The sequence below is a fragment of the Muscardinus avellanarius genome (genome assembly GCF_963383645.1).
Source record: "Muscardinus avellanarius genome assembly, chromosome: 10".
NCBI classification, from domain to species: Eukaryota; Metazoa; Chordata; class Mammalia; order Rodentia; family Gliridae; genus Muscardinus; species Muscardinus avellanarius.
The window spans coordinates 24,587,717-24,731,895 of NC_137796.1; positions in this window are offsets into that span (position 1 = coordinate 24,587,717).

A 144,179-nucleotide genomic window follows, 5' to 3' on the forward strand; every position below is an offset into this window, starting at 1 on the left:
TTTAAAAAATAAATAAATAGAAAAAGAGAAAGAAAAGGAGGGAATATTCTTTTTTTTTTTTTTTTTTTTTTTTTTTTTTTTGTGGTACTGGGGTTCCTGGAAGCCCTTCTTCCTCCGGGCTACACTCCCAGACCTATTTTATATTTTTGAAACAGGGTCTCTTACGCCAGCACGGCTGGCTTCGAACCTGCGCGATCCTCCTGTCTCCGCCTCCCAAGTGCGGGGATTACAAGCGTGCGCCACCACGCCCGGCAAGGAGGGAATATTTTTGAAATTTTTTTCTATTCTTCTGTTATTTACTTATTATATATCACTCTGGCATTTTAAACAATGCTTCTGAGCAAATTTCTCTCAAAGTATCCTATTTAAATTTTAAATAGCCACAGTATGTAAATATCCCTGTTTTGCATTTTGATAATTGATATTGCACCATCAAAATAAGCTTTCTTAAACTTTTATTTTTTTGGTATGTGCATATTCCCCAAAAGTTTCTCTATGATTTGGATCAATTGATTATTGACAATGACAATCTCTATTTTTCAGATAGGGATTTGATTTAAGCACAAGCCAGTGAGAACAAAAGGAGTTCCATTACACTGGATAATTACAATTTTGGATGTAATTGTCCCCATTGGGACGTCATGAAAACCTAAAATAACAAATATTAAAAGCCCTTGGAAAGGTTTTTATTAATTGAGAAAATAATTCTAATAGAGAAAATTCCTATAATAAAAGAAAATGTAACCTTGCATTATATAACTATAAACAAAGTTTCTCTTTCTTGTTTTATTTTTAGACCCTTTATATTCTTATCCAGGGTTCAATTACTTATCAGCAGTTTAAGATCAGTAAAACTACTTAATCATATTGTTAGAAAATTACAGTTTTCTGGGTGTGGTGGTACACACTTGTAATTCTAGTAATTGGGAGACTAAGACAGGAGGATTGAAGTTTCAAGGACAGCCTCAGAATCCAGTGAGACTCTCATCAATGACTCTGTTTTCAAATAAAAATAAAATAGGGCTGGGGGTGTAGCTCAGAGATAGAATGTCCTGGGTTCAATCCCCAGTACCACAAAAAAGCAAAGTAAATTATAAGTCATCTAGTTTGTGATTTTATCTCTACCTACATACACATGTCTTTTTCTGCAACTGTAGCATGGGAGATGGTTCATTTTCAACACCAATAGTAACTGATATTTGTACAATGTTTTCTGTTTCATAATGTGCATTCACTTCTATTCACTAACTTAGTCATTTCCAATAATCCATGTTAAATTCAACACGTTAATCTTATAGGTAAAGAAAATTAAGCTCAGGATTTTGGGGACCTATACAGGATCATATATTAACAAAGAAAAAAAAATATGGATTTGAAACTAAGTCTGCAGGATTCCCAAGTCTATATTCTTTCCCTTAATGCACAAAAGAGCTATAGTCATAGCCTAAATAATATTTTGGAGTGGAAGAGAGTAATCAATAAGCCAATTCTTCTTCCACTATGAAAAACTTGCTAATTTTCATTAGAGTATTTCGTTTGTTGCCCTTATAAAACTTTGATTTTGATGTGCTGTTCATAAATATTCATCTCTGATGCATGTGTGCATGGTGGCAAATGCTTGTAAGCTGGGTTCTTGGGAGGCTGAGACAGGAGAATCACAGGTTTAAGGACAGCCTCAGCAAGCTAGCAAGATCCTGTTTCAAAATAAAAAATAAAAATAAAAAATAGGGCTGGGGGTGTAGCTCTGAGGGAGCCTGTCCCTGGGTTCAATCCCCAATACTGCAAAATGAATAAATAGATGCATACATAAATAAATAAACAAAAGTATTTATCTCTGAATAGACTGGGTATTTCTATTTTTCATCCCATTTTAAAAATCAAAATACTTATCAGCAGTAGTAGTAGTAGAGGTGATGTGCAGAGGTGGGCATTTTCTCATGCTTATCATGTGTGAGATGGGATTGTCATGCCAAAGTGTTGGGCAGGCAGATGAAAGCTTGGGGAGGAAGGTTAGCTCACCCTACTTAATCATGGCGCTTTCAGTCTCCAAGCTGACTTTTAGGACACCGCATCTTCTAGTGGTTCTCACAAACAAAACCATAATCCTGAATGTTATAAATAGGTTGTTTGGTCAAAGTATCGACAACCTAATTGAAAAATATATATCCTACTGTTTCGCTGTTTGCTAGCCGGTGAAATGAGACAGAAACCCCAAGGAATCACAGAGAACTTCATAGGACCTGCCACTTTGACTTATGTAACTGCATTACCTCTGCAAATGGAAGACCTAGTTTATTTTTAGTTTCTTATTTCTCCCCCATCAACCTGGTCTATGAGGCAACTGTAAACAAAAAACATTGAGAAGACAAAAAAAAAAAAATATGTTAAAACTTTCTCACCTTAAGTCTTCAGAGAAGCTCTTTGTAAAGGAATAGAGAACAATACATTTGATGCATCTTTATACTATCCCAGATTCACACAATAGTGTTGTGAACATCCATATGGGTAGAAATAAAATAATCAAGCAGCTGATGAAAAAAAAAAGATGTAGTTTAATGGGATAGGGCTTTGAAAAGTATCGCTGACAGACATCCTGATTAATTAAGGATTAATTAGTCACATGTGACTTTTAAAATATGGAATCTGTTAACTATTTTTTTGTGATAATGTAAGATATATTGAACACTAATTCAAGCAAGGTTCTAAGAGAGATTCAAACCTAAAAGAGAAAGATAGATAGTAATATTCAACCAGTGCCAGACTGAACCTTGCTATTGAAAGTGGAGTCTTTGAATGAGTAGCATGGGTCCATTACTTAATTTCCTTAAACTATAGTTTTCTCCTGTAAAATAAAGGTTTTTAATTAAAAGCAAACTAAAAACAAGCAAATAAGAACATTACATTTTAAGATCTCCTGAAAGTTCCATTTGTCAGTTCCTGTTTGCATTATATTATCTAGAACTTATGTGATTCTTCCTGACCAAATGGGAGATGAGGAGAATGAGATAAGAATTGAAAAAACTGGTGAGAAATATGATATAAATGAAATTTTCAATTTTTTCTAGGATAAATGGAATGGCTGTATTCTATCATAGTAAAGAAATATCATAAATTAAATTAAAAATGCATACCATATTGAGACTTGAAACAGAGAAAATGGATAATTTTTTCTTTTCTTTCTTTATTTTTATTTAATTAATTAATTAATTTATTTAATTATTTATTTATTTTTGTGGTACTGGGGGTGGAACCCAGGGGTTTTTCTACCTCCGAGCTGTATCCCAGACCTCTTTTATGTTTTATTTTGAAACAAGGTCTCACTAAGTTGCTGAGAGCCTCACTAAGTAGCTGAGGCTGGCTTCAAACATATGCGATCCTCCTGTCTCAGCCTCCCAAGCACGGGGATTACAAGCTTGCACCACCACGTCTGGCAAAAATTGATTTCTTAATAGAAATAGGAAGAAAAGAGAATGGCTATAAAGAGCATTATTTCCCTTTCCCCTTCATGATGAATGTGGCTGAAATGTCTAGAAACAGCATCCTTCCTTTTCACCATGAGGCAACTAGAGTGAGGAAATTCTCAAATGTTCAAAGAAGCTGATCTTGACAATATCACATTGTAGAACTGAAGATAAGAGTCTACCCATGCAGCAGAGAAGAGGTAAAAGCAAAAAGCCTCTTGTTTCTTGTTAATCTGCCAGTTTCTTGAAAGTCTACCCAGTGTATTCTTTATGAATACACTAAACTGTTGGGGTTGCTAAGATCCTAAAGGAACTTCTTGTTCCATAAAAATTGTTCCATCTTTAGTATGTGTCGGATGTTGTTTAATCTTTTCTCTGTCTTGAATCTTCATAAGGAATATGCCTGTATCTCTTCCCTATTAATAATTTGAAAAACCCCAAATAAGTATAAAAAAGGAAATAAAACAGATATTTCTTTTTTATTGGAATCTAAAGATTTTAACAGAGGGCATCTTCAGAGTAAATTGAGTACCATAGGAAACTATTGAATACCATTGAACCAATTAATTTTAGAGCCTGAGATAGGTAAAAATTTTGTGGATATCCTAGCCTGGCTAAATACTGAATATTCTAAAGAATGAAACAGAGAATGATAGAAGGAGGTGGAGAGGAAAAAGAAGAATGAGACAGAGGATGAGGAGGAGGAGGAGGAGGAGGAGGAGGAGGAGGAGGAGGAGGAGGAGGAGGAGAAAGAGGAGGAGGAGAGGAGGAGGCAGCAGCAAAGGAGAAAAAGGAGGAGGAGGAGGAGGAGGAGGAGGAGGAGGAGGAGGAGGAGGAGGAGGAGGAGGAGGAGGAAATAGAGGGAAAAGAAAAAAGAAAAAGGGAACAAAAAATTACAGATAAAGAGAAAAGAAAAGGAGATTGAGTTTCTGGTTTCTCTCCAAAGCAAAAGAATTTATGGTAGAAGATAGAGGCAAGGAGTTAGATAGAAAATACAACTATTTTTGTATAAATCGTTCCATGTGGGTTAGATAGAAGATAATTTTTTTGTATTAATCTTTCCAAGTGGGTCCGATGTCAATTCATAGATGAAGAAAATAAAATCCAAATAAGGAAACTGTCCACCTCGAAAGGCCTAGTTATTAATTCAACTAATGACAGAATTAACATATTAATCATATCTTCTATTCTTTCTTTGCCTAAAATTAATTCTATGGAGCACCTATTTGGTGAGCTTCTGGGTATTCTTACTTTCTTTCTTCTTTCTTCCTTCTTTCTTTCTTTCTTTTACAGGAGGAGGTCTGGGGAATGGAACCCAGGGGCATTCTACCTCAGAGCTAGACCCTATACCCTATTTTTTATTCTTTATTTTGAAACAGTGTCTCACTGAGTTGAAAAGAGCCTCCCTAAGTAGCTGAGGCTGTCCACAAACCATGGCTCTCAGCCTCCCGAATGCTGGGATTATAAGCTTTTGCCACCATGCCCAGCTCTGGTTCTTTATTTTTGAGACAACCTAAAACCTGAAAAGTGGATATTTGGAAACTTCTTCTTATATCTCTCTTGTATGTCTTCTATGCACAAATTGAAACTCATTTTTCTACTCACCCATACACAAAAAGAGGGGAGGAAGGGGGAAAAAAGTAGAGAAAATTACTAAGATCCATTGTGCCAGGGGTGAGTATCATTAAGTACTTTTCAGGAAAGAGAATTTAGGATCAGCAAGTTTCAGAAGATTATCTAAATTCACCAATATCTAAACTAACACAAGATTAGAAATAGTCTGAGTTCCTTAAATATGCTTGTGTTTTGTCACATTGTATAACTATTGAAGAAGTATGGTCAACTCTCCATAGTCATGGGAGGCTTCCCTTAATTCAACCAATTGTGGATTAAAAAGCATTTGAAAAAAAATTGGGTTTGTACTTAACATGTACAGACTTTTTTTCTTGAGATTATTCCCTAAACAGTACAGTATAACACATATTTATATAGTATTTGCATTTTTTAGGTATTGCAAGCAATCTGGAGATGATTTAAGGAAGGTGGGTGGATGATGTAGGTTCTGGCACAATCTATGTCCTTTTAGACAGGGAACTTGATCATCTACAGATTTTGGTATATGCAGAGGGTACTGGAACCCATCCCCTGTGGATATATAGAGACATCCACAGGTGGCATGCTGAATAAATTGTTTGGAGAGCTACAGGACTATGAAAATTGAGAACTGAAATCCCAAATAGCCTTGTCATTTTTTACTTAAACATCTTGCAAATATAATGACTCTTGTGTTAGATCTAGATTGTGAAGACAGCTTTATTCAGATATCTATTTTGTACCTTTTCTTAACCTCTGCATTGAACTTCCTCTTAACTTCTAGTTTATCTACCTTTCCCCTTAGATGTAACCCACAGTCTTCTCAAGTACATAGCATTTATGTCAAAAATAGGGAGATGAGAAATGACATCATTCCTTAGAGTGCTGATTCCAAACTCTTTTCCAGTGAAAATGATCAAATATGAATTTCAATATAGAACAAGCATGCCAGGGGCAGAAACAAGACAGGACAATCAATTATTAGAAATGTTTTGCTAAATTTCGGTCTACGAGCATTTTACATTTTCAGTCTGTTCATTTTCTTATAGAATTGTAGAGTTGTTACATGAATAAGTTCTAGCTTTTTAGCTCCCAAAGAGAACGACAGGGCTGTATTCTCTAAAGGACTCGACAGGGACCTCACTTGCCCAAGTCACCTAAGAGCATTTCTGCCTCTGGCTTTGGATGATAAAAGAGTTCCTAATTGGAGTCTTTGTTTCTGTCCTCACTCTCATGAAACTCTTTTCACATCAGCGAGAGTTCAAAAAATTAAATCAGATCAGATCATCTTCCTTCTCAAAATCCTCCATTGATTTTTTCATTACTCTTAAAATTGAATCCGGACTCCTTCCACAGTTTGCAACGTAGGACAACTTGGGCCTTGCAGTTTTCTCTCACTTCACCTCTGTGGCCCCACTTTCTTCTTTATGCCCCAGGACACTGATCTCATTCAATGCACTTACTTACTTCTAAAGCACAACCCCTCACTTTATGTCTTTACTTCCTGAAAAGCTCTCTCCAATTCCCCTCTGGCTACAACCTCATGCTTTGGTATCTTCTCCCAAATTCCTGCCTCAGAGAGGCTGTCTCTTCTCACTGTACACATAGCTTTCTCCACTTAAAAATTCTAGTAAGTACACATATCATGATATTCAACATCAGCCCTGTCATTAAGTATATGATCCAGTAGTGTTAACAGCATTCACAGTGTTCTGTAACCAATTTCCAGAACTTTTCATCTTAAAATTTTAATCCCTGAATTTATTTTAAAAAAGTCTTCTAATTTTCTTATGTTCCTGATCTCTAGCAATCACAGTTCTATTTTCTGTGAGACTGACCACTCCAAATATATGTGGAATGCATACACTACCCCACTCCTGGCACCAAAGTCTTTATTCATCAGGGTTCTCTAAAAGACAGAGCCAACAGGATACATATATTATTATATAATCAGAAGCTGGGTAGTCCCAAAAGTGGACTTCTGGATGTTGGAGAAACATTAACTTCTCAGACCAAGAAACTGGAGCCTCAGAACATGAGGGACAAATGATATGGTCCCACGTCAAGACTGGAAAGTTCTAGAAACTCCCTGCAGAATTGTTGGTGAAAGTGTAAGTTGGCAGAGTGCAGAAGATAAGAGTCTGATGTCCTTGGGAGAAAGAAGCAACAAAAGAGGCATCTACTCAAGAAGAATTGAGCTTTAATTTATGGCTTCTTCTGACATTTTTTTTTTCTATCTAAGCTCCCCAACCTGGAAAATGCCACCCACATTCAGGACAGAAATTCCCCCTCAATTTTCTGAAACATATGCCAAAAATCTCTGAAAATATCCTCATCAAAACACCCAGAAGGCTCTTAACCACAGGCATATCTCAATCTAATCAAATTAACAATTCAGATCAATCATCATATACTCTATTACTCTAGTTGCTTAGGATACTACAACTGTTGTCTGTATGTCAAAAATGAATTTAAACCTGTATTAACAATCAATACATTTTTATTTTTAAACCAGTATTTAAGATAGTTCTATAACAATTCAACAATCTGAAAAAGGTTAATGGGGGAATTTGGAGGTTAGCTTTTTACTCTGTTATTTGTATCATTTGATGCCTAGAAGTTTTAATTTTGATGAGGTGCATCTTTGGAACTTTTCCTTATGTTGCTTATGTTTTTAAATTCATATTTGAGGATTTCTTCATCACCAAGTGATGAAGTTTTCCCTTTTTTTCTTCTAAAAGTATTATAGTTTTAGTCCTTACATATAAGTCCTTGATCAATTTTATATCTTTATCACTTTTATTTTCAGTTGGTACCCAGTTTTACATATTTATGGAATACAATGCCATGTTTTGATTCATTCATACATTATATAATAATCAAATAAGTGTAATCAGTATATCCATCATGAATATTTGCCATTTCTTATAGTGAGGACATTTAAAACTCTCTCTTCTCATTGTTTTGAGATATATACTGCATTATTGTTTTTGTTTTTGTTTTTGTTTTTGTTTTGTGGTACTGGGGTGGAACCCAGAGGCTTTCTACCTTCAGGCTATATTCCCAGACCTATTTTCTATTTTATTTGGAAACAGGGTCTCACTAAGTAGCTGAGGCTGACATTGAACCTGTGTGATCCTCCTGTCTCAGCCTCCCAAGCGCGGGGATTACAAGCGTGCGCCACCACGCCCAGCCTTATTGTTAATTATTGCACCTTACTATACAATAGAACACTATAATTAGTTCCAATCACCCAACTTTAATATTATACATGTTGATCAATCACTCCCCATTCCTCCTCTTTACTACTCTCCCAATCCTCTGGTAACCACTATTCTATATTAATTTATTTTATTTATTTTCATTTTTTAAATTTTTAATTTTTTTATTTTTTATTGGTGCATTATATTCATACCCCAATATGATGTTTTAGATTGTACACATGAGTATTTATCTAATACATAGCACATGGTATTTATCTAATACTTAATTTACATATGTGGTTTCATATATATCATCTCAAATAACACTGTTTAGTGTAAGTATATGGCTGAAGAGAATTGTATTGTCCATATGTGCCGCATTTTAAAAATCTATTCATCTTTTCTGTAGGACATTTAGTTTGGTGTCATTCTTTGGCAGTTATGAAGAGTGCTCCAATATACATGGAAGTGTAAATGTCTCTGACACACTGACCTTATTTTCTTTGAATATACACACGAGAGTGGAACTGTATTATATGAGAGCTCTGTTTTCAATTCTTATGTGAAACCTCTATACTATTTTCCCAAATGATTACATTAGCTTATATTTTGGGGCAGCACTCAGTTGATTTTCCTGTGTGTTCTGTGATAAGGGTTAAACTTTATTATTTGACATGTTGCTATCCAGTTTTCCATCATTTTTTTAAAAAGATTATTCTTTCCCAATTTAATGGTCACACTTAACGAAAAGTTACTTGACCACTACAAATGTATTTATTCTGGCAACCCCATTTTATTTTATTAGTCTCTCTCTCCCTCTCTCTCTCTCTCGATATATATATATAATATATATATTATATATATATATTCTCACAATTTTGAAATTCCATTATCTTGAGAAATTTCTTTATAGGTTTATGTTATTATTGTTTAATTATAGAAACTACTTTTCTGATTACGGAAATTATCCCATATAAAAACTTTTAAAATATATTATCTCTAAACTCAATTACAAATAAATATAATTAAGTACTTTTTAGTATTATTTTACACACTTTATTCAAATTATTTTAAATATATATTCACATATCTATAAGTATAAATATAGATATAATATTTTATATAGGTAGAAATAATTAGTCTATAATGTTATATATATTATGGTAGGCTCTATTTACATTTCATTCTTATACCATTAAATATTTTCACATAACTGATTTTAATAGTGCCTTGATATTTTATGTTTACTTTTGATAAAAATATCTTGCTTACAGTGATCCACTATCATAACAATTGATGCAATAAACATTGTAGCACTGGGTAAAAATACTTATTGAAATATCTCACTTTCAACTCAAGACATTTTCTATGAAGGGAATCAGAACTATTAGGTCAAGATGAATGAACACTTTGTAGCCTTTTGATTTATTTTTCCAACAGACTTGCAGAAGTGATGTACCAAACTACTCTCTTGCTAAAAGAGTGTAAAAGAAATAGCTCCATTTTAAGGAGAGAGTAGTAAGATTGTTATGTACGGAAGTGAAAAAAGCAAAAATAAACAGCTACCTATTTGGGAGCTAACATTATGCCCTCCTAGTGTAGTCTGATTCACTGTGATGTTTGTCTTTTGCTCTCTGTAAATTGGCTTTATTACCTGAGAAACAGAGAATATGTTCTTTTTTTCTTTTTTTCTGAGAGAACTGAAATTCATGCATCAGTCTTGCTTGCCGCTCCATGGTAGTTATGTAGACAGTTTCAAAAGAGAACCTTGAGATTCTAACACATCATCGCCTGGACTATTTGGTTCATCATCTTGGAAGGGATAAAGCCAATGAGAGACTGATTCTGGGGCAATTTTGGGAGCTTACAAAATACCTAAGAATTGTTGATGATTTTTCTCCAGCAATTGAACCCTTTTACTTATAGTAGATTTTCAAATGTTATTCTAGACTATCCTGTGGTATTAAAAGAAAAAAGAAAATTCAGAATCCAACCAAGAAAAAGTCAATGAAAAAATACAATATGGTGGGTCTCACAATGTCTCTAACCATAATTCCTGGCAGCTTGACTATTCTGTTGCTTTTCACATTACTTTGTGCAGTAGTTGGTTTTCAGCCAAAGCAATGTACTTTTATCTAAAATCCTCAACTACCAGCTGATTTCCACAAACAAATATTTTTACCAAATCAAATCCTCAATTTCTGTTTTTTTAATTGTTAAGTAAAAGCACACCCTTTACTTAAAGAAAGTACAGAATTTGATAGATTCTTTTACCTTTTTTAATCTCTGAATTGTGGCAATTTTCTTTCTTTCAATTAGTGTGTACTCATGAAACATGGTTTATATTAAATTACACATAATACTGACTTTATGACTTTTGGTAATAAAGAGATTTTTGAGAGCTCAGCACAGCCAATAATATTAGTGATATAAACTACAAGTCTCCTTTTCCTTAGCTATAGAGCACAAAATCATAAAGAAACATGAGGAGCCCAATAAGATGAGAGAGGCCCAGTGTTCTGTCCTGTACCACTCATCTCTTGTCCTCACTTTTCTCCTTAAGAGATGACTTTTATCCCCTATTTAAATTCCATCATTACCAATGTATACTCCACCTTCAAGGAAAACACAAAATGCACTGCTGGAAGCTATTTTTGAGTTTAGAGCTGCTGTTTTTATCAAAGTGAATACTTCATTTTAAGAATAGACAATGAAAATTTAGAAAAATGATGAAATATCCACAATAGATCTGATTAACACCTTTCATTTCTCTTTAACTTCTACATCATATTTTACACTTTGGGTTTTTGGGGCAATTTTTGCTTAATCATATTTTATTTTTGTCCATATTTATTTTCAAGTTTCTACCTTCATCTCATTTCTGTAGTCAAAATGAACTACTTAAAGAATATTCTTCTCAAGCCGAGCATGGTGGCACATGCTTGTAATCCGCACGCTTGGGAGGCTGAGACAGGAGGATCACGACGGTTCGAAGCCAGCCTCTGCTGGTTTAAGAGACCCTGTTTCCAAATAAAAATATATAAAATAGGTCTGAGAGTGTAGCTCAGAGGTAGAAGAACCTTGGGTTCTATCCCGAGTACCACACACACACACACAAAAGAGTATTCTTCTCTCCAATAACTTCTATTTCTCTTCTGAGCTATATTTTTTTTATTTTCTTATGCAAAGCCTTCTAGTCTTTTCATGGCTTAATTTTATATTATTATTCACTACCTACCACAAGAAACAGTAAAGATCTTCTTCAGTGCCTACCATTCATAAGAAAAAAAAATTCAATCATTTATAAAAAAAAGAGGATGCTTATAGGGTTGGTAATGGTAAGGACAGTTCTGGTGGCAGCAGGTAAATGATAATACATTTTTTAAAAAATTTTTATTGAACATAAATAGTATACATTTAAACTATATTTGGTGCCCTCTCTCCCCAGCCCCTGTTTTCCCTTGCCCCCTCCCACCAATGGTTGTCCAGGTTAACCATGTCTTATTCATAATTTTACACATGTTCAGATGTAGACCCTTATTAATCAAGATCAGCCTTCCTCCTCTCCTATCTTTCCATCCAAACTTAGCTAGTATTTCCCCTCTAATATCTGGAGTCCCACTGGTATCCTTTGTGTTTTCTAGTTTGGGCATATTAGAGGAAACATATGTATCTTCTCCTTCTGTGCTTGGCTGATCTCACTTAACATAATGTTCTCCAGGGCTTTCCATTTTCTTGCAAATGATATAATTTTGATCTTCTTTATGGCTGAATAGAATTCCATTGTGTGTATTTCCCACAGTTTTGCTATCCATTCATCTGTTGATGGTGATCTGGGTTGGTTCCATATTTTGGCTATTATAAATTGTGCTGCTATGAACATAGATATGCATATGTTGCTGTATTTCTCTGAATTCAACCCCTTTGGAAAGATACCTAGGAGTGGTATAGCTGGATCATATGGTGGATCTATTCCCACCTTTCTTAGGAATCTCCACACAGATCTCCATAGTGGCTGAACTAGTTTGCACTCCCACCAACAGTGTAAAAGAGTTCCTCTTTCCCCACATCCTCGCCAGCATTTGTTGTTATCTGATTTCTTTATGCTTGCCACTCTGACTGGGGTTAGATGGAATCTCAGTGTAGTTTTGATTTGCATCTCCCTGATGGCCAGTGATGAAGAACATCTTTTCATTTATCTCTTCTTTTGTGAAGTGTCTATTTAGTTCATTTGCCCATTTCTTGATTGGGTTGTTTGTTTTGCTAGTGTAGAGTCTTTTGAGCTCTTTGTATATTCTGGATATTAGCCCCCTATCAGAATGGTGGCTGGTAAAGATCCTTTCCCATTCTGTAGGCTTCCTCTTTAGGTTATTGATAGTTTCCTTTGATGAGAAGAAACTTTTTAGTTTGATGTTATCCCACTTGTTTATTCTTGCTTTAATTTCCTGAGCTTTGGAGGTTTTGTTGAGAAAGTTACTGCCTGTGCCAATATGTTGTAGTGTTGAACCTATGCTCTCCTCTACTAACTTCACCGTCTCAGGTCTAATTTCTAAGTCTTTGATCCATCTTGAGTTGATTCCTGTGTTAGGTGAGATATAGGGGTTTAGATTCATCTTTTTACAAATGGTTAGCCAGTTCTCCCAGCACCACTTGTTAAAAAGGCTGTCTTTTCTCCAGCGTATGTGTTTGGCCCCTTTGTCAAAGATTAATTGACTAAAGATGTGTGGGTTTGTTTCTGTATCTTCTATTCTAATCCACTGGTCAGTATATCTGTTTTTGTGCCAGTACCATGCTGTTTTTACTACTATTGCTCTATAGTACAGTTTGAAGTCTGGGATTGTAATGCCTCCTGCATGTTTCTTATTATTGAGAATTGCTTTGGCTATTCTAGGTCTTTTCTTTCTCCATATGAATTCATGATTGATTTTTCTAGGTCTCTGAAGAATGTCACTGGTATTTTAATGAGAATTGCATTAAACCTATAGATCAGTTTTGGCAGAATGGCCAGTTTGATGATATTTATTCTGCCTATCCATGAGCACGGGAGATCTTTCCATCTTCCGAGGTCTTCTTCAATTTCTTTTTTTAATGTTTTATACTTTTTGTTGTAGAGGTCTTTTACATCTTGGGTTAGGTTTATTCCTAGGTATTTTATTGGTTTTGAGGTTATAGTGAATGGAATTGTTTTCTTTGTTTCTTTCATTGTGGATTCGTTGTTGGCATAAAGAAAAGCCACTGATTTCTTTAGGTTGATTTTGTAACCTGCGACTTTGCTGAATTTGTCGATCAGCTCCAGAAGTCTTTTGGTTGAGTTCTTTGGGTCTTCCAGATAAAGGATCATGTCATCTGCGAATAAGGATAATTTTAATTCCTCTCTTCCTATGTGAATTCCTTTGATTTCCTTCTCTTGTCTGATTGCTGCAGCAAGAGTCTCAAGGAATATATTGAAAAGGAGTGGTGATAGTGGGCATCCTTGTCTTGTTCCTGACTGTAGCGGAAATTCTTGCAGTTTTTCCCCATTCAATATAATGTTGGCTTTGGGTTTGTAATATATTGCCTTAAAGATGTTGAAGTACTTTCCTTCTATCCCAATTTTTTGCAGTGTTTTTAACATAAATGGGTGTTGGGTTTTGTCGAATGCTTTTTTCAGCATCTATTGCTATGATGATGTGGTTTTTGTTCTTGGTTCTATTTATGTGGTGAATAACATGTATTGATTTGCGTATGTTGAACCAGCCTTGTTTTTCCGGGATGAAACCGACTTGGTCATGATGTATTATTCTCTTGATATAGTTTTGAATGCGTATAGATATTATTTTGTTTAGAATGTTTGCATCTATGTTCATTAAGGATATTGGTCTGTAGTTTTCCTTTCTAGAGGTGTCTTTATTTGGTTTGGGGATTAATGTGATACTGGCCTCATAGAAGGAATTTGGGAGAGTTCCATCTCTTTCAATTTCCCAGAACATGTTATGAAGTATTGGTATTAGTTGTTCACTGAAGGTTTTGTAGAATTCAGCTGGGAACCCATCTGGGCCTGGGCTTTTCTTTGTGGCAGAATTTTTATTGCTGTTTCTTTTTCTTTGGTTGTTATTGGTTGGTTTAGGCTAGCTATGTCCTCTTGGCTGAGTATAGGAAGGTTAACTGTGCTTAGAAATCTATCAATTTCTTCCAGGGTTTCAAGTCTATTGGAGTATAAATTTTTAAAGTAGTTTCTGATAATCTTTTGAATTTCTTCACTATCTGTGGTGATATCTCCTTTTTCATTTCTAATTTTGATAATTTGAGTTGATTCTCTTTTTCTTTAGGTTAGGTTGGCCAGGGGTTTATCAATTCTATTAATCTTTTCAAAGAACCAACTTTTTGTTTTATTGATCCTTTGAATTGGTTTTTTTTTTGTTGTTGTTCTCTATTTCATTTATTTCTGCTCTAATTTTGATGATTTCTTGCCTTCTGCTGGCTTTGGGAATAGACTGTTGCAGAATTTCTAGATCCTTGAATTGTGTCATCAGGTTCTTTACTTGGTGGTTCTCCGTCCTTTTTATGTGGTCACTCAATGCAATAAACTTTCCTCTTAGTACTGCCTTCATGGTGTCCCATAAATTTTGGTAGGTTGTGTCTCTGTTTTCGTTTGTTTCCATAAATTTCTTTATTTCTTCCCTAATTTCTGCTCTTACCCACTTGTCATTCAATAGTGTATCATTCATTCTTCATGAATTTGAATACTTTCTTTCAAGTTTCCTGTTGTTGATTTCTACTTTTATTCCATTGTGGTCTGAAAAGATGCAAGGAATTATATTACATTTTTTGAATTTGCTGGTATTTTCTTTGTGTCCTAGGATGTGATCTATTTTGGAGAAGGTTCCATGGGCTGCTGAGAAGAAAGTGTATTCTGTAGTTCCTGGTTGAAATAATCTGAAAATGTCTATTAGGTCCATTTGGTTTATGGTTTCCTTTAGTTCTAAAGTGTCTTTATTCATCTTTTGCCTTGAAGATCAATTCAGTGGTGTGAAAGGCGTATTAAATTCACCCAGAATTATTGTATTTGGGTCTACTTGGGATCTTATGTCCAGAAGGGTTTGTTTTACAAATGTGGTTGCACCCATATTTGGGGCATAAATATTTACTATCATTATATATTCTTGGTGTATTGTTCCTTTTAATAAAAGGAAGTGCCCTGATTTGTCTCTTTTGATGTGTTTTAGTTTAAAGTCTGTTTTGTTGGATATCAGGGTTGCTACCCCTGCTTTTTTTTTGGTCACTGGTGGCATGGTATATCTTTTTCCATCCTTTCACCTTCAGCCTGTGAATGTCTTTGGCTGTGAGGTGAGTTTCTTGCAGACAGCATATATTTGGATTATGTTTCCTAATCCACATTGCCAGTCTATGTCTTTTGATTGGTGAGTTAAGTCCTTTGACATTAAGAGATATTATTGAAATATGATTTTTGTTTTCTGCCATTTTGTGTTCTGTCTACTCTTGGGTGGTGTGATCTTTCTTCTTTACTTAAATGGCCCACTTATTAACTTCCTCTCTTCTCTGATTCTGAAGTCAGCTTCTTTTTTCTTCCTTATGGTTTATTTCTTTAAGAATTTTCTCTAGTGTTGGCTTTGAATTCATGAATTTTTTGAGATTTTGTTTATCCTGAAAGACTTTGGTTTCACCATTGATATTGAATAGTAGTTTTGCTGGATAGATTAGTTTGGGCTGGAAGTTATTTTCTTCTAGGGTCTGAATCACATCGTACCAGTCTCTCCTAGCATTCCTGACCTGGGTTTTATAGTCTGGGGTGATTCTTATTGTTTTGCCTCTATATGTCTCCCATCCTTTTGTTCTCACTGCTTTTAAGATTCCTTCCTTAGCCTATGTTGGTCATTCCTTCCTTAGCTCTATGTTGGTCATTTTGGTTATTATGTGGTGTGGAGTGGTTTTTCTTTGGTCCTGTCTCAGTGGAGTTCTGTATGCCTCCTGGACTTGAAGGTCCAAGTCTCTATCCATATTTGGAAAATTCTCTGAGATTATTTCCTTGAAGATATTACAGATACCCTTGGTCTGTACCTCTATCCCTTCCTCAATGCCTATTATCCGTAAATTAGGGCGCTTCATATTATCCCATAATTGCTGGATGTTTAGGTTTTGTTGCTGTAAAGATTTCTGTATATCGCTGACTGTGTTTTCGGTTTGGGATATACTGTCTTCTAATATTGATATTCTGTTTTCCATTTCATCTATTCTTCCAGAATTTCTTTCTATTGCTGTCTTCATTTCACTTATTGCCTCTTTCATTTCATTCCAGACCTCTTTCTGATTCTTTTGTAGTGTTTCTAACTCATCTTTCACCTCCTCTATACTTGTTTTAAATCCTTTCATCATATTGAACATCAAGATTCTGAACTCCCCTTCTTGCCTTTCTAGGTCAGTATTTGTGATTTCTGCTGTCTCTTCATAATTCCTGGTTCTCATATTTGTAGCGTTCTCTGTCCTGTTTTTCTGATTTCTCCTCATCGTTCGTGAGTATTATGCTTAGTCCAATCTTAATATTAGGAGTTTAGGGGTATCGGCAAGTCAGCAGAGCCTTTCCAGTGTTGAGGGTGGGTGATGTGGGAGGAGCAAAACGAAAGCACTGGCTTCCTTGGTTCAGGCTTCTGTGGGAGTCTCTGTGTTGTTGTGGTCCAGTCGCTGGTGAGCACACAGAATTCTGACGTGGGTGCTGCTCACTGCTTAAGATGAGGTCCTAGGTGCGTTTTCAGTCCGAATTATCTTGCCACGGTAAGATCAGGCAGGCAGCTGCGCAGGCAGCTGCGCAGGCAGCCTGCTGCCCGGGCGTTCCAATTGTATCTGAAGCAGGTCCGGTGTCCGATCTTTGTTGTTGTTCTTCTTCAAGTTCAGGGTTCTGCCGAGGTACCTGGATCTGTTTTGGTTTCTGGTATGTATTTATTTTGTTGGTTAAGACACTGCTTTCTAAGTATTTGAACTTTATTTGCTTCAGCTACTGAGAAGTGCTGTGTCCCTCAGTCGCCATTTTGAAAAAAAAATGATAATACATATTTAAAGAGAAAAGTGACCTACATGCACTTAAAGACTTTATGTACTCAAGTATGAGAAATCTTCTTTGAAAGTGGTGGTTTGATTAATAGTAGCAATAAAAATAAAATGACCTCCAGTTGATCCTTTATGATCTACAAAGATGTAGGATAAGGCAATAGCAAGCCACTAGAAGAAGGACTGTATTCGGTCTTGGACACTGGTTTCCAAACTTACTTGTATTCCTCACAGTTTGAATACTGTTATGATTTATCTAGATCATTTGGATCGTCAGCTTGAGTGAACTGAGAGATGCCTAAAACTGGAAGACGTAGGTATGCGTTGATAAAAATTGACACGTGGAAGATTTAAAGTGAGGGGAAGTCCTGCCCTGAATAGGGGAGGCATTATCCTATAGGCTGGGGGCCCAGATAGAGCAAACAGTAGAAGAAGAATGAAGGTACATGAAGGCGAGCTGGATTCTTCCTGAGCAGGTGCATCTGCTGCAGCTGCTCTCCCTAAAGATCTGGGGCTCCTAGCTTCACACTTTCAATGTGTATTCTCCCCAAGGATTATCCAGAGAGTTTCCAGCTCTTTCCATCTCGGACTGGGACTGCATCATTGGTCTCTTGTGTTCTGAGGTTCCAGCTTCTCGGACTGGGCTATTGTTCTTTCTCTTGATCTCTGGTGTGTGGGAAGCCACTTGGGGCTACAGATCCTGAGTGTAAGCCAATTCTACAAATTTCTTATGGTAATGTGAATGTTCTGTAGGTTCTTTTCCTCTACCAAAACATCTAATATGCATATGCCCATGAACATAATTTTTTATTTGGAAATCTATTTCTCCTTCTATAAATATGATGTTGAATTGGGTGCACAATTAACAAATTGTGTTCCCAGAAGTGAAAAAAGGGTGCTAGCGTAAAGGAGTTCATCAAGGGGCGTGGGAAGCAGGGTCCTATGTAAGATCTCATAAACTGCACAGCCCTTAATAAAAGCAGCACTGATGTTGGAAACAACTAAATTAGGTATCTAACTTTCAGTCTATGAGTCTACCTTCTCACTTACAAATCTCATTATACTTAGCAGCTAATGTTTATGTGTAGTTACAGAAAATAGGAAAGATGAATTTTATTTCTACTTACTTTCAGAGTATGCGTGTATACTTGTGTATCTATGCGTGTGTAAGCAAGCACACATGTTCATATGTTAAACTGCTAAAAATATATTTACTTGTTACTATTACTTATGCAACTCAGCTGGGGGCATCTGACACTTTTCAAGTTGTTACAGCTTATATAACTCTTTTTGCAATCCCTGTGAAAATCTAAATTTTCCCAGTAGATATATTTTGGAAACCTACATTGGAGAGAAGGGAAAAAGGTAGAGAGCTTCTGCACCAGCATCCATATGTACTATTTGCAGATCATTTAAAATCCCGTTTCACCAAAATCAAAGGTTAGTATAATAGATATAATAAAATGTAAAAGAATGGACTTTTCTGCTGGTAATGTGGGAGTTGGGACATAATAGAGAGGTAGCTTCTCTCCTCTCTCTCTCTCTCTCTCTCTCTCTCTCTCTCTCTCTCTCTCTCTCACACACACACACACACACACACACACACACTTGAAAATTCACATTTTTCGTGTTAAGTATATGGCTTTTAAAACAAACTATGGATACTACAACATGAACAAAAATTAATGACATAGCCTTTCAAAATGTTCATGTTTTTTCTTATTTCTCCTCTTCCCTTATGCTACTTGGATTGCCAGCAAGTTTCTAGGGTCTCTCTACTCAATAAGGAGGAGCTAGTCTCTTCTATACTTTTCTGCTATAATTGGTTCCAGGCCCACCCCTATATTTCCAAACTGGCAACACAAAGAGGCTTTCCGTATAAAAGTTTCTACTTTCTAGAAAACATACTGGTAAGAAATAAATGTTATCTTTAGGTTATGAATTTTTTTAGGGACTGAACCCAGGCCAGCCTCGAACATAATAAGCCTTTGCTATACCACTACTGAGTTATATCCAAATCCCATATTTTTGTATCATTTTTATCTTTGAGTTCTTTCTCTTCGGGTTCTTATTTATTTTAAGTATGCTTTTACCTGTGCATTATCGTCACATCATAATGTATTTCAGAGTGATAGGTATATACACATATACAGCACTTGGTGAGCTTCTCCCAACTTACTCCCCAACTTCTCCCCTTTCCCATACATGATATATTTGAGTCTTTTTATGGAGCCTCATATTTGAGGAATCGCATGAGTTGCATGGTTCTTTTCTCCTGTAGGTCATGTTTCCAAGACGCAAAATTGTATACTCCTCTTTACTTAAACATTTTTTCAAGTAGTTTTACAAAGCTATTTTGCTCTTCATTGCCCCAGTGTTTCTTTTAATAACCCACTTCCCTGGCCTCAAATGATTTAGTATTTTAAGCGGCCATTCAAACACTGTGTCAAATCCATTTGTAAAACCTTTATTAAGTTTAACAGCAAAATCTTATAAGTTTGGCTTGGTTAATCTATCAATTTAAGGCTCATTAAGATAAGGAATGACAAAGCTGGAAGCAAATGCCTCTCTTTTCTTTGAAAATACTTATAAAATTAAGGACTCAGCTGTTCCTTCATTGTATGCAGCTTTGGAAGTGGCAGGCAAGTTCAAACTGTCCAAGTGTCAAAAATACTGCTGAAACTGCAAAGGAAACAAGGACCAACAGGGAAAACACAGTATGTTATAGGACCCAGAAGGCATAGAAAGGGCTGCAGTGAGAAAGTCAATGAGTTTTTTTTCAGGTGGGAAATACAGTCCTCCTCTGTTGGACTTTGAGATAAGGGTCAAGGTGTTACAAGAACACAACTATTTTGATAGCCTGGTGACACACATCTATAATCCCAGTAATTTGGGAGGCTAAAATAGGAGGATTGGAGGTTTGAGGTCAGCCTCAGCAACTTAGAAAGGCCCTTAGCAGTATAGCAAGACTGTTTCAAAATAAAACTAAAAAGGGCTGCGGGTATAGCTCAGGGGTAGATTGGTCTTGGCTTCAATCTTCAGTATTCACCTCCCCATACACACATACAAAACAATCAAACAAAGGAACAAAAATTTATCCAAACAAGAAACCACCATTGTCTTGGAAAAACATCCCCTACCTCGAGGAGATTCCTGTTCCAACTCTATCCTACCTACCTCTGACAGTTTTGCTTTTTCTTAAAAGCCTAGAAAGTCTCTATTTTTCAGTATCTTTCAATACCTTTGGTTGCAGATACGCCCTGGTATAATGTGAAGGAGGAGGAGGAGGAGGAGGAGGAGGAGGAGGAGGAGGAGGAGGAGGAGGAGGAGGAGGAGGAGGGAAATAGTAAGAAATGAAGGTCAGATGCTATTCTATCTAACAAACCTGATATTGTTATTCTGTGTATGTAAGAGTCCTCACAAAAGCAGGGCTTGTGAAACAGACTTAGTTTCCATTGTGTTCCACTGGGTTTCAATCTTATAGCAGCTTCTGAAAAAAAAACATGTTGGACGCATCATATTGAAGTATGAGAGATAGAGACATTTGTCCATAATTCTTATCTTCCCTAGGCAGAGACTGGCTACTAGGCATGTCAATTCTCTTATATATGGGTTGTTCTATACCTCAGTTGAGCAAGCTCGTAGGCATTTGTCAAAAAAATATCTAAATTAGAAAAGCAAAGGGCTATGACGGAAGTTCTGGTGCACCACTTTTGTAGTGTATGAGAACTGATCATTATGGCTGCAGCTAAAGTCAGATTGGTCTGAGGAAAATGTAGCCTAACTCACAGCATGTAGCTGCCACACACTTATTATCACACCTATTGTACAGCTGGTACACAACTCTAAGTAGCAATGGGGCTTAGTGGGGCCTTTGGCCAAATTTTTCACACAATGAATATAATTTGCCCAGCAAAATTTTGTTAATGTGATAAATATATCACGTTAAGCGTGATATTCATATTCCACTGTTGCATATAATCAGTTTCCTTTTCTTAATTCTTGCTACTCTATCATATTCTGGTTTTAGCTAAATGAGCCATTTAAAAGCCCAGGGTCTTTTTCTTTGGTAATATTCATGGGTCAAGTATCTTTGCAATCAAATAGCACAGGAGATCAAAGAACCAATGAGTGGACAAGTTACATGTGGCTTCCTTTCATAAAGTGATGCTTCCCATTTCTGTTATTCCATAACCTCACTTTTGTCCCAAGAACTTCGATATCTCATTTTGTTCACATAAAGCTACTACATAGCACCCATCAAGCTTACCAGTCTCATGACGATTGACAAAGTCAATGGTTATTTCCAGTCTCTACTTCTGTGAAAAGTTGGCTGAATCTGATGCAGTTGGCTGCCTCAGTGTACTGGTCTGCATTTGATTTTAGATGAGTCTATCTCACTATTCGCTCTTCTTCCAGACTTCATTTGCTTACCTCTTATTGTCCAGGTTCCCATCTTTGGCTTTCTGCCCTTCTTCTTTGAAAGTCTATATCTAGACACCAAGGGGAAATAAGAGATTATTTGTTTGGCACAGAATTAGCATATTTTATTTTAAGCTGCCATGTGCTAAGAGCAGTGTATCAAGTACTTAAAATAGTCGCCTACATAAATTTGTTAAGAAATACGCTTTATTTTATCCAGAGACAATGTGATTTGTTCTGAAAAATCCGCATTTTCTGTTTCTTATGAAAAATTAGACAACTCAGCAAAACTAAACACCATCCATACTTGAACTGGCTGAAACCAAGTGGTAGGTATCTATCTTTGGACCAGTGAACTCTTAAAATACCTGTATACATTGACTTTCCCATTCTCTTCCTGTCTCTTGTCACTCTTTCCAAAGCTTAATTTGAAGGGTAAAACGTGGTAAGTAAGGCAACCTTCTATCAAATATGTCTTTAATCTATTATTCTATCATTTTCTCCACTGTTAAAGTCAATAATGTTAATTAGTAATTTCCTTTGACATTACAGATATCCTTAGATTCACTGACTTTGTCTATTCTTACTAGTTTTTCATACTAAAGTGAAAAACTCTTCATATTTTTTCTCTTGTCTTTTGATGCTACATTCTTAAATATTGATATTTTTAAAGTTTTATTTTTGGAAATTTTATTTGTATATCTTATTTATAGCTAAAATTTAAGAGGCAGCACTATGAAAGAAGCACAGTGGATTTGGGGTAATAAATTGTGAGTTCTCATCTTTCCTGATCCTGTGACTTTGACTCTTCTGGGCCTTTGCAAAAGCAGAAGTTATGTGCTGAACTAGATTGTCTTGAAAGGAATTTTAGGATAAATAGTGCTAATATTTCTGTCTTTATAATCTAAGGAAGTTATTTTCTCAAGGTAAGAAGATCTCCTCAAAAAAATCTAACTAGATTTATTATGTTTTTGTCAACCATATGTAACTTTACATTTTAACTCCTAATAATCTGCTCTCAGAAATTATTGACAGTTCAGTTATTTTTGAAAAATACACTCCAGTAAATCAGTAAATATAACTGGTCTGATATGCTTCTTTTTTTTTTTTTTTTTTTTTTTTTTTTTTTTTTTGGTGGTACTGGGGTTTCTGGAAGCCCTTCTTCTTCCTGGCTACACTCCCAGACCTATTTTTACATTTTTATTTTGGAAACAGGGTCTCCTAAGCCAGCGCGCGGCTGGCTTCGAACCTGCGTGATCCTCCTGTCTCTGCCTCCTAAGCGTGGGGATTACAAGCGTGCACCACCACACCCTGCCTGATATGTTTGTTTTTTGTTTTTTTTTAAACTCCTTTTCCCCCATGTATGCCAGAGGGAAATTATCTTAGAAGTGAAATAGTGGTCTCCAAGGAATCAGAACTAAATCCTAAATGTTGAACTGTAGCAAACATATTTTCTTTAAACAGAGGTAGAGTAAGTTCCCAACTGCCTGTTTCTTCTTGGTATACCCCAGGGGCCACAGCAATATCTGAGTCTGAATTCAAAAACACTGACCCTCCTCTCTTTCTACTTGTCAATTTAGAAAACTTTTGTGCTTATTAGAGGAAGGTGGTTGCATATATGCAGCATAGTTAATACAACATTGTGCAAAAACTAAAAACTAGGTACATGACTGTTTATTGGTCATTCCTCACCACCCTCAAATATATTGATGGGGTTCACATCGTTAGTTCTATTTTAGTCAATGACAACTTATGTATATTGGAAAGTTACATAATCTTTCCTTCCTGTGTCTAATCACCTGCAAGTGTTTGTGAAGATTCCGTTCTAGGACTGATACAGGTAAGAGTAATGTATGCCAACTGTGGAATGTGAGTAGCTCACTTGTGTGATTTGGGGCTCAGTTTCTATAGGAGACAAAATAAGGCATTTGGAAAAACCTTTGACTCTACTCCAGTCTCTCTTTCAGCCTTCTCTGATTTTAGTATAATATTTTAGGAGGTTCTCCCCTGGCATGTGAGAAAGATTCATGCCTGCATTTGCTATTAATCCTAAAGTTCTGTGAATTATTCCCGCAAGTTTTATGAAGTAATTGCTTGCAAGAGCTCTTTCTTGTATGAACTGTAATAAAAATGACTTAAGGAAAACGGTTAGCCCTTGCATAAAATTAAGCAGAAATTAAATTAAAAGGCAGGACATCTGTTCTTTTCACATCAAGGCTCTGAGAATGTTCCTGGAGAGCTGTAGAGATAGTGATGAGAAGGAAGACTGGTGGAAATTTTTATTTCTTTCCACCCCTTCCCAGCCATACATCTCACCATTTCCTGGTTTATGACTCTTTAGGGTCAGAAGATTTGTTGGGATAAAAGGTGCTTGATCAGATCTTAAGTGACCTGGTTCAAGAGGTATCTTCCTCCTAAGAACAGGTTCATCCAAGAGAAGAGAGGAAAATGTGTGTCCACATAATTTAAAAATCATAAACATATGAATGACTTCTTTTATTAAGAAATTAATTTGCGTTAGAAACCACATTTACCTTTATGATGATTATTGCAGTAAATCCTGAAAACACGCTAGAACACAACAAAATAAGGTCAGAGGGTTGGACTGTGTAATCATTTATTACAGAATGGTTTCAAATGACCGTGTAATAGCTGGGCGTAGTGGCCCACGCTTGTAATCCCTGCGCTTGGGAGGCAGAGACAGGAGGATCGCGCTGGTTCGCAGCCAGCCGCGCTGGCTTAAGAGACCCTGTTTCCAAATATAAAAATATAAAATAGGTCTGGGAGTGTAGCCCGGAGATAGAAGGGCTTTCAGGAACCCCAGTACCGCAAAAAAAAAAAAAAAAAGTATTTAACGTGAGATAACAGGATCTAAATTTTACTGAGCAACTATTGTATATCAGGTGCCTTTAATCTTGTCTTTCTAAATCTCAGATGATGCTCCAGAAGAAAGTATGGTTTTACTAACAATCCCTATTTTGTAGAAGAGAAGGTTCGGGGAAGTTAAGAAATGGGATCAAGATCACATGATAATGAAGTTGAAATAGGGATAAGGGGTGATGGCTAATGGTATCTCTTACCTCTTCAAGGTCAGAAAGAGTAGTGTATAGTCACCTGTATCACAGGCCTTGTTCTAGGTGTGGGGATGGTCTATCATGGTCTACCATGGCTGTGTGAGGACATAGGGAGGGTACTCTCCAATAAGCTGGGCAGAGACGTTTGTTCTTATGATCACATCACATAATTTCTAAGTAGGACAAAAAGAGAAATTATAATGAGAGATTATTTTTGGATCTGATATAATTTGGAAGGAAATGAAGACAAATGAGAAACTGCCACTTATTTTAATATGAGTAAATGAATATGACATCATTAACAACTTCTTTTTCTTATACTTTTCCTTGTACCCAGAGACCAAGAAAAAATTGAGTTTATCTCTTTTGCCAAACTCTTTCCATCTAAACCCGGAAACCAATCACAGAGAACGAGGCAGTGTTTCTTAAAAGAACAGATGCCAATTTTATAGATTATCTGACCTTAGAATTCCACTATCTTCTACTAATGTATTCTGGAAAAAAGGATCAGCACTCTAAAGGAAGTAAATGGAGGGGGAGGGAATGATTGTATAAGACTGAATGATCTGAACTCAGGAAAGAAAAGAGTGCTCCTGCTAAGAACCCTGAGAGATCAAGGAATGCTCTGGCAAAGGCCAATGTAAAAGGATTAAACCAAGAAAGCATCTGCCAGGACCAGGTGGCAACCCAGCAGAAAGGGAAACAAAGGTTGTTGTTTTTAATGTTTAAAAAATATTAGCAAAAGAAAAATAAAATACAAGTTATAAAACACTGTTTACTTCACTATTTTCATAACATTAATAAACTTTTTGTGTGCTTCAATGACAAAATTTTCATTTTCAGCGAGGCTCATGATTATTACAAGGTTTTCACCTCTGTGTTATCCTCCCATAGAATGTTGTTAAAGAAAGAAATGAAATTCTAACTGTACCTGCTTAACCTGGTGCTGTTTGTAGCAGGAATTCCCAAAAGTTTTCAGGAGAGAATTTTTACACTAACTAGAGAATAAATGGTGACTAGAAGAAACAAAAGAAGATATGCTCAGAGAAGCTTCAACTCATCACTGAACTATGAGAAAAAGAGGCATTTCCCTTAAATAAAAAAGGGGGCACAGTTTGCTGAGATCCAAATGCTCAGACCATTCCTGCCAACCAGCAGCTCCCAGTGTCACTGTCACAGGCTAGAATCTCCCTTGGATTCTTCCCTGTCTCTGTCTTGATAATAACCTCTTCAAGTAAAATATTGGTTACAAAGGTAATGAATCACTTCCTTCGTTCATGAAATATAAAATTATATATAAATAGAAAGCAATGGAATTATAAAGATGAAAGATCTTTGTATGGGGCATGAACAATGTAAAATGCAAGTTTTTTCTTTAGATTCTAGTTTATGAAAGCATTTCTGAGGGTAATGTGAGGTTTTAATTGGGCACAAAATTTATAGTTTTGCAAATTGTGTTTTGCTAATACTTTCCTCCACCTTCTAATGCTGATTTTAAATGAATGTGTCTAGGCTCCCAGGTATTTTGGGGAGATTACAAAAGGTGTTTTTATGTCTTTACTTTTTATTTATTTTTCTCTTTTATTATGTATCATCCATTTGTAGCTGGCTAGAGAGCAGAAACTAAATGACAATAAAATAAATTTGTCCAACAGTACTTGTTGAGCATCTGAACTTGTGACACTGTGGCTGTTGCCACTGGAAATTTTCTCTGTGTTAATTGTTGGTTTGTATTATTTATGCCTACACAGTTTTATAACTTTCTTTCAATTGTTTTATTTCCAGTTTGCAACATATTGTGAACACATCTCATTAAAGTTTCTTTTTAAACAGATGATATTTAGGAACTATAATATATGGCTGTAGTATAACATTCTATACTCATTTTATACTGATAAATTTTACTAGAAAATAAATTTATTTCTCTGACTTTAATGAATGTGAATAGTGAAGACTGGCTTTTGAACTACTTCTGATCTTTCAGTAATGAGACTCAGGTCTTGAGAATCAGATCTTGGATGGAGTTCAACATGGCAAAGGGGCATGCTATAAACAGAAGATCCTTTTAGTGGCCAGTTAACCATCCTCTGAATTCCTGACTTTACTCATGAAACTACTGCTTTGATTTTTAGTTAAAATACTATTTTGTTGCCTATCATGTATTAAGTGGTCTTCTAGGTATAGAAGATAGAGCAATGAGTAAAATAGACTATGAAGTCTCCCCATTCACGAGACTAGTACAATAGTGGGAAGATTAGCTTAAGTGAGAAGAGAAGGGATTCCAGTTATTAGAGAATACAGGCATCCATGGGGACCTCTGCACAGAATTGGACAAAAGTGATAATTTGGCCATGTAGGTGTCATATTTGTATTTTCTTGTTGATATCAAGAGTAAGATCATTGACTGAGAACGGCATCTAGGGAGGCCATGGGATCTTTTGCTTAGCTGTCTGTTCTCTTCCAATCTTTTTCCTTTGCTCATGCTATTCCAAGCTACCCTGTGTGAGTTTCATGGCAGCTCTGTCAAGTCCTGGTCCTATTGCAACTGTGGGAGAGTCATGTTTCCCAACAGTTTGAAAACCCTGCTCAAGTTTGCTCAGGAAAAGTTGGTCAGACTTTCATTGCAGTCAACTATGAAACTTTTAGCACAAAGTGATTTTTTTTTTCAGCCAGAGGTGCCTAACCCTCTTTAAATGTTCTTCACAGAAGCAATCAGATCCAGAATTCATATCTTTAGAAAAGCAGCCTTCCTCTTTCTCAAAGCAAGCCAGGCGCAAAAGAAGTATTCTTGCGATAGCCGGCCTGCTAAGCCATATAAAACTGGACCATTATTACTTGTGTCCTTGTAGGTATTTTAGCCTTTAAATGGTGATACTATCATTTTAATTAAAGCTGAAGTTTCTTCAGCATTCAATTCAAAAAGAGACTGCAAGGCCCCATTCTATAATAGAAACTAAACTCTCAGTCCACAAGTAAAACAAAGTGTATGTATGAATGTAGGCAAGGTGGGAAGGTTTCAAAATTGAATGGTGAGAAATCACTGGTATACATGCTAAGAAAGAGGTACCCAAGAATGATGAAAATTATGCACAGAAAACTCCTTTCATGATGTGTGAGATGAAATAAAGCAAAAGCTAAAAATTTAAGACTAGTGAGGAGTAAGAGAAGGGAATCTAAGTGCATCTTTTAATTTTATTTTTTTCTCTAACTGATGGGAATAACTTGATGAAGATGGTCACTTTATAATGGATCTATGAGATCCTCAATCTCCAAAATCATACAATACAAGGAAACAATATGATTTAGAATATTTTGCTAACATTCATTTTTTATATGATGAATTTCTCATTGGCACTACTGACCCTTAGAGATAATTAATTTTATGTTGTGGCAGACTATTTTGTGTACCCTAGTATATTTGGATCTACCCAGTACATCCTGTTAGCACCCATCTCTAAGTTGAAGAGTCTCCAGGCATTTGCAAATGTTCCAGCAGAAGGAACAAAATCAGCATCATCCCTGGTTGAGAACAGCTGATGGAAACAGAGAGACCAGAATACAACATGGCACCTCCTTCTTACCCTACAAAAATAATTTTGTAAAAAAAAAAAAAATCCAGAGTTTGTCTCATTCTAATACAACACATATATGATTATGGCAAAAAAAAAAATATCACTGTAGCTGAATCCTCTCTCTTATCCCCTTACTAGTCATACACACTATATGGTCCATGTTCTATGGGCATACTCATTGGAATTGATGAGAGAAAAATTCTAAGATGTCCTAAATTTAGTTACATACAGAAGGATAGAGGAGAGAGAAAGAAAAGTGTTTTTAATTGACAGCTTCATGATAAACCAACAAAGAAAGAAAAAAAAGAAGGGGGTTACACATCTCTGCCCTATATGTGGAAGTTAAGTCACCAAAGTAAGATGGAATTCTTCTTGTGATACCAACTAACCAAGAAGAAACAAGCTTTTTCCTTAGCGACAATCTTCCTATTCTAAGACTTTGGTCACTTTGCAATGCCCCATTCTTCTTCTCAGTAATCATAAATAGGTTTTATTTAAGCAAAGTATGCCTGCTCAATTTTTCATTAGAAAATATCCCGGCTCCAGAAAATTTGGATATATTTTTTTCTAACTGCTTCTGGCCTTGTTGTTGATAGTTTAGGGAATTTGTCCCAGGACTTGTCCTTTTATTTCTATCTAGTATTCCTAAAAGCTCAATAAACCTTTCTATTTTAGAGATCTCTTGGTCTCTAAGTTTTGATTTAACAAGTTTATTTGGACCTATTGAAGGAAACAACTGACATAGCTCATTTCTCTTAAAAGACATCATAGGATAGACATGGATCTTTCACACACAAATGTCAGAATTTGTTCAATGACTGTAGAATCCAAAATTGGGCAGCCAATTTCCTGTGGCATCTGAATGCTAAATACTGAATTTGAATGAGGATTTGTTGCTGCTCCTAGAAAAAGAAAAGAAAGTGTTGAAAGCTCACCTGAATTTCCAGTGTGCTTATTAATTCTATTGACATGAAAAACTTTTGACAGTAGTGTTTATACCATAGGCAAATTATTTAACGTAAATATCTCTCTCAGTGACTCATACATTTCTGAACACTGTATTGCCTTAGATCTAGCAGTTGGGGCCTATCTTAGGGGCCATTATTTTTTCTGAACATTTTGAAATTTTTTTCCTTGGGTGCCACTATGGCTGGAAGTAAAATGATTACATTAATTAATTAATCCAAAACATAAGAAATGGAGTACCTTAGCTCTATACCAGAATATTTATTGAAACCAAGTTTCAGGGCCTTGCACATTTTAGGATTGGTCCTAAATGGGTATGTGAGAAAAAATGGAATCAAGGCAACTTTAACTAAGTACTTTGCCCCATATCTCCTGTGCATTTTCTTTGGGATTGTGGTGTTTACAGATATTTCCCAGGAGATTAAATTGTCACCCCCAAGATTATTAGCAAAATAACATCAATATTCATCAGCTAATAAATAAGCCTGTGGGTCTGTATCTACAGGACACTGGAGGCTTCAAGGAACCTCTGGCGCCCTTGAATATATTTGTATATGTGTTCCTATGAGATTTTTAAGAAATCAGTAGCACACTTTCCATATTTGTCTTAGAAATAATTTGGATTTGGAAAATGTGGGTCCACTATGAGCATATATATATAGGCATACACTGGCCCTAAAAAGGTATCTTATCACCTTGGAATTTTTAGTGACTTCTAAATTTCTTTCCAAAGCTTTTAAGCTTTGTGGATGATTTTGAAATATTTGAAGACATTCCATGTTTAAAAGGAAGCTAGAATGGACATGGTAGTGCACACTTGTAATCCGAGCATTTGGGAGGCTGAGACAGGAGGATCAAGGTGCAAGGGCAATCTCAGCTACTTGGTGAGGCCCTTCACAACTCAGAAAGACCCTGTTTCAAAATAAAGAATAAAAAGTAGGGCTGGGGATATACTCTGGGATAGAATTTCCCAGGGTTTCATTCCTAACACCGAGAAAAAAATATATATTTAAATATAAATAAATACATAAATGTAAGCTAGATGGTTTAGGTTGATAAAAATGGCATCTTTTTCTTCTTGCTAGGACCTTAGAAAAAGCATTAATCTATATTTTCTTTCTGAAGCATTCTTGGTCTTTTTGTCTCTTTATGAAAAGACCCCACTTCATAACAAATGACCTTACAAGGGTTCTTAGTGGCATATTAGTTTATAATCTGTTGAACTTTTGGTATCATAATCAATATATACATACAAGGTCAAGTAATGTTTGCCTCTTTAAATTTCAAATGTCAATAATTCACTAAAGAGAGTTTAATGAAAGTTTTATCCTATTTTGTTAAAATTGGAAATTTGTTTTCCTTAATACATGCTATTCTCATTCAGTACCTTTGTTCTATGAAAGATGGGTTTTGGTCTTATAGCCTTTTAATGACACATTTAAAATACTATAATTATTTTATTTATTAACTCAATTTGAATAGTGTACTCTTCTCTTTTAATTTTTGCATACTGGAGATTGACACCCAGAGCATTCAATCCCGTAGGAATATCCCCAGACCTTTTTATTTTAATTAATTAATTAATTAATTAATTTTTCTGAAGGCAGTTCTCATTAAGTTGCTAAGGGTCTTGCTAAGTTACTGAGATTACTCTCAAACCTGCAATCCACTGTCTCAGTTTCATAAGTACTGGGATTACAGGTATGTGGCACCATGTCCAGCTCATTCTTCTCTTTTTAAACATAAAAATATTACTGTGATTTTATGTGATTTGCAATATACTTCAAAGTAGAAATATGATGTTAAAATCACTGGAGCTTGCAGGAAAAGGAACAGCTATAAAATAACAATAGTGGACACAAATGGAAATCTTATTTACACTGTGTAGTAACTTGGTGCTGTAAGTACCAGAAATCCCATTTAAGATATAATAAAACTAAAGTTAAAAGGAATGGCCACTGGGTTACTTCTAAATACAGTAGCTAACCTACAATCAGCATGTCACCAAAGCACATACTTTCTCAAGATTTTCCCAAAATATTTCAAAAGAGAGAATAAAATAATAAAATGATCTTGTTGGGGAAAATAAAGGTCAAGAACCACAGGACCATCTGGCTGTGGTATTCCAAACCCATGGAGTTTATTAAATAAATAATTGACTACCAATTTATTATTAATCAAAGGCATATGTAAACCACAAATCATAACACTTTTTGTTTACAGAATAAAGTCAAAGTTACCAGGGTGAGCTCAAATAAACCCACACATATTAATAAAGGTATGAAAATGCTTTAATTTACTCAAGAATTTCACCAGTTACATTTATAATTCTTAATAGGTTTTTGAAATTTATTTGTAAAATTTGTAAAATATAGACTAAAAACAATATTTTTTTTTATTTGTGGATGTTGTTAAGATTTCCAGAAACTTAGATTAGAATGAATAGTTGGTTGCTCCTCCACTTGTGTGAGTAAATGGATATTCATTTTCACTGAATCCACAGAACAAATTAAAGGCAGAGCCAGGATGAAAATCTGTGTCCCCAGGGCTCCTTATCTCACTTTGAAATTTCTTGGTGTGGTTTTCTTCTGTCTAGGATTACTTTTACAGCTGACACTACTCATGCAGTTGGGTACTGGGACTGACCAAAGTACTAACGTTGTAAGTGGGTCTTAAAATTTGCCATGCCAGATTTGCTTCCCGTACTTTTAAATGACTCCAATGAATATTTCTCTACTCATGTCTCCTATGCTCAACCCAACAGCTGTAGACAGAGAAAGTACTGTTTCTCAAGACACCTCATTCTTTTTTCCCAGATGGCGTAGTGATTAGATCTCAAATGTTCCATGTAGGGTGGGGTAAAGTCAAATTCTTAAGGTAAAAAAACATCTTTCCAGCTGGGCGTGGTGGCCCACGTTTGTAATCCCCGCACTTGGGAGGCTGAGACAGGAGGATCGCGCTGGTTCGGAGCCAGCCTCGCTGGCATAAGAGACCCTGTTTCCAAATAAAAAAATATAAAATAGGTCTGGGAGTGTAGCCCGGAGATAGAATGGGTTCCAGGAACCCCAGTACCACCAAAAAAAAAAAAAAAAAAAAAATTCCAATATAACTTTCCATAGAAAGGACTACCACGATTTTAAAAGGCCTTTCACTTGATAAATCATCACTACCAAAATAAAGATTATAGTCTTCTACATTTTGCTTAAGTTTGACAGTATACCCTGGAAATGAAGGTGCCATATTTTATAGCTTTAGGTAGTTGAAACTTATAGTGAGTGTTTCTCTTTTCATAATAAAATTAGTCAGTGAACAATCATCTGGGCTGTTCCTTTATGTAGCAAAGATTATATTGATGACACAAAGAATATTCTTATTCATGTACTTCTCACAATGGCGAGATTATACATTTTCTACCTTCAAGGGTTTCTATTTTTATCACATTTGAATGTGTTGTGTAAGGCATGGAAAGGCCACTTCTTTAGGTCAAAAGAAATCTCTACATGTGGTTTCTAAAGTACTAGTATCCTATTCTTCTGGATTGAAAGCTAACAAGGAGATTATAATCCTACCCTTAAATCCATGGAAAAGAAGGAGAAATAATTTGCATTTGAACTAATGTAATAATTATTTGGATCAAAAGGAGTAAGACTCAGATGAATAAGATCCAGAGTAACTGACCTCTTTAACTTTCAATCTTGTTTTTATTCAGTTCTTTCTATCATCTCAGTACATTCAACCATCTACACAGCTCTAGGCACTGGATGGGAGTCCATTAAGATGCAGTAATTTCCCTTATGGGAATAAAGACTGACAAGAAAAAAACAATAATTATACTGTATAATATTAAGTGCTTAGAGTAAAGAAATGGAATCCAGGAGAAGAACTAAGATATTGGAAATAATTTGCCACAAATCTCATATGCTCTGATGCATCTTTTCAAGTGTGTCAGAATTCCAAGGCCCTAAAGGATTGTTTTGCTCAGTCACTTTTCAAGTGTTTTTATGCAGTTGAAAATTCTGAAAATGATAAATCACAGTGCAGTATCGTACTACAAAATCCCTGACCCTGGTCTTGCTTTCTAAAAAATAACATACTTATTTACATTTGACCAAAAAAGAGGAAATTTACCTTAAAATGCACCAAAAAATATATATTGTTAGTAGTGTTTCTTTCATTTCTTATATAGCTCTACATAACTTGTTGAGAAAATATGCTATATCTGTAGAATATAATATTGTATACCTACAAAAAAGAATGAGAAAGATTTTATGATTCAGTTTGGAGAGATATCTAGGATATATTTTTTAGTGAAAAAGTAGCTAACCAAAATACATTTAGAATTCTCTTTTGTATGAGAAATAAAAGACAATGGGAAAAAACATAGGAATCTGCATATTTTATGTTAAAAAAGCATAAAAACAGATTATTGAGACTATTTTCTCACAAAGGATGAGGGAGAACAAAGAGAAGAACATAGAAGAAATGCAGGTTTGGGGATGATTTTACTTCTTTGAATATATATATTATGGAACTATGTTACTATTTTCATACTTGTGAAGATCTTTTAATTGTCAAGCTTGGTAAAAATGTTAAAACAATAAAATAAATAAATAAAATCATATTTCAAATTAATAGCAATCTCACTGAAGGGGGAAACACAAAGTTAACTTTTGAATATGATATTTATAAAAAATAAACAAAGATTATAGGTTACCAGTTATGATAACACTTTCTGTATCATGAATACCTGCAACTTAGTCTTAAATGGTTCACCATAAAATTTTAATTATTTATGTGTGTTGTGTGTGTGCGTGCGTGTGTGCGTGCGTGTGTGTGTGTGTGTGTGTGTGTGCTGGTGTGCTGGTGTGCTGTAAGGGCAAACACATAATATTTAAAAAAATAAAGTTTTGAAGCCGGGCATGGTGGCACATGCTTGTAATCCCCGCACTTGGGAGGCGGAGACAGGAGGATCACACAAGTTTGAAGCCAGATGCGCTGGCTTAAGAGACCCTGTTTCCAAATAAAATATAAAAAATAGGTCTGGGAGTGTAGTCCGGAGGTAGAAGTGTTTCCAGGAACTCCAGTACTACCAAAATAATAATAGTAATAGTAATAGTAATAGTAATAGTAATAATAATAATAATAATAATGTAAAATAAATGAATAAATAAATAATTAAGTTTAATTTTTCTGGTTGATGAGAAACAAAAAGAGACTTTTTCCATTTATTAGAGCATTTGCTTTTGGACACTTCTAACATATGCATTTTTTTGTCTTTTGTTTGTTTGTTTGTTTGTTTGGGTGGTACTAGGGGTGGAACCCAGGGCTTTCTACCTCCGGGCTATACTCCCAGACCTATTTTATACTTTATTTGGAAACAGGATCTCACTAAGTTGCTGAGAGCCTCACTATGTAGCTGAGGCTGGCTTTGAACCTGTGCGACCCTCCTGTCTCAGCCTCCCAAGCACGGCAATTACAAGTGTGCGCCACCACACCCGGCTTCTTTTTTGTCTTTTGGAAATATACAAAAATGTGTTATTTTTTTTAACACATCTCTTGTCAGCTTAATGGCAGAGATGACCGAGAGATGTCTTTCTCAATGTCCTGGGAGCTAGCATGTGTGTCAGTGCTCCAGGCTAAAAGGCTAAATATCTATTTTTGTTTTGAATAAAGTCAATTAGCTAACACAAAGAGTAACCCCAATTAAAAAGTGAATGTTAGGTGAACTATATGTATCAAATAGCACGTCTAGTCTAGTTCTCTTATTTGCAATCTAGTTATTGTTTATCTTGAGAACGAATAGGTGATAGATTATGACTGGCTATGTAAAAGGGTAAACTTCTTTTCTATCCAGGCAATCTTTCTGCAAATTGCCTGTAATGCACATCACAGTCTGTCTTATCTCTCCTTAAAAGTCAAGAAAGAAAAACTTGTGTCACAGGTTGCTTTCTGCACATTTCTCTGCAGGCTGAGGCTCTACCTCACCCTTCATGTCAATCTGGAGATCCAGTAACTAGCATAAATGGAGAGGCATTAAGATGATTGTGCTGATGGATGAACCAGAAACAGGACTGTACCAATTGGTGCTGTTAAAACATATGTCCATAAAGGACTGGGAGAAAGAATGCGCCAGTGAGTGAGGTGAGACCTCTCTTAATAAAGCAGAAATGAGAAGAGAGGGGGGTAAAAAAAAAGATTTTATATTATTATTATTATTATTATTATTATTATTATTATTATTGTGGTACTGGGGTTCCTGGAAGCCCTTCTACCTCCGGGCTACACTCCCAGACCTATTTTTACACTTTTATTTGGAAACAGGGTCTCCTAAGCCAGCATGCATGGCTGGATTCGAACCTGCGCGATCCTCCTGTCTCTGCCTCCCAAGCGCGGGGATTACAAGCATGTGCCACAACGCCCGGCCAAAACATAAGATTTTAAAGCACTCCTTGTCCTTAGAAGGCTCTAGATGTCAGTAACTAGACCTTCTATCAACTGGACAGATAAAATAGGGACTGAGATCTGAAAAGCATTGAGCAAGACACATCAAGCATACTTCGTTAGGTGAAGTAACAGTTGCTGACAAGCTAGGTGGTTATACCATGGCAAGATCTATCAGATGACTTTTTTAAAAAAATTCTAGCTTTTTTTGTGCCTTATCTCCTATAGTTCTTATACCTAGGCATTTTTGTAGAAGGTAAAACATATGAAGGTCAAGTAACTAAATCAAATTTTGAATAATTAGTATTCTTTTGGTGTGTCAGTAATGTTGCATCTGATACATACCTCATATAATAGGGACAGTAATTATGATGACAAAATGATTATGTAGGTAATAAACTAAGCAAACTAGCATTAAACTTTTCAAATTTACACAAGATGGTAATTCCAAAAAGTCTCCTGTTCTAGGTGAGGAAGCAAACTCAGAAATGTTAAGCAATTTGTCCAAAGTTATACAGTAGGGCTCAGCGAAGCTCGAGCTTGAATTTAGATCTGCATTTATCTAAAAACAATATTTTAATTATGGTTTTCCTCCACTAATAGCGATCAAAACTAAGGCACTCACATACTAAGCTATATCCCCAGCCCTTATATTTATTTATTTATTTATTTATTTATTTATTTATTTATTATTTGTAAATGTTGAGCCACAGTCTAGCTAATTTGATCAGATGGACCTTCCACTCGTGCTTCTCTTGCCTCAGCCTCCCAAGCAGATGAGATTACAGGTGTGTTTGCCACCTTGCCCAGCCTTAAAGACAATTAACATCTCTGTACTGAACTCAGTCACCACTTGAGTCTATGCAGTTTGGTCAAAGATCCTTTTTCTTTCTAGGTGGTGAAGCAAAGTAACCTCAGAATATTTGGCTTCTACCCATAAGTGCCCTTTCTTTAAAGTAGAATTTTAAATAGTATGAATATACATTCTGATCCCTCATGTCTATATGAGAGACGCTCACAGAACAGTCCTTTGTAGCCATTTGAAGAAAGTAGAGCTATTTTGTAGTTTTAGGGCTCAAAATGTCTTAAAATTGATGAAGTATAATGACACACGGTTAGATGAAGAAGCTGAGAATAGTTTTCTTTTCTTATTCTCAGAACTGAAAAATTTAAAAACATCTGATGTGTACCAGTCTCTGACAAAGTATGGTACATATTTTATGTCAAAAATTAAAAAAAAAATCTCTGCCTGGGATGTTTTAATGTTATAACAATTCTTTTAAATATTAAGTCAATAATATGCTCTTACTAAAACAAACTCTGAATCACTCATTTTATTTAGGTACACACAGAAAAGAATGAAGAAAAATATAATGAGCTTATTTTTAATGTATGTAGAAGATAAGTTGGAAGAAAAGAAGGATAGAAGTTGCCTCTTTAATGTTCAATTGATCCTCATCTTTGAAAAGGTTAAAAGATGACCTGCTCATATTAGGTGACTTTAAGAATTATTTTTAAAATTTACTTATATTTCATGCTGCAAATACTACTTAGCAAAAGTGTTATCAGATAATGTAATACTTCAGAGCTTGCAAGCAGGAAGATACTACCACCTCTAGGCTTAAAGAAATAAAGGAATAATGACTATCAGAATTAAAACTGAGTAAAGAAGATGGGAAGAAGGTCACCTGCAGAAACTCTGGCCAAAAGTAGAAGGAAATTGCCAGATCAAAGCATTATAGCAGAAGAAGCATAGGGAAAATAAGACCCTCAACTCCATTCTCCTATTTGCCCTTCATACGCTGTGGGATTTCCTCCCAATATTTCCCTTTTGTCTAACCCAGCCACAATAGGGTATAGTAGGAGGTCCTACAACATGGCATTCAGGTCAGCTTCTGGGTATGGAACAAGGTAAACAGGAGTATAGTGTGATGAGAGGGCTGAATGGAAGAAATACTATGCAATGAATAAGGCATTTACCTACATAGAATTTAATTTGCTATACATGCAGGCAGGCAGTATTTTCTTGCTTATTTGCTGTCCCCATCTAAATTTCTCAGTACATATAAGGAACTAGAGTAACAAAAAGGCAAAATAAAATGTGTTTTTCTCATAATTAGGTTGCCAACTTTTCATGCTAAGATCATGGGTGTTGACTCAAACTCACTCAACCATATTTGAAGACACAAAGTCCTTCTTGTGGAGACCAAAATATATTATATATTATAATATTGATATATACTATAGTATATATTATATTATGTGCATCATATTATATGCATACTAGCACCATTATATATTACTAGCACACACACACACACACACATATATATATATATGTGTGTGTGTGTGTGTGTATATATATATATATATCGATATTTTTAAAATATTGAATAATTACACAAATAAGGAATGAATGGACAAATTAATGAATATATGGATGAACAGATGGACAAATAAATTAATGAATAAATAGGTGCATCATTTATTTGTTCAGCTTCCAAAAGCAAAGACAATATTCTGCTGATTTTTAAAAAATAATTTATGACCTTAACTGCCTATTAAGGTGAAAGGTGTAGATCTTAGGAAATAACCATCCTCATCTGTGCAGTTTTTATTTCTCTTTCTAAATGGTTAAATGCCATATTATTTTCTTGAAGTTTTCTCTATATTTGTTTTAATGTCTTTAGGTACTTACTTTTTAAAGATAAAATTCTCTCAATCTAACTAACTCGAGGTTGCTTTCAATTATTGCCATCAACTTCCAATGAGACAAGAACAATTATTTCCCTGACTTTTACATATTCTAGCCAATGAAGTTTTGTGTTGAGGGTAGTTACTGGTCATCATTATTATTGTTGTTGATTACCTGAATATTATTGTTATTAAATTATAGGTCAAGTGAAATGTAAGTTAAAATACTTCTTTAAGGAAAAAGTTTTTAAAATATGGATTTATGTATAAAAATAATTCTTTCTGCACTAGTATGCACCATTGTTTTTACTGGGATAAACCACTACTGAAAGAAAATTACTATGAAGCTCCATAGAATAGCAATTAAAATAAGAAAAATCTAGATTTAGTGTCTCTGCATGTGGATATAAATAGCTATGTGACTTACTATTTCTTCCCCAAGTTTTCTCAGACATAAACTAAAAAAAATGATAGCTACACATAAAAATTAAATGAGTTTAAGTACATTGCTAAAAGGTGTTGAGAAGTTTCCTAGTCACAATTACTGTATAATTGTGATTATTACTGACATTAGTTCGTTATTTTGTTAAATTCACAATGTCCAAGTGGCATTCATAAAATTTTCAATTTTGTTAGTGTTCGAATACCTATGTCTGTCTCAATAATCTATATGGGGAAGGGGTGGAGTAAGCCTGGGGGAAGTTCACAAGTGCTGTGCACATGTATGTCACTGTCACTATGATCTACATTATGATATGAGAAAATAATACACAAATAAAAGTATAAAATAGAAGTTTATACTTTTAACTTCTTTTTTTTAATCCTTGAAAATATTAAGCGTGCTATGCCCTGTTCCATGAAAACCAGTATGTTCTTCCCTTCCAAAAATATCAAGTCTCTTATAATCTCAAAGAGAAGATGTGGCACGAGCATTATACATAGAACACTTCACATTAAAGACAGTACTTGGAAAATGAAGAGCATATGCTATTTCAAACCATTATAAAATATGGTTCATAAATCATTAATTAATTACATTTCACTCTATAATAACTGATGTCTGTTGCATAATGTTCCTTCTGTAACTTTTGTTTGAATATTATAAATGTAGTTTTGCAATTCAGTGATATTTAATTTTAACATTTTAATGTTTATGTAAGTAAAAATAAACTTCCCTTTCGTATGTTCATCCCACATCTCTGAATTAATTTTAATTTTTTTCTAGCTTATATAAAACATGCTCAGTATTATTATTACAAGAGTTATATTAACAGAGGAAGAATCTGATTCTCAAATATATTTGGTGACTATACCTTATTAGATCCTCAATAAATGAATCCATGCAATTAGCCTGTAGTTCAATTTAACAAACTTCTTTCTGAGACACAACCCTCTATGAGCTTCCCCTTTGTGAGTTTCATGCAAATACTTAGTAAGACATAGTTTCAAAATAAAGAATAAAAAATAGCAATAGGTTTGTGGCTCAGAGATAGAATGCCCCAGGATTCAATCCCCAGTATCACAAAAAAAAAAAAATGCAATCAACTTTGTCAATCCATATACATACCCTTCATTTTTATACAAAACATAGTATATTATTGCTTAGTCTACCATATTTCATTTAAATGATGAAAATTTGAAAATAATCTGTTTCATTAATAGACACCAATTTCAAGAAATACCACAGCCAATATCCTTACACTTTATCTGTCAGAGCTAAACAAAAACAAGTGTGGGATAATTTTATATTTCCCAACTTGCTAATGCAAAGGTTGTGAGCACTTAAAGTCTGGTAGATATTCCTCAAAATTTTTTGAAAAAGATTCAGTAGTGATATAATACAAGTGACAATATAGTTAGAATTTATACTTTAGCTTAAATACTTCAATACTAAGTATTAAAGTGTAATTTTCAACTTACTATATTAATTGGTATGATTTTATATGTAGATTTCTAAAAAATTCATTGAAATACTAATTCAATAATTTCATCAAAGAGTAACTTTTCAATTATTATAAAAAATTCTTAATTTTTCCCCTCTATCAGACTTTGAAACTACTTGTGAGGAGAAGAATCCTGAGCTGTTCCATTGATCTGCTTGTCTAGTCTGTAATTTTTCTCACTACAAAAGCAAGAAGCAAATATCACTTAAACACCCCTTTTCAAATAAAACAGCATAAAGTGGAAACAAATGAACTTTCCTCTCAGACAAATGCAAGCTGTCCGCCCAGAATATGACCTTTCCTCTGAACTTTCATCTCACGATATCCCAGAGGGTGACATAAGAAACAGTCAGAATTCTGAAGGAGAGTGGTGAAAATCGAGGGTCGTGTTCACATCCAAGCCAGAAAGACAAGAGACAGCCTTTTTACAACTATAAAATACCAGCTTCTCGAAAGACATTAAATTACACGAATGGAAAACACCATGTCTGGAAGCTGTATTGTGATCCAGCTGTATCACAACGCTCTCTTATGCTTAGTGCCAAAGAGCTTAATGTATGTCCCTTATCATACATCAGGACATTTCAGAAATAAAGTCACCACATATTAGTTTTGCTTAGGAGTTGCTTTGACTCTATGATCTCTTGTATTCCTAACATTACCTGCTGAATTATACTAACTACATATCCATTTAAAAAGAGAAAAAAAAAACCCTGCCATTTAATGATGCAGACTATCACTGTCGGTTACAGTTAATTATATTTTATTTCTCATATATTTTTGTCTTCTTCAAATTTGAAAGAAAAATTATAAATGTGCTGTAGGCTTTTTTTGGAAAAATAAACAATTTCTAATTTGACTGTGATTCTGAGTGACATTCATTAAGCCAAGTTATAAATAAAAAGGAAGACAGCAGTCTGACTTCTGTACCCTGGCTTTGGGGAAGGACATAGAGAAACCCAAATCAGATGGCTATTATGGGCTACTGTAGGAAAATTAGCCTAATGCCCTTTTTATCTTGGACCAATTTTTATTGGTTTTACATTTCTCTTTTCCCTGGACTTAAGTAACATAATGAACAATTTGAAGAACTGAAGTGGAGGAAGTCCTTGGGTCAGAGTCGAGAACAAGAGACAAAATCAAGCCCAGAGGAGGCATCTTACATTTCTCCACTACATGAGACCAGCCACCAATGACACACATGATCATGAGCAAGGTAAAAATCGACAGAACCACCTTACAGATCAAATATCTTTGTAGGGCTTCTTCAGCTTTAATATCCCTGATCAAACTGAAGTAAGAGTGTCAACGGTTATCAGGTCTCAGCTTCTTGGTATAAATACCCTGTCGGCTATGGCTGCAACCCCTTTGAGACATGCTTTTCCCAGCCTCGTAGCTGCCTTCCTACACATTCTGACACAACTGTCAGCCAAGAGTCAGAAGAGGAAGAGACACATGTGGAAGAAATAAAAATAGTGGTGCTATTTTATGGTTCTGAGGTCGGTAGTTGTTTATTCTGTAAGGAACTATGCTAAACAGCTCACTGCTATAATCTGTTAACTTACTGATAATGACCCTGCCCTAAATCCAGCCCCACCACTTAGTGGATATATATTCTACAGGTCAGATTCAGTCCTCTCTTCCTGTAAAGTGGAGTTGAAACACTTAACCAATTTGGAACCGTGGTCTGAACTTTAAGAGGAAATAACTGTACAAAGAGTTGATATTTAACGAGCTTTCAACATTCCGGACAATATGAAAATGGCGTTTATCATATTAATAATTACTTTGTGAGATATCATCTACTTCAATTTGTAAGTGGAGACACAGATGCTCAAGAAGTTTCAAATGACTTAGCCTGGGCTGCAGTGAAAATAAATGATTAAAATGGCATAGTGGTCCACCCCAACATTAATCTCAAAGCCACAGCCCTAATCTTGGGCAAGATGGATTATTAATATACTTTTATTGGTGCATTGTGATCACATATTATAATAAAGTTCACCTGATAGAAACATACATCGATGAGGCACTTGGTGATATTCCCCTAGGCTCCCATCCCACTATCTCCCCTTTCCTGTACATGATATTGAAATTGGCATTGATAACTTCATATATACATACATATATATATATATATATACACACACACACATAATTATTTAAATTCTTCTTCCCTTCATCAAGTTTTCTTCCCTCTCTCATCCCTTCCTTGGATCCCATCCATTGCTCCACTGGAGTTTCTCTTGTATCCCAGCTTCTCCCTAAGTTCCACAATTGAGAGAAAACATATTTCCCTTCTCTTTATGTGACGGGCTGATCTCACTTAGCATATTATGCTAAATGAGAACAAGATGTTTTATCTACTCAACTTCTAGGATGTTTCCTTGATTGTTCTAATAATCATTATATGCACCTTTGGGATGATAGTTCCGTATTAATATCTTTTAATTGTCATTTAACAGAAAGAAAAAGTAATATTATTGTGCTTCTTCCCCAAAACATTCTTTTGAAATTTTCTCTTTTTAAGATTTAAAAAATATTATGTACTTTTCTCTCATCACTAATTATATTAATAGCTATGGAGAAACAGCATTAATAGATATGTGAAAACAATGTGATGGCTTCATGTAGTATTCATATACTAATGGATGTGCCAAGCTATTATTGTCATTCAAATTAATAGGATATTCTGTCTGTAATGGCTTTGAGTGTTCATCTCCTTGAGAAATTTTATAACCCTTGATGTTGTTTTGATATAAGCCTTTTCTGTTGATTTGATAGTTCACAATGAAAAGAGAAATACCATCTGACTAATGTGTTTAAAGGATAGTAGTCATTTTATTTTTTTAAGTCAAAGTTTGGAGTAGCTGTGCTTGCTGACTTGACACTAAAAAAAAATCAACTACTATTTAATTAGTAAGTGTGTTGTGATTTGGAAACAGCTTAGCTAAGAACTAAAGTAAATGTTGAAATTAATGATCTAGTTTTACTTTTTTAGGTAAAATAAGTATTGCAGAGTTTTGGAAGAAGAAAAAGAGATATAGATACAGGCACCAAAAGAAGCAGAGAGAAAAAAGATGTTACTTAATTGATACAGTTTATTCTTTTCTAATATTTATTATCTAATCCTAGAAGTATGAGAATGTTTTAGTCCCAATGCTGCCATATATTAAAATATGCTAGTAGACTTATTTTCTTGTTTAACTCCTACCAACAATGTTGCACATTGATAATTATAAATATACAATTTTAAATACAATGGAATATTAACCAAAATAATATGAATAGTATATTTTTCTTCTCTTCCCCTTTCTCTGCCTTTTATCTTTATTTCTCTTTTTATCACTGTCTCTATTTTTTACTTCATGACTGTATCACTTTCATTTCTGAAGAAAAATGTAGATCTAAGCTAATGTTATAAATCCAAAATATCAAAAACATACAATTACTAACTACATTATTGCTTTAGAACATCAATGTCAACTATTTATACAGATCCTGAAATAACATTGAGTAACATTTTATAGGAAAAATCAAACCTGTTAGAAATATCTTTCTAAGCCACTTAAACTTATGTATAAAACAATTTACTTATTCATTTAACTTGCAATAACTTTCTCATTGATATATTTGTCCATTTTCAGTTGCTATAACAAAACATCTGAGATATATATGAACACTCTATTTAACAGTTTGAGGTAGAGCAGCCTCATCAGTTTAGACTCAGGTGACGGTTTTCTGGCTCTACCAGACATGGCAAGTAACATCATAATAGGAGCAGGTGCAAGAGGGAGGAAGAACTTACATTGCAAGAGAGAGAGAGAGCAAGAGAGGTTTAGGGTCAAGCTTGATCTTTATATAACAGCTACATTTTGTGATAACTAACAATAACACGAGTAATTTCTTTAGAGGGTGTAATAACATTGATCTAATCATCTTCCATAGGTCCCAACTCTTAATGGTTTTATGACCTCCACATTTTCATACTAAGAATCAAGCTTCCAGTATATATAACCATTGGGAATCACACTCAAACCATGTCCAAACCTTAGCATAACACTAGCAGTTTTATAAAATAGCATAGCTTGAATATTAAAAACTCATATCCATTAAAAATCTTCTTAAGACATCATTTTAAAAAAAGTCACTAAATATAAAAATATTTTCCTTAACATATGAAATTTGTTAAAGTTAATGTTATTGTGATAAAAATGTATTAGATACTCTTTATGCAGGTTGGAAATATGTACCTCTTCCTCCCTTGCTGAGTCAGGTCCATCTCCAAACAATTTAAGCTTAATCAAAATATTTTAAGGTATTCCACTATGTTAGGTTTCTGTCACTTGGCAAAAACACCTGAGATAAACAACTTAGGGAGAAAATATTTACTTTGGCTTATGATTTCAGAGACTCCTGTCTGTCGTCTCTTGACCAGATTACTTTGGGCCTAGGGCAGGGAGTACATCATGGTAGAAGTACTTGTTGGAAGAAGCTACTCATCTTGTGGCAGCTAGAAAGTAAAAATTTAAAAAACAGAAGGAGACAAGGTCCCAATATCCCGCTTAAGTTCACATTGCCAGTAAGCTAAACTTCAGTAGGCTCCAATGCCTACAATTTCCACTCTTTCCCAGTAGCACCAAGCCCTTAGCACCTTGCTTTGGAGAGATATTTAAGATTTAAATCATAAAGCTACCATATCTAAAACAAACTTTAGAGACTACCTTAGTTGTCATGGGTTATTGCCATATCCAGTTACTCTACATTGGCTCTCTTAAACAACAGACATTTATTTCTCACAGTAATGGGATATGGCAATTCTGTTATAAGATGCTAGAAAATTCAGTTCTCGGTGAGAGCCTTCTTGCTGGCTTACAGATGGCTAAGTTCTCATTGTGTCTTTACATGGAGGAGAAATGGTCTGGTATTTCTTCCTCTTCTTATAATCAAATTCCATGATAGGGTAGCCACCTTTATGAACTCATCTGAACCTAATCGTTTCTAAAAAGTCATACCTCTTAATACCCTCACATCCAAGGTGAGAAGTTCAACACATTGATTCAGAGGCTACAAAATATGACAGAGAAGCCTCACATTAACTAGATATATAATTGCAGCAATGGAAAATGAGGGATTTTAATATCTTGAGGGTGGCATGCATGCATTGAATTCACTACTCTGGATTTTGTCTGAAGTAGTACCTAATCAAATATTGAGTTAAAACTGAAGAAGAGAGTATCTATGTCTGCTGTAACACAGACACATGAAAAGGGCTCCATGTTTTCAGGACTTTTCCAAGAAGTAGGTGATTAGCTCAGACATTGTGTCCTATAACTAGAAATTCTTTGGCAATACAAAGTTAGTATTTTAATTGCCAATGTCTGATTATTTACTGACACATGGTTACATGCAGGGGACACCGATATAAATACCTAAAGCTTTATTTTCCTTTAAAAACCAACAATTTATAAGCACTATGGTCTTTAAATTAAGCATGGACACCCTAAAATTGTGTCCCAAGCTCTGGAAAAAATAAATTCTGACACTACCCTTATACTTACCTGTCTTGACCTTGAGCATTGAACCAATCATAAAAGAGGATGCATGCAAGATTGACAGAGGGCATTTGTTATCCAAGAATCTACATAATAGCTTTGAAAAAGCCGATAGGACAAAACAATCAATGAAGCAACAGAGATTATTATCAATGAGAAATCATCATCATTCCTTTAAGTTGGGAGGAAAATAAAAAGAAATGGATTTACCAGACATAAGTAGCTGATGCCACTTGGCACCAATGAGACAGTGGAGGAATGTAGTATAAATATTTAATGGAACAAATGAAAAGGGTTGCAGCCACTCTTGAAAATGCTGGTATAGGAGATGCTTTTTCTTGTGCCCAATGCATCAATCTCTTGTCGATGACTTCTTCTTTAAAATTAAGTGGAATCAAGTTTGTAAAGATATTTAGGAAATGTATTTAGAACAACCTGCCTCCACCCCAGAAAAAAAATGTGAAAATTGTCAAAGGGCAAAATGTAGACAAGTTATTTATGATCCCTGAATTCTAAAAAAAGGCCATCTAATGGCTTCTACTAATACTTAAAGTAAAACCCTTTTCCTGGAGTATATTTCTCTCACCCTGCTTGGTTGATTCCTTCTTGCCATTCAGTTCTTTATTTAAATAATATCCCCTCCTAGAGTACTTCTTGAACCACCTGGTCTAAATCAGTCCTCCTGTATGCATACATAAAATTATCAGTGCCACTTCCAATATCCTGTACAGCAAAGGAGAGGGAGTGTTGGATGGAGATGGGGGAAGTTCAACAAGTGCTGTGTGTGTCCCTCTCACTCTGAGCTTCATTATGATGTGAAGCTACAAAGCACCAAAAAAATTATATTAAATAAATAAATCATCATTGTCCTATGCACTCAGTCACCCTTGATCACTTCAGCATATTTAAATAATTTGCATAGCTCTTTACCTGTATGATAACAAACACCGAATTATGAAGTGATATTTAAGCATTTAAAAGCAAAAAAGTGTCCCTAAATATAATATAAATTCCATGAAAACACAAACCTCACATTTTATAATTGAAGAATGCCTCTCAAAGAGTTGTTTCTCAAATATATATTTAATAACTGGATGAAAAAATGGTGCTATAAGACATAATGATCCTGCTTTGAAGATGAGAATATTGATGCCCAGAAAAATTCAAACAAAATTAATATGCCAGCTTATATAGTTGGTGTTTACCAAGACAAGAATCTAGCATCAATAATTATACAGTAAGAAAGATTTTTATTCCCTATTAATGCAAAGAAAAAAGAAAAGTAGACATATATATAAATATATATAATATATAATCTATATTTATATATAATATATAATTTATATTTATATATAATGTATATATATAATTTATATTATATATATATTATATATGTGTATATGTATATTCATTTTGCTTTCCAGAGGAGTAGTGGAAAAACATCTATAAATGTTTGAGAAATTCCTCAATAAAAATATATTCTATAACAATACTTCAAAGGAGCATTCAATTATTTAATTATAGATTTATTTATCGAAATTTTTGTTTGGTTCATCTTATCATTAAGATTTACTAGAATTATAGCAATCGTTATGATTTATTAATGATAGAGATTTATTTACTTATGTTTGTTGTTTTCATTGTAAGTAGATTCGCAGAATTATGCATGGTATTCTTTAAATATTTAACCATTGTCAGGGTGAAAAATTTCTTATAGTTACCTAAATATGAAACCCTATTATTCTTTTATATTCCCACTTTTTATCATTTGCTTTCCTTCTTTCATTATTTTCCTTAAGTTTTCTCACAGAACAAAATTTTATTAGTATTATTTTTCATTAAAGTGCATATTATTTTAATTTAAAAAGTAGTATATAGTGCTTTCATATTTAAAATTATGAGAAACAAGCCAGGCATGGTGGTGAACACTTGTAATCCCAGGGCTTGGGAGGCTGAGACAGGAGGATCACACAGGTTTGAAGCCAGCCTCAGCTACTTCATGAGGCTCTCAGCAACTTAGTTAGACCCTGTTTCCAAATAAAATATAAAATAGGTCTGAGGTATATCCCAGAGGTAGAAAAGCCCCTGGGTTCCATCCCAGTACCACACACACAAAAAAAAAAAAAAAAAAAATTGGGAAACACAGAACATATCTGTTGAGAATTTAGGCCATGAATTCACATAAAGTGGGTTAGAATTTTAGTCATAACCTTGCCTAGATTAACTTCCTGATATCTACTTGTATTGTGGCACTGATATGAAGATGAACTGAAAGGAAACTAAAATTAAATTAAAAATTCTAATAACAGATTATAAAATAACCAGTAGTGCTCTTTGCTTTATTGGTAGCCATATTTTCTAGGCCTGTCCAATAATAATGCCCTGTAGTCTCACAAACCTTCTTGGTATTCTTACTATCAAGTTTGATTGAGACCCAGAATATTTGTATTTTTTAAAATATCATTCCCTTTTTATATACTTGGGCATCTTATTCTGTCACTCTCTTAAAGTTTTTGCTAAAATCTATTTTTGATCAATTAAATGATTTATAGATACTCTTGCCATGGTCAACTCAGTATTTTTGAAAAACAGTAAAACATATCTAAGCTATATGAATATTAATATGAAAAACCATGATAAACCATTAAAATATTTTTAAATTCTGAGGGTAAAAATATGTATAAAATGGCAATCTTCTTTTCTTCCACCCACTTTTGTTCTCTATTTTAAAAAGTATAATTATCAATATTAATAGCTTATAAACATATCAAAATATCTCTAGAGGAGTTAAAAACAATAATATTTTGATTAGTTTTAGGGAACGGTAGGTCTCAGGCAGAGGAAGATATGGATTAAACATTTAGCTGCATAAATATGTATGTATTTATGCAAAAATAATCATGATTTATATATTTAAAATAAAATACCACCTTAAGTATTTTTATTATCTTCCTGAATAAAATAGTATGTTTCTAGCTTATTTTCAATGTTTCATTTTTTTTGTCACAAAATTGATTGCATTTTATAGAAAATGAACAAACAACAAAATAATTGTTACTTTAAACTGGTGTGTGGACATCAGAAAGACCAAGTTTTTGTCTTCCCCACATTTCAAACAATTTCTAAAACATTTTAAAGGGTAGATTTAAAAATAGTTGAATAAAAAATGAAGTATAAATTATTATTGATACATAATTCACTGGGTTTCCATAAATATTAAATGAGCTCACATATATGAAATTGCCTGACATAAAATAGATGTTTGATGAATGTTAAGGATTATTTTTCCTCCTGTAGTGCACACGTGGGCTCTCCTGTGACAGCAAGAACAGTCATCAATTTTGTGTCTCATAGACATAAAGGTAAAATAGTCCCAAGAATTTCAAGTCAGGTTGCATCTTGCAGGGCTAATCTTTGGATATCTAATAAGTCACCTTTCTTTACTTACAAATATATCCTACCTTAGCCTACCACTATTTTGCAAAAAGTATATTTCTAGAATGTATGGGCTATGTAAACTCTTTTTTGGTTTAGATTTTGAATTCTGGCAAAAATATCTATAGAAGGTAAATTCCAAAGATGATCACCCATGATTTTCAAATCCATATATGGGCATGTCGTTTCTCCCATAAGAAATGGGCTCTGTTTCTGAGCTTATAATGTGTTTGGTGAATAGAATACTACCAAAGTGACATACTTTCAGCTCACCATCAGCACCAGTGCACCAGACAATCCACTTTAAATGTCATGGCCACTATTGAGCTCATGCCTGAGTGAAGCCACACTAGAAATCTCAGGTCAGCTGTTAGTGAAACAGAGTTGCTAAGCTGAATTCAATCAACTTAAAACATTGTGAGAAATTATTAATAAAAACCCTTGTTTTAGATCCCTAACGATGGTTTATTATACCACAATAGGTAACTAAGACAGTGGGACTGTTCATGATCTTAGGGTATAACTGAGTCAGATACAGGATGAAGGTGAGTTTGAGTGTAGAAATATTTCAGGTAGGAAAGCGGGAACTCTTTCTTTGCATCATAAGGACTCCTTTTGTTTAGGGAGTACAATCCTCAGAGGGTATATAATGTAAAGAATATTCACTTTTGAAGTTGAACTAATATACTTCTAGTGTCATCTTCCCTTTCTTCAAAATACACACTTTATTAAGGTCTTATTTGACATCTGCATTATGAAAATTAAATGATAAAATCTGAATGACCTTTATTATTTTTGCATTGAGCTCCTCTCATCCGCTTATCTGAGTTCTTCAAAAGGTCATCACCAGTTGTTCTTTGGGATCAGTTAATAATGTATTAATATTTGTTTTGTAGGTCAAAAATTATCCACAAATCAAAACACATAAACATTATTAAAATAGTTTACAACTATTTGAAGCAACTTGAGTGGGAACTGTTGAGCTATTTTTATATATTGCCTGGTAGTAATGACATGAGGTTAATAATATGAATATAAAATGCTACTTTTTTCTGTACAAGCCACAGTAGGTAATGTGATATAGTATGCAGTAGTAGTAACAGAAGCAACAATGGACTATGGCTTAGACTGCCTGGACTTGAGTGAAACTTCTAACATTGATTGTAGGACTGCAAACAAACTCCTGGACCTTTCAAGTTCAAGTTTCTTATCTATAAGTGGGAATAAATCTCCTTTCCTAGCCTGACAATTATGCTGCTGTGAAAAATCAATTACCAGACTGTTCAAAATGTTTGTGAAGTTAAGAGTTATTTATTTCAAATTTTTCTAGCCGGGCGTGGGGGCGGACGCTTGTAATCCCCGCGCTTGGGAGGCGGAGACAGGAGTATCGCACAGGCGGAGACAGGAGGATCGCGCAGCTGGCTTAAGAGACCCTGTTTCCAAATAAAAAAATATAAAAATAGGTCTGGGAGTGTAGCCCAGAGGTAGAAAGGTTTCCAGGAACCCCAGTACCACACACACAAAAAACTTTCTGAAGCCTAATAAATATTACTTTTTCAATTAAAGTTATCCTAATTAATCGTTTAAATAAAAAGCATGGTGTGTGTGTGTGTGTGTGTGCGTGTGTGTGTGTGTGTGTGTGTGTGATATGTGTGTGTGTGTGTGTGTGTGTGTGTGTGTGTGAGAGATGTGGGGGGGGGGCTGGGAAGAGATTGAATTCAACCTATCACCACTAGCTAGAACTTGGATTGTCATTCCTTTACTGAGTGACAATTTTCTCAATTGAAATACAGGATAATCTTACAAATGTGGTTAAATTATCTGGTGAAAAGTATCATGTAGGATATTCGCCATTTTCTACTAATTATACAAAGTTTCTTCTGTATACTTTTGTTCAAGTCTTTTTTTTTTTTCCTAGAAGTTTATTTCTACAAACAGGATAGTCTTGGCCATTCATGACATTCAGCTTCTTGTTAAAGTCAATAATGGTAAACATCTGCAGAAGATGGTCGACCAGTAGGACAGAGAGAGCAGGTTGTCAGCATTCTTATGGCTGTATTCCCCAAAAAAGTGACCACCACAACTTACAGTAAGGAAATCGTATTTTCTCAGAGTTCTGGTGATTTCAGGTGTTCAGTTCATTTTAGTCCCAGTGAAGCCTGCAGAGATCAGAGCATGGTGTCCGGGGGCAAAGAGAGGAAGATAGCAAATGCTTATTTCTCATATGATGAAGGCCTGAAGCAAGACAGAAAAAGCAAGGCAGCAAACAAGATAAAGGATGCAAGAACACAAGTACATTCCCTAAAGCCACACTTCCAGGGACCCACCTGCTTCAGCCACACTTCACCTTCCTAGGTTAACACCCAGTACACCCATTACAATGGATTCATCTACTGATGAGATGACAACATTGTGACTTAATTATATGGACTGTAAGCATTAACACATGAGTTCTCCAGGGGATATTCTGTATTCAAACCATGACATGTGTCATTTTTTCACCCACAATGTTTGCATTGCTTTGAGTTTAAGGCACCTGATAGGTCTCTCTTCTCCCATCTCTCCAGCAACTACTGGCCTCCAGCACCTGTCATCTCTGTCCTTTAGTCTTGAGGTGCTGAGGACTTCTAACTAGGAGAGTGCTTCATCTTAACTTGTTTCTTCACACATTTACATTTCTCCCACTTCTCTAAATAATTCTTTTATTTTTAGGTAAAGTCATGTGTGTGTTTCATCTGTTTTATGAACAGTTCTTTTAAAGCTTTCAGTCTACTAGCTCCTGCCATATATTAATCTTTGAAAAGAGTTATCACCATTATAATGATGTTCCCTTAAAAAATGCTGGACACTTATTAACACACACTTGTATATTTTTAATTTTCTAATGTACATGTTGTTTGTGTTGGGGATTGGGGTACATCAAATATCTGAAAAATTTGAAAAGAAAAAACAGTCATATTCATGTAACCCAACCATATCAGGAAGAAATAAGAACATTCGTCTTCAAAGAAAAATGTAGAGAGGTTGATCTTATGACAACTCCAGTGATTTTTATGAATGATTTGTAGGTAGAAATGTAATAAAATATACTAATATGACACTTTGAACAAAATTCACCTCCCCAATTCATTCATATCAATTTAGTATCTAAAGAGGTATAATATGAACCAATGTCTGTCTGTTTATTTTGGGGACTAAAATGAATTATCTGTAGGAATTAGCTCTACATGCTGTTCTTTGATCCTATAGCTATATTAAAGTTCTTTACATTCTTTGAACTTTCTTTAGCTTGGCCTAAGTCATGCTAAGTAGTTTATTGAAAGAGTAATTTTCTTCATAATATTTTACATTTACCAGGTAGAAAGAAAAATTTAGTATATATATAATATATATATATACATATATATTATATATATAAATATATAAATATACATATATTTATATATATAAATATATAAATATACATATATTTATTTATTCATAATAGAGAATAGATAGAACATGTTATAATATATTTTAAACTTATATATCTATATAAATATCTACATGTCTTTATATTTATAAAACTATATATATACAAAGTGTTATTTATAAAATTATACATACATATATGTGTATGTATATACATATATACAGAGAGGGAGAAAGTAATTGGCTTTTATTTATATGTAGTTTATTAGAGAGATCTATAGATAGATTAATAGATCATAAACAGACAGCTGGCTAGGTAGGTAACATTATAGCAATGTCTTTTCTCTGAATATCTTAAATATATTTAAATCCAAATGATTTATATTGCAATCCTATTAAGCAAAAATAAATAAACCTCCTATCTCTGTCTCAAGTTTTCCAGGCCACCATACTGCTGTTGCCATGGGCTATTCAATCAATGTTCCTTTAGATGATATAATTTTCACTATCTTCACCCCATCCTCCAATCTTCCCCCAAAGGTCCATTAAGCATCATCCCAAACACTTTGTTGTGATCCACCTATATCTTGGCTCTTTTCTTTTTGTTTGCATCTGAAATGGAACAGACGTCTTGTTTACCAGAGACCAAAGGAAAGTGAATTCACTTATTGATTGACATTATCAAGAAGGCAGACAGACACGGTAGCAGGTAAAATTGCTTTTTTGTGTGTTCTTGTCTGCCAAACTTTAACAGAGCAAGTGCTATGCTTTTGCCAGGCATGGTTACTATACAATCAGGTAATGGCTCTTAAAAACACTGCAAATGTTAATGGTGTTAGATCAATAATATTACTACCGCAGGTAAAACGCTACTACATATATTATTAAGATATTGCTCAAAATGGAATGACTTAAAGGACTTTGAGAATGTATTAATAATTGCAGTATCATTAGTACAATAAAATGCTAATGGAATTTTTGTCATACAACATGCTGTGCATATATTTTCTGCAAGATTTCAGAGTGGCTTTGCATTAATGCATGATACAGATCCCAATTATTCCATCACATTCTCATCTCCCTTCTAAAGAGGAGCCAATTCGAAAGGCAAAAGATGCTATTATTTCTCAACTCATACATTTTCTCTCCCAAATATCTTATGAAATTAAAGTTAAGCAAAATCATAAGCACTTCTGATATACTTTTTATTTTTCTGAATATTTAATATGGACAGTAGGTAACATTGGTCTTTATATTTTCTTCTGAACGGGTTGTAATATCAAATGCTAGTAACAAAGAGTATTGAAGATGGCCACAGCTTTTATTTGCTAGATTATCTCAAAGATAAGTGAATATATTCTTTCAATGAAATTAGTAAAACATAGACTGCTTCAATGTATTAAACAAATGTTCTTTAAAGGATATTGTTTAAATTAACTCCCACATATTCTACTTAACACAGACATTAGTAGATGAGAAGTTAGACAAATAGAGGCCCAGAAAAATATGAGAGAAAAGATTATGGATTCATATTTCTGTAGCTCTTTTCCCCCATTATCTGTATATCTCCATTTTTAAATGTCTATTGGAATCTATCTTATTAAAGAGAAAGGGACATAAAAAAGAAAAAGGAGAAATAAAGGACAAAAAATGAAGAAAGAAAGAAAAAATAATTAAGGAGAAAAAATAAATAAAAAAGAGAAGAAAAAGAAAAGAGTCAGACATGAAGTTTAAATAAAAGAAAAAAAAATCATTTACCTACCAATATGGAATAACATACCAGATATGGGTGAAACAGGCTTGTGGGCATTTAGGAAGAACCTTTTCACCCTAACTTATATTCAATTCTATTTCTATCTCAAGCAACTTGAGCACAGTATTCCTGGTATCAATTTTAGCTTGTTCAAAATACAGCTGTCTAATTGCTAACTGAAAGGGGAAAATATTTGTTTCCTCAAATTTCTGATGATCTTCATTGGTTTCTAATCCTGTCACATCTTTATTTAAAAAGAGCATCCCTTTTGTCTTTTCTAGTAACTAGATAAATGTCTTTTTTTAAGTCTTATTTTCTCAGTATTCCAAATTTTGGGGGTTTATAAGGCAAACAAAAATACACTGCTGGCTAGTAAAAAATGGAAGATGATTTTTCACAATTTCAGAGATCTCATTTTTTTCTTTATATTTGAAACAGGGTCTCACTAAGTTTACAGAGGGACTCACTAAGTAGCTGAGGCTGGTTGCGAACATGTGAACCTATTGTTTCAGCCTCCCCAGGACTGGGATTACAAGCATGTGCCACCATACCCAATGCTCATTTTATAAAACATCATTGTAGAAGTGTCTCTACTGAAGAAAAGTGAGGTAAGAGCCTGAAAATATGGATTATTCTACTGTACAGGCACAGTCATCATCTTTATTTGTTGCAGGGCTTCTTTAGCTTCTCGGAGCCTGAATTGATAAGTTGATTCATGTGTAGTCCAAACATGTGTAAGTTAAGACCAAGCTAATTACAGATATGGTAAACCTAAAGAAGAGAGAATATACAGTGTTAAGTATGAAGAGAGATGACAGATGGAAATAAAAATTATCAAATTCAAGAAGATGGTGAGAAAAGTTTTGCAAATTCAGAGAGAAAGAGACAGTCCATCAATCAGTAACTTAGGATCAGGCTGAGGACCTGAAATGATGGTGCTGCCAGAACACTATAGATGTTTATATAAATAGACTTTGTGGCTGCTGGAGTCCTCAGAGGCAGGTAAAGATACAGGTGGGGAGCAGATAGGCTTTTCTCATGTCCATTTACATACATAAGTGTTTTCATATCTATGCAACCATGTGAGTCCATATTATATATATTTTTTCTTTTTTCGGTGGTACTGGGTTTCCTGGAAGCCCTTCTACCTCCGGGCTATACTTCCAGACCTATTTTTTATACTTTTTTATTTGGAAACAGGGTCTCCTAAGCCAGCGCGATCCTCCTGTCTCCGCTTCCCAAGCGCGGAGATTACAAGCATGTGCCACCACGCCCGGCCTCCATATTATATTTTAAAAATAGAAAACAACACAATCAAAATGAGAATACGACTGCAGTACTTAGTCATTATCAAAATTGGGAGAAGAATTAATAGAGTAAAAAAGGGTGGGGTTAGGAATGATGGTTTGGATATAGCTGGCACTAACCTGAAGCCACTTACTAGCAAGGAAATAATTATACATAAGGGTTTTTCTTATAAAATAAAGGAAATAGACTAGGCCACTGAAACAAAATTGTATAATGTGAATTATGTTAAAACTTGGATTCCATGTCAAAAATACTTTATTAAACTCTAAACTATTAACCGTTTTAAAATACAGTTCTTGTCGGGTGTGGTAGTGCATGCTTATAATCCCAGTATTTCAGAGGCTGAGACAATAAAATTGCAGGTTGCGGAAAGCTTTTACTTCTTAGTGAGGCCTTCTACAACTTATTGAGACCTTGTTTCAAAATAAAAAATGAAAAACTAAGGCTAGAGGTGTTGCTCAGGGGTAGAATGTCCTTGGGTTCCATCCCCAGTACTGCAAATAAATAAATAACTTAAATACATTTATCGAGTATTAAGAAAGGTTCAACACAAGTATAACAATGGTTCTTAGAGTCTAGGAACTTGGCCAGACTTTAATCCTCACGTTAGGTCTACAGCACAAATTTGGATGAATCACAATTTTACAAGCTGAGGTAAAGCATTTCAGTTCATATTACCTTCTGCCTAGGCATGAACTGAACCCACATATTGATAACACCAAATCCTAAGACCTTTACTAAATTTTGCATGTTCAATACAAAATCTTTCTAATTGATTTAGGAAAATATGACTTGAAGCACTAAGAAGTAGCCAATGTGTAGATTCATTTTATTCATGAAAAAAAACAAAACCTTTATTTGGTTAAAAAATATAACATTGCTTTGTGTTACAATAACTCTACATGATTTAACTTTAATATGTTTTATAAATTAGTATAACATAACTTATTTCTGGAAAGCAGTTCAGAATATTGTCTAGAGAACGAATATCTTTTCTCATCTGTACTCCACTTGGGGCCATTTTGGAACCAATAATGCATTTAAGTGTTTGTAATTATTAAGTGTGTCCAGGGACAATTGCCATTTCCCACAATTGCTCTCTTTATACTCTAAGTGTTGCTATTCTCATTACTTTAATTATTTTCTAACTGATTTCTAAATTTTACCATTAAGTAATTTTATTAATGATTTCATTGTTAACTTCATGATTGTTAAAGTATTTTAAGACAACCTTTTGATTTTGGTAAATTAACCCAGGATTTAAATTTTTGTTAATAATTATGAAATTTGTTCCCAGAATACAAGAACTGCCCCTGGGGAATTTCCCATTATTCTAGAATAGATAACATTGAAAGAACTCTGAGCATTGATCAAGTGGAACTGTTCTCCAGTGATTAAAGCATCAATGAAGATAATTCTCAACTCCTTCTCTGATGAGTAAAAAAAAAAAAAAAGCAAAGTTAATTACAAAGAATGAGCCTAAACATTAATTAGTTTCTCTTTCTGAGTAGGTTTCTATATGGGGGAAAGAGACTAGAAGGCATTGTTTCCTTATAGTTTTTATTGGTGAATTATAACTATAGAATATAACTATATTACATAATACTGAGGTTCAGTGTGATAAATACACCCATGAATGTAGCACTCAGTATCTATTTTCTTCACAGATAGTCTTAGTATCAATACAAATAACTTCATGTGTGAACAAAGGGTTATTTGAATAGTCATCATTATCAAATTTTCTCTTTCTTCGCTTCTCCCCCCTCCCAGCAGCTCCACCTCCCTATTGCATTAATATCTATTTGTAAAAAAACATTGTTTGCATTTTAATATAAATAGCATTTGGGTCTCTTTAGTCTTTATTTCCTAGTTTCTCTATAGCTTCCTCATATGAATGAAAACATATTACCTTTCACTTTCAGTGACTGGCTAATCTCACTGTGCATAATAGTCTTAAATTCTATCCATTTTCCTGAAAATGACATAATCATATTATTTTTGTGTAGAAATCCAGTGTGTATTATACAGTTATTTTGTAATATATTTGTCTGCTAATGGACATATATGCTGGTTTCCTAGTTTGGTTATTGTGAATTAACCTGCTATAAACATGGAAATTTATGTTTCCCTATAATAATCTGATTTCCATATGTTTGGAAAGATCCCCCCCAAATGGCAAGGCTAGGGGTAAGGTAATCCATTTCCAGTCTTTTAAGGAAGCTCCATTCTGATCTAAATAGCAGTTGTACTAATTTGAATCATGCCCATAGTGTATAAGAGGTTTTTTTTTTTCTTTTTCACCACATCCTTGTCAGAATTTGTTGTTATTTGTATTCTTGATGATTGCCATTTAAACTGGAGTTAGTTGAAATCTCATTGTAGTTTTGATTTACATTTTCCTGCTTATTAATGATACTGAAAATTTTTACATATTTATTGTCCATTGGTACTTATTTACTTTTGAGAAGTGTCTCTTTAGTTTACTTGCTAATTTTTTTTCATTGGGTTCCTTTTTTATTTTTAGTGTTGAGGTTTTAAAGCTTTTTATATAATCTAGATATTAATCATCTATCAGAGGAGTACTTGGAGAAAAATTTCTCCCATTTTGCAGGGTTTTTCCTTAGGTTCCTGATAGCTTCATTTGCTGCACAGAAGGTTTTTAATATTTTAAATCCCATTTATTGATCTTTTTCTTTCCTGGGCTTTGGGGATCTTATTAAGAAAGTCATCAGCAGTGTCTATATTTTGGAGAGTTGGTTCTGTGCCCTCTACTTGTAGTTACAGCATCTCTAGTAGATTCTTTATCCATTTTGAGCTGACACTTGTGCAAGGTTAGGGGTTTAGTTTCACTTATCTACATATGGTTAACCAGTTTTTATAGCATCATGTGTTGAAAAGGCTATTTTTTCTCCAGGGTCTGCTTTTGACCCCTTAGTCAAAGATAAGTTGATATAGGTATGAGATTTATTTCTATACCTTCTATTCTGTTCCATCAATCTATGTTTATGTTTTGTTCTAATACCATGCTGCCTTTATTACTAAAGCGTTGTAGTATAGTTGGATGTTGGGTATTATGATGCCTCCAGCATGGTTTTTGATGTTAAGAATTGCTTTGGCTAATCTGAGTCTTTTGTTTTTCCATAGAATTTTAGAGGATTTTAAAATATTTTTGTGAAGAACATTGTTGGCATTTTAATATAAATTGCATTGAGTCTCTTTATTGCTTTTGGTTGTATGGCCATTTTTATGTTTATTCTGTCTATGTTTTCCTCCTTTTCTTTCTTCGGTGTTTTGTAGTTTTTATCATAGAGGTTTTTTACTTCCTTGGTTAGTGTTATAGCTAGGTATTTTATTATTTTTGGAGAAATCATGAATGCTTTTTTTCCATATTTTCTTTTCAGTGGAATGATAATTGGTGTATAGAATGGCCACTGATTTTTGTAAGTTGATATTGTAACTAAACTTGCTTATCAGCTCTAGCAGGCTTTTAGTTGATTTTCTGGGTCTTCTAAAAATAAGATTATGTTCTCAATAAATATAGATAATTCCAGTTACTTTTTCCCTGTTTGCATCTTTTTAAATGTCCTCTTTTTGTCTCATTGGTCTAGCTAGAATTTAGAGTACTATCTTGATGATAGCAGTGATGATAGTGGACTTCTTAGACTTGTCCTTGATTTTAACAGAAATTACTTCAGTTATTTTAGTTGTTTTTATATTGGCTTAGGGTTTATCATAAACTGTCTTTATGATACTAAAATAATTTACTTCTATGCATAGTTTCTTTGGCACATTTAGCATGAAAGAGTGTTGAATTTTTCAAATGCTATTTCTGCATCTATTAAGAGGAATGAATTACATTTATTGACTTCTATACATTAAACCATCCTGAATACTTGGTATGAAACCTCTTTGGTCATTTGATGTGTTTTTGTATTTGGGTTACTTAGTATTTTGCTAAGAATTTTTGTATGCATATTTGTTAAGGAAAATAGTCTGAAGTTTTCTTTCTTTGAGGTATCTGTATTACCCTTGGTTATAAGGGTGATACTAACTTTGTAAAATGAGTTAGAAATTATATTTTTCTATTGTCTATCTGGGGAGAGGGAATCAGAGGCCATTTTTTCTTTTTAAAGCTTGAATCTGGTCATGTTATTCCCATTGTCATTGTACCAATGCTAAAGTTGAAAATGCTTATTTACCTAGTGGGATGGCTTGCTTCTCTACACTGATGCTTTTTCTCTGTTTTCTAGTTATAGATTTTTTTCAGTCCCTCATTCATGACTACATTTCTTCCTACCTCAAGACATTTGCATATGTTGCTTTTGCCTGTAAAACTTTTTCCTCATAATTCTCACTGAATCAGTTTATTTACCTCCACATAATGAAATCATCTCTGGATGCTAATATAATGCCCAGATTCTTTACTATTAATCTAAGAGTACTATGCATTCCTCATTTGCATCTTAGTTATATTTTTGCATCTGTGTGTGTTTCCTACACTAAAAAATGTCCTACACTAAAAAGTGCATTATAAGTCTACCATAGATTATAGGAAATGAGTAACTAAACAAATACCACAAAGTAAACATTTGGACATTATAAAAATATAGTATAATGAATAGAAATTGATTGAATTGATGGTTAGTGCAACAGTTTTGCTTTAGAAACAGACACATATAATCTGGACTCACTTATAAGAGAAGCAGAAGAACTTTAAGGACAATTTTTTGTCATAATACTTCAACTAGAATTAGTTAATTAGTAAAGTGATGAGAATGTACTAATTTATTGTTTTGTTTATTAAACAAATGTTTATTGGGTGTATGTTTTAGCCTAGTGTGCGTTGTGCTGTGAATTTTAAAGCTGAACACTTCAGAATGACTAGTCTTTGATAATTACAAAACTTTTCTAATCTCCTACTATTTGTAATATCACCATAGTCATAAAAAGACTTAATAGAGAAATTCACAGTGACCTGCCTTGAGATTCTAATGCAAAATATTAGCACTTTAGTTTTATATACAGGATGAAATATTGTCTATTAAACCTTTGTTTTAATGCCAAAACTATTGATTATGTTAGAGCTTTTAGAATCCTAGGGCTTGTGAAATGAATTGAGATCCAGAAACCTGAGTGTCCCTATAATCTCACAGGTTAACGCATGAATTACTCTTATTAGAAATTTACTTAGCAAGAACAGTGCTTTTCTTTCAGTTTCCCTTGATGTAGGACTTTTCCTTGATTCAGTGAACACTCATACACAGAGTGGGAGATTTATGAGTAATACGAAGCATTTCCAACAGCTATTAAAAAGAGTTGTGACCAAGATTTAGAGAACAAAAATAATAGACGACACATAGGATAACAAAGGCTCAGCTTGGAGTCTCGGGTGGTTGATCTGCCTAAAACATCCTCTGAATAGTAGCAGTACATGGCAAGAGGGTCACGGCATATGCAGCCCACTTTATAGGTTTAATTTTATTGCTATAGTTAGAAACTAATTATATAGTATTCTTATTTCATTTTTAAACATAAAAAATTGTGCACATGAATTCTAAACTATACTTTTGAGAGACTCTGATATTATTCCTATATAGATACATATAAAATCAAGTAAAGTACACAGTAAAAACTGATGCTTCAAACATACCTTCCAACATGACATAAATAAAGGGACATATTGACTAGTTGATTAATTGTAACAGAATCTTAGTAGTGCAGAGGCACCAAAAATAAGATATGCTTACTTTTTACATTTTATAATTAAGCAAATTAATGCTCAAAGACAATAAGTTGCTTGGTTGATAGCATGGTTAGTAACTATAAAATGAATTATTTGTTGATCATCTGTTCTTCTAGCCTAGAATGAAACTTCCACTGGTACAGAAGCCCTATCTCAATCACTGATAAACTGAGATGTGACATCATCAAGAGCCACGTATAGGAAGCCCCAGACTTTATTTTCTCACAGGAATACTTATGTCACAATGACATGGATATCAAAATATCATTATAAAATTTTAAAATTCAAAGTACAATATTCCAATATCCCAGACAAGTAAAAAACTGAAAATAACAGCAATAAAATAGATAAAAATAATACTTCGGCGTTATATGGATCAGACCTTTCCTCAAGCTGGCAAAACTCAGAGCCAAAGAGATCATGTAAGCTAATGACTTCTCCCATAGGGAGAAGAGAGAATCAAGCGTGTGAAAAACATCCCCAACTTTTTGGTACTCTGTCATGGTTACCAGATGCTGTCTCACCTCACATGGAGCAACAATGGAACTGGTACAGCTCATATACCCAGACACAGCTAAGAACAAAGGAATGGAGAAGTTAGTGGACAAAACAAACAAAATCCCCTCATAAAACCCACCAAGCTTTAAAACATACTGTGTTTATGTAATGACATCTCGCTGAAAGTGAAGATATGGAAAAATATCTTCCATACCAATTATAACGTAAACAGAGTAGGGGCGTATTTACTTACATCAAACAAAATGGACTTTAAATTTAAAAAGTCAAAGGAAGCAAGAAGTACATTATGAATTAATAAATGATTCAGTTCATGTGAAGATAGGACAATTTAAAATATATATGCACCCAACATCAGAGAACCAAATATATAAATCAAACATTAACAGAAATGAAGAGAGAAATGAGAATAAATATAATAGAAGAACACTTCAATATCCCTATCTAAAAAATAAGTAGAACAGTTATACAATAAACATTTTTTTCAAGTTTACATGAAAAGCTTCTCTAGCAGGTAAATTTTATAAAAGTTATTAGTCCAGCCGCAGAAAACACCTTCAAAATTTTAAAAGTATTAAAACCTATCAGGTGACATTTCTATTCACATCAGAATGAAACTAAGAATCATTACCAGAAAGAAAACTGAAAAACATCACAAATACGTGGACATTAAACCCTGCACTCTTGAAAAACCAATGAGTAAAACAAAGTCCCCAAAGGATAATTAGAAATATCTTGAGAAAGTAAAATAAAGTCACAACATACCAATACTATAATGTACAGAAAAGTAGTACTAACTGGAAGTATATAGGAATAAATATCTACAAAAAAGAATTTAAATTTTTAAAAAATGATTTTAGAATTCAAGAAATTAGAAAGAGTAAGTTGAATTAAAAATTAGTAAAAGGTAGAAATAATAAAAATTACCCCATAATAAAATAAAGATCAGAAAAAGAACCGCAAAACCAAGTTTTTGAAAAGATTAAACAACTGACAAAGCTTTGGGTAGACTAAGAAATCTGGTTTCAAAAATTCAAATAAAAAACCAAAGGCAGTATAAACTGATACTATGTATAAAAAGAATTAAAAGAAAAATATTAGAACTATAAAACTGGATGTGAGGGCGATCTGGCTGCGACATCTGTCACCCCATTGATCACCAGGGTTGATTTGTCTGATCTGGCTGGCTAGGCGGGTGTCCCCTTCCTCCCTCAGCACTCCATGTGCGTCCCTCCCGAAGCTGCATGCTCAGTTGAAGAGGAAGACCTTCCCTGAATAGGGGAGGACCGGTCTTCAGTCAAGGGTATATGAGTAGCTGCGCTCCCCTGCTAGAACCTCTAAACAAGCTCTCAAGGTCCATTTAGGAGAACATAGGGTAGTCAAGCTTCCAAGACTCCAGACACATCCAAATGAGGTGCTGCACGTGGCAGTCTGCCTTTCTAAAACAGAAAAAAAAAAAAAAGAACTATGAAACTGATAAACCAAGTATAATAGAATATGTTCTAATATGCCCACCTTGAATTTTAAATAAACACAAGTTTATGTGAAAAAGGTAAATATTATGAACTTCTAAGTTGGATTACTTAGAAGATGACAAGTGTTGGTGAGGATGTAGAGAACTTGGACCACTTGGTCATTTGTTAGTGAGATATAACATGATGATGATACTATGGAACAACAAGCAGGATGCTTCCTCAAAAAATTAGAAATATAATTATAATATAATCTAGAAAGCCTATTTCTGGATATATAGCCAGAAGAGTTAAAATCAAGATCTTCAAGAAAAATCTGCATGCCCATATTCATTGCCCCATTATTTATAAGAGTCATGATATAGCAACAATTCAGATGCCCATCAACAGATCAATGGGTCAAGAAGCTACACCACATACACATAGTGAAATATTATTTGTCTGTAAAAACAAAATCTTGTCATATGTGAAAATGTGAATGAACTTGGAGGACATTAAGAGAAAAATACCATTTATGTAATGACATGATTCCACTTACACAAGGTACAAAAATTGCCAAACTCACAGAAACAAAAAGTAGAATGATAATTTTCAGAAGCTGGTAGAAAAGAGAAATGAGGAGCTGCTGCTCAAAAGTATATATTTTCTGTAAAACTGTATTTGGACTTAATAATAATATATTTGAGCACTTAAAATTTACCAAGATGACAGATTTCATTTTAAGTGTTCTCTCCAGAACTACAAAAATAATAACTAATTGGTACATCTTTGCAGTGTAAAAGAATCTATCAAACCAAAGTAGATGTTTAATAGTTTTGAATAAATAGACTAATTTAGAATTTTAAATACTCATAACAAACAAAATCTGATCATGAAACAATATGAAGTTAATATAAAAATTGTATCATTTAAGACAATGAATAGTTTTTATATTAACTTCACTATTAAAATTGTTAGCTCAATTATTTCCCTCTACTAATTAGAGTGATAGCTTTAAACCTTTTTTCACATGCTATTTTATTTAATTTTTTAAAAGTTAAGTCTATTTTTCTGGGTATGGTGGCACAAAGCTAAGACAGGAGAATTTCAGGTTCGAGGACAGCCTCAGCAAGTAGACTCATCAACCTAATGAGACCCTGTTTCAAAATAAAAATAAAATAGAACTGGGGTCGGATCTCAGAGGTAGAATGCCCCTGAGTTCAATTCCCGGTAAATTCACACACACTCACACACACACACACACGCGCGCACACACACACAAACACACACACACACATGCGAACGCATGCACACACACACACACACACACACACACACAGAGTTAAATCTATTAGAACAACTATCACCAGTTTACTTCTGATATCGTAATTTGCAACTGTGTGAGCCTAACTTGAAACAGCTTGATCTTCATACCTTTTCCTGAAGCTTTCATTTTCTACGTATGGGCCTCATTACATGTATATTGCATTCACATTAAAAAGTAATCCAGGAAATTGACCAATTTTTCTGTGCCTGCGCTACTGTTTAAACTATACAATACATTTGCTTGCTACTTCCTAAAGTAGGTCTTTTAAGCATCATGAATTATAATTATCCACTCTGAAGAATGTTCTATGATAGGCCCAATTGCTAGTGTCTAAAAATAATATATTCATTCTGAATTTATTTTTATAAGTTAACAATTCACCAACAGTGAAAGTAACCTGGATCAAGAAAGTATTCTGGAGGAGGTACAATTAAGTCCAAATTAAAGTAAGTTTTACAATAACTGTAAGGAATTACTGTACAGTTAGTCTAACAGTTTTACAATAAGTAGAAGGTATTCCTGAAGAGTTAGTCTAACAGTTACTGATAGTGATCTCTATAATCTAATGTAGTTTTCCTAAATGCAAGTCCCTTCATAATGATCTGTATAAATTATTTTCTGTAGTATTGTTCACATTAGTTCTTGTAAGAGTATCATTAGACATTGTTAAATAAATCAGTCTGCCCAAAGATTACTTGAGAGCTAGGCATATGTTGTCATTGAGTATGACCCCATTGTTTAGGATAGAGAGCTTTCAGTGTCAATATGAAAGAAGATCTTTGACCTATGCTGGGCTTCTTTCACTTATCTATTTTATTACTCTTTGAATGATTATGGTTATACTTAGAACATCTTTATGTATCAGACACTGCACTAGCTCTAATTAATACAGAATAAAAAAAGAAAAAAATATACTTCAGTGTTCCCAGATCTTTATGTTTTCTGCAGATATGCCTTCACTCTCCCAAGGGCTAAGCTTAAGGCCAGAAGGAGAGCTCTCAATATAGCAGTGCTCATCTTCCCAGAGCATTTAATTTTTACCTATTTCATATATTGATTGAAATAAAATTGCATCTGAACTTCACATTTATTTGTCCCCCGAAACATTAGAAAGCTTTTATAAGAATCAACAGAATGTGGATGTATGAACAGGGATAAACTCTTGAGTATACCGTATATGGTGACAATTTGGATGCATAAGGCAATGTCCTCACAGATGTTTGTTAAAGTGAGTATTTTCAATTTTCCAGATGAGGTTTGGAGAGTCAGAGGCAGTTTGTGACTTGTTCCCAGAACAAGCTCGTGGCACAGAGAGTCCTGGTATTTGTCCAGTCTATCAGGGACATTTTGGAAGTACTAAGCAAACTCCTCACTGAGGTCCACAAGAAGCCTGAATATCTGAGATTAAAAAGAAGACTAAATAACTGCAGCAAGAATATAGGCAGGGATTTCAGTCTTGCCTCAGAACAATCTGAGAGTAATTATACTGTTTCCAAAACCTTTCTCTGATGAGGAATGTAAAGAGGGAGTGGGGTGAGGACAGGGCTTGTGGAGTCAAAGGAAGCTCATAAAGTCCATGTTTGACTCTATCACTCTGATTTTATGTTGTGTGATTAAAATGTTCCAGTAAAAATTAAAGATAAATAGATTCTAAATTTAAAAAGTGATGTAGCTCACAGTACTTATAATAAGTGACTGAGAGGATGTCTAACAAGAGCTTTTGAGCCACAGGCAAAAAGCCTGAATCTTCATTTTAATGTTTATGAATTGGATGAAAAATTTTCTTTTTTGGGGGGTACTGGAGATGAAACCAAGGGTCATTCTACATCCAAGCTACACCCCATTTTTATTCTTTTTTATTTATTCTTTTTTATTCTTTTATTTATTATTTTTTATTCCCAGCCCTATTTTTTTATACAGCTGAGGCTGTCAGCCTCCCAAAGGCTGGGATTTCAAGTGTACACCACCATACCCAGCTTGAACATCACTTTCCCTATCTATAATGTATGGGTAATAATGACTACCTCTAGGACTATTACTAGTGGAAAAAGGTAATAATAATCATTAATATGTCAACTAATATAGTGACAAGAAAAGAGATTCTAGTTTGGGAGTATTTAACTCAATTTTTACCAACAACTGATAATTTAGGAGAAATATACTTAAACAACAGTTCAGAAACAATATATGTCATTATCAAGTTTGGCTGCTCTTTAAGATATATTCTACCACTGTAATATCAAAAGAATTAATTTCTATATCAAAATAAATGTTTCAAAATACACAGTTACATGTCTATAATGTAAATCACAGATGGGTAAAAATTAACCTCACACACACATTCCCTAATAAAATCCAGAAATATCAATCGTAGGTGACTCAAACATTAAAAACACTCAGATAGTGACATATTAGTCAAAGGAAGTGATGGGACCAAGCCCAGAATCTGTATGGAAATGGACTACATAAAGTCATGAATATGAATACAATATAGGAAGGTAACTTAACTCATTGGTAAACAATCTACCACTCAGAAAAGTTTATAATAACAACTCCTTCTCATAGTACTTCTGAGAGATTACTTGAGGGCTGGGCATATGTTGTATTTGGATGAGTTTGATAACATTGTTTAGGATAGAGAACTTTCCGTGTCAATATAGGGGGAGGACAAGATGGGACTTGAAAGTCACAGTTATCAAAACATTGTATGTGAGCTAATGTTGTCAATGAGACATAAATATATTTTAAGTAGAAAAAAGAGAACATATATAATGAAAGAATTTCCTTCACATATCAAAATAATTACCTTAAAAATTATAATGTTCCAACTTTCTGCTTTTGGCATCTGGAAGCATACAAAATAAAGAAGCAAATTTTAAATCAGGATCACAAAATATGACTTATAAAGATAGCAACATAAATGCTTGCTTTAACATAAATTATCTTATTTTCAAAGTTTAGTCAAGGTCTAATGCTAGATATTGAGAATGCACATAAATAGATATAAAGCATATTTTTCTTCCTGAATATAACTTTAACACAAGTGATATAATATCTTTAAAACGTTGTAAAAAGGAAACCATGTTCATTCAGAGAGAAAAGACTTTGCAGAACAAGGAACAGTTGAGACAAAGTCTACCAGGTGAATGTTAATCTCTTGCTCACCCAGTTTGGTCTGCCTTACTCCTGCTCACATGTCTTTCTCTGATGTTTGGAAGCCCAAAGGCAGATTTCAGGTAGAATGAAGACTAATTTGTTGGTATTATTATTAATTTCCTAAGAAAAAATGAAAAATAAGAGATGATTCTCTGTAGACCAATATATCATTTATTTTCCAATCTGGAGAGGCAGCAGCAGAAGGAAAGCATTTGCTAGGTGCTGAACTACTCATGAATAAAGCCAATACCTTTCAATTTTCTCATCTAGAAACTTGACAGATGTGGTCAAAAGCCAACATGCAGTGCTCTTTTCTGAGCAAGAAGCATCAAATTAAATATAAGCCCCCAGCCTGCAATGATAGGATATTAACATTTGACTCAGACCTTCAAAAACTAACCCCCTGCCTTCATAAACTCACTGTGTAGTGCAGGTTGTATACTCCAGAGGCATGGATTAGACTCTGATATTTTTATTTGGAGAATCTACTGTGATCAATCCAGTGGGCCTCTTTCTGTGTCACTTGTATAAACTCATCCTCCTTTAATTAATATTTACTGAAGATAAATTGTAAACTTTTCTTACTGTTCCCAATTAATTAAATATCACTTTGTTACTAACTGAATATATTTTTCAACCACAAAATGATTAATCAAATAGAACTAATTTCATAACCTTCAAATAGTGAATCATTTTCATTATTCCAAGGCTTCATAAAGTACATTCTTTAAGCATAAGCATAAACAGTACATGTTTTCTGAACTCTGAAAGCTATACTGAGTTTGGCAGGAAAACCTTTGATGATAGTTGTGAGGGAGGTTTGATGACAGTTACCTAACCAAAGTCATTACTCACAATTTCTTATTAATTCTGATATAAGGAATAATATTAGCTATATTATTTGATATTCATAGGATTAGCTATGCATTATACAACACCTGAAAAATATTCTTTTATGCAAATCTCCATTAAAATTAATGATGCAAGGAAGTGAGCTCATAAAAGTATGCACTCATAATCTCATAAAGAGCAAATGTAGTATGTTGACCAGACAGTTTCTAGAATATATCTTAAGATATCATAACTGTGGGGAATTTGTTCAGGGGAGGTCTCTGTACCATTTTGATACTAAAATCCTCCTCATATCTATATATTTTCCATATCAGTTAGTGCCCTCCTTTGATAGGACATACATCTGTTCCTACACCAATTTATTTTTGTTGTTGTTGTTGTTGTTGGTACTAGGGTTCCTGGAAACCCGTCTTCCTCCGGGCTACACTCCCAGACCTATTTTATATTTTTTTATTTGGAAACAGGGTCTTTTAAGCCAGAGCGGCTGCCTTCCAACCTGCGCGATCCTCCTGTCTCCACCTCCCAAGTGTGGGGATTACAAGCATGCGCCACCACGCCAGGCCTACACCAATTTATAAACTCATCAAATAACTTAAAAAGAATGTTGTAAAGTGTTAATGACTGACCCTGCTAAAGAATTAGCAGGAACATACATTTTCTGTAAATAACAACACAGAATAGGACACTTAAGGCTCCACCCAATCAAGAATATTTCATTTCACCTATATATGAGAAAAAATGAAATGATATTTAAATGATTGGGTTCCAGTCATAGCACTTCAAGAATTCAAGTTTTGATTCCCATCATTTATCAAATTTTTGATCTTGGAGAAGGCATAGAGAATTAAATTAATTGATATTCATACAAGTAGGTTTGTTTTTGAATTTCTGCTATGGGGCCCAGTGACTTAAAAATATTTTTCTAGAAAGATCTTTAAGGTCATCTCCAAAATTAAAACTGAAATAAAGGGGAGGAATAGAGATTAATAAAATCATCTCTCTTGATGATATAGCACAGATCAGCTTAGAAAACCAAGGAAACAATAACCAAAATAAAGTCTCTACAAAAAAAAAATCTGTTTGATTTGATGTTTAAAACAATTTCTAAAACAGAGGGTATGCATACTTGTAAGCCCAGCATTTGGGAGGTTGAGACAGGAGGATCACAGGCTTGTGCCTATCCTGAGAGACTTAGTGAAGCCCTCTGTAAATTAGTCAAATCCTGTTTCAAAATAAAAATAAATAAATAAAATGGAGCTGGGGATGTAGCACAGAGTTAGAATGTCCCTGTGTTCAAAACCCAGTACCCTCCCGAAGAAAAGCTATTCCCATTAGATTGTAATGATTGGTTTTAATTAGAACTATTTCAATAGAAAAGCATACCTTTATTTGTAACCTGCTATATGACAGTCCATTTGTTAGTCAATGGGGTTTCGGAAAGAATAAAAATTTCCTAACATCAGATGGCTCACATTCTTATAGCAAACCATGCAAAAAGCAATGTTCCCAAAGATTGTCCCCCTATTTTTTTTAAACAAATAAAAGCCTTGGATTCAGTTTTCAAATATTTTGAGCTCTTTATGGGTTTGAAGTATATCTTGATGGTGACTAAGAAGCACTTACGTAAACCACTACTAATAAATTTTATTTGTTTCTCTACTATAATATGGAGATAATTACTAACTCATCATGCAATTTATTTGGCATGAGTTCGGTGCTCTCTAATATCTAGAATGCATTAGTAGTATAAAACTTTTAAGATCTCTGCCTTGAAACATTATACATATAGGTGCCTCTTAGTTACGGAAATGTAGTTTACTCATGATTTACCTTTCCTTTCTTTGCTACTGCTTGAAGAGTGTCATTCATCTGATGAAAAGAGATCCTTGTCTCATTTTCCTTGTGGAGACCATGGATTTATAACACATCATATACTCTAATAATTTGGAAAAATGATGCTTCATCTCTCATTCCATATTTCTTTTGGTTTTGAAAGTAATAAAAAGTCATTACTATCAATAGACCAGAATTCTAGTGCTGATTTATAATCAAGAATAAGTCTGCTATCTATCCTTCACATGTAGCACAGATCAGCTTGAAGCACTGTGGCTCCTGGCTTTTCTCTACCTACATATACAAAAACAGAGAAAGATGAGGAGGAAGAGGAGTAGGGATAAGAACAAAGGATTGGTGAACTTGAATAAATCCACCAAGTGGGGAATCTGTGAAGATACTCAACTCCTCAATTATCATCTTAGCGTGTCAGAATGACCATTTTCTTTCTCCTTTTACCCAGCAAGAGTATGCTACTTATCCTGATCACCAACTGCTCCTGCTTTTAAGAGCCTAGTTCTGACTCTTTGCTCCCTTGCATAAGCACCTAGGGAGAAGACACTAACATGAATTGGCTGTGCAAGTGCTCAAGCACCCACTGTAAGAGTCTAATCTTCGGGCCAGGCATGGCATCACACATGCCTGTTGTCCCAGTACTTGGAGGCTGAGATTAGAGGATTGCAGGTTTCAGGACATCCTCAGCAGGGATTGGGACTCTTAGCAATATAGCAAGACCTAGTTTCAAAACCAAAAATAAAATAAGGGCTGGAAAAAGTATTAAATAAATAAATAAACAAATACATACATACATACATACATACATACATACATACATACATAAGGCTGGGAGTGTAGTTTGGAGGTTGAATGCTCATGCCCCAGGAGCCCCCTTACACACAAATACATACAAAGTATAGGCTTCTATACACACTTGGCCAGCTTTCTGTCTTTACATTTTTTTTCATACTAGAGTTTGAATCCAGAGATATTCTACCTCCAAACTACACCTCCAGCCCTTTGTATTTATTTTATTTTCAAACTGATTATAAGTTGCAAAAGGTAACCTGGAACTGTAATCCTCCTGGATCAGTTGGCAAATGCCACAGCCCTTGGCATGGCCAAGAGTCATTGTTGCCAAAATCTCTGCTTGTCCAGGTTCAGAAATTTGTAATTTTAAAGAGACCTAAGGGGATTCACATAATCACTTGAGATATGCTACTGTATTTTTTATTTAAAATAATTTCAAGGGAATTCTGCTAAGTGAAAAAATAATTTTAGGAGTTAACATAATGAAAGATGTGATTTATGTAATATTATTGAGACAGCAATCTTACAGAAATGCAGAACAAAGTGCTGGTCAGCAGAGATTATGGATGGGGGTGAGGAGGGCATGACTCCATGTAGAAGGGATCTTGATTATGATGGAGGAGTTCTTTGTCTTCAATGTGTTGTGGTTATATGAATCAGTACACACAATCCAAGAACTATAAAGAATGAATAAACTCTGGATTTTACTAGTAGTTATTTTGTGTTTTACATATCACAGTGGGAAATGGTTTTACTAGCTAAAGAGTACTCAAAACCTCTCTACATTTTCTCACAAGTTTCTCTGAGTCAAAAATTATTATTGTTATGCTGTTGTTGGTATAATAAATTTGCATATCATAGTAATATTCATAGGGATACATAAAGTATATATATATATATATATATATATATATATATATAATCACTCAGTGTATTTTTCTCCAAGTCTCACCCTGCTCCTGTTCTTCCCTCCCCATACATGTTGATAATGTTATCTTCAGGCATGGAGGCAGCCATTCTCAAACCTCATTATTAATAATTATTTTACCTGGGGGTGGTGGCACATGCTTGTAATCCCCACCCTTGGGAGGTAGAGACAGGAGGATCACGCAGGTTCAAAGCCAGTGGTGCTGGCTTAAGAGACCCTGTTTCAAAAATATAAAATAGGTCTCGGAGTGTATCCTGGAGGTAGAAGGGCTTCCAGGAACCCCAGTACCACACACACACACACACACACACAAATAATAATAATAATAATAATAATAATAATAATAATAATAATATAATTTTATAATAAAACCCCAAAATAGAAAAATATGTTACTTATTTTAAAATTAATAATGAAAGAAAACTTTTTTGTAGTGCTGGGGATTGAACCCAGGGGAATTTTATCTCCAAGTTACACCCACAGCCCTATTTTTTTATTCTTTATTTTGAAACAGGTTCTTACTAAGTTGTGGAGGGCCTAAGTAGCAGAGGTGGCCAAAAACTTGCCTTTCTCCTGTCTCTGCCTCCCAAGTATTGGGGTTACAATTTTTTACAATTGGGGTTATTTTTATTTTAATTGTTTAAAATAAAAATAAGTCCTCCCTATTGACAATTTCTTTAACTAGGCAGCCTACTTAAGTGATGACTACAATGTCCAATTGGGCATAAGTTAAGTTATAATCTGTCTGTGTATTCATGCTATAAAATTTGAAATTTCCTAGTGCTATTGATATCTTGTAGAACTAATTTATTCAGGTCACAGTCTATTCACAACTATTCAATTCATACTAACGTTACAGAATAAAATACTATGGAAGAGATATGTAATTTATGGCCCAGCTTTGGATAGATGGCCTGAACAATCATTCCCCAAAGCTTCAGTTCTCTGACAAGATCAACTGCTATAGAAAATATACATGGTGATTCACACCAAAACCAGCAATCCTGTGCAAAGTGTGTGTGGGGAAATCATCCAATACTGAAGATTTCCCATTCTTGCCCCCATTAAAAAATGGATCTCAACATCCAGTGATGTGGGTCCCTCTCTTCTCAGAATTCAGAAAGATAAAGAGAGCTTAATTAATGGCACAAGAGGTGTGAAAATATTGCTGTGTGACGGGAAGCACATGGAGTTCTCAACTGTGCAAGCAAAGAATTGGCACGGTTTTCCCATGTCCACTGCCAGCAATTCTCTTCCTCTCTTTCTCCAGATTTTGCCAGCTGGAAAGCACAGGCTGTGCTGTCTTACTGCTTTTCTCCAAGCAGTGAAACCAGCTCTGCTATTAGATACCCATAAAAATTCACACAAATGAACCTTGCCTGGTTTCCAAGAAATTAATAATCCAGTGTACTGAACATGGTTAAAAGCAGCATATAGAACTGAAGCAATAGGAATTTGATATTAATTTGTTTAAGCATACTTCACTTGTACTTTGCCCACCAGGAAAACAGAACGACCCACTAGCCCCATGGAAGAGTTGCATATCTGTAAGCATTTTAGTACTAGGTGTTAATGTTTATCAATAATTTTGCCCAAAGCTTGTTCATCTTTCTTCAGTATTTGACATAGCTGTTTACTGTCTTTTTCTTGAAATGTTTTCTTTTCTGTGCTTAGTGGAAAAATGCTTCCTAGGAAACTTCTAATTTTATAATCTCTCTTCTCTCTCTCTCTCTTCTCTCTCTCTCTCTCTCTCTCTCTCTCTCTCTCTCTCTCTCTCTGCCTTTTTATTATTTTGTTTTGTAATAATTTTGTCTTTAAAGACAAATTGAGGAGCTAATAAAGTTTTCATATACCTGGCACATACTTTTCTTTTGATTAATAGATCATATTAATATGAAAGATTTATCACAATTGATATATCAACATTCATATATTATAGAGATAGAAATAAAATCAAGTTATACTTTTTTCAGGCCTTTTATTATTTTATCTAATGCATTATTTTTTTCTGTTTCAGGATCTCATATAGAATACGACATTAGGTTTAGTCTTCAAATCCTCTTGGTTGTGACCATCATCTCAGATTTTCCTTGTTTGGAAAACCTTTAAGAAGTTTGGTCAGGTATTTTGCAGAAAGGCTCTCAAATGTGATGTGTCTGATGTTTTTCTCGTGAATAGACAGTGATTGTAAATTTGAGGGAGAAAAACCATAATGGTAATGTGTATTCTCTTTATATCATATGAAGGGCACATTCCACCAACACGAGTTAGCGCTCTTAATGTTAACATGATCACCCAAGTAAGGTACTATTTATCAGGTTTCTCCACTAAAATGGTTATTTTTTTTTCACATGTTGTTTTTTGGAAAAAAATCAAAGTGCCCAACCAAATCTTAAGGAGTCTACTCTCCTAAAGGGTAGACTATACATAAATCATTTAGAATTATTTTTTATAATTTTTCTCCTCTACTTATTCCTTTATTTTATCTTTTATGTCAGGATGGACTCAGATATATTTATTTTTCACATACATACGTGAAGATTTTTTTAATGTTTACACTTTATTATGTATATTTAATACTTTAAATAGTTTTGTATTTGAAGGGTCTTCATTTAGTAGTCCTTAATTGTTTTGTTGCTCAAATTGGTCCAGTATTGGTCATTGGGATCTGTTCATATTGGCTCTTGTGTTCCCTTAACAAAACCACACCATTGTAGATGTTTTAGAGTATTTCTTCCCTTCTGAAAGTACAAAATATTTTGGGTTCACTTTTATATTTTATGCCCTGGAGCTAGAATCATCAATTTCTTTTCAAAGAGCATTAGTTCCTTTATGGAATAACAATATTAGAAATCAAGACTCAGGTGCTTGGTGTATTCATTGCTACTAGGGTGCCAACAGTTTTATTCCCTTTCAGCTAATAAAGCAAGAGAATATATTTTGGTATGAACATATTTATATACATATATGTATAAATATTTGCACATGAAACCATTTTCATTCATACTTAACTAAACTTGAGTTTATTGTAATTCTCCATTTACAATTTCTTACAAAGACCATACTAATTTTTATATAGTATTTATTTGACAACTTCCATTCTAACTGTGATGCACTTGTCTCCCTGGTGCCCATATCCCTTCACTAACTTGGTCAATACAATGTGTGTGTGTGTGTGTGTGTGTGTCTGTGTGTGTGTGTCTGTGTGTATTACTTACTAATATACTCACACTAATACACAGCCATAATTAGAATGCAGTGGTCATACATATTTTCTCGGTTCCTTTTGACTTTAATTTTATAAATTTCATTCATTTACAAAGTTACATAAGTCAGCACATTTTCTAACCAGTCCCTTCAGTGAGGCTGATCACACGCAATTATTTCACTTTGTATATTTGTGTCATATGCATCATTTTATTCTGTATTATTTTTTTAATTGTATAGATCAGTGTTCACTCTACAAACTTTTGTGATTTTCAGTGAGAGTATTGTGTCATCTTTTCATCATTACCTTATCATAGAATAGTTTCACAACACTAATACTCTCCTTTGGTTCACAGATCCAACACCCTCCTCAAACCTTGGAAAACAGTGATGCATTTCTTGTCTCTAAAGTACTGCTATTTCTTGAATATTATATAAATAGAATTTTAAAGTATGTGGCCTATTTAAACTGACTTCTTTCATGAAGAAATATGCAATCAAGATTCATCCACTTCTTTGACTTGGTAGCTCATTACATTTTATCATTAAGTATTAACCCATTGTATGGATCCATTTATCTATTGAAAGACACCTTATTGTTTACAGTTGTTTTTGATAAAGAGAAAAGGTGCTATAAATAGTCATCGGTTTTGTGTGGAGATACCTCGTCAAATAAGGCGATGAGCCTGATTATTTTATTGCTTGGAAGACCATGCTTAATTTTCTAGGAAACTTGCAAACTGAATCCCAAAGTTGCTATTTCAGTTTGTATTCCCATTAGCAATGAGTGAGATTTTCTGTTATTCACATCATCATCAGCAATTGGCACTGCCACTTAAAAAGGTAGCCATTTTATAAGGCATGCAGTGATATCTCATTATTTTTTTAAATTTTTGTTATGAGATATGATGCCGAATGTTTTTAAATACTTATTTGCTGTATTTTATTGTTTTGACAAGATGTCTTCACATGTTTGCCCATTTTTAAAATCAGTATTTATTTTCTTATTGTTGAATATTAAATGTTTGCCATATTAATTAAGGCCCTTATCATTTTCAGTGTAGATGTTTCAAGGTTTTTTTTTTTTTCCTGATAACTTCAACAGTGGTGTCATAGTGAGCTTGGTTCTGAGGATTACTTTGTCTCTTAAGACTGCATTATCTTTTGCCTTTGGCATGTCAGAATATTTTTTGTTGATATTTTACAAAATGCATTGAGTTAATTGGAACTGGGTACATAGACCTTTAGTATTTTTATATTTGTCTGCTAAGAGTTGGAACACGTATGACATTTTCTGTAAGTCCCAAAGCCTTCACATTCCTATAATGATGTGTGTGTGTGTGTGTGTGTGTGTGTGTGTGTGTTTACTCTGAGATTTCCTATGTATTCTTTCTCAGAGAATGCCTATAATTTCTTGAGGCTCTTTCAAATAATACTCTGATAATATATTAATAACCTGTTAGGTTGGTTGTAAGGTGCTGAAGAGGATGAACATTTTATAATTGACTAATTGAATTCCCATCATTTTATAGACACTTCTATTGGTTTCGATACTAATAAGTATTTGAATGGTGTAGGCTTTTTCCTTTTATTTGCACCTTTGACTGCATCATATCATACATATTAATAAAATCAACACATTAATATATATTATATAATGTAATTAATATTAACATATTAATATCCTTACACCTGTTAACTAGATTTCTTTCTCTCCCCTTACTTCTCCTCCTCCTCCTCATTTTCCTCCTTTTTTTTCTTCTTTGCTCCACTCCCTTTATCTACACAGAAAAGTTGGCAGGGACCTTAATTGAGAAAAATTTTTTTTTTTTAATGTTTAATTGGTGCATTGTAGTCACACATCTTAATGAAGTACAAAATAATGGAGGCATACATGCACACATTGCCCAATTAGCCCTTACCCAATTCCTTCCCCCTCTCTCCTTCTTATGTTCATGATGTACATTAACAAACATATCAAAGTCAACCAAAAGTCAAACATGAGAAAATTTAATTTCTTTTAAGTTGGATAGAACTCTAAAAAAGTTCTTTTGTTCCTTCCCAAATGGTAAGTCTTTGATATGAAGAAGGAACATGGCATTATTTTACAAAAATTTTTCTTCTCACTTTCAGTTTCTACTTCCTCATCCCTCTGTTGTTGGAGAGTCAGGAAGAGAAGCTATTGGGTCCTGGAGGCAAAGGCTTTGATGGGTGGAAGCCCGGAAAAGTGTAATCTCTAGTGACTCTTACTCTTTTTAAATTTATTGTTGGTGCATTGCAGTCATAGATCTTAATGGGGTACAAGATGGTAGAGATATACATGCACATATCACTTATTTAACCCTTTCCAAATTCCCAACCCCATTCCCTTGCCCCTCTTTCTTCAGGGAAGCTAGGGACAAAAAGGATCATAGGAGAAACTCTAGATAATGAAGGAGAAACCTTAGATGAGTAAATAAGGCAACCTAACAAAGGGGGATGGGAGGGGGGAAGAGGGAAATTCTCTATTGTACATAATGATTCTTACTCTTTTTATTTATTTATTTATTTATGTATTTATTTATTTATTTATTTTTGCAGGTCTGGGGATGGAACCCAGGAGCATTCGACCTCCAAGCTGACACCCCCTGCCCTATTGTTTATTCTTTATTTTGGAACAGGTTCTCATTAAGTTACAGAGAGCCTCGCTAAGTAGCTGAGGATGTCTGCGAACCACGCTCCCCTGGTCTCAGCCTCCTAAATGCTGGAATTACAAGTGTGTACCACAACACCTGGCTGATTCTTACTCTTGTTAGTCTACACTCACTGTAACAATTCACTAACATTATTGTATAAGTATACTTAATCAGTTCATGGGTCTATTGAACTGCTTAAGATAAGCAGATTTTACCAGGCATGGTAGTGCACATTTGTAATTCCAATACTTGGGAAGCTGAGACAAAAGGATTGTGGTTCTAAGACAGCCTCAGCTACTTAGTGGGGCCCTCCACAACTTAGTGAGACTTTGTTTCAAAATAAATAATTAAAAATAGGGCTGGAGGTATAGCTTGGAGTTAGAATGTCCTGGGGTTCCATCCTCAATACTGGAAAAAAAAAAAAAGAAATCTCAGTTGCAAATCTCTTAATCTACTCATCTCCACATTTTGGATTGGCAAATTGCCCTGCAAAATCCAGTCTCTGATAGGTGCAAGAAAAATTGTTGATTTTCAGTTTGTCTATCTTTTTCTTGCTATAGAGAGTTATAACTTTCAAATTCTTTATATATTGAAGATGAAACTAGAACTCTAATTTTACTGGCTTTACATGGAACATTTGATGCTCTAAATGCCAATTCATGTGATATCTTCTTTTAACTTAATGGATTCACTTAATGCCCAAATGACTCCTGGATCTACATTTTCATTATTTTTCTTCCATGCACTACAATCTCTGATTACCATTTACCTGTCTAAAGGATATATGTGAATGAAATCTTATAGACAGTGTTAAGTCTAATGTCAAAACTAGAATTATTTTACATTTCTTGAAATATTCTTTTCTGACTTTATTATTAACATCAAACATATTATATTACATATATACATTTGATATTATATCATGTATGTATATGTCTATTTGACTTTAGTTCCACTTTTGGATGATGTATATATCTTTCAAATACATCTATATCATATTCAATGTTAGTACTTTTCTTGAACATTGTATATATTCAAAACAATTTTGAGTATCACAAAAAATTATATAATAAAAATTATTTTTCGAAATTTAAAGCTAAAATTTAAATTATATGTGAATTCAAATAGTAAATATATTACATATGGAATAGTCAATAATATGTGTAATGAATTCAACTATGTATTCATTAGCCAGATTGTTTATACTTGTTACACTAATAATATGACTTTTAAAATGTTCAAAGTTTTTAAATGCTCTGCAATCTGAGCAAAATTAAATGTCAATTTTCCAAAGGTGTTAACAATGAGCACTTGCTTGAAACATAGCCAAGCATTTTTTTTGGGGGGGGGATTTATAAGTAAATATGTGTTTGTAGCTGTGCTGGTGCAGAGAAAAATAAAATTGTATATATAAATATATAAAATTTATACATAATATATATTATATGTTATATATATGTTATATGTTATATGTTATATATGTATATCCATAAACTACAAAGATATATTTCAAAATTTGTAATGAATATATTTTATTATGAAGAATAAATTAAATTCAAAGTAATTCTTGAAGTAAATAATTGCATACACATCCTATCATAAATAAGATAGTGGACTGACTTCCTTATCAGTTTCTCTCTATCAAATTTTCCCTAGGAAAAAATTTTAGGAAGCTACAGAGCCTTTCTTGCCTGTCCTCAACACAAAGAGGTAAAAACCCCTTGGGAATATTCACACATAACTTTTAAAAAGAGGCACAACCTTAATTTAGAGTTAGTTTTGCATTCCATTTATTCAAGTAGGATTAATAAGAAATGAGAATACCCATGGGCTTTTCAAATGAAAACCTATAAGAATGGCAACTGGTTGTTATCAGAGAACAAGTCCACAATTTAGATGTTAGCACACGTTTTAAACTTCTTATCATAGCAAAATGAAGTGAAATAATTAAGTATAGGCAAGGAAACCAGAAATGGTGTCATCTATAAAAACCATCCCCATGGCAATGGCATTCTACACATATAATTTAGTCCTAAAATTGTGTAAAATGTAATTAGCCTGTCCAAGAAGTAAATGTATCTTTCTAAAAGAAATATATGCATCTCAACCATATTACATGTTTTCATAACATCTGCAAAATATGATCTTAATATTAAAAATTGGGGCAAAATTTTCTAGAACAAAGCTTTGTATAATAAATTATATATGAACAGCTTTGACAGCACACGGAAAGCATCTGAAGTAAGAAGTTGTGGGAACCATGGTATAAGTGGGAACAAGAATAAACAAAGTTGAATATTCTTGTCCCCATGACTTAAGTATAAATGATGACTTCTGGTTTGATGCAGGGAGAACCGAAGCCTGCCAAGGCGAATGCAGATATACGAGGCATTGTGAAATTGCACTCATATATTTTTCCATGCCTGTGATTATTTGCTGATTTACTGTTGTCAAACTCCGGTGCTCATTCATTTAATCACAAGTCCCTTCACAACATAATTTAAGGTGATCACTCATGAGAATCTGGGTTGTGCCAGGAGCCTGAGGAACCACAGTGAGTTAGTGCTCTTGTGAATTCCACAGGGAGCAATGAATCTCACTCCTAAAATGGGTCCAACATGAAAATGAGTCTGAGAGCCATGTGCTCTCGCAGAGTTCCAAATTGCTGAGATACACGTTGGCAGAACAGACAGGTTTCTTCTCAAGAGATATCTGGAACTAGGTTTAGCAGGTTTATGAACCGTAAGACTACAAAGAACCTGCAAGTCCGTGGGCAAAGTATTGGAGAAGGCTGTCCTTCTGTCCATGTCAAGTGGCTACAGGTATCAGATTCATGGGCACCCTATGTTTAGAAAAATATTTCAAATAGATTCTTATTCACAAAACTAAACTTCAGGTACTTGCAGGTTTAAATGGATAAGCTAGTTGCCATCAAATTATATTATGCAGAAAACAGAATTTTAAGATATCTTACTCTAATTTGTGGTTAGGGAATGATGGGGCTTTTAAAACCTTGGATTTCAGGTAATGTCATTTTAAGTATATATTTTTTAAATAGATGCTGCTTATTGTACTATATTACTGCTTGTTTCAAACAGTTTCCTTCATGACTTGTCCTCTCACCATTGTCAAAGTCAATGTATGTATGTATATAGGTATGTAATATATGTATGTGGGTTCTTGATTGGGTCCAGGGGCATTTTACCTCTAATATAAAATGTCAGCCCTATTTCCCTTTTTATTTTGAAACAAGGTCTCATGAAGCTGCTGAGGGCCTCTCTAAACTGCTGAGGCTAACATTGAATCTTTGACCCTCCTTCCACAACCTCCCATGTACTGGGGTTAGAGGTATGTACCACCAACACCTAGCTAAAAGTATCTTTATGAACATATCTTTAGGATTCCTTACAGTTTCCTGAGCTCATCTCCTATGAAAAAAAATGTAATCACAATCAGAATGACAATCATCAAGAAGGCAAACATTAAATGCTAGTGAGGGTATGGAGAAATAGAAACTCTTCTGTATTTTCATAGGAATATAAATTAATACAGCTATTGTGAAGATCAGTGTGGAAATTCCTGGGAAAACTGGGAATAGACCCATCATATTATCCAGCTATACAACTACTGAGTTTTTTCCAAAGAGATTGAAATCAGAATACTATAGTAATGGTTGTATATCCATATTTAGAGCACTGAAATTCATAATAGTCAAATTATGGAACCAATCAAAGTGTCCAGCAAAAGATGAAGGGATTATAAAATTATGCAATATATACACATAATGGAATTCTACTCAACCATAAAGAACAAAATTATATCGTTTAAAGAAAAAAATGGATGGATCTGGAGAACATTAGTTAAGTGAAATTAGACAGTCACAAAAACTAAAGGGTAATGTTTTCCCTTTAATACAGAAGCTAAGCAAAACTTGAGATACCAGAGGGACTTCAGATAATGAAGAAGAAACAGTAGTGTAGTCAGGAAAGTATTCTTGGGAAAGGGATGGGGGAGAGGAAGGAGAATCAATGAAGGAATAACTTACATTGACATTATATGTGAGAATATCAATGTCAGTCTCAAAATCCTGTCTGGGGATGGGGAGGGGAGTTTGGAAGGAGTGGAGGGAGAAGCCCACCAAGTGCTGTGTGTATTATATCACCATCGCTATGAACTACATTATGATATGATACTATAATGCTAATAAGAGTATAAAATAATTGAAATATGTGGTTAGAATTTTTAAAATCCAGGGAATACTTGGGAGGCATTAGTTGCACAGATTTTAAAGTATTTCAATATATAAATATATAAAACCTTTAATATGACAATAAGCCTTGTGAATCTTCAAGAAAAAAATATTTGAAATGTACTTTAGAAACACTACAAGTTATGTGGAGCGTGGTAGGACTGAGTATTTGTGTCTTATACTCCAAGAATATACAATCAGGATTTCTTTTCTCCAGTTCAATGGACCATCAACTCATTATAAGACATAAAATATACAAAATCACTTAATAAATACTCAAAACCTATTAGCTTTTATTAGGTAGTGAATTTCATATTTCTTATCTTTCAAAAAACATGTTGAATCTCTCTGTTTCTTTTAGGATAGCATAAAATATCCAATCTTTATGTTTTGGTATCATCTCCATCACCTTGTACCTCCTTTCCCTTTCTGTCTTCTATTTAAATTTGATTTCTTTTGTTTTTTGTGATACTGGGGGTGGAACCCAGGGGCTTTCTACTTCATGTACACTCTCAGACCTAGTTTATATTTTATTTGGAAACAAGGTTTTACTAAGTTGCTGAGAGCCTCACTAAGTAGCTGAGGCTTACTTTAAATCTGTGATCCTCCTGTCTCAGCCTCCCTAGTACTGAGATTACAAGCATAATCTCTGGGCTCATTCCTTTCTTTTTAAAAAGTATTTTATTGATGCCATAAAACTATACATCAGTGTGGTTTAAAGTGATACATTCATATGTGTGCATGACTACTCTTGGTTCTTAGGTCTCTAAAACATTCTATTTTCTTTCTTAATATCTTCACACTCCTACTTTGAGGTTAAAACAGCCTATGAGTCAACCATTTCTCTTTCCATGTTAAACTCTATTCATACTTTCAGTTTGAACTATTTTTCCATCCTCTTAGAGGAGTCTTCCCTGAGCCCTAACACTTGACCACATGCATCCTGTACTTCTTCATATCATCACACCAGGAATCATCAATAAGTAATTATGGGATACTTACTTGTGCACTTTTCTTTCCGTTAAAACTCTAAAAATGAAGACAAAATTTGTTTTGTTTAGTATTATATTTTCTTTTTTTTAATATAGTACTGCAAATTGAACCCAGGGGTGTTCTACTTCCTAGCTATACCTCCAGTCATATTTTATTTGTTATTTGGAGACAGGGTCTTACTAGGTGCTTGAATTTGTCCTCCAACTTGAGATACTCCTATCTTAACTTCCCAAATAATGGGATTACAAGTTTGTATTGCCATGCCCAGTTTAACATATTTTTATGGTCAGCACAAATTGCACATAGAATCTGATTTATAAATACGTGTTGAATTAATGACTTAGTGAAAATAGAGGTATATTATTTGTTCAGTAAAATGCTCTAAAATAATTGCAACCTTCAATTCAAGAAAACTAAACTCATAGACTCTCAAAGTTGTTTGAAAGCTATAAAACCAGTATTCCAAGCAAACTCAATATTGATTTAAAAATAAACTGTTCACTGTAACAATATTTAAGAGATATTTTTGCATGAAAAATGCCACTCAAAAGCTTTCAATTTAACTGCATTGAAAATCATCCTGATTCCCCGGTACCCCTCCCAAGCACTTTGAGCAGTTGGTACCTCAACAGGCATCTACCTATATTTTATCAACTTTGTTCATTGGACTGCAGACCAATTTCTGATATATTCCATACATCTTACTTCCATTAACATTTTCCAAATGAAATGTCTTCTTATTTGTGATGACTCTGACTCCTCATTTACTTTTTCAATTTTCCTGCACAATTGCTCAGAGAAATCTATATTTTCTCTTTGAAAAAATACATTTACCTATTTAGATAAAAGTTACTTTCCATATTTTTCCTAGAAGGCACCACATTTCTTTTTATTCTGGTATTTAAATTTTTTTCCTCTTGTTACTGTCAATCTTAAATTCTTTTGACAAAAGCATTATAGAGATTCATTTTATCTCACTTGGAGAATGACAAACTTAACCCTTTCCTGAGTTCTGTTTCTGTTAAAATTTAACTGGCCAACTTTTTACATGGTAGCAGAAGACTGTGTTTATCTAAAAGAGGTAGGCGGAATCATCACAATCCAAATAAAAAATATTCTTTTTCAGCATCTCCATGACAGCTGACAATCAAAATCTACATATGGTATTTATATACACTAAAAGAAGGAATCAGTGGAAAATTACCTGGGAGCCTGAGTGTTACACACAGTCTAAAGCCCCTTCCTACTGCCACCTCTGTTGTACAGACTGGATTATCCAAGCAATTAGAGATTATTTTAATGGCATTTTTCTTTGACCATATTCACAGGGAAACATTATTACCTTGATGGGACTGAGTTTTTAAAAATAAATTTGTCACATGTTCTTCTACTAGCTGATGACTAGTATTAAAAGCTTTGCAAACAATTATTAATCAAATATTTGAGGGTGAGGTTAATGCATTTTCATTGTAGATAAAAAGAAAAAATATTTATTTGTAAATACAAGTCACAGACAGAAAGCAGAAATCACTATTATCTGTTAATTTGTCCATTTTTATTACATCAAATCTCCCAAACATTTGCCATCCTCATAAACTATATTGTATATGTGGTTTTCCTTTTTCTATTCTTTCTTTTTTATTAATGCACTGTATTCATATATCATAATGGGATAAAAAATCTTGTGTAGACATACGTGCACACATTGCCCAGTTAGCCCCTACCCCACACCATTCCCTCCCCCTACCTCCTTCCCATGCTTGGCTTAGTGGTTGACATTTAACTTTATAGCAATTTATCCAAAATTAACAATGATTATCTCACATAACAGATTCATTTGTCTGGTATCAAACTTTTGGTCACTTAGAGATAACATTTCAATATTTCTTTTTGCTTTCTTTATTACCAGAGGATACTTTTTCTTTTTTTTTTTTTAAGGTGAAACTATCATATTTTTTTCCAGAAAAAAATCTATCCTAAGATGAAATATGGACTCTAAATACCCAAAACAATCTCGAAAAAGAACAAAGCTAAAAGATGGACATTTTCTGAGTTCAAACCTTATAGAGCTACATTAATTGAAACAGCGTTGTACTGCTATAAAGGCAGATATATAAACCAGTGGAATAAAATAAAAAGTCTAGAAATAAATTCTTCCATATATGGACAAGTTATTTTTTACAAGGTTTCCAAGAACACTTGGTGAAGGAAATAATGATCCTTTCACTAAATATTGTTGAATAATAATAATTACATTATTATTGGATCCTTACTTAACACCATATACAAATATTAACTCAAAATAGATAAAAGGTCTAAATGTAAATCTTAAGATTATAAACTTTTAGAAGAAAACCTGGGTCATAACACTTCAAAACATTGAAATTGGCAATGATTTCTTGGATATGATTTCAAAGGCACAGGCAACAACAGAATAAACAAACAAACTTCCTAAAAAAAATTGTACATCCATAGACAATGTAAACAGAGTTAAAAGTTACTGATAGAATGGGGTAAAATATTTCTAAATTCTATATCTAAAGGTATATTAATATTCCAAATAGAAATCCTAAAAGTTAGCAACAATAAAAGCAAACAATTCAATTTAGAAATATGTAAAAGACTAAAATAAATAATGAATCTCCAAAGATTTTAACCAATAAACACATGAATATATTCTTTGCTTAGTTGTTTGCTGAATGGAAAATATTGTTTCTCTGGTTCTGGTGTGTATTACCTATTTCTTCTTTGTAGTTAATCTCTTCAAGTATTTTCTCTAGCGCTGGTTTTGAAGACATAAATTCCTTCAGTTTCTGTTTGTCATGGAAGCTTCCTATTTCCCCATCTAATTTGATAGATAGTTGTGCTGGGTAGGAAATATTTGGCTGGAAGTTGTTTTCTTTCAGAATTTGGAATATGTTACTCCAAGCCCTTCTAGCTTTCATGACTTGATTTGGGAAGTCTGGAGTGATTCTAATTGGTTTGCCTCTGAATGTCACTTGGCCTTTTGTTTTCTTGCCTTTAAGATTCTCTGCTTGGCTTCCACATTGGTCATTTTAACAATTATGTGGTGTGGGGAACCTCTTCTTTGATCCTCTCTAAAGGGAATTCTATATGTTTCCTGGACCTGTGTATCGATCTCTTGCTCTATGTTTGGAAAATTTTCTGCTATTATTTCTTTGAAGATATTATTGATCCCTTTGGTTTCACCTTCTTTTCCCTCCTCTATTCTGATTATTCTTAGGTTAGCTCTCTTAAAGTATGCCCATATTTCATCAATATCAGATTCCTGCTGTCTGATTTTTTTTCTAAGTTATAAATTATGTGTTCATTTATAGAGTGATCCTCTTCTAGGAGCAAGATTCTATTCTCCATGTGTTCTAATCGATTGTTTATACTTTGAATTGAGGACATTACCTAAATGATTGCATCCTTTATGTTTTTTAGACTCTCTAAATTCTTTTCGAAGGTCCTGTATTATTTCGACAATTATATTCCTGATTTGATCTTCTGGAGATCTCTGAATTTCTGTGTTATCAGGTTCTGACAATATGGGGTTGTGGGCATTCATTGCTCTATTGTTGTTCCTCTTACCCATGATTTCAGAAGTATGTACCTTCCCTGGATCACTACAACTTCACTTAGGGTGCTCTGTATCTCAAGTCTGTTTTAATGTCTACCACCGCTACTCCTACACTGGGTTGGTCTGAAAAATCTCAGACCCAGGTTGATTATCAAAGTCCCTGGGAGTGCAGTACAGGGATTTCTCCTTTAGGGGGCGCAGTTTCACTCACGGTTATTGTGCATGTTGATCAGGAGCTGTCGAGGGCGCGGTGAACCCATGAGGCTGTAGCTGCTTGCAATATGGTGCCGCTGCCATGCCCTCAGCTATGAAGCTGAAGTATTTGTTTTCTGATTTTGAGCTCTGTTCTGAGTCCTTGGAAGGCGTGATGAGCTTGACCACTGGGTTCTTTGCGCTGAAAGAACTGCTTAATTAGACCTGAATGATCCGCAGCTGCTCACTTCAGCTTCTTGTTTACCTTTCCTCTCTGGATCCTGGTGCTGTGAGGGAAGATGGTGCCGGCGCAGCCCCGCTGCTGCATTGCAGGCTTGATTTCTGGTCTCTGGTTGTTCTTCCATTCTTTTTTCTCTGTCCTTTGTGTTTAAATTTTTTATTTGTCTGCTGATGGCATTTTCTGGCTATGAAAAGAGTTGATTTTGTGGCAATAGAGATTGAGTTTTAGCAGGGCTCCTAAATGCTGCTTTTCTCGATTGCCATCTTCCCGGAAGTCCTATTATTTCTTTTTGAGAATGTTATCTTCTGAATCTTTTCTTATACCAAATATGAAACAAATTATGAAACAATTTTTTTCAGTGTCCCAAACTATATTAATATACAATGCATATTTTATGTACCTCTGTATATTTTCTCCTCCTCCTCCTTCTCTTCCTTTTGCTCCTTCTCCTCCTCCTCCTCCTCCTCCTCCTCCTCCTCCTCCTCCTCCTTCTTATGCTTATTCTTCCTTGATACTGAGGATTGAACTATGAACCCAGAGGCATTCTACTTCTGAGCTAGACCCCAGCTATTTTTATTTTTATTTTTTGTTGTGAAATAAGGTCTTGCTAAGTTTCTGAGATTCTCACTATTTTGCAGAGGCTGTCCTTGAAATTGCAAACCTTTTGTCTCAGCCTCTCAAGTAGGGAGATTATAGGTAGAAACTGCCACATCTGGTTTGCATTATTTTCATTTAATCCAATTATTTATTATGTTTAGCTCTCCTCTCATTTTTACATCCCCTAAAAATCTATGAAAGGGAAAAAAAAGCAGCTCATTATTATCAGCATTTTTCTCCACAATTATTCAAATAAATAATGTGCTGAAGATATTTTGCAGGCATTACAAATGACAGTTTTAGGTATAAAGTCAAGATTAACATTCAACTTCTGTCAGGTAGAAATGATTTGGGGATATGAAATATAAGTGTAATTAAAGATTTATAGTTTCCAAGTACATTTCTGAATCTTTATATGAGAATTTTCTGTATGAGCCACATAAAGTTGCTAAATTTCTTGATATCCATGAATAAAATGCAAAAAGTAACATGTAAAACTTACTTTAAGAATATTTAAACAAAGGCACTAAAATTGTTCCATTTCAACATATAATAAATGCCAAATATGATTATTTATTTTTGTATTAAGTGTTTTAAAACCATTATGTACTGTACTTCATGACATTTCAATTTGGACTAGACACAATTCATGTGTTGATCAGCCACATGTGGCTATTTGCTAATATATTGGAGAATACACACAAACATTTTTTGCATAAAAAAAAACTCCATTGGGAAAATCCTCACATTCCATTTCAGAAATAAAATTTGGAGTTTGAGAAATAAATAATTGTTATCTGATATCATTTCATCTTAAAAATATTCCTTCTAATATCTAATAAGTAAATTTAATTGTCATATATATCAAATAATAATGATAATCTAATTTCATTTCATAAAATGTTTGATAAGATTATTTTATTTTTAACATATACAAATTTGATGTGATGTTTTACTTTTTATAATATTATTCTCTAAATATTTAAAATATTTTATAATCATACAAAATCATTTATTCGTTTGGCTAATAAATTGTTTTTAAAACCATATATCTGTGAAATAACATGCAAAATACTAATTTCAAAGATAATCTAGTATCACAATGGAATTGAGGAGGATATGTTTACATTTTTAGTATAAATAACCTTATCAAAAATTAACAAATAACATAAACATCTATGTGTATTATTTTTACTAGAATTTACAAAAGTAACACTTGAAAATTAAGAAAAATATTTTTTATTAAATGAAGGAGAAAATGAATTTTAAAACAATTACAGCAAGTATGTATGTGTGTACAAATGTATCATTTTGAATTTCACTATAATGTATAATTACAATGTACAAATAAAAGTATCGAAAATGAATAAAATAGTAATTTATGTGAATATTATAGATTATATGCTTTGAAAGTTCAACAAATCTTATACACTATTATTTAATCCTTACAATTTATTCAATTCTCATTTTTCTCATTAGGAAATCATGATTGTTATTTCCTAGTTCACTGGGTAACAGACCAAAAGTACATATAAGACATAATTATATGTTTTTTATGTTATAAATATTTATATTTTGTTGAGCTTCACTTACCTTCTCTGTAAAGTGGGATGATCATAATCTCAAATTAATCATTTTGGTGTTTATAGCCTGATTGTATACTAAATGACTATTTTTCATTTGTACATCATTATTTTAACTTATTTAAGCTTTATTTTATTTTAATTGATAAAACATAATTTTATAGACTTATAAAATATGGTGTTTTTACACATATATACATATATGATGCTCAATCAATAACTCGAATATTGATCCTTTAAATATTTATCATTTTTGTAGCAAAAATTTTTTGAATTCCCTCTTCTAGCTATCCTAAAATATATATTATTGTTATTTTTGTCACCCTCCTATGGAATAATAAACCAGAACTATTCTTCCAATTTAACTGTGGTTTAATGTTAGTTGTTCAACCTTATTCTCATTACTCCTTCACCATACCCCAGCCTTTTATTGCACTATTGTACTCTCCATCTCAATGAGAGCACATATTTTAGATTCTATTCATTCATCCATTCAGTTATCTATTTTGGAGCAAGTTCTCACTAAGTTGATGAGAACCTCACTAGATTGCTGAGAATCACCTGGGATCCACCAATCTCAATTTGCCAATTTCTAGGATTGCAGGTTTGTACCACTACACCTGGCTTCAATTTTATTCTCTACAGCAGTCGTGTCTATTTGCAAAGCTTGTTTTCAACACAGCTTTGGTGTATAGAGAGAACAAGGGAAACCTGAGCTCTCCTCTGTATATGTTTACAGTATTAAGTCAATTTGCATTAATAAAGATTTAAAACTAGCAAATTAATTTGCAAGGTGAGTTTGTTTGAATGAAAGACTCTAAATATCCTCTGGAGATCTTCTGTGAAATCACTGAACACAAGGCACTATATTTAGATCTTGTATTGTGTCTCTGAGAGCTCAGCAGCACTAACACAGCCATTTCTGAAGTGAGGGCTGCCTCCTTGTGGAATTCCAAAAGGAAAAGGACAAATGAGAAGGTCCCTGAGTCATAATGCCACGTCTTAGCGGAAGATGAAAGAGCGGTCCTGATGTGGTCTTTATGATCAACGAAAATTTTATTCAGTCATTCAGTAAATATTTAATGTGTATCTATTTTTTGTGTGGTTGATGGTCTAGGTTCTGGTAATAGAAAAAAAATAAAAATATATTCCCATGTAATTTTCATTTACATTATAAGAGGTATTTGAACAGATCAAATAATTTTCAAGTGTGGAAATGCTAAAGAAGGAAATAAATAGAGATGCAATAGGATAATAAAGGAGATTTCACATTGTTCATTGGATTTGTCAAAGTTTTCCTAAGATCTAAACGTTTTAAGAAACCAGATAACCAAATGAGAAGCTTTGGAAGAGTGCTTGCAGCAGGGTGCTCACAAATTAACTGAGAAAGCTTTGTGTATTTGATGAGAAACCGTCATTTTAATCATCTTTTGAGTTTGAGTTTAAATAAAGATTTAATGGAAGTTCATTATTGTTTTCAGATAAATATGCATTTGTTACCATTCTTCCAACTACTATGTTGGATGATTTATGGCCAGGTAAATGTGGGAGAGAAGAGCATTAAGGTGACTATTATGGTGGGTGAGTTTGGTAACAGTGGACACTTGGGTATTGGGGTAGCAGCAAGAAACATGTAGCAGCAGAGTGGACCATTTCAAATGCTTGTTGGAACCAACAAATGAGAAATTTGATAAGGAGAGGTGAAAAAAAGGAGAAAGAAAAGAAACTCTCAGGAATTGTGACCTGAACAATTAAGTAAATGGTGATATATTTAGTGGGTGAAGATGGAGGGAAGGAGATGCTTGGAGAATAGGAATCAAATGCTCTTTTAGACATATTGATTTTGAGATAAATATTTTATGTCCAACTTTCTACTGAAAACCTATGTTTAGTGCTCAGCAAAGAAGGCAGTCATCACAGATAAAGGACTTGGATATTAGTCATGTTCACAAAAGAAGTACAGAGGTCATCAATGCTACATGACTACCATTAGCTGTGGGGGTAGAATTTAACATATGAGCTCTGAGCATCTGATAAATACTGAACTGCTTTATGGTCAATAGGAACTATTAGCGCTGAAAGCCTTAATATTTTTCTGGGGACAGTACTAGGAATTGGTGGGATTTCCCCTTATGAGCAATGTATTTCCCCAAAACCTACATGGAAGCAGAGATGGTACTTCTCTAACATATCACTGTCATGTCATGCTATAGCTCAGAGACTTACACATCACAATTATTCAGCAAGCATTTATAAGGAAAAATATGTAAAAACAGGCAAATTTCAGACAGTGATGCTTGAACCATCATGTTTTCTTTCCCTGGAAAATAAATTGAATTCAAAATACACTTAAAAAGTAATATGCACTTATTGTTCCTCTTTTTCTTCAATATAAAAGTTTAATTGAAGTGGCATCCTGAAGTCAGTAAAGAAAACCAATAAGAGAAATACGACTGTGGGTCAACTACTATATCCAAAAGGCATTCAGGAGTAGTGAATTAGAAGTACTCTGAACATTGTTCAAAAAGAATGACAGAATGGACTTGTTCTTCCTTTGTGTATCTTTTAAGAAGAACTACTCTAAGATATTGATGATTTTGGTCAAGATACCCCAGGATGTTTCAGATTTCTCAATGTGATTAGTCTCCATAAAGCAAAGTTTAATTTAGAGTAGTGTCTTTAAAATGCTATTCTTAGTTCAGTGATATTGACCAAGTCCCATGACTTTGCCCAGGCTCAGAGAATGTTGGAAAACTTTAGGTTATTTTAATTTCTGAGTTTGATGCATATGTTTGAAGTCATACTGAATTTTTCAGCAAGGGAAATCATCTTCCAACTGATCAACAACCCTGCTATTCACCCATGTTCTGCAGCTGGGTGAATATTGTTTTAATATTGTTGGGTGAGTATCTGTTGTATATAAGATTACGAAGGTGACTTCTGGGCTGATGATGCTTATTATAATGTCTTTGGCTCCATGGTGAATGAATCTCTATCATACACAATTTGTTCACTTGTATAAGGGAAAGGCATGTAGTGCATATATGTTCAGTATTTCTATGCTAATTTTCTAATTTTCTAGTTCTCCTAAGAACCCACCCTAAGATATTCACTGTGTTTGCCTTAAATAGTTATCTAGAGGATATTAGGACTTTTCTAAATGAATTTCAAACATGTTTTAGAAAAAAATAATGAAATGAATATAAACTCACCAATGAGATTGATTACTTCAGAAAAGTGCACAGATTTAATATATTCTTTCTACAGTTTTAGCTTTTAAATACTTCATTTTCTTTATTCATTTATTTTTTTCACTTGAAATATTTATTAAGCTCTTACTTAGTGCCTGCACCAAGTTAAAAGAATGTGAAGGCTCTGATATGTATTGCATAGTCCTTGCTGCATCTTCCACTCTGAACAGGGAAGAATGTACTCAAAAGTAATCTTTCTTCCTTAAAAGAAAATAGCACTTTCTATTATTATTATTATTATTATTATTATTATTAGCATTAGCATTAGCATTATTATTAGCATTAGAGGCTTATGTAAAAAGTGCATTAAAATCATACCCCCAATACAAAAACTGACAGTTAGTGACAATCTAAGTGTATTTCTGTCATTTCAAGGAAGCTATTTGTTGTCACTTGTAAGGATGCTATACATTAAAAATCAACGGGAAGGAGACAGTTTTAAATACAACCTCTTCATAATTCAAAGCAGCTCTCTGGTACTAAACATATTAAGAGAACAGCTAAGAGTTCTTAGAAAGCAAATGTATTTTCTCTTCTCACCTTTTACCACATGCTATGATCAAGAGAGGAATTGTAAGGTGGCCTGGGCTCCTCAGGAACACTAGCAGTGGGGTGTCTGTGGCATGATCTGCCCTCTGTGTTGCTGAAAGTTTCCTCTGCACCTGAAGTGGAACACAGAGCCTGGAATGAGTTAGAAATGCAGCCCCGAAAAATTACTTTTCTGAGCTGGGTGTGGTGGTGCACACTTGTAATCCCAGTACTTGGGAGGCTGAGACAAGAAGATCACAGGTTCACGGCCAGCCTCAACTACTTAGTGAGGCCTTCCACAACTTAATGAGACCCTGTTTTAAAATAAAGAATAAAACAATAGGTATGGGGTATAGTTCAGGGGTAGAATGCCCCTGAGTTCAACCCCTAGTTTCTCCTCCTCCCCCCAAAAAAATACTGTTCTGAATTTTTTAAGTCATATGCTACAGGGCTGTGGTTGAGCTCGTAAAGTTTTGAAGGCATGTCAGTTTGACTTTAATTTGTCACTTTCTAGAGTTGCATTGATCAAAGGGAGAACCACTGGACACATGTGGATATTTAAATTCAAATTAATTAAAATAAAATACAATTGAACAATGAGTTTCATAGTCATGCTGGTCACATATCAAGGGTACAGATGTAAAGCATCTTCATAGCCATGGAAAATTCTACTGTACCGAGCTAATCTACAGCAGTTCTTTTTGTTTCTGTGGTTGTCATTCTAGTTAGGAACATCTCCTTCACCCACCTGTGCTACAGCAGAAGCTTCCATTCTTCTAGTTTTTCTCCTCTACAATTTCTTCTCTCAGAAACCATTAACATCTTTTAAAATTTTTGTAGTAGACAGTGACATCTTATTCCATAACTTCTTTTTTTATTCTAGGGTAAAATCCAGGATCCTTACTATTCATTTGTCATAGCACTTTGTATAACATGGTTCATATATACCTTTCTTATTACATACTCTAATACTCTACATCTCGCCAACATCCTATTTCCATACTTACAACTACTTTCAAGCCTCTGTGTCTCTTTTCTGGTCTTTGAATGAATGCCCTGAGCATGGTTTTCCTGATTCCCTGAAAATTTGGCCTAGAAATTTCCATCACTTAAATTCTTTTGCTCCTTATTATTATATGTCTTACCTCTTCAGTTCAATAAAATCTCAAATTAAATTTAACTTTTCCCTTGAAGACATTGTATGATCACTCTCTTATATTCTATTATGTGGATTTTGTAGCTTGTACTGTTATCTGCTAATTTTGATTACTCACATGTTTTTACATATTATTTTTCTTTATCCACTGTGTTGTAAGAGCTATGAAATCTGGGCTCTCTGTCTTTTATTTTGTATTGAGTCTTTAGTGGCTAGCTATTGTCAGAAATAGGCACTCAAATAACTTCAAATGACATAAAAGAATAAGAAAAATTTGTCATATTATTTTACCACCATAGCCACAGAATATTTTATATTCAATATTTTATTTAATCTCTATTTGAAAAATGTACCAATGATACTTTTATTTTCCAGAACAGTAAAGTTGTTAGTCAATATTTAGTACCTTTTATACATTTTTATTCAAAGTATTAAGTTTTTTTAATTTTTAATTGATGTACATTTTTTGCATAGATTTATAGGCACTATATTTTATTTTATTATATCCCTACATGATACCATATTTAAATCAGATGAGGGTGTGGATGAAAGGAAACCCTTATGCAGTCTTGTTGGTGATACGAATTTGTATACTCATTCTGGAAACAGTATAGAGGTTCTTCAGAAAAACCTGAAAATATAACTATATGATCCAGCATTCACACTACCTGTTCTTTACATTTTTTTAAGTGAGCTGGGTGTGGTGGCTTATTTCTGTAATTCCAAGTACTTGGGAGCCTGAGACAGGAGAATCAGCCAATTTGTTAGGTCCTCTGCAACTTAATGAGATCCTGTTTCAAAACAAAATAGGGCTGGGAGTGTAACTGAGAGGTATATTGCCCCTGAGTTCAACTGATGGGTTCAATCCTCAGTACCAAAAAAAAGATTAAAAAGTGTAATACATAATACTTTAATTGAAAACCATAACTAATATAGCTGTTAGGTCCTTTGTGAAACATAAAATCTTGGACACTAAAAGGAAAAAGAAATGTAATGAATGCCAGGAATTTTCTTATTAACATCTTCTTACCATGAATTACACACGATTACCTTCTACCCCGTGTATCCCTTGCCTAAATTTTATCTGTATGGGTCCTTTTATCACATCACTGCCCTATTTATGACCAGAGCTTAAAAATGCAACCCACAAAAGTTGATGATAGAGCCAATTCACAAGAGGAATTTGAATTTTAAGGTTCAGATGAGTAGTTTTTAGTGTATAACTCTGTAGGAATCACAGCATGAGGCAAGAAATAAGACCAAATTCTCTAAAAGACTCTCCTTGAAACTTCTAATCTTGTTTGACTACACCTAAGAACTCTCTTTATATCCCTAGATGAGAGTAAGGTAATTTATTGCAGCTCTCTGAGGAATTGAAAATAGTGTGCATGTTAACTCATACTCTTAACTATGAGATAACCAAGAACATAAAAGGGACTATATAATATGACTGAGTATTTTCAATATGAAAATTGCTCTATATTTGACTATTTATGTATGTAGGACAGCAAGAAACCCCAGAACATCTTTCTAATGACAATATATAAATATGTTTAGGATTAATGACTAATGGATTTGATATTCATTTATATAATACAAACACCCACCTATACAAGCTTCTGAATGCTCGTTTTTCACTTTCTACTTATTGTGTGCATGGAGAAAGTTGATTTAAAAACGTTTTATCTGGTTTTGCTAAGAAAATTTTCCTTCCTTTCTCAAAAAATATCCATTCTATCCGGAAATTAATTTTACTACATTTATTCCTAAGAAAGCATTAATTTCATAAGATTACCAGAAAGTGCCTTAAACTGTGAAATATGTAAAGACTACGGAAAGGCAGTCAATGGTATTGGTGAGAAAAACATACTGGAAAAGAAATAAAAAAGACTGGACATTGATTGATTTTATATTTTTATTTCATTTTAGAAATTGATCAGTGTAGCCGGGCGTGGTGGTGCACGTTTGTAATCCCCGCCTTTGGGAGGCGGAGACAGGAGGATTGCGCAGGTTCGAAGCCAGCTGCACGCGCTGGCTTAAGAGACCCTGTTTCCACATAAAAATGTAAAATGTAAAAATAGGTCTAGGAGTGTAGCCCGGAGGTAGAAGGGCTTCCAGGAACCCCAGAACCACCAAAAAAAAAAAAAAAAAGAAAAAGAAAAAGAAATTGATCAGTGTTTTAACGTATCATAGATGGATAGAAGATAATATCCAGAAGAAACTTTGAGTGTCAATAAACCAATTTCTATTTAAAATTGATTCACAGACAACAGAAGTGACCTCCTTAAAGTCATAGAAATGGTAAGTGTTAGATCATAAACTGGAATTACGTCTCAGAACTACTAGTCCAGAGCTTTTTAAAAAATCTTATTAGAAATCTGCTGTTACAAAATAAAAAACAAATCTACATAAACTCAATTTCAGACGCGGGCAAGTGTTTCATTTTTTAAATTAGGCACAAGGATCTCAGGAAACACATCCACTGAACTACTAAAGCAGACCCCGGAGAGATGAAGAAATTATCACGATGACATATTTACTTAGGGTGACATATATTTCATTCGGTAGAGAGTTAAGGGATTAAACTTCTTCTTTTTTTTTATCACTAAATTCTCTGTCCATGGTGCTGTACTTTCATCAAAAGGAAATACGATTCTTGTATTTTCAATGACTTTTTTTTAAGCTAAAGGATGTTTTATTTAATTATCACAAACTATTCTCAATCTTTCATTAAATCATACTTCTATATTTGCTCTAACACAGCCTGATATCCTCCATACCCCTAATCTCACAATCTGTTCACCATGTCCCAAAAATATCATATCGTTTTTCACTTTTCTACAACCTTCCATGTGAATTTTTCATCCTCAGGTTTATTGTTAAGGTGAGACTTGAAGGTAAGTCAAAGTTCAGTATTTAGAGAAATAGAAGAGAGTGATATTTTCTGTTCACAATACTTACATTAGTAAGTCTTCTAGCTTTTTATAATGGTACAATGACACTGCTATTCTGGAATTTTATTGACTTATTTGACAGTTACTGGATGTCTACTATTTACTAAATTAATTGTTATTATGCCTTTCACTAAGAATAAAGAACTTATTTTATAATGGGAGCTTATAAGCTTCTTGAGATCATAGAGCACATCTTACACATTTTGTTATTGTCGTTGTTTTTCCCAAAGCTTCTAGTACCATTCCACAATGACATTAGGGGCTCAATGTTTATTGAATAAACAAAAGCATGATCCATCAGCTTCAAAGTGATTCTTGAGCCTAGGGACCCAAGGACACTTCTTGACAAAATTGAGTATTTCAAATCTGCTGCAGACTATGACCAAAACGCATGCCTCATTTTCAGAAATACTGAATCTTTGTCACACATTTGGGAAAATTTCAGGCATCAGGAAAGTGACTCACTGTATGACATCTCCCCTGGAGATTTGAGCAAAGGCAAATTGATTTGAGAACCTGGCCAGACATGACCAGTCCTGCGGGGTAGGAGGAGCTGAGTTCTTTGGGAAGATTTTCATCAGCAGGAGAATCTCCTCAGGCATGAGAGTCACTTCAGGAAGGGAGAGAGGGAGGAGATACTGTTTGTTAGACAATTTCTGGATGGATGAGCAGCCAAATGGCATGAGGAGATAAGAGGGAACAGTTCTAAAGCCACCTTCTCCACAACATAAATTTTCCCATCCACATGACAGAACTGGGCTATTTTCCAGTTGCTTGGTTTACCAGGCTTTGCATCTTTTGATTTCTGAACAAAAAAGACACAAACGCTAACGCTTTAATTATAGTTAGTATAGAGATTCATTTATAATTTTAGATGTATATAGGAGTAGCTATGCCTATAGATGCAGGTACAGATAATATTAATATTGACTGGTTTTCTATATACAAGGTATCAGCGCACACTGAGGTACATCAGAACTCTAATGGAGTTCAATACAGACATCATAAGGATAATTGATATTTGAAGTTCATAAAATTAGCATTCCAAGGAAGCATCTCACGCGATTACTATGCAAATTCATGGAAGCTATTGTAATAGACGTACAAAGAAATAACTTCAGGTTTATTTATTCATTTGTCTCCCCAAATGATGTTTGCAATGAACTAGATCCTCTAGAAGGAAACATTTTCTTCCTCATTAAGGGTTTCAATATTTTTAGAGAATAAAAATTATATTTCATATGGGTCATACCCTTTTATCATAAAAGTGTGATATATCTTTTTAAATGACTTGTATGTGGCTACATAGTTCCTTGATGAGTACCTCACATACACCCACATACTCAGGTACATGTGCATATATATATATATATATATATATATATATATATATGTATGTATATGTGTGTATGTGTGTGTACATGTTATATTTGTGTATCTCATTAATTTATTTTGCAATCTCCAATTTAAAAGTATGCACTTAAAAGTATATATTTTAAAATATAACAAATATTTAGATTTAGCCAAGTGTGGTGGCACATGCTTGTAATCCCCGCGCTTGGAATTCTGAGACAAGAGGGTCACACAGGTTCAAAGACAGTCTCAACTACTTAGTGAGGCTCTCAGCAACTTAGTAAGACCCTGTTTCCAAGTAAAAAATAAAAATAGGTCTGGGAGTATAGCCTGGAGGTAGAACACCTCTGGGTTCCACCCCCAGTACCACCAAAAAAATATTAATTTGCTACAGTACATTTACAAATAACCTATGTCTATTGACCTTACATACTATCTTTTTTATTTTATTTGCAATGTTTCAATTTCATATCTGTAGAATGACTCATTAAATTTTATAGACCCTTCCCAGCTCTTCCATGAATGATGTTTCTTCTCTTTTCTAGGTTATACATCCCTGCTCTGCTATAAATGGAGAAATTATCAAATATTATGGAAAGCTATATTAAATTGCTAATATTTGACTTTTTTAACCTGAGGGTAACATTTTTCTAGGATTTTACCTAATACTTAAAAATGTGTAGCCTTCTATGACAATTAAATATTCATGTCAGGTTAAATATACTATTACTCCCAAGATGCCCAATTTTTTTTTTTTTTGATGTTACAGATAGAGCTGATGCACTACCACTGAATTGTCTTAGGAGAACAATAATATAATGTTTACAAGGTATAAAATTCACAGTGAGGAAGCTGTTGATTCTGTCCAGCTTGAAGAGATAGTCCCTGGAATGTTTAAGAATATCAAAATAGGATTTCAAAGAAAAAAATACAAGTTTACTAGAGAGAAAAGAAGGAATAACAGTTTAGTTAAATAAAAGCATGTAAAATAAACATAAATCAGAGAGGAATTCAGCAGACTTAATAGTAGCTTACTTTTGATGTAACATAAAGATGTGTGTGTGTGTGTGTGTGTGTGTGTGTGTGTGTGTGTGTGTTCAGTTTAGAATAGTGGACTATGAAGCTGGGGATATAGGCAAGGGATAGATATCATGATATTTTATAAGCCATGCTAAGGATCTTGCATCGGTATGGGTTGAAAAGTTGTTTTTAACTAAAGTAGAGATTTCTTCTTACTGATGTCTTAAAATGGCCTAATTTGCATTCATATGGTGGTTAGGGTAAATTGAGGAACTTAGAAAAAATAATTATTAGAAAAATGTTCGTATACTTTATCCTACTGTTACTTATCTTCTGGGCAAGTAGCATAGGAGAAGTAAAGAAAAACTGATAGTTTTATATAATATATAAAATTTAAAGTCAGAAGAACTTGGTGATTAATTTAGATGTCAAGAATAAAAATGATAGAATATTCCTAAATAATATCATATACTGATTTGAACAATTCGCGCGCGTGCGCGCGCGCGCACACACACACACACACACACACACACACATGAAGGGGTGGAAAGAGCCAGAGATTTGGCAAAGTGATGGCTTTGAGATCCTTTTTGCCACCTGATGGTACTCTTCTCCATACACACAACTTTTCCACAAAGGAAAATGTATTGCACAATCATGTCCGGTATATGGAGGTTTGGTTCTTGAAATTACAATGTTTAATAAACATCAATATTTGCGCAGATGAAAGAAGCCCAAGTTGGGGGATAAAGAGCTATTTGAAAATTAAAAACCAGAGATAAATATCAAAATTATTATTATTGTTATCACTCTTATTCTTTCTATCCTTAAATATAATCATTAGAATAACATTGATTTTTCTTATAATCATTTAAAAATGCTATTTGCTTGTTTGCTTAGGTGTAGAAATGAGTAGGTTTGTTAAGGTTATAGGAGGGGTCACTGTAGATTCAAAAGACTATTAAAAATATTTCATGATAAAATAACATTGAGATTTAAGGTTATAAATATGAAAACATAATATCTATTAGTCAGTTTTATTAATCTTCAACTGCACAAAGGAAACTAATATAAACTCAAACAAATATAAAACCACAAGTAACCATTTTTCATATTATGAATAAAACCTATGTTTAAAGTTCCTGTAGACTCCAGTGACATTTTTTTTAGTAAATATTATATATCTGATGCATTGTATCATGGTACACAGTCTCTAAAATAGAGAAATATTTTCTATCTCCCGTAAATCCATGTGTTTGCCTACTTCCTTTCCTTAAGTGAGGGCTGGATGTTTCTCTTTTTTTTTATTGGTCTATTGTAATCATACATCTTAATGGGGTACAAGATGTTGGAGGCATACATGCACACATCACTAATTTAGCCCTTTCCCAATTCCTACCCCATTCTCTTCCCTCTCCCTCCTTCTCATGTTTGGCTTAGTGATTGATTTTGATGTGTTTGTGAATGTACATCATGTACATTAGGCCATTTCCTTCTTCCCCCCTCCCATCACCCCAGTAAGGCCCCCTTATTTGCTCATCTTTGGTTTCTCCTTCTTTGTTTAGAGTTCCTCCTATGACCCTTTTTCTTCCTAGCTTTCACCTATTAGGGAGAGCATCTGATTTCTAACCTTTTGTGACTGACTAATCTCACTTAGCATAATTTATATTCTCCAGTTCCATATATTTCCTGTAAATCACATATTATTTTTCATTATGGCTGAGTAAAATTCCATTGTGTAAATATTCTGTAGTTTTGTAATCTATTCATCTGTTGATAAACATCTTAGCTGGTTTCATAGTTTGGCAATTCTGAGTTGTGCGGCTATGCACATAGGTACACATGCATTAGTTTCATATTTTGGTTTCCTTTCCTTTGGGTAGATATCCAGAAGTAGGTATCTTCACTATCATATGGCAGGTTTTTTCTAGTTCTTTTGAAGATCCTACACACTGTTTTCCAAACTGGTTGCACTAATTTGTTCTCTAACCCTTGTCAAGTTTTAGTGTCTAAAGCCCTCACCAACAGGTTAACACTAACTTAATGAGATATCCTAAACCAAATATACCCAACCAGTTCCTCCTGAAACTCTCACTCTAAAAAACTCTGAGCTAATAAAAGGTTGTAAAGTGCTCACATTAGAACAATCAGTTTTACAGCCATAAAATCCTTCTACACATGCATTCACTTGTTAACTCACCACTCTTAACTTCATCATGATGTATGATTATAATGCACCAATAAAATAAAATTATAATAGATTAAAATCTGTTATAAATGTTAAGATTTCCATTTTACAGAAACCACTGAGCTCCATTTGGCTTGGTTCCATCATAATTTTTTCCATTACACCTGAGTGCCTTCTGGGAATTCTAAATATTTAGGCCTAATTGTGATAGTTCTCTTGTTTATGTAACTTCTACTTCCTTGGTTTTATTTCTGACCATTTTCCGATCTGTTGTGCTGACAATCTGGTTAAGAGTAGGTGTTAATATATGGTACAGCTGCTTCCCACACCTGCTGTTTTGGCTGCAGCTGGGAACAACTATCTAGCCCAGTAAGCTCTGATTCGCATTTTGATCTTGACACACACTTTCCTCTCTGAATGCCACTGCACGAGTGATTGTTATCATGGCCACACCTTAGGCTTCTACTGCTAGGCATATTCTATGCTTTGCCTCTGCTTACTGAAAACACAATCTGCTGCTGTCACTCTCTAAATGAGAGCCTTTCTCCCTGATTTTTAGATGTGTGCACCCTTACAAGGGGAAGGAATTCCATGCTGATGGTATAAGTTGAGAAAATATCACAGGTTAAAATGAAAATATAAGGTTGGAATTGGCATTTGTGAGTCCTTCCTAGGATTTCTGGTACCATGATGTATTAGTTTATTTGATAGTTACCTGACAAAGCTGGTGAGTGACTGCTTGTGTTGGACACTGTTGAAAACAATCAGTGGGGGGGCTTAGACCCCAAGTATTTCCCTTTTTTTTTTTTTTTTGGTGGTACTGGGGTTCCTGAAAGCCCTTCTACCTCCAGGCTACACTCCCAGACCTATTTTTACATACAGGGTCTCCTAAGCCAGCGCGCGTGGCTGGCTTCGAACCTGTGCAATCTTCCTGTCTCTGCCTCCCAAGCACGGGGATTACAAGCTTGCGCCATCACACCGGTCCAAGTATTTCTTTAAAGTGGACCTCTCCTCTTTTTGAGGGGTTTAATCCTACTTATTCATTGAGCATTCTCCATGTCTGAGATACTGTATTCACATTTATCTCATCAGCTCTTATAAAAAATTGTATAGTTTCTCAGTCTGCAAAACAGGAATGAAGAACTAGATAAAAAGCCATTGATAATCACTAGTGGTTTTAGGAGATTAAAAATTGTTTCACTTTTTCCCTAATTCCAATCACAAAACACTGATAAGTATATAATCTGGCTAGTATTAAGAGCATCGGTGATCATAATCAGAGAGGAGGGCATCAGAATGAAGAAAGTAATGAAACATAATTGAATTATTTCCTTTGTCAGTTCAAACAATTCTGTGTACTTATGTGAAGCTGTCAATACCAATATCAACATTAAGAATGGGTAGTTGGAGGGAACACGGTGGGATCTGGAGGGAAACACACTGGGTGTTGTGTGCACGTTTTTTCCTACCATGTTAAACCTCAACGTGATGCATAATTACAATGCAGCAATAAAAGTATATTAAAAATTAACAGAACCAGGAGAAAAATGTTACAATAAGATGAAAGAATAAACAAACACATAAATATTTTTGGATGAATTTAACAGAGTTTTAGAAAAAGAATAAATCTTGCTCCATAAAAAGATGGCAGTAGCAATCATACTCTTCAATACTTATTCTATAACAAGTAGTTTGCCTTTAGGGTTGATGCAAGGATTGTAAGAAATAATCTGTACTCAGTATTGTATTTTATGTCTGTTTTATATGTGAAACACTTAAGGTTTAGAAAAGCAAAATCATTTGCCAAAAGAACACAATAAGAAATCAAAGGGAGACAGGCTTGGCAAATAATCTGACTCCTCACCCATAATTTCAGTCACTATTCAACACAGCATGCAGTCTAACGCTGCTGTTTCTCATCGAGATCCATCTTTGGGTTCCAGTGGTGTAGATCTTGATATTAAAGTAAATGACATAGGAACATATGAGAAACTTTTATTAAATGTAAATAAGGTCTGTGTTTCATAATTAAAACTGTGTGCTATGAATAGCACTTTGAGTGTTTTACTAAAAATAAGCTTTCTTCGTACATGTAACATGATTGTAAAATATTTTAATATAATATGCCAATACAAAAGAAGGCTTTCCTTGCCTGTGGATTAGTATGTACTGTTTTATTTCGGGTAGAAACCTGTTTTCACAAATCAATAAACTATGTTATAAGAAAGCAAAGAATACATTTAATAAATAATAGCAATATAATAATGAATCATAGAAAATAATGTTATATTTGAGGCAATCATTGGTATTTTCCCATACATTTCTAGAGTCTTTAGTCAAATTCCATATTACCTCAGCCAGTTATCATGGTTAATGGTAGTTAATCGAGCAAATACTTCACAGAAATTGGAGATGAAAACTGCACTCAAAGCATGACTTGGAGAGTACATTTTGAAAGAAGGACTTTTGTTTCTTTGTGTTTATATATAATGTGTGTAGTACTTGGGATTGAACCCAGAGATTTCTACCACGGAACTACATTCCCAGACCTATTTACTTTTAAACAGGGTCATGCTAAATTGCATTGTGGTGCTGGCATTAAATCTGCCATTTTCCTGTCTCCATTTTCCAAATGCTGGAATTATAGGTGAGTGACAGGATGCCCGGCTTTGCTCTTTATTTAATTCTGGATTGGAGATACATAGTATTGGCTAGGTTACTATAACAATGGTTTCTGCTTTGCTAACTATATAATTTGTGCTTATTAATATATTATAACATTGTGGCTGGGCACTGCTATAATTTATGGTCACCATTTTAAGCCAGTGCAGCATGGTAGAAATGGTTCTGGGTTTGAAATCAAAGCACATGCATATAAGTCATATAACTGAATTTTAGCAATGTATTGCTTTCTAGATGATAATTGAAATCCCATTTAAGTTTGAATTTAAGATAATTATTGGATATTTTTAATTGTTTGGTTTAGCATAGCAGTGTACTACATGGAACAGGCTCATGATAAATTAGTATTCAGTGTTTCTATTGAATATTAATTTAAGTGGGAATCCTCTGTTTTTATTTACTAAATGTGACCTGGGGGAAATTCCTGGCCCAAAATATTTTTATCTACATGCAGATAAACAATAATTTCTTGCCTACATCATAGACATGTTGAGAGGATTAACTAAGAAAATGGATGCAAAATGGTATCAACTGCTGCAGCCTTTTGTGTTGAGGGCTGTGTCAACAAATTTGAACTTATTTACATAAACCTAATATCCCATAACATTAAATAGTACATTCAATAATCCTTGCCCATGAGTATGACATTTTATTCCTCTGATATAACCTAACCTTCCACTTGACTTAGATAAATGTTTCTACATTGTTCACTTACCTATTATGATGAAATGCATCTAAAAAGACAGCAATTTGATGAAATGGACACTCACCATTTATGCATGGCAAATGCTAGCAGGTCTAAAGTGTGGTTCTGGTTCTTTATATATCTATACTGCTGTATAAAGTTCCTTGCACAAAGGAGGTAGTATCTTGATGGGTTTGTATTATACTGGTGAAACAGAAAACTGTATTAACTGAGAGATACAGAGGAAGATATTATTCAGCAACCTAGACAATAGAAAGTATCTAATAAATTCAAACCTATGAATAAAGTGTAAAAATAAAACAGGATTTTTAATGTTTATATGGTGAATTAACTCATTGTTTCTTTTAAAACCTGGAGGGGGGCTTGGGGCAGAGGAAACTGGGGAAAACACTCAATCTAAGATCCTGACTCATCTCTACTAAAAAATTGCCTGCAAAGCCCAGCAAATTGCTTACATATCTAGATGAGAGGGAACAGATAGATTCAACTCAATTTTGTTTGATGATTCAATTAGTCCATATTTACATAAATAGAATCAATGGATGATACAGATGTCAGCATCATATTAAATAGTCCTTGATATGCATTTATATATCTGTTCTCATCAGAAAATCCTGGGTTCATTGCAATTCCAATTTTTAACGGTCACAACAAAATCATTTAAAATTCTATCAATCTAAACTGCTTTGCATAAAATTTAGATTTAATCTTAAAGATTTTTAGTGGAAAAAATGCTGGTCAATAGTCATTTTGAATATTGAAAAGGAGTATAAGCAAGATTGGTAGCAAGAGTTCAAGTTAGTTTTTCCAATGGACCCAGAAAAAATTTTAAATAATCAAATTTTATTGTTCTTTGATGAGCAACTCTGTCTCAAATTTGCTTGTCAGCTAAAATTTAGTTTTCCAGTGGAGAAAAGACCAAAAAAAGTGTTATTCGTCACTCTAACCATCTGAGCCTTTTTGAAACATATTTGTAAAACTATAGAAGTAATTCAATAATTTATTGAAATTATCATAAAAGTTCAGCAAATCATGCATTGCGTTCAAATCCTGATATATGCTAGATTTCCTGTTTTTACGAGTCAGCAGCTTTATAACTATAACCATTTGAATTTCAAATGATAAATTTATATCTAGCATAACCCTAGAATGCATAAAAAATGATGAGAGGGCACCCTTTAGAGAAATTTAAAAAGAATTGTGCATTTCATAATTTGATATATGTAACATAATCCATTATACACCAGGGCTTATAGTGTGCCAGCAAATGTAAAAGGGAAATGCAGACTCTTGTCTGTGCCCAGCACAAGTCAACACAACAGAGACACGTTTCCTTGAGTTATGAACTATCAGCTTCCTGGTATGCAGCTTTCTTTATTCTCATTGGAAGGGGTGCATATGTAACACATGGAAGGGCTCTGTGGACTTAATTACTATGTTGAAGATTGGCAGAATGAGAATGAAGAGATGCCAAGCAAAGTGAGAAAAATAACGCTGTAACCATCTCTATAGGGCTGGAGAATTCATAGAAGTATTTATTCTACAGCCAAGGAAGAAGGCTGTGTCTTCTGTCATGCCTCCTTTCTGTGTCTTTTGTTCCCGACCCCACTTCCTTCTTCTATACATTTCCCCCTACATAATAATTAATTTTTGAATTTTCATTGAACTTTTATTTGTCCAGTTCCAATAATAAAGGCAGGTACATGCACGCCCTGTTAATGTGACTCACTTTCAGCTCTACTAAATAATAAAATACTGGAGAAGAGGGAACAGTTTCCAACCCCATCTATGTATTTTCTGCATGCACATTTTCAATAACTAGAAAAGTGGCTGGCATCAATCATCACATATGATGGCTCTTTATGGAACCACAAATGTATGGATTTGAATTCCAGTTACCAGCAAACTCTATGTCTGACCATTAGCTTAAATTCCTTTACCTTCAGTTTCCTTGTGTTTAAGAAAAATTTTGAATAGGAGAAATCGTGAAGACAAGAAAAATACAATATGATGAGCACACATGGCAGATTAATCAAATTCAAACAGCTTAGCCCTACTCCTCTGTTCCCTGCTTTCCTTTCTCACTACCATAAATGCTATTGTTGTGATTATTTTTTTAAACCTAGCTACATTTCACAATACATCAAAATTAATTATTTGAGAGTTTGGAACTTTTAATGTTAGGCTACAAAGGGATCTTAAATTGAACACAGAAATTGTTACCAAAAAATCTCTATATTCTGTAGAATATAGAGATCCTTAAACCAAATATCTGTGAACCAAATACCTGACATTAAAGATGGAAAAACTGCTCCATATAACTTTGTAAAGTTATGCATATGTGGAAAATTTCAACAAACATGCATTTATTGAGGCTCTTCACAAACTCATAAGTATTCTATCTGGTATTTTATATCTAATTAATTAGAGGAGGTATCCTACATAACTCTTCTGTGTTATACGACCTAAGGTTGAAGTCAAGCATTTTTGATATTTTCATAACACTTGACAATTAATAAATATTCAGTAATTAATTGACAAACTCAGTCTTCAATTATTTTCCTCTCTTGTTAAAAGAAGGAAGAAAACAAAAAAAGTATACATTATACAAAAATAGAAATTATCAACTTAAATCTTCAGATATAGCTGCTACTGTGACTAAAATGAATTGAAAAGGAAGGGTAGGTTCTGGCATTGACTCTGCACATGCACCACAAATCGAAAATTTATATGAGTTTGTTGCACATAGGGTTTCAAGGTTAAGAAATCCCACCTGAGGACTCATGCATCTCTCTAGTTCTGTGTGTTTGTGTGTGTGTGTGTGTGTTCCTTTATTTTTCTGACTTTGAAAACGCCTCAACCCTCCAGAAGAAGAAACAAAAAGAAGAAGAGAAGGAGGAAGAGGAGGAAGAAGAAACCCATTAACTCTTCACATGGAAAACTACCTATTCCTTTGTGTATGTGTGTGTGTGTGTGTGTGTGTGTGTGTGTGTGTGTGTGTTACTTGGGATGGAATCCAAAGGCATTCTATCTCTGAGCTACATACACTCCCAGCCCTATTTTTTTTAAAACAATTCTTTATTTTGAAAAAGGGTCTCACTGAGTTGCAAAGGGCCTCACTCTAAGTAGCTGAAGCTGGCTGCAAACCTGCATTCTCCTGTCTCAGCCTCCCAAATGCTGGGATTATAAGTACCACCATGCCCAGCTGAAAACTACCTATTTTTATTCAGAAACATTTTAGTGAGTTGGAAGAAACCCAGTGCCTATGAATGCTGGAGAGATAGGGAAGGAAACATTTCCACCTTAGGACAAGAATGAAGTTTATGAAGATGAAACATAGAAGAACCAAATGTTGACTAGTTGCTCTGATAGTACTCAAATATATGTATTCATCATTTACTGTTCCAAGAATTTACTAAAGATTCCATTTTCTCCTTCACTATTTTTTAATAAGCAGCTTAGGTTGGCAGAAAGTAAGATGGTAAGTATTTAAAACTATCAACAATTAAAAAAAAAAACACTAGGCTTTATGCTAAGATTCTTACTTCAAACTTTGAAAGTATAAATAGGTTTAGCTAATTTAAACCCCTGCTAGCTCCCCTTCATTAAAAATAAAAGAAGAGAAAAGACTCTGATATGAATGTGCTTGTGCTCTGAGGCAAAGACAAAGCATATTTGGGAGTTCACTGCCAGTCCTTCTGTCTGCCACAGCAGGCTAGCTTGTAGGGCCCACTGCTTCCATACATCTCCTGAGACTGCTTGCTGGAGACCTTCACTCTGGAACTGTCAGCTGGTGAGGCACTCTGCAGCCACCTTTGACCTCTGTCCCTAATCCACTCTGACACATTCCAGGCTGTCGCACTGGATCATCCTCTCTGGTCTGTTGCACACCATTCGAGTCAACAATTGGCATGTCCTCTCTCCCATCTGTGTGTTCTAGTTTAGGCTGGGTCAGGAGAGATGTCACTGTTTCTCTCTCTCACTCTTGACAGCTCTCTGAATTTCAGCATTTAACTTTATAAATACTAAAGTGCCAAAACTTGTAGTCAAGTGACAAATATATTGGTAAATTCAGAATTATGAAAAATATTTTTGTTTGTTTATTAGTTTAGAAGGGAACTGAGATGCCCTTTTATGCACAGGGTTAGCTCTATTTTATTTCCACAACTTTTCTACCTTCCTGAGTCTTACAAATTGTTATTGCCATTATCCATTCTTCAAGGCTCATTACCAATGCCACCAGCTTTGAACAGCTTTCCTCAGTTGTCCCATAGCAAGTGAAGATTAATCACTCTTATGTCGTCTCTAAACATGTTAGTACTATATATTCCCCTTAGGAAGTTCTTTCAAATAAAAACAAAAATTTGCTACTCACTGTATTCTGTTTCTCATTAAGTGTTGTGCACATTGTAGTTCAATAGGACTCAATCTAGTAAGGAGTCCACTTACTAATACAGAGTTAAGACAGATGAGTGTAAAGGAGATAAAGGGGCTATTATGAGGAAATTATTAATTATCTCTCATGGGATCAAAAAATCCAATGAAATGAACAAATAAGTATATGTACAAGCAGATTTAGAACTTTTCCAACAATTACTACATAGTCAGTCTTAAGCAAGGTGTACAGAATAGGTAGCCTGATGTGTACACAAAATCAGAACACTAATAATTAACTAGTATGCATATTCTGGGGATTAAATGTCATAACTAAATAAGATCTTGAATGGCAAACATTCGTTCACAACTAAAACATTAGTAGTGAATGAGTCATTCATCCTGTGGATGAATGTTTCCAGCTTTAGAGAAAGGAGCTTGTGACATTTTTTGTTGGCAGGAAAGAGGCCATCCTCCAGAATAATCTCTTTGCCATGGCCAGCTGGATTTCCAGCATGAGATTAGGAGTCTAAAGAATCCTGACTCAGTATAATCTAGGTTTCTGATCAGACTATGGTGGTTAAGGAAACATGGACTAAAAATCTAGCCTACTTTTGTACTATTATTACATATATATTTATTTATTTTTCCAAAATGATAGATTTGGCAGTGAGGAGAACTGAACTTCTATTCTTTCTTTCTTTTTTATTCCATTCATTGTGGTTGAGTAAAAAGATGTAATCATTTCAGCATTCAGCTTAATGTCAACAATAAAACCTAATAGTTCACGGGATAAGGATTTGAATTTGTCATGTTGGATAACTTATAGAGTTAGAAAAGAGGAAGTGGGGCTTGATGCAAGATGCTGGCATTAGACAAATCTGTATTCCTTGGAATAGATGTCCCTTCATTCCCAAGACATTTAAACTCTTGGCAACACAGTATCATTGCCAGAAACAAGGACTAGTGACATTCAACTCATAGATCAATCTCTGGCAGGTATGGGTTATCACTCAATCCTTGCCACCCTGGGACACCATCACCTTCAGTGAGATATATGAAGCCAGTGGCAACATTTTCCATTGTTATTTCTGGCCCACAGAGAAGAGATCTTAGAGAGGTTCTCAAGAAAACACCAATCTCTTACTGATGTATTTCTCAAAGTTTTAGTGCAGGGAGTGTTCCTGGAACCTCCCAGAGACAGAGTGCTCAGAAAAGCAAGCAGATCAGACATAAACATAAAGTTCTCTAGAATTCTGAGCTAATAATTCCCTACAATATATCAATGAAGTCAAAGTATCTCAGTTGAACTTAGTATAGGATATCATTAGGGCCAGAGGTCAAGTGATCAGCAGAACGTGTTCTAGTTAAAGTGATAGAAGAATCCCCAGCCACTCCAATTAAATTGCTGAATCTAGAATATCTGCTTAGAGGACTCACATCAATCAAATTAAATCAATTTATCATTATATTTCATCTATCCTGATACATTACCCTTAATGATAAATTTTCATTTTATATATTATATTCCCAATGTTATCCACACATGAATAGGCAAAATCAGATATTTTTATAAGTATACTCTCTCCCAGTGTGTCATACTTTGTCCATGACCTCATATAGTTGATGTAAATATGGCCTATTTATAAGTTTGGAAACAAGAAGTTATGAGGATTACTTTGGGGGTAGGGTCAGGAGGCGCCTAAAAGGATATCATCTGATTTCTTCAGAAAAATCTGCAAGACCTTTTTTAAGTAGAACTTTAGGTGAAGGGTTCTTATTTTCTTTGAAACACCAATGTATATAGGGTTTAAAATCTTGACAATCAATGTCATAATTTTAACATGAAAACCTATATTTTAATTTTATTTTATCACAAATCAACTCTTCAAAAATTATAATTTAAGATTAATTTCTGAAACCTGAAGTCATTTGATAAAGAAGATAAGAGTTTCATTTATGGAAAACCTTCTTTTTCCTTTTATTCAGTTATTAACCTGGCAATTTAAAGCGCTGAGATAATATTTTTCTTCCAAATTTTCCAGCACATTTATATTAGAAATCAACAAGCCATATTATCATATTTATTCCCATTAAAATATTTTGTAGGCATTCAAATGCAGGTGACTTCAAATGGCACTCTAAATAACTACTTTTCTACCATGCTATATACTACCAGCATTCAGTATTCTATTGGTAGCAGGAAAATCAATAATTTTTAATTCTAGCTATATTAGGGAAGCAATTTAGGTATACTTCCACTATTAATCCTGAACCATTTCTGGTAAAAGAACAGTTTTCAAAGGTGAAAAGTCACCATGAAGATTGTAGAATATGGGTTTTATTACTGTAAGAATGGGATGTTACACAGTTGAGGAAGAAACTGGAGAGGTAGAGATCCAGATAGAGATTTATTTATTTTTATTTTTATGTACTTTTTTTGTGTGTGGTACTGGGGATGGAACCCAGAGACTTTCTACCTCTGGGCTATACTCCCAGACCTATTTTATATTTTATTTGTAAAAAGGGTCTCACTAAGTTGCTGAAAGCCTCACTAAGTAGCTGAGGCTGGCCTCGAACCTGCGCGATCCTCCTGTCTCAGCCTCCCAAGAGCGGGGATTACAAGCGTGCGCCACCACGCCTGGCTCCAGATAGAGATGTAGAGGTCCAAAGAAATCATTCACCATGCCCAGCTTCTGAGGTGGAGTAGAAAAAGGAAGTCTTGTTGGAAGGTCTATGGGACCTTGTTTGTTCCGTGAGTCTACAGACAAGTATTTGGTGTGTGGTCTGCAGCTACTGTTGTTCAATAGGATAAGGCAACAGATAGAAAAAGCAGAAAAGAATAAAGCAAGTATAAGCTGGAACTCAAAGGCCCTCTCTACATCTGCCCATCAATGCATCCAACTAAGGTAAATTCATGAGAATATTGGCCACTGTTTCATTTGAGCTTTCAAAATTGTGCAAAGTATTCTAAAATATAAAGAACAAGAGGCTCATAGATGAAAGACACATTCTAGAATGGGGACAAGAAAAATGTAAGACAAATTTAGAATGCTGAGTGCAGCTAGAAAGTAGTGAATGATAAAACCAACACAAGAGAAAGATGGAGGCTTCTCAAAACACAGAGGAACCACACCAAAAGTGTCGACAATGTTGAATTCTGGGATAATCCCGGAAATAAAATACCATGGCACTATTGAATTGTAACTTCCCAAATTAAAAATATACCTATGAGTCCATGATTAAATAAATAAATGAATGAACAAGAACAGAGAAACAAGTCTTTCTTTCTTTCTTTCTTTCTTTCTTTCTTTCTTTCTTTCTTTCTTTCTTTCTTTTCTTCCTTTTTTTTTTTTTTTTGAGGTACTGGGGATAGAACCCAGGGGATTTCTATCTCTGAGATACACCCCCAGCCCTATTTTTAGTCTTTATTTTATTTTGAAACAGGGTCTCACTAAGTTGCAAAGGGCCTTACTAAGTCGTAGCTGAAGCTGTCCTCAAACGGCAATCCTCCCATCTCAGCCTCCCAAATGCTGGGATTACAAGTGTGTGCCACCACACCCAGCTTGTGAAACAAGTGTTCTTTATCAAGAAATTTCAAATAATATATGGAGATGATTCCCCTTAAGTAAGGCTTAATTTATCTCCTCTTGAATATGGTTTGGGATCAGTGACTCACTTGCAAAAATATTATATTGAAAGTAAAAATAATAACTATGTAAGGTAGAAGCCTATAAAACCATCTTAACTAACTTTTAAATGCTAAATAATATGACACTTTCTTTTCTTTTTGTATGGTTCTTAAGACAAAGAATATAACCCCAGTCAAATAAGAAGAAAACATTGGACATTTTACTAAACACCTGGCCCACTATTCCACAAAACCACTAAGTTCATGAAAAACAAGACAAATTTAGAAACTGTCATAGATTGGAAGAATCTTAAAGAGACAAGATGCCCGGTGTGGTGGTGCACGCTTGTATTCCCCGCGCTTGGGAGGCCGAGACATGAGGATCGCTCAGGTTCGAAGCCAGCCGTGCATGATGGCTTAAGAAACCCTGTTTCCAAATAAAAATATAAAAATAGGTCTAGGAGTGTAGCCCGGAGGTAGAAAGGAGAAGGGCTTCCAGGAACCCCAGTACCACACACAGAGAGAGAGAGAGAGAGAGAGAGAGAGAGAGAGAGAGAGAGACAGAGACAGAGACAGAGACAGAAAGAGAGACAGAGAGAGAACAAGTAGTGTTGTATCTTGGAGGACAGCATCCGAAGAGAAAAGAGGATGTGATATAAAAATAGTGTATAGGTTATTTAAACATATTGTATGAAATGTTCATTTAAGTCTTGACATTGTTATATAAGATAACAGTGAGAAAATTCAGGCCAGAAGTGAATGGAAAGTTTATACAATATCTTGGTGGCTTTGCTATGTCAAAAATTAATATTTTATTTAAAAATGAGAAAAAACATATTGTAAGTTCCTCTTTTGATCAGACTTAACTCCAAATACATTAAGAATTTTTTTTATCTGGAATGGCAGTTCCAGTTAACCAAGTAGATAAGAAATGAAAGCCACAAGCAAACAATTGAAGATAGAGAAATTCAAATTTAGTCCTCCTTTGTTAGCTTATGCAGGATAGCTACTCAAAGACCTTGGTATGTCAGGCTGGAATGATAGGAAGTTTCAATCAACTCTATCCCCAATAATATGTTAGAACAAATGATGTCATTTAGCCTTTCTCTGTCATAGTTTTATTTTTAAAGGTAAAATAGAATTGATCAATTTTTTATACTTTTTTCTACCAATATTGACACTGTTCATTATTTAAATATGAGCCACTAGAATGGAAATACGACTGTCACTAATATTCTGAATTATAGATATTATAGAGTTTAGAAATATAGATAAGGAACTAGTATAAAAGTCCTATTTTGTAGAAAATAAGTTTATCTGATGAGTCTCAAGAAAAGTAAAACTTAATTATCACTCTGAAGTTTACTTTTAGTTTATTGAAAGTAAGTTGAGAATTAACAAATGGTTACATTATTCTATTTATTTAGGAAGGACATCTCTAAACCTACTTTTTAAATTAATTTGCTATTTTGAGAATGTTACAAAGATAATTCTACTAGAGAAAAATTGAAAGAATAATACAATAAATGTTCAGACATATCACCTAGATATGTCAATTAAAAATTTGGCATATTGTCATTCTGTCTTTAACTCATCTTTCTTTCCATGTGTATTTATAATCATATTCATATTTGTTTGGTAAAATATTTGAGAATGAATGTTGGGCACTCATCATTTCTCCAAGTAAAATAAATTATAATTGTAGTATCATTGAATATCATGGATGAGGAAAATTTCATTGGGACTAAATTCATTTTTGGTTCAAATATTTTCACAGCATATTAGGATACATTATCTAACTTCCCCTAATATGCAGAAGCTAGGGAGATTATGGGTCATAGGAGGAGCTCTACATAAAGAAGGAGACCACACATAAGTAAATAAGGTGACCTAGCTGAGGGAAATAATAGGAAAGCAGGGGGAAATTCCCTAAAGTGCATGATGTACATTCACAAAGATATAGTCAGTCATTAAGCCAAACATGAGAAGGGGGAGGGGTGAAAAGTGGAAAAGGGCTAAATGTATTAAGATGCATGACTACAATGCACCAATAAGAAAATTAATATTCTCTGAATATATGAAGCTTAGTGAATCTAGATTAATCTCCCATTTTATTTCTGTGATTCTATGTGTTAGAACTACTTAGAAAGAACTTCATATTCATATTATTTTATCCATGGTTCACTCTGAAACATGATATACATTCTTATTCTATTTTCATCTATATGTTTTTCAATGCCTTTGGAAAATGGTGGGCCTGCCCGTGGCTCTTTCTTCTTGTTTTCTCCACTGCTCAATTTCTTAACATCATTATTTTATTTTAAAATTAAAATATTGTATACAGGCATTCATGCTTTTTGTGTTTGTGTCGAGGGAGACTCTTTGAATACTATTTGAAATCTTGTTGGTGCTGGTTCTAGTTGCAATTGCAGAATGAAGAAAAAAACAAAACCAACCAGAAAAGAAAAAGAAAAACTTTCTTGACCAAGATAGTCTTTCCAATGATTGATGATTGAAAAGGATATTATCATCTTTGTTTCTTATTTTCATCTGGTTACTATAGGAATTCCTTTTATGACAATAATTTTATTTTCTTAATGTTAGAGATATTCTCTTTTTATCCAACCCACCCTGCTGCTCTTAACTCTTATAATCTAAAAATAATCAGAAAGCAATGGGATATAAAGAAAGAAACCTGTTTGTGTTTTTGTAAACCATGGTATTAAAGAGATGGTTAATTACTTCTATTCTGTAAAACAAAAATGTGTTGATAACATAAGAGATATAAAAGGGGAGAGCAAAGCCTGGCGTGGTGGCACATGTCTCTAATCCCTATATTTGCAAGGGTAAGACAGGAGGATTGCAGGTTTGAGGACCGCCTCAGCTGGACAGTTTCTTTAGCCCAGCAAGACCCTGCTTCCAAATAAGAAATAAAATCAGGCTTGGAATGTATCTTAAAGGTAGAGTGCTTCTGTGTTCAATCCCCAGTACCACAAAAACAAAGGAAACAATATTCTTGAATCATTAGTGGAGCTAAAAAAAAATGGTCCATGTAGTACCTATCTATTTCCTGTAAGTGTTCTTTATGATCAAATATTTCAGTTCCCCATTTTGACAAGAAAGACACAGAAGTCTACCCTAAAGAGATGGTATGAGTTTCCAGAGTTGTAAATTTAGTAGTACATTGAAAGTGATTCATTAACTTACAAAATTCCTTTATAAATAATTTCAGATGATTTTAAGGAATTGATTAAATTGGAATTCTCTTGAATTAGAGAAAAATGTAACAGAAATTAAACAGATGGGCAATAGGCATGTACATAATCATGGTTTGGGAGAATACATAGTAAACTTAATTTTAAAAAAATGTATTTTATTATTCCTATGCACGAGGGGCTATGTTAAAAGAACCAAGAAAACATTTAAGTAAAGGTCAAGATTCATATCTAAGTTTGTGTTATGTTACATTGATGAACATAAACTTTAAAAAATGTACAAATTGGGATTATTGTGGTGAATGAGGCCTTTTGGTGCGACATGGATGTTATTGCTGACAGAACATTCTTTGATTCATCCATTGAATGTGAATCAAGCATCCACCATTTGCCAGGCACCATTAGTTTATATGGTACAGAGATAATAATGAACAAATGTTCATCCCTGCCTTTCTGCAATTTACACTTAGGTTGGAGGTGCCACAAAGTAATAAATATATAAAATTTATATTATGTTTTATGGTAAGAAAAAATAAAACATGTCTGGGAACTGGGAGTGATGGAAATGAGGTCACTCTTTATAGAGTGATTAAGTGTGTCCTTACTTTTAAAGTAATAGTTGAAGAATGAGATAAATGGACATACACAAATGTCCTAATAGAGATTGCCTAGAGTAGGCCAGGAATAGCAACACCATCGGCAGCAGAGCTAGGCAGAATAAAGCAAAGTGTTGCAGGATATGAGGCCAACTGTGGAATGGATATGGGTTTGAAGGGATGAGTAGCATGGACAGATCAAGTAAAGCTTTAAAATTTAAACATTTAGCTGGGCGTGGTGGCACATGCATGTAATCCCTGCACTCGGGGGGCAGAGACAGGAGGATTGCCCAGGTTTGAAGTCAGCCGCTCTGGCTTAAGAGACCCTGTTTCCAAATAAAAAGTATAAAATAGGTCTGAGAGTGTAACCCGGAGGTAGAAGGGTTTTCAGGAACCCAAGTACCACCAAAGATAAATAAATAAATAAATAAATAAATAAATAAATAAACAAACAAACAAACATTTAATTATTTTTTGGTATGGAAAGAATTCTGAATAGAGGAGGTACATTTGATTTATGTCAAGGTCATTATGGCTATTTTGTGGGCAACAGAGGCTCTCTAACAATTATCCACTATTATGGTTTAGATATAAATTGTCATTTGGAAAAGCTCATGCATTACCAATTCAACCATGATTGGAGGTGAAATAATTAAATTCTGAGGGTTCCAATTTCATCATTGGATAAGTCCATGGTGATTAATGGAGTTCCTGGGTGATAAGTAGGCAGGTGGAGTATGGCTGGAGGAAGGTCACTGAGGGTGTGGCCTTAGAGATTATATATGGCCATCACTCCCGCCCCTTGCTCTCTCTGTTTCTGGCCTTAATGACATGAGAGGTGTAGTATGCTATTCACCTCGCAGCTTCCTCCATGGCCATATTTTATTCCTGAGACCTGGCCCTATGGGCGGAAACCTCTGAAACTGTGAGTCCCAAAGAACCTTTTCTCCTCTAAGCTGTTCTTGTTGTGTATGTTATCACAGTGATGGGAAAGCTGACTAAAATATCCCCTGTGACAAAGTGTGTTACATTTCCTTGTATGAAAATCAATCTCTTAACATGTGCACATTTCAGTAACCATGCACATAAAATGGAGATATTGCCACCCTAAAAGCTATGATCTATAGATCATAGATGTGATCTTACAGCTCAAACTCCAGGCTAAGTTAGGACAGAGAAATAAAGAAAAAGGTCTGGGTAAGCTAAGAAAGGAAATAATTACATGGATAAATTACACAGACTCTACTGCAAATCTATGTGTGTTTTTAGTTCTTAAAATTAACTACTATTTTATTTTTAAAAGACTCATGAGTAAATGGATATCTAGTTAGGGCCACATTTTCAGCCTGTTTCAAGTGTTTATACATTTAATATTTGTTTAACAAGAAATCTATAGCTAGTTAATTAGATAGCATGCTTAATATCTCATTTTCTTTAGTCGTATGGGTAAATGCTAATTAAATTCTTGAGCATTCCTCACAAGTGTAATGTAATAATAGGAACATCGTCACACACTTATTGGTTCTGCAGATTTGAATTAATTACATTGCAAGTAGGTTTATCTTTCATATATTTATACCTCAATAGGTGCTTTTCCCTGACAATCATGGGGGATTTAATTTACATCCCACCACCTTATTAATTCTAAATTAAATATGTTTAGTAGGAGTTTAAAACTTGCTGAAGCTTGAGTTACTGATATTTCTTACACATCTGAATTTTGTATTTCGGTGCTTTAAATTTATGTTGCCTTATGCTGCTAAGGAAAAACATAGGGACAACTTATAAGGCAACAAGAAAGACCACCAAAATTAACTTGGAAATAGGTCAAAAAGTCTAAGACCAGATGGGGCCCGGGTCGCGGGACTCTGGGCCCCTGCCGAACTGCGCATAGCACGCCAGACCCCTGGAGAAACCAGACCCAGTAAGACGCTGGGTTCTGGGCGGGGGTCGCGGGCTGGGCACGCCAGATGGGGCCTGGGTCACGGGACTCTGGGCCCCGGCCGAACTGCGCGTAGCACGCCAGACCCCTGGAGAAACCAGACCCAGTAAGACGCTGGGTTCTGGGCGGGGGTCGCGGGCTGGGCACGCCAGATGGGGCCCGGGTCGCGGGACTCTGGGCCCCAGACCGAACTGCGCATAGCACGCCAGACCCCTGGAGAAACCAGACCCAGTAAGACGCTGGGTTCTGGGCAGGGGTCGCGGGCTGGGCACGCCAGATGGGGCCCAGGTCGCGGGACTCTGGGCCCCAGGCCGAACTGCGAGTAGCACGCCAGACCCCTGGAGAAACAAGGCCCAGTAAGACGCTGGGTTCTGGGCGGGGTCGAGCACAGGGCACGCCAGCTGGGGCCCGGATCGCGGGACTCTGGGTCCCAGCCGAACTGCGAGTAGCACGCCAGACCCCTGGAGAAACCGGGCCCAGAACAGAAAAAGATAAAGAAAAATATCGGAGAGGTGGTAAGAAAGCCGTTATGGATGCCAGGACACTGGAGATGCAGACGAAACTTATCTAAATGCACTGGAACTTATGGAAAAATTCGCCGTGAAAGAGGACTGCTATTTCTCTATATTGTTAAGAATCTCAGACATCACATATAAGGAGAGAGTTTAGCGGAGACCAAGGAGAAATGCGGTGTTGAAAGAGTTCTTCGCGATGGTGGTAGAGACTTGTATTCAGGAGAAGCAGAAACCGGATCTTACCAACTTTATTTTTTTGGAGAAATTACACCAAATGTCGAATGCTACCATCACACATGCTTAGGAACACTGGACAACATTCAGAGTGGAAAAAGAGCCTGGGAAGGATTTGAAACGGTGGAGGCAGTGGCAATGCCAGTGGCCAATATTCGGGGGAGGCAGAGATCTGATACATTACAACTGGATCCTTTGAAATACTAACCACAGAGACAGTGATCGGAACCTGCTGAGGGGTTAGGCGGGCGCCGGGGCCAGTGGCCGACATCGGAGCTTGCTGTGAGGCAAGGCCACTACTGAGGCCTCCGTGGCCGGGATTGGAACCTGCAGAGGGGTTAGACTGATGCTGGGGCCAGCGAGGCCGGCATTGGAGCCTGCCATGATGCAAGGCTTGTGCTAGGGCCTCCGAGGTCGGGTCCGGAACTTGCTGAGGGGTTAGGCCGGTGCTGGGGTCAGTGAGGCCGGCATCGGAGCCTGCCGTGAAGCAAAGCCGGTACTGGGGCCTCCGAGGCCAGGATAAGAGCCTGCCGAGGGGTTAGGCCGGTGCTGGGGCCTCCGAGGCCAGGATAAGAGCCTGCTGAGGGGTTAGGCCGGTGCTGGGGCTGGTGAGGACGGCATCGGAGCCTGCCTTGAGGCATGACCAGTGCTGGGGCCTCCGAGGCCAGGATCGGAGCATGCCGAGGGGTTAGGCCGCTGCTGGGGCCAGCGAGGCCGGCATCGGAGCCTGCCTTGAGGCAAGGCCGGTACTGGGGCCTCCGAGGCCAGGACAAGAGCCTGCTGAGGGGTTAGGCCGGTGCTGGGGCCAGCAAGGCCGGCATCGGAGCCTGCCTTGAGGCATTACCAGTGCTGGGGCCTCCGAGGCCGGGATCGGAGCCTGCCGAGGGGTTAGGCCGCTGCTGGGGCCAGCGAGGCCGGCATCGGAGCCTGCCTTGAGGCAAGGCCGGTACTGGGGCCTCTGAGGCCGGGATCGGAGCCTGCCGAGGGGTTAGGCCGCTGCTGGGGCCAGTGAGGCCGGCATCGGAGCCTGCCGTGAGGCAAGGCCGGTGCTGGGGCCTCCGAGGCCAGGATAAGAGCCTGCTGAGGGGTTAGGCCGGTGCTGGGGCCAGCGAGGCCGGCATCGGAGCCTGCCTTGAGGCAAGGCCGGTACTGGGGCCTCCGAGGCTGGGATCGGAGCCTGCCGAGGGGTTAGGCCGCTGCTGGGGCCAGTGAGGCCGGCATCGGAGCCTGCCGTGAGGCAAGGCCGGTGCTGGGGCCTCCGAGGCCAGGATAAGAGCCTGCTGAGGGGTTAGGCCGGTGCTGGGGCCAGCGAGGCCGGCATCGGAGCCTGCCTTGAGGCATGACCAGTGCTGGGGCCTCCGAGGCCAGGATCGGAGCATGCCGAGGGGTTAGGCCGCTGCTGGGGCCAGCGAGGCCGGCATCGGAGCCTGCCTTTAGGCAAGGCCGGTACTGGGGCCTCCGAGGCCAGGACAAGAGCCTGCCGAGGGGTTAGGCCGGTGCTGGGGCCAGCGAGGCCGGCATCGGAGCCTGCCTTGAGGCAAGGCCGGTACTGGGGCCTCTGAGGCCGGGATCGGAGCCTGCCGAGGGGTTAGGCCGCTGCTGGGGCCAGTGAGGCCGGCATCGGAGCCTGCCGTGAGGCAAGGCCGGTACTGGGGCCTCCGAGGCCAGGATAAGAGCCTGCTGAGGGGTTAGGCCGGTGCTGGGGTCAGCGAGGCCGGCATCGGAGCCTGCTGTGAGGCAAGGCCGGTACTGGGGCCTCCGAGGCCAGGATAAGAGCTTGCCGAGGGGTTAGGCCGGTGCTGGGGCCAACGAGGCCGGCAGCGGAGCCTGCCGTGAGGCATGCCCAGTGCTGGGGCCTCCGAGGCCGGGATCGGAGCATGCCGAGGGGGTAGGCCGGTGCTGGGGCCAGCGAGGCCGGCATCGGAGCCTGCCTTGAGGCAAGGCCGGTACTGGGGCCTCCGAGGCCAGGATAAGAGCCTGCCAAGGGGCTAGGCCGGTGCTGGGGCCAGCGAGGCCGGCATCGGAGCCTGCCTTGAGGCATGACCAGGGCTGGGGCCTTCGAGGCCGGGATCGGAGCCTGCCGAGGGGTTAGGCCGGTGCTGGGGCCAGCGAGACCGGCATCGGAGCCCGCCGTGAGGCAAGGCCGGTACTGGGGCCTCCGAGGCCAGGATAAGAGCCTGCCGAGGGGTTAGGCCAGTGCTGGGGCCAGTGAGGCCGGCATCGGAGCCTGCCTTGAGGCAAGGCCGGTACTGGGGCCTCTAGGCCAGGATAAGAGCCTGCCGAGGGGTTAGGCCGGTGCTGGGGCCAGCGAGGCCGGCATCGGAGCCTGCCGTGAGGCAAGGCCGGTACTGGGGCCTCCGAGGCCAGGATAAGAGCTTGCCGAGAGGTTAGGCCAGTGCTGGGGCCAACGAGGCCGGCAGCGGAGCCTGCCGTGAGGCATGACCAGTGCTGGGGCCTCCGAGGCCGGGATCGGAGCATGCCGAGGGGTTAGGCCGGTGCTGGGGCCAGCGAGGCCGGCATCGGAGCCTGCCTTGAGGCAAGGCCGGTACTGGGGCCTTCGAGGCCGGGATCGGAGCATGCCGAGGGGGTAGGCCGGTGCTGGGGCCAGCGAGGCTGGCATCGGAGCCTGCCGTGAGGCAAGGCCGGTACTGGGGCCTACGAGGCCAGGATAAGAGCCTGCCAAGGGGTTAGGCCGGTGCTGGGGCCAGCGAGGCCGGCATCGGAGCCTGCCTTGAGGCATGACCAGTGCTGGGGCCTCCGAGGCCGGGATCGGAGCCTGCCGAGGGGTTAGGCCGGTGCTGGGGCCAGCGAGGCCGGCATCGGAGCCTGCCGTGAGGCAAGGCCGGTACTGGGGCCTCTGAGGCCGGGATCGGAGCATGCCGAGGGGTTAGGCCGCTGCTGGGGCCAGTGAGGCCGGCATCGGAGCCTGCCGTGAGGCAAGGCCGGTACTGGGGCCTCCGAGGCCAGGATAAGAGCCTGCTGAGGGGTTAGGCCGGTGCTGGGGCCAGCGAGGCCGGCATCGGAGCCTGCCGTGAGGCAAGGCCGGTACTGGGGCCTCGAGGCCAGGATAAGAGCCTGCCGAGGGGTTAGGCCGGTGCTGGGGCCAGCGAGGCCGGCATCGGAGCCTACTGTGAGGCAAGGCCGGTACTGGGGCCTCCGAGGCCAGGATAAGAGCTTGCCGAGAGGTTAGGCCAGTGCTGGGGCCAACGAGTCCGGCAGCGGAGCCTGCCATGAGGCATGACCAGTGCTGGGGCCTCCGAGGCCGGGATCGGAGCATGCCGAGGGGTTAGGCCGGTGCTGGGGCCAGCGAGGCCGGCATCGGAGCCTGCCGTGAGGCAAGGCCGGTACTGGGGCCTCTGAGGCCGGGATCGGAGCATGCCGAGGGGTTAGGCCGCTGCTGGGGCCAGTGAGGCCGGCATCGGAGCCTGCCGTGAGGCAAGGCCGGTACTGGGGCCTCCGAGGCCAGGATAAGAGCCTGCTGAGGGGTTAGGCCGGTGCTGGGGCCAGCGAGGCCGGCATCGGAGCCTGCCGTGAGGCAAGGCCGGTACTGGGGCCTCGAGGCCAGGATAAGAGCCTGCCGAGGGGTTAGGCCGGTGCTGGGGCCAGCGAGGCCGGCATCGGAGCCTACTGTGAGGCAAGGCCGGTACTGGGGCCTCCGAGGCCAGGATAAGAGCTTGCCGAGAGGTTAGGCCAGTGCTGGGGCCAACGAGTCCGGCAGCGGAGCCTGCCATGAGGCATGACCAGTGCTGGGGCCTCCGAGGCCGGGATCGGAGCATGCCGAGGGGTTAGGCCGGTGCTGGGGCCAGCGAGGTCGGCATCGGAGCCTGCCGTGAGGCAAGGCCGGTACTGGGGCCTCCGAGGCCAGGATAAGAGCCTGCCGAGGGGTTAGGCCGGTGCTGGGGCCAGCGAGGCCGGCATCGGAGCCTGCCGTGAGGCAAGGCTGGTACTGGGGCCTCTGATGCCAGGATAAGAGCCTGTCAAGGGGTTAGGCCGGTGCTGGGGCCAGTGAGGCCGGCATCGGAGCCTGCCGTGAGGCATTACCAGTGTTGGGGCCTCCGAGGCCAGGATTGGAATCCTGCCAAGGGGTTAGACCGGTGCAGGGGCCAATGGCCAGCTTCGGAGCCTGGCGTGAGGCAAGTTCACTCCTGTGGCCTCCAAGGTCGGGACCAAAGCCAGCTTAGGGGTTTGACCGGTTCAGGGGCCAGCGAGACCAGAACTGGGTCCTCCCATGAGGCAAGGCCGCTGCGTGAGCCAGCGAGGTCTGGATCAGTCCACTGAGTAGCCAGGCCACTACTGGGACCATCAAGAGTGGGATTGGTACTTGCAACGCAGCATGCACAGAGAAATATCGCAGAAAATATAAATCAGATGCTTCTCTTAATCAGCAATAACTAGGAGGAAAAGGGCAACAGGAAGAGGTTGAGCTATAGAAAGGGCCCTATAGTGAAGCAACTAATGTGACGAATCAGAGGGTATGTAATACTGGAGGACGGAGCCTCTTTAAAATGCAGGAGGTACATAAACAAATGTATCAAAGTAAATCACCAAAGAAGTGTGGGATGGAGGGAGGGGGAGGGAATGGGATGGGGGCTGGAGGAGGGCTAATTGGATGATGTGTGCTTGTATATCCTCTCAAGTCTTGTACTCCAATGTGATTGATATATGACTACAATGCACCAATTTAAAAAATAAATTAATTAAAAAAAAAAAAAAAAAAGTCTAAGACCAATGCTTCATCAGCTTCTTGGGGAACATAGCATGCTATTTGGTAACCATTTTCTCTTCTCCACTTAAAAGATATAAATATCTTTTACTCTTATCCTTTCTCACTATTCTCACAGATTATTCTGCCTTCATCTTGAATCTCATCACCTCTCATCTAGAGCATTTTAACAGACTTTTTTATAATGCCCCTTCTAGTCTTTTTGTGTCTCTTCCCCACACAGCCACAAGAGTAAACATTCACATGTCCAAATTATGAGCTTGTCACATCTCTCTTAGGATGCCTAATCTCCAGAATTTATTTCTGATTCTTTTCTATTGACAAGCACCATCTTTTTCCTTACATCTATAGTCTCATTCTTCAATTTCTTTTTACAAATTAGCAGATGTAGACTGTGATATGAAATTCCCAATGTTCCAATGCTTCTCTATGTCTTTTTGAACTACCTTTCCCTGTGGTGTTTCTTGCCTAATTCTAAACCATCTATCAAAACTTTAATCTATGATAAATGAATGAAGAAACATATATTTATATTGATCTTCAATTATTGTCAATTTATTTCATTTTGGGAGGGGGTAACTATCAACATATAGATTATGCAAAGTATGAGGAATTCTTTCTTCCTCTCCTAATCCTGATTATTCTGATAATTATCCCCTTTACATGCCTCTGGAGCACTTCCTTTTATCACAGGAATGACCTTGCCTTTTTTGTTTCTTAATCTGGCACTCTCCTTGAACATAAAATCTCCCTTGTATTTACTCAGTACCTACTAGCAATGCTATATGCTATAGAAACATGAAATATGGAATATAAAGGAGGAATTTTACCAGTTGACAACAAGAGTCATGACAAGAGAAATTAAATGCAGACCATAAGGTAGTAGTGTCTAGGGGTAAAGGCTCTGAAGTCCTCCTGCAGGGTAAATTACTTAATAGCTCTAACCTGAAACTACTCCTCAAATGGAACAAAGGAATACTTAAGGGTCTTGTGAGGAACAAGTAAATAACTCAGTTAAAGTACCTGGATGATCTATTCATATAAGGCATTTGAAAAGTTTCCAGTGTAATAAGCAGATGTGTTGAGAAAATACTCAAGTTTAATAATTTTAAATAGATGCACAGAGTAGGTATTCATAAATATTAGCTTTCATTAGGTAAACAATCTGTACTTGTTCATGCAACAAAGCCTCAGTGTGTTCTTCAAAGCAAGTAGTGTATAACAGAAAATAATGCCATTTACCCATCAATAAATAACAAATGTGTAGGACAGGTAAACAAACAAGAAAAAATGAATAATTGAGAGCCTGCAGTTTTATCAATAAATCATACATTTTTCTCAGGTTGACAGTAAACCTACTTTTTATTTGATATTAGTGTTTCTGATAGCTCAAAATTTTGAAAGAAATTTATAGTTAGCTGTTTCAAAGAAAATAGCTGCAAAATAAATAATACCTCAGAAGTATGTATATCTATATAGTCAAATTATAAGTTTTGCAAAAATTCAGAGAATCAGAGAATCAGAGGACTTATGAGCTAAGAAAGAAAAAGGGGCAAGATTGGTTTCAGATTAGTTCCCTCAAAAATACTATCTTACTGTAATAATACTGCCCTCTGCAACCTTCAAATAAACTTTCTTAAGGATTATCATATTTTACATTGAGGCTTATAGGAAGATAAGAAATTGTCAAGCACAAAGTAAAAGAAAAAAACTCAATGAAAGTCATGGGCTGTGTGACTCAGCTTTCTGTTATTGTAACAAAATGCCTGAGAAAAACAACTCAGAAAAACTGAGGATAAGTTTATTTGGGCTAATAGTTCTGGAGCTTTCAGTGCATAGATAACTGGTCCTCTTGTCTTTGGGCCTGTCATTTCTTGGTAAAACAGCATATCATGGCTGTAGCAGATGCTGGAAAACATTGCTCAGCACATGGTGGGAAGCAAAAAGATTGACAAAAAGAGGCTAAAGTCTTGTTATCACTTCCAATGCATACCTCCAATGTCTTAACTTGAGGCCTCAACTCTAAAATAGATTCCACCACCACAGCTCCACAGGCTGATACCAAGCATTCAACATATGGGCTATTGGGAAACATTCTAGTTCCAACCAATAGCAAAGACACGATGGCATGACTGGTGCTACAACTCTGGGTCTCTGTTACTTAATATGAGGCTTTGTCAATGACAATATTGTGCCTTCCCAAGCTTTTTGAAAAGTATCTATTCCACTCATCTGCTGAGTTTGAGAAGCACATTTTTTTTTTTTTAGGAATATAAGTGTAAGACTCTCTTATTTAACTTTGATTTAAAAAGTAATTCAGGCCAGGCACAGTAACGCATGCATATCATTCCAGTACTTGGAAGGTTGTGACAGGAGAATCACAGGTTCAAGGACAGGCTCAGAAATGTAGAGTCAATAACACTCTTAGTATCTTAGTGAGATTCTGTTTTAAACATTGAGTGAAGCTTGGAGGTAAAACACCACTGGGTTCAAGCACTAGTAGCACCAACCAAAAATTATTTAGACTTCAACAAAACAACAAGATCTTATTTATATTTAAAAAGAAAGAAAGTCATGCTTGGTTGTCCCTTATGAAAGGATTCATTGTGTGTTTGGTCGACACTTTTGTCATAGAGAAGAAATCCTGGCTTTTGAGTGTGGAATGACAGTGCTTACCCTGTTCCTGAATGACTTAAGGTCTATTTAAAATCTGGAGGAGTCGTCTTCTATTGGACTCTTTTGTCTACCAATTATCACAGAACTTCAGTATCTCCTCTTTCATGGCTTCTTTATTTCTTTTCCTCCTTTTTGTTTTTTAGCTAACTGTTGTATTTTAACTCCTTAAGATCCATTTCCTGGTTTATTCAGTCTTTCCTACTCTAAACCATACCTGGATCACAGTATTTTCCCTGAGCCTACCATTGCTCAACTCAGCTCCAGCTTTTTCTGTCCACAGTATCAATACCTTGTTTCTCAATAAGATATTCTTGTACATAGAGATTCCTGTACACAGGTAATGAGGCAGGAGTATAGCTATGTGTTGTATGTTAATTGCTTCATATTTGGAGAATGAAGAAAAAATAATCTTTTGTAGGGTCAGCCCTACGATGAAAATCAGTGGAATGCTGGAGAGAGCAATCTCACCTTGAGGTCATTATCCATTTTGTACTTCTTACTCTTCTTCGTATTTCCTATACTCCAGATTATCTGAACTAGTATATGTTCTTATTTATGGTCCTCATACTTTATTAAGTATGAGAATTAAATGAAAAGCTTAGTGAAACAAAGACTTTTGTCCCCTGTCTCCCTAGAAGTTCTCATTCAGCAGCTTTCGGTCAGATCTCAGAACTGAAATTTCTCACATATTTCTGGATGATATTGATACTGAGGTGGATATGACTGATACAGAGGAAATTATGCTGAGAATAATTATTTCAAATGCTGAGATCATTGTTTCAGATGTACCTTGATGGGTCTCCTCCATGTCTGCCCCATGAGAAACACCTCTGAAATCCATCTCTTCGATTTTAAAACACTGCCTTTACTCATTTATCCACTAAGTGAAATTTATTGAGTTCCTACTAAGGTCCAGACAGTGAACTTGGTCTGTATCCTCAGGAAGATTAAAGTACAGAGCCATTTTTAGACCCTTCCTCAAGAGAGGACTGTTATCTTCTTCCTTTTGCCCTTTACTGTCTCCTACTTCCTTGCATCTTTAGGCCACTGTTATTGGCATTGCTTGGAACTTGATAGTAATGCTGATTCTCAGATACCATCTCAGTCCTAAAAAATCAGAATCTGCATTTTTTCATTAATTAAGCTCACTCATATGCAAATTACAATTTAAGAACTATTACTTTACATGAAAACCCATGCTTTATATAGCTGTGAATTAATAAAAAACACTTAGCAAAGAATCTGACCGATGATTAACAGAAATGGAGAGATGGAGCAAGCAAAGGATTACTGCCATTTTGTCAAGATTTACATAGAGTACTTAAAGCTTTCGTACAGTGCCTGACAATCTTGACAGCAGATTGTAACTAATGTTAACTTCTTGTATTGAATCATATTGACTTCCCTAAAGTTTGGTTTGGAATAAAAGAAACTGCAGCCATCTCATCAAAATTACAGAAGAGCTAGGAGATATCTAACCCTTATACCAAAGCCATTGCTTTAAAAATCATATTTTCGCCGGGTGTGGTGGCGCACGCTTGTAATCCCCGCGCTTGGGAGGCAGAGACAGGAGGATCGCGCAGGTTCGAAGCCAGCCGCGCGCGTGGCTTAGGAGACCCTGTTTCCAAAATGAAAATGTAAAAATAGGTCTGGGAGTGTAGCCCGGAGGTAGAAGGGCTTCCAGGAACCCCAGTACCACCAAAATAAATAAATAAATAGATAAATAAATAAATAAATAAAATAAAAATCATATTTTCTTTTCTAAAGAAACATGGTTATTATATGTGATAATAACCTGTCATTATTAAGACGTGTGTTAAATATGGAGATATTTTTCAGAATTTTATGATGTTTCATTGAGAAAATGTTATTAATTTTAATGTTTGTTCAGTAATGGGAAAGAAATGACTGACTCAAGATTGTACAGCCTCAGAAAAAAAATTAGATAATAAATTGGCAAAGATCTAAATACATCAAAGAAATTGTCAATACCTTCGCAGACAAATATTGAGTGTTAAGAGACCTCTTGAAAAACCATCCATTTTTTTTTGCATTTTATGAGACAAACTTTTATTTATAACATTCATTATGGAGTATATTCCACAAAGTTGTACTAATATCATTAAGAACAAGATTCATGGAAAATACATGTCATTAGTATAATCTATCTCAATATTAGTAATTTTTAAGGGGGATGAACAAATGATATGTGCCACCTTTCCCCAAAGAACTGATGACATAATTTAGACATGTTTGGAGTTGTAACTTTGGAGAGTGATGTTCTTCTGGCATTTAGTATACAAAGATCAGGAGTATTTATAAATATCTTTCAATGCCCATGATAGCTCTCTCCACCCTGATTTGGCAATTGCTCTGAGTATGAGAAACCTAATTAAACATAAAACTTTTTGCAAAATAAATAAAAAGCAATAGTCATTGAGTCAAATAATTTGAGCTCAGTAAAAGAGTTTGGAAAGAATATAATATATGAAGAGGTCAATATTTAGAGGATTTGTGTGACTTGGTCACATATACACAGATAATTTCTAGAGTCACAATGCCAAGCTGCTTTCTAGTTTAACAAGATTAGCCTTATCCATGGTACAGCATGTAAAGGCATGTAAATGTATGTGGATATCTACATACTCACACATGCCCTACTTTAATAGTTATGTTTTTTCTTTTTCTATGCATCACCACTCTTAAACCACACTACTATGTTGTGTTGTAATAATGCAAGTGAGTTTTTGTATGAGATTGCTTAATATTGAATTCACTACTTATCAGTTTTGTGACTTTGGACACATTATATAATTTGTTTTCCTCCTCTTTTGATGTCCCTTCTTTTCTTTCTGTCATGGAATAATTATCTATGAAATGAAAATAAAAACATTCAGTTCTCTGAACAACACCCAAACTCATAGTATAGTTTTTGACACATAAAAACAATGCTTATTAAGCATCCACTTTAGGCCATTTAATGTGGCCAGTATGTCAAACACATATTACTTCTCCAACTATGCCTCTTCCTTCTCCTCCTCCTGTTTTTTTTTTTTTTTTAATTCCAGCTGTTACTGTGGTCAGTCGCATATCTCAATGTGAAAGGGCAAAGAGCACAAACTTTAATAGACAACCTTTGAATTAGGGATAGTAAGAGCCAATGGGTAAAACTTCTGAATTCTGTCTTCTGGTACAATGTTTCTGGGGCATATTATGCTTAGCTCCTCAGAGGTTCCATTTATTCTTTTATTTATTTTTTATTAGTGCATTGTGATTATACAATGTGATGATGAAGTTCAGAGTGGTAAAGGAATACATGCATCTAGCATTCATTGAGCCCTCCCCAGACCCCCCAACTCCTCTCACACTCTACATTCCCATGCTCAACACAGTGGCTGCCTTTGATAAGTGTGTTCATATCATGGACATTGAGATTTTTCCCTCTTCAATTCTTCCTCACTCCTCCCACCTCCCTCAGGTTCCCTCCTTCACTCCACTAAGCTTTCTCCTTTGTCTTAAGTCTCTCCTGTGTCCCGATTTCTACTTAGCTTCCACATATGAAGAATATCAACCCTTCATTGTTTGTGATTGACTAATCTCACTTAGCATAATGTTTTTCATTTCCATCCATTTCCCTGAACGTGATGTAATTTTGTTCTTCTTTATGGCTGAGTAGAATTGTATGTTTATCCTGTAATTTTTTAATCCATTCATCTCTTGATTGATATCTTGGGTGGTTCTATAGTTCAGCAATTATGAATTGTGCAGTTATAAACATATATGTTTATGCAATACTATGTTAGTCTGGTTTCAATTCCTTTGGGCAGATATCAAGGAGTTGCATAGTTGGATCATAAGGTAGGTTCATTTGTATCCTTCTGTGAATCCTTGACAATGTTTTCCAAAGTGATTTCACTAGTTTGCAATCCCACCAACAGTGTATCTGAGCTCCTACTTCTCCACATGCTCTCCAGCATTTATTATTTGTGTTTTTAATGATTATCACTCCAAATAAAGTTAGTTGAAATCTTGGGATAGTTTTGATTTGCATCAAAATATGATTGCTAATGACGTTGAACTATTTTCATAGATTTATTGGCCATTTGTATTTCTTCTTTTGTGAAATATCTATTTAGTTAATTTGTCTGTTTTTTTTATTGGGTTATTTGTGCGGTTTTTTAATGGTCATTTTTCTTGTGTTATTTGTTTATTCTAGACACTAGTCCTCAACCAGAGGAGTAACTGGCAAATATCTCCCAATCTATTGATTCTTTCTTGTGGTTTTGATAGTCTTATTTGATACACAGTTTAATACAATCCCCACATATTGATCCTCAAAGGCAGAGGTTCCATTTCAAAACTTAACCACATTTGTTTACAATGGAGATCAACTTTAAAGTACATATTTGAATTATATTTTTCTTTTTTTTTTTGGTTAACTAATCATTTTCTCTATTATTGTTCCTTCAGATTATTCCTCAAATAACAGTCTACCTGTATAAATTACTCTAGTGATTTACTGTGGAAAAAACAAACACCAAATAAAACAAAAAAACAGTCTAAGAAAGCACTTTTCTCTCCACCACATTAGACTTTGGATCTTATTAAGCTTCCTGAATGTCTTATACTGAAAAATAATAGAAATATTCAATGACATTTCTGGTGGCAGGGCTTCTATTAAGAAGCCAAACCAGACATATATGTGCACATCTTTAATCCTAGTACTTGGCAGGCTGAGACAGCAAGATTACAAATTTGAGGCCAGCCTCAGAAAATTTAATGAGATACTCAGCAGCCTAATTAGACCCTGTTTCAAAACAAAACAAAACAAAAAATTAAGAAATGGCTGGGGTTGTGTTTCAGAGGTTGAATGCCCCTTAGTACAATATCTAATAGAAACACACACACACACACACACACACACACACACACACACACACACAGCCAACTTTGATTTCTGAAGGAAAAACAAAAAACTTTGAGAAACTTGGACGTAGTTATGGATGAATGTCTTGTATTGAAAATAAAACAAAATGGAAAACACACAAACATAATTTTTTTCCATCAGTTTGACAATGATGTTAATAGAAAATATCTATTTCTAAAAAAAATAGGAGGAAACATTACTGACTAGTGGGGTCCCTCCCCTACGTGATCTCAGCAGTGGGAACAGGAAGCAGAAATCTGGAAACCAGAAACAGAGATATTGAGAGAATCCAGGTGCCTCGAGACTCCAAACATCACGAGACAGACTCTAGAGGTCATGAGGCTACAGATGTCGCCAGAGAATCAGCAGGCCTACAAAATATCCAAGCTTCCAATCTGCCACGTGACTCAGCCGGCCGATCAGGACTATGTGCAACTCACCAGATGCGTGGCCCATTGGTCCCTTCCCCCACGGGTGGCTGACTCTCTGGAGGGGCCGGGTCCGAAGAAAGCAATGGTCTCTAATAACACGGTTGGTGTTTTTACCTCCCTCCTAAACTCCCTAACTCTATTTTCAACATTTCATCTGGTGTTGAAACCCTGGAGGAATTTTGGGTTTTGGGGGAGAATTTGGGGTTTTTTTTCCCCCTTGTTTTTCTGTCTTTTTGAGCCCTGGACTCTCCAACCTGCCAGCAGCTCGACCACAAGGTTTCATGCTGGTGCTTGGCTTGCAGGCGCAGCTCTGACCACAGTATGCAGGCTCCAATCCTTCAGCCACTTGCGGGCTCCATGTGGCCACTGAAGGCTCTGCTGGCCACCAGTCTTACCCATCCCGAGCCAGGCTTGCTGGGGGTGCACTCCCTGTGGTCACTGGCTTTTGCTCAACCTGCTGACTGCCTGCACAGGCCAGGACCTCTGAACTCCGCTTCTGGCTCAGCTCTGGTCACCACCGGAACCTCAGGCACACGGCCTGGCCTTGGCATCTCCCACAGTCACCCAAGCTGGCTTGACTTGCAGGCATAGCTCTACTCGCTGCCGCCGTTTCATTCTTCCTGCCCAAGCCAGGCTCACTGGTGGTACATCCTGTGGCCACACCTCAGCATCCATGCCGTGAGTCCATCAAGCCATGCCGCCTGCGTGCCATCATTTGATTCTGCCCACACCAGCCACCAGTGCCATTCACACTGGCACAGGCCCTGTGCTCCACCGGGCCCCCAACAGCTTTTTAGCGCTTCTGCCACAGCTGGTGCCGGCTGGCAACAATTTACTCCAGTAAGCTTCCTCCCCTTCCCTTGTTAGCAGGTTCTGGATTTGGGTGTTCCAGTCCACTAGGACCCCGAAATCCAAGCACTTGGTGACCCACTGTCCCCCAATCCATTAGGACCACTCTCCAGATGACCAGGTCATCCTCTGTTTTTTGAGAAGGGATAGAGATGTCTTTCCCAATCTCTTAACTCCCATTTCCAAACGATTGATCGGGACAATAGGGGCGCTTATTTCTTGTTCTTTGTTTTTACACACAAACCAATTATGGGAAGTTGAACATTGAAACTAGCAGAGGACTTATGCCCTGAGCTTCTGTCTGGCCTTGATAAAAGTTAGGTAATGGGTTGCAGTGGTCCAAGAATGGTTAGCAACTTTTGTAAGTGGTCTGGTAAATTGTCGGAAGTCTTTATGTCCAGGCTTTTTTTCCCTGCATTCCCATCCCTCCAAATGTTCTCCCCCATTAGGTGCCATTTCCCCCCCAGCCGCTATTTTGTGATGGTTCTTAGCCTCTGCCTGATGATGTCACAGTCGTCATCTTGCTCGCCATCTTGAGACATTACACAGTCGTGACCTTTTGACGTTGTGCAATCACCATCTTGGCCTGGCCTGCCTGCATTTTTGCTGAGTCACAGATACAGTTGCCATTTTGTGGTTACACATGGGTGCCAGTATCTGACCCAGCTGTGTTGCAGGCGCCACTTTCTGAGGATCTCCTCACCACCTCAGCCACCAGGGCAGCTTCCCACTCTAAACTGCTCTGTTCCTCCCACCTTCATCCCGTAAGGAACCATCTCAGGAGGCTTTTCAAAAACATTAAGAAAGGCTGAGGGTGGTCCTCAAACTCCTATCCAAGATTTGGTTAACATGGTATTTAAAATTTTAATTCCAGAAAGGAACAGGAGGAGATGGAGTGTGCATTTCAACTACATCAAAAGGCAGACTCCTGGTAGCTGCCCTTCTGCAGGCGGTGGCAGCTCAGCCCTCTGGAGTTCCACCTAGGGGTGGAGGTCAGCAACAACGACTACCTCCAGGAGCCTGTCTCAAGTGCAGCAAGGCTGGGTCCACTAATAAGACCCTGCCAAGAGGGACACTGGAAAAGTGAGTGCCCTTGGAAAAGCTGTGAGGCCCAGGTGCCTCAACATAGGTGGGCCACCTTTCCAACCAGGCCCTGCTGCTGACCCTACTTAGCCTGCTCAAAGAATGACAGGTCCTGGATCCCTCAACGTCCATCCTCCTTGCCAGCCCAGGGTAACTCTCCAGGCAGCAGGTAAACCAATCTCCTTTTTGGTTGCCTGCTCAGTCATCCATCCTTACAGGTTCTAGCTTTTCTTTTCCGATCTCTGTACAGGGGATTGACAGCAAGCTCTCCTGCTCACACACTAGAGGCCCTCTTTTACAGGACAAAATTGTTCTGCCTAAAGCTTAGGCCAAATCTAAAAGGGATCCACTACCACAGATTCATGACAAATTCTCTTGTACAGTGTTGGGGACCACTAAGCTTTGTTTTTCTTGGCGTAATTCCTTTTAATTTTTTTTTTTTTTTTTTGTATTTTAGGAGGTCCACTTGTTATACAGTATGGTGCTCTCCCTCTCTGGAGGCCAGACAGCCATAAGTATTAAACTCTCTAAAATCCATTATTGATGCTCCTGACCCAATAGCATGTTTTCTCAGGGAAAATGCTACTATCATATTAATAAATCTGGTGAAATCTCAAAAGGCTCCAAGGGCCAGCAGCTACTGGGCTCCTTCCCTTCCGGGCAAGGGCCAATAGCTGATGGGCTCCTGCCTTTCCCAAGACTAGCTCTTATGATTTGCCTTTACTTTTAATAGTTCCTCCTCTGTTAAAGTCTGCTCAAATGCACATTACCAAGATTCCCAGGGTAACCTCTGACTCCTGCTGCAGCCATACTCTCACCTGCCCACTTCCAGAGGACCCAACATCTCCTGGTCAAGGGGCCCCCCTACAATGCCCCCTAATAGCAGGAAGTAGCTTAAGACTCAGTCTCCGTGCATTATCACCAAAAGGCAGGGATGATAAGTTGGGTCCCTCCCCTATGTGATCTCAGCAGCAGGAACAGGAGGCAGAAACCTGGAAGCCAGAAGCAGAGATATCATAAGAATCAAGGTGCCTTGAGACTCCAAACATCACGAGACAGACTCCAGAGGTCGCAAGACTACAGATGTTGTGAGAGAATCAGCATGGCTATAAAACATAGGTGCCTCTGATCTGATGTGACTCAGTCAGCCAATCAGGACTATGCACAACTCTCCAAACACGTGACCCATTGGTCCCTTCCCCCATAGCTGGCTGACTCTCTGGAGGGGCCAGGTCCAAATAAAGGAGTGGTCTTTGATAACCCGGATGATGTTTTTACTTCCCTCCTAAACTCCCTAACTCTACTTTCAACCTTTCAATTACAACAAATATATTTTGTATCTTAGACTAGAAGACAAGAATAAAAACATACTCCAGGCCAGGTGTGGTGGCGCATGCTTGTAATTCCCACGCTTGGGAGGTGGAGACAGGAGTATTGCATAGGTTTGAAGTCAGCCGCCCTGGCTTAAGAGACCCTCTTTCCAAATAAAAAAAGTATAAAATGCATCTGGGAGGGTAGCCCAGAGGTAGAAGGGTTTCCAGGAACCCCAATACCACACACACACACACACACAAAATACTCCAGGTCTCAGTCCAACCTCAGATTCCAAGTGAATTTACTGTCTTAGATGGTGACTGAAGAGCATTATGTATCCATATGCTGAGAACATGGGACTAAAGATAGAAGTTTCTTAGGTAAATTAAATGCAGAAAAATTAATTCATGAAGCTACCCATTTAATGTGTGTTCATTAAATTTCAGGAAGGTCTGAGGTCATTGGAAATAAATATATGCTCAAATTCAGTCCTATAATCAAAAATTGATCTAATCTCTAATCATTCCATCCATCCCATGTCTAGAAAGAAGAGTCGATGGTGATGTACACTTGTAAACCCAGTACCTAGGAGGCTGAGATAGGAGGATGGCACTTTTAAGGATGGCCTCAGGAAATTAGAGAGACAATCAACAACCTAAAAAGATACTCTTTCAAAACAAAAATAAATAAATAAAAAAGGTCTGGCATGTGGTTTGGAGGTAGAACAATCCCCAGTACAAAAAAAAAACAAAAGAGGAAGGAATAGAGGGAAGGATGAAAGAAAGAAACGAAGAAAGAAAGAGAAAAATTATAAATATATATTACATCTAGATTGGAACATGCTCACACAAGATGCAGTCTCAAATACTACATATCAAAAAAATCAAATTTCCCAAAGACATAATTTGAAAAAATAATTTTAAAATTCTTTCAAAAGCAATTATTTACATTTTAAAATATGACTTATTTGAGAAACATATAAGGCATCATAAAATATCTCTTAAAATACTTTTCACGTAAAATATGGGATAATAACACAGAAACATAGAACTTGAAAGCTGCTGTTGTCAATTTCAATTCAAGGCTGAAAATGTCAGCAGATATGGAGTTTTAATTCCCAAGGAAGCAGAAGAAAACTTTAACCCAGCACACATAAAACAATAAACCATTCATCTTCTGTACTTTCTTTCTTCAATCCCTGAAATATTGTATGGTCCCAACTCTTCTCTATTCCCTACTACACTCAGACTTGCATACTAACTCACTCTGGAAACACCCTCACAGAAACTCCTAAAGTAATACTTCAGCAGGTTTCTAAGAATTTCTTCTTCCTAACATAATGCAACAGTCCTCACACAAAACATTCAAATTTCTTTCCCAGAATTGACCTTTCTTTCACTAATTTCTTATAGCCTTAAAATAAAAAGGTAGGGGGATTGTGGTTTAGGGTTGTTTTGTTCTTGTAATTTTAGCACTTGGAATTTAATCTTTAGGTATTACAATGTTTAGAATTTTAAACTTTTAGGATTTGGGACTTTAAGGACTTTGATCTTTTGGGAATTTTGTTTGTAGGGATGCACAAATCACATCTCTTGCTAAAAATATCAGGCTGAAGAGAGATAGGAATGGGTTTGACCTAGATACAGATGTCAGTCAGAGAAAAAAAATACTAAATATCAACAAAACAAAATCCAGACTTACTTGGAAACTAATGTTGATTTTTGAAAGTGTGCTTTAAATTATTCTGATTAAATGATTCATGATATAAACATGTTTCAGAAACTGTATTCTGAGGACTTGGTATGATTTAGTAGTGTTTGGATTATTAAAATGAAAGAGAAATTTACCAAAAGCAAAACACATTTCATTTTCCATTCATCATTGGTAAATCTTTGAAAATAGAACATCAGCTGCGCTTAAGTTTAAACTTTTTTTAAAGATACATGATTTTTATAAAATTGAAGAAAGAACACGTATAAGATGGAAAGCTAATGAGTGCCTAAACTGGATGAAATCTCACATCTTATGGGTCCCATTTGCCCCATTTCATTTCACAGGTGAGAAAACTGAGTCTCATAAACACCAAAATGACTTTCTGGAGGTCAATAACAGGCTGATTGGAACTAGAATCCAGGTCTTCAGAGTCTCACTTCAGTGTTCTTGCTGTTGCAAATCCAAATAGACTGGGTGAACCCAAGGCGCTAAGTAGGTCTTTTTCTACCTCCCTCTCCTGCTCCGTGATGCCCAACAGCTCTCCGTCCAAATCTTCATTGCAATTCATTTTGCTTTCCACTACTGTGTGAAACTCTTGCTTAAAGCCCAAGCCCACTTACAGGAAATTGCAGTTCTGAATGTTTCAGAGAGATGCTTGGAGGACCTATTTGGTTATTGATGCTCTGAGAAGCATGAACTGTATTCTTTTGAAATGGACAAGATGATGACAACGGCTTTTATACAGAAGTGGTATTTTCTTCCCTGAGGGCTTAACTGCAGGAGGTTTGTGAAATATGAAAGGATTACTCATTTTGTTTATTTATTTATTTAGTCTTTTTACAATCTGTGGTCATCACCTTCTCTCATCAAACTCTGACCTGCAAATTCAATTAGAGAGCTTTCCTGGAAGTTTGCTGTTTCTTGAGGTTCACCTGCGGGGTAAGAAAAAATATATGTTGGCCAGAAATCAAAGACAGTGCGAACATCCTCTGCTCAAATTACTTTGAGTCCATAATTCTATTAAATTTCCAGTAAAGTATGCTCAATAAATCATAGCATTTGAAATTAATTGTTTCAATGAGGCATTTAATTCTGCACAATCCATTGCTCTGGGTGTATATTAGCTAAATATTTATGAGTTGATTATTTCCAAAGCAGTCAGATTTGTTAAGGATGGAAGATAACTATCTTCCCGTATGATTTGCCCAAGATTTTTTTCTAAGTGATTACTAAAATGTCAAAGTTGTAAAGAATGTTTGTACATTTTATTAAAAATGAATTGTAATGAGTCCGATTTTCAATTACTGTCCTACCCTATTTCACAAAGTGTGGCATAAGGTATGGTAGTTTAAATCTATCTTTAACATCTCTATCCATCAAGTTCCATAGAATTTAACAACCAAGAGTGTTTTCCTGAATGCAAGTTAATCATTGTAGAGATACCAGCCAACTACCCTAGGTCTAAATCAGTAATCCACTAAAAACTCTGATCAAGCAATTGAGTGTGCTTACCATGAAGTAGCTACAAACAAAATGTATGGAACTAAAAAACATTATGCTAAGTGAGATGAGTTAGTCACAAAAAGAACGAAATTGTATGGTCTTCTTATTATGCGGAAGCAAGGGAGAAAATGGGTCATAGGAGGAACTCTAGACACAGAAGGAGAAACTATAGATGAGCAAATAAGACAACCTAAACAAGGGGGTTGGGTCGAGGAAAATTCTCTAAGGTACATGGTGTACATTAACAAGCATATCAAAGTTAATCACTAAGCCAAACATGGGAAGGAGGGCGGAGGGAGGGAATGTGTGGGAACTGGGTAAGGGCTAAAGGAGTGATGTGTGCACCTAGGCCTTTTTCATTTTGTACTGCATTGAGATGTATGACTACAGTGCACCAATAAAAATTTTAAAAAAGGAGATAATTGTGACCCGAATCTATGATTTTTTAGTAAATTATTATTGTGGTTATACAATGGAAAACGTTTAGTTTCCTTAGAGAGTTGCTGATTAAGTTGATATTAACTCCTGCTAGTAGCTCTTTTGAGAGATTATGAAAGCCATATTTTTTTCCTCATACATTCTCCTTTCTGTCATTATGGAATCTTCAAAGGCAATCAAAGTGCCATCTGTTCAACACTGAAATTTATTCTGAAATAAATTTGTTTAGTTTCTGGACATGAATACACTTGTAGAATTGATAGAAGAGAGATATTTTTAAAGGTAAGTGGACTAACTTAAAGAAAAAAGACAATAGCTGGTAAATTAGAAACTGACGACAGCACGCTGGGTGTGGTGGCGCACACTTGTAATCCCCACGCTTGGGAGGCGGAGACAGGAGGATCTTGTTGGTTTGAAGCCAGCCTCGCTGGCTTAAGAGACCCTGTTTCCAAATTTTAAAAAATATAAAAAATAGGTCTGGTAGTGTAACCTGGAGGCAGAAGGGTTTCCAGGAACTCCAGGACCACCAAAAAATAAAAAAAAGAAAAGAAAAGAAATTGATGATGGCACAACCAACAGACCAATACAGGAGGAGTGATCCCATCTCTCTCACGTGCATATTATCAACTAATGAAGGTTATGACATAAAAGTTCACCTAGAAAAGCAAAATTTAAACGGTTTTGGTATTTAGGTCTCAAAATAATAAGAATCAGAGATACCTAATCACCAAACATTGACAAATGGTTTGAAATACTTTGAAGGTTTTTAAATTAAAAAAAATATATCAGTGCTTGTAAACTTAATGTGAATTCTAGGATAATTAGTTACCCATGCACTTCTCCCATTGATCTAAGCACCAACAATGAAACTCAGAGTACATCATAAAGTTTTTTCTTCCCTCAAGTACATAAAAGAAATTAAGAATTATGCCTAATCTGCTTTCTAAAGCTATCTATCATAACTTCTCTTTACCTAGCAGGCATGACCCTATTTCAGATCTATATTATTTCCTCCCATCGGCTGTTCTGCCTGTTCTTTGCAGTATCTCCTTAACTGGTTCCCTTGCAGTCTATTTGACCACCACTCTCCAAGTAAGCTACCTAGTAGGCCTTCTAAATTGTCAACCTGATTTGCTCACCACCTTTTGCTCCCTTCCTCCTGGTAAGAGAATAATATTAGAAAAATTTCCCAGGGCCTTGAAGGCACTGTGAATCCTGGCTTCCAACCTTCCTCTCCAGCTTCATCCTGCATCATTTATTGTCCCAACTTTCATGCATGAGAACAGAAGTACAGAAGTTATCTTAGCTCTTCCTATGTGCACAATTTCATGATTTTGTATAAGGTGTGTTCCTCTGCCTGGAATTCCTCCCATTTTTAGTTTTCTGGTGAATTCCTTCTCACCCCAGTCTTAACATAACATTTATCTACTGTCCAAGCATATCAGCAATCCATTATTCCTTCTTATTTTATTCTCTTTTACTCTTATTTACCTCTTTTTTTTTTTGGAGGGGGTGTTACTAATTAAACCCAAGTACATTGTATCTCTGAGCTATACTCCTGGGCCTTTCTAGTTTTATTTTGAAGCAGGGTTTTTATTAAGTGGTTGAGGGACTCTCTAAATTGCTTAGGCTGGCTGCACATTTGTAATCCTCCTTTCTCAGCCTCCCAAGTACTAGAATTACAGGCCTGACGTCTGATGCCCAGATTTTATATAACTCTTTGGTACAATTTTTATTGTCTTTATTATTATGTAGATCATCGTCTCTTAAATTTGATGAGCCACAAACATGCCACTTAATTTCTCTTATTGTTCAAATTTCTTCATCCAAAGGTGCCACCATATATAACTTAGTTTTTTACCAAATTTATGGAACACAGTTTTTTACCAAATTTATGGAACATAGACCATGCAGTAAAGCAACAAGCAAGGGGTCTATAGAGTGGAATTGTCTTTTTTTTTTTTTAGGCAGTGTGAAATTTTGGTGAAAGTAAGATTGGCTATTACTATTAAATTTCTGTAGATCTGTCATAAAACTCACTTTACTTCCAATGTGATAAACACTAAATAATTCATATTTCTTAAAAGAATCTAAGATTTGGGAAATTTTGTGTTTATTATTTCACATACTAGAAAGAAAACACAGTCATATTTTTGCTATCAGTAGGTAAGCATGGGATAACTGGCACTTAATCTACATTGACCCTGGTGTAGCACTGGCTTTGTGTGCCTGTGTGTGGTATTTGGGGACTGAGCCCAGGGGTGTTCTATCTCCAAGCTACACCTCCAGCCCTTTTTATTTTTGTTTGGAGACAAGGTCTCCACTAGGTGCCTGAAAGTCTCAGTGCATTGCTGGGCTCTCATAGAACCTTCAATCCTACTGCTTAAGCCTCTCAAGTATTGTAATTTTAGATATGCACAACCAAGTATGGATAAGCATTGGTTTATATTAAAGAAAAATTTATTTGACTATTATAGTATGTCTGAAATCAGTAATAATTTGAACTAAATTTTAGGTCTCATTCTATATAAGAGTTTCATTCATTAATTTATTGATTCACCCACCTGTACATCAAGACACATTCTTACTTTTGTTCAGGGCAGTCATTTTTGTTTCTAGATCTATTACAAAACATATTAACTGGCTACAGAATGTAGTAGGCCAATGTTTTAATGGCACCACTATAAAAAAAAGAAAGAACACACTTGAAGTTTTGTGACTTACATAAAAATAATTACTTGGCAATTAAAATTTTCCCTTTGTTGTTGAGTTGCCTTCCTTACCTAGTAAAAATCTAAACACAGATTTACGTATATCAAAGTTATAACAAATAGTTTAGCGTGTAATATGTAGTGATTCATTCATCAGTTAAGCAAATACTAATTTAACAACTATGATCCATGAATCCTGCTGAGCACTAATAACTCAAAATTGAAGAATGTATATTTAATTTTGTGGAGTGCCATCCAAAACTGTGAGAAAAATACAGATTGTCCTACTCTTATTTAACTGAATGTGGGTTGTTTGTTGTGTATGGGAGTGGGTATGTATATGTGCGCACCCAGGCAGCAATAAACATTTTGTGAAATTTGGCTAACTCTTCCCAGACGAAAATATACTTGGTCTGGGTCATGAGATCTGAATCTTAAATGCATGAGTGTTTTCCAGGCAGAAAATATATTCTAAAATGAGGGGTTACACGTAAATGGTCACGGAACTTAGAGATTTTTGTGGTATATGTGTGAAGAAAATATTAGTTTTAAGCTGTTAAAATATGTTTTGAAACATCATTTAAGAACTCATTGCAAGCATTATTCAAGAACAAACTTGGCAAAAGAAAGAAAATGTGAGCTTGGAGTTAGACATACCTGCTTTCAATGAAGACAATATTTTAAAAATCCCACAAAACTTTGAGATAGTTTTATGACCTCCATGAGTGAGTCACATTTTCCTTCTCTTAAACTGCATTTAAAATAAAAGCTGACAAATATATCTATAGTCATGCATAACATGTTTGTATTTAAGCAGAAATAATGAGAAAATCTAAAAAAAATCATTCATAAAGTGTAATTTCATGAGCATTAAAGAAAGGCCATGCTTGTAATCCCAGTATTCGGAAGTCTGCAACAAGAGGATTGTAGGTTTGAGATCAGTCTCAGTAACATAGCGAGATTCTCAGAAACTAGGGAAACCCAGTTTCAAAACAAAAAAATTAAAAAGGGCTGGGGGAGGTAGAATATTTCTTAGTTAAAAAAATAAGTAAGTAAAAGAAAAAAAGAAGAGGACACTATCTTGCCTTATTTCCTCATTATTTACAAGCAGTGTCAAGTAAATTTATCTATCAAGTTGGGTTATGCACCCACTAAATTATGTCCCCCAAAATGTTACTCGAAAATAAGTAATACTGCTTGTTGTTTTTCTTTATTGTCTCTTCAATTCAATTGCATTTTATATCTTTTACATCCTAGATTAGCTTCATATCCAAGACTCCACATTTGGTTATATTCTTGATCATTTCTGATTAGGAAAGAACTAGGTTATTTTAGACTTCATTGAACCAATAAGTCACTAATAATTTTAAGAAGTGAAGTGCCTATAAATGCAATTTCAATTCTACTTTGTTCGGTGCTTAACAATAATGAACTCTGAATTTATGGGCATTTAATAAAATGAGGCTTCTGGATGCAAATTATAAGGTAGCTTTCTCCAGTGAAATCCTTTGAATCGTCAGGGAAAAATTAGTTTTATTTTCATCATTACGTAAAGAGGCAACTTTGGCCTCTCATGATCCTACCCCTCTTCGGATGATGACAGTTGTTTATCTCACAAACACACAGAGCTCACCCTGCCTTTCACCTTTCCATGCTTGCT